General features: G+C 35.9%; 8 protein-coding genes, 1 long non-coding RNA gene, 1 other non-coding gene and 2 pseudogenes across 12 annotated transcripts; 4 read left to right on the forward strand and 8 right to left on the reverse strand.

Moving 5' to 3' along the window:
- Nucleotides 1–21,869: 21,869 nt before the first annotated feature.
- LOC113782930 (major allergen Pru ar 1-like) lies at nt 21,870–22,782 on the reverse strand. Its single transcript, XM_027328910.1, has 2 exons — nt 22,479–22,782; nt 21,870–22,368 (listed from the first exon to the last, which is right to left on the reverse strand). The coding sequence occupies exons 1-2, from the start codon at nt 22,657–22,659 to the stop codon at nt 22,058–22,060; spliced, it is 492 nt and encodes a 163-aa protein (XP_027184711.1). The 5' UTR covers nt 22,660–22,782; the 3' UTR covers nt 21,870–22,057.
- A 4,395-nt stretch (nt 22,783–27,177) lies between these two features.
- LOC113770881 lies at nt 27,178–27,882 on the reverse strand. The gene has a single exon (XM_027315499.1). It carries the CDS (start codon nt 27,880–27,882, stop codon nt 27,178–27,180), a length of 705 nt encoding a protein of 234 aa, XP_027171300.1.
- A 12,937-nt stretch (nt 27,883–40,819) lies between these two features.
- On the forward strand, nt 40,820–42,491 carry LOC113770889 (thaumatin-like protein 1). The gene is made up of 2 exons (XM_027315512.1): nt 40,820–40,874; nt 41,806–42,491. Exons 1-2 carry the CDS (start codon nt 40,820–40,822, stop codon nt 42,489–42,491), a joined length of 741 nt encoding a protein of 246 aa, XP_027171313.1.
- Nucleotides 42,492–43,925: 1,434 nt separating this feature from the next.
- LOC113770898 lies at nt 43,926–46,796 on the forward strand (annotated as a pseudogene).
- Nucleotides 46,797–48,730: 1,934 nt separating this feature from the next.
- LOC113778900 (Holliday junction resolvase MOC1, chloroplastic-like) lies at nt 48,731–55,512 on the reverse strand. 3 transcript variants are annotated; one of them, XM_027324400.1, is made up of 6 exons: nt 54,988–55,512; nt 53,685–53,790; nt 53,425–53,477; nt 51,791–51,922; nt 50,017–50,089; nt 48,731–49,210 (listed from the first exon to the last, which is right to left on the reverse strand). In XM_027324400.1, the coding sequence occupies exons 1-6, from the start codon at nt 55,456–55,458 to the stop codon at nt 49,128–49,130; spliced, it is 918 nt and encodes a 305-aa protein (XP_027180201.1). In that variant the 5' UTR covers nt 55,459–55,512; the 3' UTR covers nt 48,731–49,127. The 3 variants fall into 3 exon arrangements, with proteins under 3 accessions (XP_027180201.1, XP_027180200.1, XP_027180202.1); XM_027324399.1 differs by having other exon boundaries at nt 48,731–49,228; XM_027324401.1 differs by lacking the exons at nt 48,731–49,210; nt 50,017–50,089 and adding an exon at nt 51,330–51,480.
- A 12,785-nt stretch (nt 55,513–68,297) lies between these two features.
- On the reverse strand, nt 68,298–69,467 carry LOC113770905. The gene has a single exon (XM_027315535.1). It carries the CDS (start codon nt 69,465–69,467, stop codon nt 68,298–68,300), a length of 1,170 nt encoding a protein of 389 aa, XP_027171336.1.
- Nucleotides 69,468–75,847: 6,380 nt separating this feature from the next.
- Nucleotides 75,848–76,786, reverse strand: LOC113770915 (annotated as a pseudogene).
- An 829-nt stretch (nt 76,787–77,615) lies between these two features.
- On the reverse strand, nt 77,616–78,800 carry LOC113749518. The gene is made up of 2 exons (XM_027293280.1): nt 78,033–78,800; nt 77,616–77,916 (listed from the first exon to the last, which is right to left on the reverse strand). Exon 1 carries the CDS (start codon nt 78,758–78,760, stop codon nt 78,041–78,043), a length of 720 nt encoding a protein of 239 aa, XP_027149081.1. The 5' UTR covers nt 78,761–78,800; the 3' UTR covers nt 77,616–77,916; nt 78,033–78,040.
- Nucleotides 78,801–84,524: 5,724 nt separating this feature from the next.
- On the reverse strand, nt 84,525–86,324 carry LOC113778146 (glucan endo-1,3-beta-glucosidase-like). The gene is made up of 2 exons (XM_027323438.1): nt 86,198–86,324; nt 84,525–85,714 (listed from the first exon to the last, which is right to left on the reverse strand). The coding sequence occupies exons 1-2, from the start codon at nt 86,250–86,252 to the stop codon at nt 84,753–84,755; spliced, it is 1,017 nt and encodes a 338-aa protein (XP_027179239.1). The 5' UTR covers nt 86,253–86,324; the 3' UTR covers nt 84,525–84,752.
- A 28,365-nt stretch (nt 86,325–114,689) lies between these two features.
- Nucleotides 114,690–114,796, forward strand: LOC113752709. Its single transcript, XR_003464897.1, has one exon. It is a non-coding gene; the product is annotated as a small nucleolar RNA R71 (small nucleolar RNA).
- Nucleotides 114,797–119,378: 4,582 nt separating this feature from the next.
- Nucleotides 119,379–120,074, reverse strand: LOC113770925. Its single transcript, XM_027315554.1, has 2 exons — nt 119,653–120,074; nt 119,379–119,524 (listed from the first exon to the last, which is right to left on the reverse strand). The coding sequence occupies exons 1-2, from the start codon at nt 120,072–120,074 to the stop codon at nt 119,482–119,484; spliced, it is 465 nt and encodes a 154-aa protein (XP_027171355.1). The 3' UTR covers nt 119,379–119,481.
- A 2,553-nt stretch (nt 120,075–122,627) lies between these two features.
- Nucleotides 122,628–126,321, forward strand: LOC113750847. The gene is made up of 3 exons (XR_003464664.1): nt 122,628–122,715; nt 125,338–125,340; nt 126,312–126,321. It is a non-coding gene; the product is annotated as an uncharacterized LOC113750847 (long non-coding RNA).
- The last annotated feature ends 17,858 nt before the right edge of the window (nt 126,322–144,179 follow it).

The following is a 144,179-nucleotide window of genomic DNA, read 5'->3' on the forward strand; positions in this document are numbered from 1 at the left end:
GACGAGGTTAGACCATCATGTCCTCTTGAAATCGTTTGATTATATTGCTGTAATTTATTTATAGTTCATTTGTTTTGTTTGTCAAGATTTTCTTGCGAAACCAAGGCTGAGAATTTGAAGATTTTATTGCAATTTTGGGGCTGGAAATGTCCACCGAAACATCTAGGAAATGGTTGTAGTTTTGATTGTCTACCGGTAAAATATGCTTAATAGCCATATGAAACATCTAGGAAAGGACTTGAGACTAGGCATTTAAGTTAAATGTCATTAATTTGTGAATGCATATAAGATGTTTGGTGAAATGTCAAAGAGAAATTTGTGTGTTATGATTGCTACTCTGTGCGGGTGAGAAAATTAAAAGTTCTAATTTTAATGTCAATAATTTCAGCTTTCTTGGAAAAAAGTTTGGTGAATGATGGCGTTCAATTTCAAGAATTGGCATTTCAGAACATTCAATTTTTCTAAGTTTCAATTGGAAGTTAACCATTGTTTGTGGCAGTATCGAGAAGTTAAACCTTTTACAAAAGGTTTAAGATCCAGTAATCCTGTGTACTTGAAGATCTTTATGGTTTATAACATATCAGATTTTTCATTACCACATCACCATTAGAAAACATATGATAGGAAAGTCAATCATGTCAGAGGTAAGCTCAAATCAACATTATTTATGGGAGTTCTGCTCATAATTGTTGAAGTAGGTTATTTTCTTTTCAAAACTGTTATGCTTACTTACTAAATAACACAATTATGAGCACTTGCTGTTTATGCTGAAAAGGCATTTTGATGTATTGCACGGAAACGATAACAAGATACAGAGGAAAACCTAAAATGAAATAAATCACTTGATCAAATTCTGATACTTTCATAGTTTCCATCATTTTAGTCACCTCAGATATTGTTAGCATCCAAGTGCTCTTGGGTTTGTAATTTAGATATTTCAATTCAACAATTAATGCTTTTATTGTGATATCAGAGCTCTTGACACTGGTGATCATATTCTCAAATTAAGTTACTAGCCTTTTGATTGGTTCAGTTTTTTTAACCCAAAGTCTTTGTGCTCTAAATTCAGTTCTACTCCATGTAATCTTGTCATGCTTAGATATCTATATCTAGTCTCCTGCTAGCTTAATTTTGGTGCGTAAGTATCAGTTATTAAAGGTCGGTAAATGATATTAAATCTCAGGTTGCTATTTTTGTTAGTGGTTAAACATTCAAACTGTATGCATGAACCTGGACAAGCAATAGCGACATAAGCCAATGTAAGCATCAAATGATTGATTTTCCTTATGATGATATGCTCTGATTCTTTGCAGGCCTTTGCTTCTTCCAGATTAATCTAGTTGCTGCAAATGAGGTTCATTATAATTAGGCTGGAATTCCGATGTTTAAGGTCTTAGGTGGAAGAACACGTTGTATGGAAACTTTAAATCCAGCATTGCATTTCAATGTAAGGAGGTGAAATTCTAAGAAATAAGCATGACATGAAGTGCTGCGATTCGTTTTTTGCTCTATTAACCAAGTGCCTGTGCGTTTATGTGCTTTGCTTGTCTCCATAAAGCAGGAACTTTCGAAACTCTGCAGCTTTCGAAATGAGTTTTGGAGTTTGAAACCAAGCATATGGTTTGGATGCTTTTTGTGTTCCTGTTCAAGTGGATGCCCTTACCACATTAATGGCGGTGTAACATCCATTCTGTTGTAGGAGCATGTACGCTTATTTATTTCTGCGAGCATTAGAAGTTTTTACTCCTAAACAAGTGTAACTTTTCGACCCACAAAAAAAAGTGTGTTGCTTTCCTATATATGCTAACGGCACTTTTATGAGAGAGCATCGGCCTTTGTCAATTTAAGTGCCGCGATTTCCTCAGTGCGCCATTAGCAAAAGTCCAAACAAATAGTATCCTCCAACTTCGTCTACGAATGGATAACTAATCGTGTTAGTCTCGCAGCAAATTAATGTTTGTCATATGCACTCAGGAGAATACCGCTTCTCTCTTCAAATATAAATCACATTTAGTAAGTTAGGAGAATATTCTATCTTCTGATTCCCAGCTTGAAGTTTATTATTTTTCTTATGTACAAGGATTAATTCAAACAAACAGCTCAATAAGATACTACTCCGTCTATGCACTTGCTGAAATTCTGGCAGGCATAGGTATCCAAATTCTAGATGAGCAATTTCACACGGCTCGTTCCCAATAGTCCACCCAAGCGTTACAGGGTTTTGAGCATTTTGAGCAAAAAGAAGCATTTTGAGCTTACAACCAAGTAGTAGTGCTTTGACTGAAGTCCATGGCAACTTTGCGTACACGTCAAGATTAAGGGACCATAAAATAAAGTGACAACAAGACTTGAAACGTTTTTCTGCCTTATAAAGTACTTGTTATTCAACTAAACATAGCAAAGATAACTTAGAATTTTTGCCAACTATGAATGCTTTTATTGCTCATCTTCTCTGCAAATGATCTTGTAGAAGAAATCCCCATGCATTCTTACGGTGTAGGACCAATTCCATTGCAATGTCAAAACGTTCAGTCTCGGATTGAAACTGAAAATTCATGACACCATAATAGAATTAGTGAGTTAACCATGCAAGTAAAGATAACAGTTACAATGACATTTAAAATTATTCACCACAAAAAACTCATATTAAATTACAAAACTGTACCATGATTGAACTCATTTGTTCCACTTCAGATGACTTCATGAAATTAATAACATATACACCACAATCATAGCTGCATGTAAATCAATCATCACAATAAAGAAAGAAGAGATTCCAATGCACTGCATAATAGCATAATTAATGAAAGTTACCCATTCGGTTGTTTAGGAATGTTAGGAGATTCGTCAAATTCAAATAACGATGCCTGAAACTTGTACTTATCCCCAAATTTATGCCGTAGTACAGTATCAAGATCTTGCACCTTTCTTCCACTTGCTTTTTAATAGTGCAAATTTCTTTTGATTATATTTAAGGGTGGTAATTTCCGATACGACCTAAAAACACAATATGAACCTAACACGAAATTAATGGATTTGGATTGAGGTTTCGCGGGTCTGGATTAGAATCGAGTCGAATTCGACGAACCCGAAAAGAAAACGGGTCGAATTCGGGTCAAACCGTGGGTGATCCGATACGACCCGATACCCTGTTTATGAATTAAAAATTATTTATCTAACTAAACTAAGTTATTCTTTTTTTCCAAATGCATTAATCACTTAATCCTAAATGAATTTATTTAACTTATTTGAAGTTGAAATTATTATATTTGGACAAATAATGTATTATAGTATTTTTTTACTTTTATACTGCTTTAATTTATTTTATATTTGGTTTGGAATAAAACACTTTTACGGTGTTTTTAATTTATTTTAGATTTGATTTGGGATTATTTATTTAAATTTTTATTACTTGATTATGTAATTAGTCTTGTGCGAATTAGAAATTACAGTGGTGAATTTATAAATTAAAATTAAGTTTTGGGTCATTCGGATCGTCCCGTCAACCCGACAACCTGAAATTTTCATATTCGGGTCAGATATCCTGACCCGTTTCGGGTTGGCAGGTTAGGTTTGGGTATGCGAGTTTTCTATTATACCTGGGTCTTAACCCGACCCGCCAATCTGATTTGGACCTGATTGCCACCCCTAATTATATTGGTAAAAAAAATAACATATTTTACAAATTATTCCAATTTATTTAGGAAATGTTACTAATTTCATTAGAAATTATGAAATGTAATCATGGTTCATTAATTTTTTAATAAATATAAATACTACATACAAAAGGAAAAGATATTTGACTTTGTTTTACTTTGATTAGAAATACTTGTGGTAGTAATAACGAAATAGTGACAGGGGTGCAAATTTCAAATTAACAACCAATGTATACTTAATTACGATAATTTTTTAGTTGATCAAACTAATATATGCCATAAAGTAGTAAGATTTGATCATTTATAAATTGGCAATTTTATCAGTTTATATACCATTCACCTATAAAAAATTATGATTATTATAAAATGACATTTTATAATAATTTACATACTATTTGCCAATTAAAAGTAAGTTTGATAAAAAAATGTGCATATAAATCCATATTGTAAATTATACAAAATATATTTGAAACTCACGAAACTTAATATATGGGTAAATTTACTATAGTTTTCAAAGATTATGCTACAATAGTACAAATTTAACTTTTGTACTTGTGACCTAGAAAATAAATTTATTAGACCACATAACATTTATAAATGATACATACATTTATTAAAATGCTTAAAACACATAACATTTATGAATGATACATACAATCATATATTATACATTTACGTTACCAACAATTACTAACTATAATATTAAGTTTCAATCATTAATAAAAAAATCTTAGCATTATTTTAAATAAACTTCCTAATACTTGTTTCATATAAGTTTCTTTAAGTAAAATAGTAAATTTATGCCACAAACTAGTAACTTTTGATGATTAACCAAATTTACTATTCTATCAACAAGATTTACTATTAATCTATAAAAATTTACTATTACTTGAACTAAACTTACTCTCCAAAAAGTAAGTTTCGAATACAGAGTACAAATTTATTTTTTTAAAAAAGTAACTTTCATTTTTATTTCAATTTACTTTTTAAGACATAAATAGGATAACACTTATATGACCATTTTTGATTTATTTTTGATTTACTTTTAGTGGCCATTTGATTATTTGATAGGGCTATCCACCTAAATAGGATAACACTTAAAAATAAGAAAGTAAGTTTTCTATCTAAAATAATAAGTTAACAGTAATAAATTAGTAACTTTTATACTTCAAAAGGTAAGTTGGAATAAATATTAAACTTACTTTTTAAATAAATAAATTACTACTTTATATCCCAAACTTACTTTTTAGCGAGTAAGTTTAATTCAGGTAATAGTCAGTTTTTATACATAAATAGTAATTCTTACTAATAACATGGTAAATTGATTAATAATCAAAACTTACTGATTTATGGGACACATGTACTATTTTATTTTAAAACATATTTCAAACTAGTATTAGGAAATTTATTTGAAATAACGATAAGATGTTTTATTAATAATTAATTCTTAGTACCTTAGTTAGTAAGTACGCATAATATACCTGTATAATACATGATTATAGGTATAATTTAAAAAATTTACTTATATATTTTAAATTACTATGAAAAATAGTTTGACTTTTCACATAATCTGGTAAAATATGTAATAAAATTTTGTCGTATTATAAGCTTTTAATCATTTTCAATTTTTGAAAAGTTTGAAATTTTGAATAACAATAATAACAAATCTTCCTAGTTATATATAGAATATTACTTGTTTATATATCAAATTTTTTATAATTTAACACCTATGAATATAATAAGATGATAAAGTTTTAATAAATTTAAATCTGAGACACAAGAAATAATAAGCGCAAAAGCCTAAACAAAATGAAAAGTAATATAATAATAAAAATGACAAAATTAGTATAACAATTAATATAAGAAAATCAGTATGATCTGGATTTTTTCCCTTGGGAGATTGTTCATAAGAATAGGATCCAATAATTATAAATGAAAATCACATGCATATATAATCTATTGTATAATTTATATTAAATTTAGTTCACCTATAAAATGGTCCTAAAATAATTAGTACACTATGATATATGTTATTTTAACAACAAAATTTTTTTTTACTAAAAGTCTAAAATATCCATGACATATGCATGAGGGATATTTTACCATATTTGTATCTCACATCTAATCATGAAAGTTAATTTGAGAAAAAAAATATTTTTGACACTAGAATTATTTTGAATTTAACCAACAAGTTGAGATTTTTTAAACAATAAAAGTGAAATATTTTGGGAACTTAGTTGTTTATTTTCCCATAATTAAAAATTTAAAATATGACAAATTATTCTTACATATTTTATAAGGTCATATGCAAAAAAAAAAAGTTTTCATAGCATATTTAAAATGCTTCAAACATATAACATTTATAAATGATACGTACAATTGTGTATCATATATTTACATTGCGAGTAATTACTAACTATAATACTAAGCTTCAATTATTAATAAAAAAATCTTAGCATTATTTCAAATAAACTTCCTAATACTTGTTTCATATAAGTTTCTTTAAGTAAAATAGTAAATTTATGCCACAAACTAGTAAGTTTTGATGATTAACCAAATTTACTATTCTATCAACAATATTTACTATTAATCTATAAAAACTTACTATTACTTGAACTAAACTTACTCTCCAAAAAGTAAGTTTCGGATATAGAGTAGTAAGTTACTTCAAAAAAAAAAGTAAGTTCCATATTTATTTAAATTTACTTTTTGAGACATAGAAGTTACTCATTTATTGAGTTAACTTACTATTTTTTATGTAAAACTTACTAACCAAAATTTTAGGTACTATTTTATTTAGATGACCAGTACAACAGGTAATCAAATGGTCGCTAAAAGTGTTTTTACCTGCTATATCAGGTAAAAACAGTTTCGTTACCATAACGATCGTTACTTCAGACTTTTCCATACGAAGAAGATTTCTGTATTTTAACCTGCTGCAACTAGAATGCTGGCTGCGCTTTCACCTTCAACCATAAATTTCAGAAAACTAACTCAAGCTTTGATCGAACTCTCTCAAACCAACGACCAAGCCTTGAATTAAACAACACAACACACAACTTGGACATTCAAACCAGTAAAACACAGCAAGAAATGATGCAAAATCAAGCTGCAACAAGGTTTCAACAAGCATATGAAGCTTTCGGCAAACCGAAGCTTTCTTTGCTTCTGTAATTTTCGGATGAAGACTTTCTGCAATTTGGCACCTTGTCAAGCCAGCTTTCAAACATAATCAAGTCCAAACACAAGGCTTTAAACTAAGCAGCAAGCCATCACCCAATCAAACAGAAAAACTTAGCAAGATCCAATGCAACAAAAAAACGAAATACGTTCAGCAAGTTGAAAAATCTGGAAGCATATGAAACTGATTTGGCAAGTTGAAATGTGTTTTTCCAGCAAGTGCTTGGCCATAACTCGAGTGTTTCAGAGTTTCAAACATGCATACACAACACCCAAACTTCCATTTCCCCACCTCAACACAAGATTGAACACGAAACTGAAGTGTAGAAGGAAACACGGCAGAGAAAAGGAAAAAAAATGCAGCAGCTTTTTCTATTTCAGCCCAAATATGTTTGTGTGTGAGAACTCAAACAAACTCTACACATTTGACAGCCCAAACTGAATGTAATTCGTGCAAGACAACAAACCACCACCTGATCTACTTGTTTTACAATGCAACAAAAGGCACAGAACAACATTATCGCAGCAAATGGACAGCAACAAAGAAAGAATAGGCAGCGAGCTCTTTATACATTAGGAAGCTGGAAATCGACATGGTTAATCAAACTTCAATCAAATACTAGCTAAAGGAGCTAAGCAGAAATGTAGACATGCAACTGATGAAGCACCTGCAATTTCTGGTGCCTCTAGATTTTAGCAACCTCATGCAACAAATACCCAGACCCAAATCAGAACCTAATTCGTACGCTGGACTTTGGAACAAAGGGGAGAGGGAAAACCATGATATCTGAGCCTTTCATTGCCAAAACCCATCACCAACATCGTAAAAAAACATAAAACAGCAATCAGGGAAGCATTAAGAGCCCCAAACATGACAAAAATCATAAAATCGAAAACTTTTGCAGTTTTTCTGGTTTTGTTCATACGAACACGTGAAAAATCAGAGCTCATGGATTCATCATACAACCTTATAAAATCCCCAAACCCATCCTATAGGCTCTTATTATGCTCTATCTTAGCTACCAAACAATCATGGCCAAGTCATGAGACCAGCAAAAACTCAAAACAGCAGCAGATCATTCAAAAGATTCACCTTCGTGGCCTATCTTCTCATAAAAAAATGTTTAAGCCCACAAAATAAGAGCCATTTTTACCTGAGAATGCTAGCACGGTTGAGTGACCTTGAAATCTTCCCAGAAACGCGTGAGGGTTCCAAGAAATACGATTGGGAATTTTTGCTGCAGAAGCTCCTGCCTTGACGAGCGATCTCCTTCCTATCGTTCTCAGCTTTGAAGCCTTCTTCAAAATTTTCCAGATTTGCTTTGCTTGCTCCCAGATCCTCTCTTGTGTCTTCCTCAGAATTTTTTCCTCGTTATTGTTCTCCTAACTCCCTCTTAGTCTCCTGCGTTTTTTCCTTTTCAGATGCCACTCTCTATTCTCTCCTTCCCAATCTCAGCCGCCCCTTTTCTCTCCAAAAACTCCCCCAGTTTTTTCTATTAGCCCGTCAACTCTCCAAAGAACCTCCCCTGCGGCTGCTGCTCTCTTCCCTTTTATATGAACTCACTAATCCATAAACCCTCTCCCGAATGGTGAGGATGAAGGGCTTACCCTTGCCTTCACATCCAGCCTTCCAAAGGGCATCCGTGGCTGTCCTTTGCACGCTGCAAAAAATTGCAGCGTGCATGCCGCGACACATTTTTTTTTTTTTTGTTTTTTAATAACTTAACAAAAATATAGATAACTAATTAATTAAAAAAACTAATGAAGAAATGCTAATTAAGATAAAGATGAAATGCTAATTTTCCTTTTTTCCCTTTTTCTCTTTTTCCTTTTTCCCTTTCAAATTAGTAGATAAAATAAATGCTTGTAAACCAATTAAAATACAATAAGAGACATGAAACAGGAATCAACCAAAATAAATATAAAATTGAAACAAATAAATCCAAAATTAAACTAATTTTAATTTTAAAAAATAAAATTCGAAACCAAAAATTTGGTGTCTACAACTGTAACTTCTGAATCACTGCATGTAACAGTTATCCAACCTGCTGTCCTACATGCCTAGTTAAAACAACTTGTAACTTTTTTGCCCACAATGCATCTATCAATCTCAGTGTTATATGTATTCACGCCGCTTAACAATTTTACCCTGCATCACTATTTATTCATATCAAATGTCTCTTATAAACACTCTGATACATACTTAAGGGAACTATCTTTGTAACACTTTTTTTTCGCTTTGTATGTCACCATCAATAGGATGTACAAACCACAAACAAACAAACTATAATCCGCCCCCAGCCATTGCTAGCCAACAAAATCTACAATAAGTTCAAAGCAATAACTAGTACCCCTGTTATATTATTACCCAACCAATTTCACACTCCATTCATACGATTTTGCAAACACTTGGCGCACTAAATTTTCTGCACCTCTCCTCCCCAATGTTGGCCACCAAATTACATACCTTATACTACCTAGTACCAATAAACATTCTGTTCCAACAAAATCATTAAAGATCAATTAACCTATTCATTTACGACATTGTTCAAAAATAACAGCTACTCACATCGCTCCACCATCTTGTTAAGTTTCGAAAGTTATGTCATAACATTGCTGTTTTGTTACCTGGGTGTTTCCTACTTTTTCTCTTCTTCAGATGCCCCAACATTCCACTTCACAATTTTGATTCACTTTTGCCACGCTCTTCCAGATTTCAAACCACGACAACTCTGTATGTTGGATCGCTCCTTTGTCACAAATGTATTTTTCCCTACTTTTCCCTTTCCCCAGTTTGCCCCAGCCACTTTCTTGCCTGTAGCTACTTGCTTGTTCTGCCTCTAGCCACTTTCTTATTTTCTCTTTTTGCTTCCGTTTTCTGGTGTTCTGGGGTGATTGAAATTTGGCTATAGTTAGTGTCGAGGGAAAGCAAAAGACTTTTGTGTTTGACGATGCATTTGTGTTTGCACGCTTTGTTTGCGCGGGATTTTGTTGACGAGAGTTGACTCTTCGTGCTTCTTTTTGCTGTAATTTTCCTTCAACAATGCTGAAGTTCCATAGATTTTCGCAATGTTCAACGCACAGTAACAATTCTCTTTATTTCCTCTGTTATTTTCTCCTCTCATATCTTGCCCTGTTTTTTGGCAGATGTGAATTTCGGCAACTGCTCCATTTTCGTGGGAGTGTAATTGCGTCTTTTCATTTTCAACCTTTCATTTTGAGCGAGACTTTGCTAACGATAGGTGCTGACGGTCCGTTACGGTCTCCTCACTTCTTCTATTCTTTTACCATTCCAACTAAATCAAACGGCGTCGTTCTTTGCCCTGCTTCAGCCTTGCTGACTTGGCTCATTTGTCTCCTGACGATCGCTCCTGCCCCGTATCCTGTCGCCAGCAAGTGCTCGCCTGCTGGCGACTTCATCCCCCATTTCTTTTGTTTCTCTGGTCATGGGTTGGCCGAAAGGCCAGCCTTTACCATTCCTTCCTCTGCCGCCATCATTGGCGGCCCCCATTCTACTTTTTTTTCCCCGTGGCAATGCCTGGCCAAAACAAAGCAGCAGCAGCTCTTTTTTTTTTTTCTTTTATTTTCTTCAACAGATTTGGACCATCTATTCATCCAAAGATCAAAATCTAACACCCTATTTCCACTAATCCAAATATGAATCCTTCTAAATTTCTTATAGAAACATAGATATCTACATATATGTAACAACATTACATATTCGTAAAATCTCTAGGACATTTAATGCAATTAATATAACCTAAAAGGGAAGTTTTGCGGGAATTTGAGACTTACAGGTTTAGGTACCTAGTCTTCCGATTGATTGACAGCGATGCCTGCTTTCCCTTCTCTACTCTCTGACGGCTTTTATTTTAAGGGGAGGCAGATAATAAAAGGAAGGAATGATATTATTTTTTTTGATAAGTGTGCCAAACCCTAATAACCACCCATTAGTAGATGGGTTAGATAAGAGTTTTAACTGTCATGAACTTTTACCCTATCTTATCTCATTTCTATCCCTCAATTAATCCTTTAACCTATTCTACAATTATTTTTACTTTTACTCATGGTAAATATCCATTTAGTTAATTGGCAGAAATAAAAATTGAGCCAAAAATCGTGGGTTTTACAATATATATATATATATATATATATATACTCTCATAATATAAACTAAAATTGTAAAAATGAGGGGGGGCAACTTTGTCTTATACATATATTTACATATTATGAATTAAAATTTTCAAAACTTAGGGGGCCATGGCCCCCCTCTGCCCCCTTGGCTTCATCATTGGTTGTCAGACACAATAATATATCTCTCATGTTGAAGTTTCATCCATGCATAATTGCACGTGGGGTAAATAATATGCGATCTTTTTCCAGAGGGGATATTCCAGATAGAATCACAGAAGTGATATTTTATCCTTATAAAGCATATAGTTTTCTTTGAAGATGTTACTAATCAGCTTTAAACAATAGTCTTTTTTGCTAGGGACACCAAGGTTAGAAATTCTACTATTAGAAGGATGAGAAGTTGAGAATCCAACATCCACACTATTGCATAGCACCTAAAGAATCGATTGTTACCCCTAGAAAAAACTGATGTTAGTACCATAACATTCCTCCCGTCTCCAAGAACTGATCTCATTGAACTTTACAACCAATGAGATTTCTTAGTAGTTCGATCAATCAGCAATTTCTTTTACTTAGCTTCTCACAGATAAGGCTTGTATTAATTTGAGAAGCAAAGTGCTAAAGCTTGCATATGAAAGATGAGATTTCTTAATCCCGGTCAAAGTTAACTGCTCAAGGCATTAATTAAAGGAGGAGTGGAAGAATTCAGCATATGCCGCACAAGTTTCAGTACTAGAAGTATGCAGCATATGCCGCATGAACTTCAGCAATATAAAGAACATAAGAAAGTGCATCTGTTTGGACATGCACATGTCCAGGTTGAATGTACCAAAACATATTGTAGAGTTCAATTTAGCGGAAGAAATGTGGAGCTAGATTAAGAAACTACTTGCTTCATATGATATTAGAAACAAAGGTCAATATACCCTTGTAGAGGCAGCAATTTGATTCCGCTCTAAGTCCTATTTTGAGGACTATAAAGAAGTAAAAATTTCTCTTAGTGAACTCGTCAATAGAAGCCTAATTCAATTGACTAAGGTGTTTTATGAAAGAATACCCCAAATATGTCGAATCCATGACCTATTGAGAGAAGTTATTCTTCTCAAGTTAAGGGAACAAAACATGGTCACAGTTACTATAGGACAGCCGACGATGTGGCCTTCCGAGAAGGTACGCCGTCTAGTAGTTCATAGTAGTAGCAGTAACAACACCCAGCACCACCAACAAAGACAAAATTATTGCTTTGACCACCTTCGGTCGTTCGTTACAGTTGGATACACGAACCTACTACTATCCAAAACGTTGTTATCTGAAGTTTTAGGGAGTAGCAAGTTGTTAAAGGTTTTGGGGTTGGGTGGTCAAGAGGCACAGGAGGAAATACCAAATGAGATTTTCAACTTATTTCATCTCAAGCATCTCGACCTATGTAGTACAAGAGTGGAGAGAGTCCCGAAAGCCATTGGGAAGCTTCAACATTTGGAGTTTCTGGATTTGGGTAACACCAAAGTTAGAGAATTACCCATGGAAATCCTAAAGCTGCAAAAACTTCGGGTTCTCAGAGTATATCAACAAGTTGATTCTTCCGATGATGATTATGGATTTCATGGATTTAAAACTCCCTCGAATATGGGAGGACTTCTTGCCCTAGAAGTATTAGACTGCATAGATGCAAGTAATGGATCCACAATAGTTAAGGAGATAGGAAAGTTGACCCAATTAAGAGAATTAGGTATTACAAAGTTAAGAAGAGAAGATGGAAAGGAGCTCTGCTCCTCGCTTGCCAACCTCACCAGTCTTCGGGGATTAAGTGTTGCTTTAATTGGAAAAGGTAGTGATCACGAGATAATCGATTTAAATCATCATCATCATTCTTCTCTTTCTTCTTCTTCTTCGTTTCTTCAATCTCTTCGTATGCTATGCCACAATGGGTAGCTCATCTTCACGGCTTGGTAAGAATAGATTTGAATTGGAGCTGGTTAATGGGCGAGGAGGATCCGCTTGAATCCCTCCATTACTTGCCCAATTTGGGCGAAATTAATTTATGTGGATGTTACCAGGGAGAAGGGTTGTGTTTCCAGGCTGGAGGGTTCCGAAATCTGAAGTGGATACACTTAAAGAAAATGGAAGGGTTGAGATGGATGAGAGTGGAGGAGGGTGCATTGCCTTGTCTCCAGAAACTATTTCTGGAACAACTTCCATTACTGGAGGAATTACCTATGGGTATTTAGCACTTGAGCCAACTTCAACGGCTGACTTTGTATGAGATGAGTTCTCAATTGAGAGAGAAGCTGTTAGAGAATCAGAAGGAAGAAAGTGAAGATTACACAAGAATCACACACATTCCTGAAATTCTCATTGGTTACTATACAGATGACAGGAAATGGAGAGACCGCAGCCTGTGGGCTGAGAAGAAGAAAACATATAATCTTTCCTAGCAAGCAGCAGCAACTGCAACCTTTCTCTGGTTTGCCTGCCTTCCCTATTGTGGAATATGGACGACACAGCCTCTCCTTTTTTTCCCCCTTCTCTTCTGTGTCTTACCTTATTTATTACATATACTATATCGTGTATAATGCGTGATGTTGTTAATGACTTGATGTACTGTATAGTATTACTCTTTCATTTTTTTTGTTTCTTGATCTTTTCTATAATTTGATTTAGCAAACGATCATGAGGTAAGCAAGTTAGAAGTGTATTGATAATATCTACCGTTTCATTAAAAACTCCAAATAATAACTTTTAAATTTTGGTCAGAGATAATACGTAAACCCAATTTGGTTTGTCCTCACTTCTGCTTGTACAACCTACATTAACAATGGTTCATCTAATAAATATAGTGAATATTGGATGTACACCCAAGTTTGTTATATGACTCATTTTACGTGATAGATATTTTCCAATATGTTCTTTCCTTTCTAAATGTACCAATGTTTCAATTCACATTGCATATGATATGAGATTATTCATCATTGACTAGTATACTTACTATGTGATAATAAACCTACACTGTGTAACACTGTTTCTTAAAAACATTTTTACACTAAAATTAAAATTAAAAATTAAAATTAAAAAATTCTTCTATTATTGGTAATTAAAATTAAGAATTGTCCACTTACAACTATATTCACCAATCATTTTCTACATCTCCAATTATTGTATGTGTTAAAATTATCTTCAATTATTATATTTTTAAGCATGATAATTAAAGCTAACTATATTTTATATACATATTGTTTTAGAAGAAAATCACAATTAATAAGAAGACAAAAGGCTCTAAACAATTAATGAGAAAACAAAAGGTTAAATTGATGATTAAATTCATTATATTATGTCATATTGACTAAGAAAAGTTCAAAAAAATTATCCATAATTATGATTAAATATAATAGAAAAGGTTTAAAACTTCTAAAATCGACAAAAATTTGTTGTATCCAAATCAAAATGTTTTAATATGTATTTTGCTTAGGCTTTGTTGTACACACTAGTTTGATATAGCATAGAAAATTTCCTTTTCTTACTGTCACAATCTAAGTAAAATATGCAGTAACTTAGTTTAGATATGATAATCTTCCATTTTCAGAGTTCAACAAACTTTTAATTGTTTTGTATATAATAAACATTTTCTACAACTAGCAATTGTTTAATTTTGTTTATCATATGGTTTCTTAGTCAATATTATGCCAACAACTCAGGTTAAATGTGATAATCTTCCATTTTTAGATTTTTTATAATATAAAATGCACAACAAACTTTTAATTATTTTGTACACAATAAATATTTTATACAATTACCAATTGCTAATTTTGTTCATTATATATTTTCTTAGTTTATATCATACCAATAATCAAAGTTTTGCACAAAAATTTAATATATTAAAAGTTTTATACCTTGAAAAAATATATTTACATGCAAAGCACGTGAGTCATTATTATTAGTTGTTTTCACATGTCACTTGTCAATAGTCAAATTACCTATACCCTTTTGGCGGTTTAGTTCTGTATCTCAGTTGCCTATGTCTGCTTCACATAGGGGTGGGCAAAATTATCCGCTAATCCAAAAACTCGTCATATCTGATCCGATGCGATCCGATCCGAAAATTAGGATATCCGATTTTTATTTTTTGATCAGGTCAAAAGAGGGTCGGGTACTCGCTAAGATACGGGGCGGGATAGGGTCACATAATTAAAAATTCGCGGGTATCTGATCTGCCCCGTATATATATATTTTTTATTTTTATTTTTATACACACACTATAAAATAATAAGTTAGAACTAAATAAGTAATTTTATTGAACAAATTGCTTAACAAATATGAGAGACTATAGTTTATTTACAAGATTCATTTGTAGAGGCCATGATCTTATATTTTATAGAAAAAAATTTAATTAATGTGGAACATATATATTAAAAATTGTGCTACTTATTTCAAACTTTTATTGATTTTGAATTCTTTTAATTTTTTTTCTTTATCTTATATTCTCTTCACATGCTTGTTTTTCTTGGTGGGAAACATTTTTTTAGAAAAAATTTTTATTAAATTTTAGATGAATGTGTAAAATATAAAATTAAATTGGTATAAATCATTTTTTTTTAAAAATTAATGATCAATGGGGCGGAGCGGGTACCCGTTGACTCGACCCTATATCAGCGAGTACCCGATTATAGGGTACCCGCTGACATGCGGGGCGGGTAAGGGTCAGTAAATGACTGACTCGCAAGGTGCGGGTTGGATCAGCCAAATGGTGAAAGGGACGGGTACCCGACCCGCGCCCACCCCTAGCTTCACATCTATCCACGGTGCAATTCGACAGGTGGAATTCCACATAGATGGGTGAACTTCTTAGGTAACCTGCTTACAGGTTCTATACCGAGAGAAATTGGAAATCTGACTATGCTGGAGGAGCTGTATCTTACCCTAAACAACCTGACGGGCATGATGAGCTGGCCAACGATATCTTTGCCATAAGATAAGAGTAAATGGACAGTCATTATGGAGAATGAGCACTCTACGTACTTTGTTGCAAAAGAACCGAAGCAAAAGAACTGAAGTTACGAAGAATAAACTGAAGTTGTTAGGAGTCACTAAATTGTTTAGTACTAAATATTGATAGATTCTTCTTACGAAAGACTGACTCATAATTGGTTTCTAAATTGTATATTCCAATTTCGTGCATTAATTCAGGACTACAGTTTTATTTGGCAGGTACAATCCCTCAAGAGATTGGTAATCTTTATAACCTGAAGCTATTGATAAGAAAAATAAAAGCATGATGAGTCTTTATCATGAGTGTAAGCAAAAACTGATCTTAATTTTTGTAATACCAATATTGCTCTTAACACTAATAAATGGATAGATTACATTGCATTTCCTTAATAATTAATAAGAGTTACACTAACAGTTACAAAGAAACATTTCTTAATTTGTGGTGATTCTGGTGAATGAAACAATTACAAGAATGAAAACCATTCCCTTGAGTTATAGTGAATTAAATTGAAAAAAGAAGAACAAATTTAGTTTATAAATTATTAAAAGAGTATGGTGAATCTTAGTGGTTAATAGTGTAAGCAAAAAATGATATTAGTTTATGTGATGCCAAAATTACACTCCTCTCTAATAAATGGACAAATTGCTTTGCATTTCATCATTAATAAATATTATCAAACATGCTAGCAATTTACAAAAATGAAAAATTCCTTACTTTTCTACTTACCAAAAGAAAGAAGAACAAATTTTATTTACAATAAACAAGTTTAGAGAGTACTTCAAACATGAAACAAAATATAATAAATTGGTACGATGAGTCTCTAAAAAGTACCTTGAGTTTTTTTAGTTTTTGGATACAAGTAAATTAAGATTTAAGAGCAACTTTTTAATATGCGTATATTAGTTTTGAGTAAAAAGATCTTAATACAAAAAAAGAAAATGAGGTACCAAGGTAGGCAAAGAGTTTTATGTTGGGAATTTATTTATTTAAATTGCTATAAAGATTAAATTTAATGAACTTCATCAATCATACTCTTGTAAAAACTAATAGTATTAAACTACAATTAATGAATATTATATTCATTAATACCAATCATAATAATAATTACAAAGCTGAAACATCCTTTCAGTTATGGTGAATTAAGCCAAATTTTTTTTAATAAAATATCAATTTCAAGGAGTACTTCAAAAGTGAATAAAAATATATCCAAGTTCAAATTGAATATTATGTAATAAATAAACTTAATGTCTTACAATTTTTAATCATATAAACTCTATAACCATAAAACATGTTATCAATGAGAAATACAAATAAGTTTTACCAAATCAAAATATTTCTCTTCAAAGTTAAGCTATTTAAATTCGAACAATGGAATTTCAATATATTTAGATACTATTGTAATAACAATAGCACTATAGATCATTTGATAATCCGCCGTTGGCAAATAATAATAATAATTAGAAAATCTCACTAAAACTAATAAAAATTTCATAGAATGACTTAAAGGGGATCAACAAATTATTCAAAAAATTAAAAATTTGAACTCAAATGTCATAAAAAAGAACATTTAGGTCATCTAAATTTAACCAAAGACAAAAATATTGATACTATTACAAAATAAAAGTGCTCTTGGAACAAAGAATAATTTATTGCTTGTGTATTTGTATTGGTTAGAGCAAACTAAACTCAGAAAAAATATAAAATAATATAAATATTAAGTATCACATTTTTATCTCAATTACATTTATTCCTAATACTAGTAAATCCTGTTGATACTAGCAATGAAGTGGAACTCGTATTCATTTCCAGCATAACTAATTGAAAAATTAAAAGAGGATAATTATGCAGGCAACCAAGAACTGATGCTGACGATAAGATTTAGCAACATGTGGGCAATCAAGAACGATTGGTTGGCTTTTTTTTGTTTGATTAATAAAAGGATTATCAAATGTTTAAGTTCTACTCTGTCAAAAACCAGAAATATGAAGAGGGGATTTCTAATCAACTTCCTCCTTTGAAATTAAGGAAGCTGGCTTTTAATAGATAAGATTTGAACCCTTATACTCCTTAGCAAATTCCTTTTTATTTGACTACGACATCATTTGATCAAAAGAAAAACATAATAATAAAAGTACAACCCCATTTTAGTCGAAAAAACATTGCAATTATCTATCTATCTACCACTCATTTGAAAAAGAGGTGGGCGGGCGGCGGGTTAAAGCCTAAACGGTGCGCTAGTAGGTGAAAAACACCACTCTTTTGACATTTAAGGGTAATTTATAGAGTCTGCGTTTCATTCATAATTTTGTATTCTTTTCCAATTTTGGCTGCACACCCATACCCTTGATAGAATAAGAGTAAATTATAATTTTGTATTCTTTTCCAATTTTGGCTGCTCACCCTGTACCCTTGATAGAATAAGAGTAAATTGCACCAAATGTCGTTAAATTATTCACTTGTACTATTTTTGGTCACTAAATTAATTTCTTAGTCGAAAATATAGCTAAACTAACCAAATTAAATGTTTTTAGTTATTCCGTTTAATTCGATCGTCAAAAGAAATAGAATGGCTATCACGTGGCTTGCAAGCCTGCTTTTTAGAGGCAAAATCATCAGAATAGCTTTGGTTGAAAATTGTCTTCATAAACGGCCCTTCAACATTACAGACAATTTCATTCACCAAATCTAAACCCCAATGCTCTTATCAATTTCTGCCCAAATCTCAAGATCAAGATGCAAGGAACCGACTCCGACTTGCTACTGTGGGATGAAAATCATTTTGAAGAATCCGGGATATAAAGTCGGATTAATGAAATAAATTTCTCTACCTGTTCTAATATGCACCTGAGAGGGAGGGGAATGCAAGCTAATCCAATCACAATTTGAGCATTTCACATCTAAACTCCTAGAGGCTGATGCACCCATCAAACAGGGGTCATTTCACATGGATTTCCCTGAACCAGATCCAGAGGATGCCAAGATTGCTCGTACTATAGAAAAAAAGTTCTAGAGATTTGGGAATCAAAATGGACTTTCAAATTCATTACTCGACATCAGGATCAATGCTAAATGAACCAGAAGTCTAGCATCATCTGTTACTATAAGAAGCTTAACCGCTGTGGGAATCCTTGTCGGTTAAGTAATTGGGACCATTTTTTCATGTTGTACACCAAATGTTTGATATAATGTTCATACTAATAGTGCTACTATTTCTTGTTCAGGAGGGTATGATCGGTGCGAGATGGCATATGGGCAAAAATAAATGACTTAGCAAGAAACAAAGGAAGAGCGCCTTCACTGTATAGATAGATTTTAAGGAGCCTCAACTTGCCTATTTTGCATTTGAATTTTGCTGCAAGATTGTCCAAGAAAGCTAAAGTTCATGCAATCTTTATACTGGGATGCTGCTGAGAAAAGGAAATCAACCTAGGACTTGGTTGACTGATCAACTTTGTCTTCTATCTTTCATTTGCATCCTCAGATTTTCTATTTAGTTTGAATTCGATTTCACAGGAGAGATGGAGAAAATTTTTTTCACTCAATTAAAACTGAGAGGAATTCCAGATTGTGAATTAAACGATTGACCTTTGTGGCTCTTTTGTCCACTTTAAATTTTTAGACGATTTTGTCCTTCAAACCCTACATGTGCAGATCATGTGACGGTCATTCGATTTTCTTTTGACGGTCAAATTAGATAGAATGACTCAAATCATACAATTTGGTTAGTTTAGTAACATTTTCGGCTAAAGAATCTGTTTAATTATCAAAAGTAGTACAAGTAAATAGTTTAATGACATTCGGTGCAATTTGCTCATAGAATAATTCAGAAAACCTCATGAGTCTTGAGGTCCTCCTTTCTTTATTTTTTTGTTTGCTCCTTTTGAGTTTTGAATAGGGTTAATCACATTTTATCCCCTTAAAGAATACCTCATTTCTCAGTTTACCCCCTAAACTTTAATTTTGTTCACTTAATCCCTTTTAGGACAAAATTACCCTTGCATTATTTTAACTTTTCATTTACCTTGTTTTCCTTTCTTTTATTTCTTTTTCTCTTTCTTCTCTCTTTTATCCTTCCCAATAGAAATTCCATTTCAACGAAAATTTTTGTTTTGAGTTTGTAATTGCATATTTTTTGGTGAAAGTTTAAAAGGTATCAAAAACTAATTTTGATTTTTTGTATGATGCCACGTGTCACAAATTTCAATTGATGATTATTAATCAGGTCACAATTTCATCTTAAGATATTTTCTTGAGAATAAAATGAGAAACTAGAAAGGAAAGAGGAAAACCCAAAATTAAAATAATTGAAAGGCTAAAAAAATTGTATTTTAGGAAAGTGATTTGAATATTTTTTTAATCATTTAAGGAGAAGATAGATTTCTGCAATTTCTCTTTTTTAATTTTAATGATTAAGGTAAAGATTTTTGTGGGAAAGAGGAAGAATTAAATAAAGAAGAAAGAGAAAAAGAAAGGAAAACAAGGTAAATGAAAAGTCAAAATAATGCAAGGACAATTTTGTCCTAAAGGGGGTTAAGTGAGCAAAATTAAAGATTATGGGATAAACTGAGAAATGGGGTATTCTTTAAAGGGATAAAATGTGATTGACCTTTTTGAATACTTGCAGTACCGTATAAATAACGAGTTGGTGTACAATACTCTATCCTACTAAAAAATTTGTGGAGATTCCTATTTAAAACTAGAGTATTGCTTTAAAAAAATGACAAGAAAATCACGACATATCTGTGTTTGAATTGCATTTTTCTAGACTTTTTGTAGATAAATTATTGTAGTAATTTGATATATATGAGGTAAAAAGGTAATTGAAAAATGTGTTTACGAAAAATGAAGCAATTTTTCTTTGAAAATCCACAATCCAAACACACATTTAAATAACTTACCATTTAGGGAGATGGTGAGATAAAAAGCACGGATAGCGAAAGAAAAATCAGGTAACAACAGGAGAGAGAAACACAAGATTATAACACATATGTTGTGATATATCTTGTTTAGTATTGTAGACAGGGGCGGAGGGAAGGGGGGGGCCGGGGGGGCAGCCGCCCCCCCTCCAATTGTTAAAAAAAAATTTCTAAGTAAATTTTTTTTTATTATTATGTTTTGCCCTCCCAAAAATTGATCAAAAAATTCACTTTGCCCCCCAAGGGCCCAAACAAAATGTTTGAAAGTTATTTGGACTTGATCCAAATAACAGAGGCTCACCCCCCCTCCCCCAAAATTGGCTGCCCCCCTCCAATTGTTAAAAAAAAATTCTAAGTAAAATTTTTTTTATTATTATGTTTTGCCCCCCAAAAATTGATCAAAAAATTCAATTTGCCCCCAAGGGTCCAAACAAAATGTTTGAAAGTTATTTGGACTTGATCCAAATAACAGAGACTCACCCCCCCCCCCCCCCAAATTAGTTTCTAGCTCCGCCACTGGGTGACACCTTCTTACTGGCAAAATCGAGTATGAAAGTTGCTAAATTCGGTTTGAAGTCCCTTATACTCAAAAAGGGATTTGATTGGACCACTTTAGTAATAATTGTATAAATAACTATATATGGCTGTTTTTTCAAACAAAATTTTCATTTTTCTTGTATTTTCTTAGCACTCCATCCGAGTTGGAGGCTAGATAGTCAATGACATAAGCATACTTATGGGTGCTAATAGTCAATGATGCAACAATTGTAGACATTTATAATTAACAGAAACTATGGATTCCACAGACACTGAAGAACTAGCCAACTTTTGACATTTCTTAACCTTATTAAACCATCATTTTCGTCACTAAGCAAATTTTGGGCAATTGCTAAAATGGTGATGGATATCTCCTAAGGATTCTCCAATCAATAGGGGTGCTTCAAATTTCAACATAGGCATTAAAAATTTAGGTGTCACTCACGGCGCAATCATAAATCAAAGCTTCAAACAAGATTTATTATTGATGACCGGTAATATATTACAAGCAAAACACACTTTGATGATACATTAAAATCGCATTACCCAACAATTGAAGCTCAGGAAAAGAGCTACCAAAGAAAACAGATCCTCAATATGTTTATTTCAATCATCCAACAAGTATGTGGACATATATGAAGCAGCATTGATCAGTTATATACATCAGGATTTGCGATGAGGTAGGCTTCCACAGCCTTGAACATGGCTGAGGACGTTTCTTTTGCTGCCCTAATTTCCTGATTTGCTCCCTCAATATGTTCGTTGGTATTGCGCTTGAGGTGGCATGTCCTGGTGGTCTTACAGATTGACCCTCCATCAGCTGAAGCTTCGATTTTAATCACGTTAGCTACTTTTTCAATCTTATCACTGAAGGCATCACTTTCAAGAATAGTATGGCTGAAGGTGAAGTTGTCTTTGTCAATTCCATCGACTCTCTGTTTTAAACCCTTATAATGACTACCTAAACATTCAACAAAGTTCAAAAAATATATATATATATATATATAAAATTATAAGAATTTATGGACAAAAACTAATGAAATGATGATTAAGTGAATATTTAGAACTAACCTTCACCAAAAGTGATCAACTTGATGGATCCAACTCCTCCATCTCCTTCAACGATTTCGACGCTTTTAATGGCCTGTGGCAGCATCTTGGTAATGAGGTGGTCATCAAGGAAGAAGGCCTTGAACAACCTTGCAGGAGGGATTGAGCAGGGGACCTCAAAATCACAAGTGAGAGGGGCCATGATGCCTTGGTGTTTGGGAATAAACAAAAGTTCTCTTCAGGAACAAAGGGTTTGAAGAAATGTGTAGTTCTTGAAGAGGATCTGGGGTGCTAAGCAATGCGACGGGAGATGGTATTTATAGAATGAAATTGTAGTCAGGGGCGGAGGGAAGGCGGGGGCCTGCCCCCCTCCAATTGTTAATAAAAAAATTTCTAAGTAAAAAAGTTTTTATTATTATGTTTTGCCCCCCCAAAAATTGATCAAAAAATTCACTTTGCCCCCCCAAGGGCCCAAACAAAATGTTTGAAAGTTATTTGGACTTGATCCAAATAACAGAGGCTCACCCCCTCCCCCAAAATTGGCTGCCCCCTCCAATTGTTAAAAAAAAAAATTCTAAGTAAAAAAATTTTTATTATTATGTTTTGCCCCCCAAAAATTGATCAAAAAATTCAATTTGTCCCCCAAGGGTCCAAACAAAATGTTTGAAAGTTATTTGGACTTGATCCAAATAACAGAGACTCACCCCCCCCCTTCCCCGCCCCCAAAATTAGTTCCTAGCTCCGCCACTGATTGTAGATCATTATTGTTAGCATTAATGCATGTGATCCGAATTTTGCCCTCATATAGATATACGGTAGGTAAATGATTAGAGACATGCGGATTTAATTATGCCTCTATCTTCCGCATTTTACTCCAAAACAAGTAGAGCGCAATCGCTAGTGCGGGCTGCTATTTAGAAAAGATAACGTTAACAAGATCACTTTTTCCACATAAATAAACAAATGTTCATTCCAATCATGTGTGTTCACACTAATAAATAACCATAATCATATTGCAAATGACTGAATGAGACTGGTAGAGAACAACATTTTGCTATCGCAAAAGGTTCATTCAGACTGGAATGAGCTCAGGCAGCATTCAACTCTCACATTTCACATCTAACGTGCTTAAAATACAAGCAGTATTGTCATCAATAAGCTGGCTTCAACTCAGTATTGTCATTTTTGCATTATTTTGAAGCCTGGAGCCCCACAATTGCATCAGCAGAGTCTTACCCAGCTCCACCACTTGCAGATTTCCATCTATAAAATATGGTGTATTATTGCACTAATTGGCTTCCTCGTAAGTTCAGGGCATCTTGTGATTAATTTATTGATCTCCTTCAATTTGGTTTTTAGCTCTATTGCCCAAAAGGACATTTTCAAGGATGATTCTTGAAAGCTCAAGGCATCTTGTGATTAATTTACTGATCTCCTTCGTTTTGCTTTCTAGCTCTTCTATCCTAAAGGACACCTTCAAGGATGATGCCAGCTTTTGTACCGACCATTGACTTTTATTGATCAATATGGTGTACCTTGTTAATTACAAAGATTAATCTATATATCTATATCTATATCTAAAGGCATCTTGTGATTAATTTACTGATCTCCTTCGTTTTGCTTTCTAGCTCTTCTATCCTAAAGGACACCTTCAAGGATGATGCCAGCTTTTCTACCGACCATTGACTTTTATTGATCAATATGGTGTACCTTGTTAATTACAAAGATTCATCTATATATCTATATCTATATCTAAGCTAAAAGAGCGAGTTCGTTTTGATGGCTGAGCGTTTGAGTTTCTCTTTTCAAGATCGCCCTTCTTACAAAATAATTAGGACTGCATCATGTCCCTAAATTTGAATGCACTTTCTAATAAGTAATATCATTGAGGGTATTTATGTATTGTCATAATCAAGGTCTCATATTCAAAAAAGAATTTATGTATAATAGTATACATAATTTCCCGCAAAGAAGAAAGAAGGAAAATAGAACACAAAATTATGATTTGGCTTTGTCGACCGTATCTTACTTTTTCTTTATATTACAGTAAACTAAATGACTAATTAGATTGGATGCGACGATTCTAATTGGTAAAAAAGAGCCGCCTTTCGTCCTATCTAGTAATAGTAAGGGCAATTGTGGTTAACTACATTGTTATGGATGAAAAAAAACGAGGGAAAATTAAAAAAGAAAACAAAAGAAAGAAAGAACTGAGATGAGAGATTAAATTGGTGATCACGAGATGCTAGCACTAACTTGGTTGCTGTGGTGCCATATTTATAAGAGGTTGTTGATAAATTTTATTCAACTCCGTACGATTACATGTGATCTTGTTTTGTAATTTGAACTTAATCAAGTTATTAGTAGTTAATTGGAACCCCAATTGTCATGTCAGTCCAGGCTACCTAGCTCAATAAAAACTTTTGAAGTTTATTTAATTACCGGTTTAAAACACTTGGGCCAAGTCATTAGTAGCTCATGGATCCTAAGTTTATTTTCAATTTTCTTCTCGTTATGCTGATTTATGCTTCTATCTTCCACAATGTTCACACTTATATGAGCTGTTATTAACAAAATGGCAAAAACAAGTTTTGGAGTTGTGATGCCTTTCACTTGACCATTATTTCAACATCAGAAAGTTAATTATTGGGTTTTAATTTCTGATGTTCTCGATGATTTTCCTCTTTAATTTGTTGTTCTCCTTTTCTTTTGGAATGCCATGGTTGACGATCCCTTGAATCTATGTCTAATTTTTCTCAAGGCGTTTTATTTTTATTTTTCAATTTTGTGGTTGCCTCGTTGGTTTTGCAGATATCGCCCTAGACTAGATACCAAATATGCCTCTTGTGAAAATATCTGTCATATGTACCTATTAAAAGCACCAGTGTGATTCGGTGTTTTAATGATTTAGTTTTGGCTTTCCAATAACACCCTTGTATACTTAAATAATGAAACATACCTTAATTTCAAATACGAATTGGGTGAGGGATATTTATGGATATTATTAGTGTTGATGTAAAAACTGTCTCTTAAAATTTAGTATTCTAAACGGAAGGAATTCCAAACAAAGTTAAACCAAAAAAAAAAAAAAGGGACGTCATATTGTAAAACAAAGTTAAACCCCAAAAAAGGCGAACCATGTTGTAAAAGGAAATTGAAGAAGTATTTCTACTTTATTAATTATTGTAAAAATTAACTTTTGTTTTCCAACATTAATCCTCCCATAACATATTAAGGCTAGTTTCAAATTTGAATGACTTGCGTAATATCATCCTTAAGTTTTTATTTTAGAAAGAGAACAATATTACATTTTTCTTACTAAATATAGTTAGATTTGGAATGAAATTACTTAATTAAACATAGTTTCTACCAAATAACGTAATGCTACTTAATCTTATTCTACTAGATTCTGGATATAACATAAGGGATAACAAATCCTAATTTGATTTTGACTAGCAAAAGAAAACAAAATTTTTGACAGTAGCAGAAGCCGGAAAAAACCTACCACATATTGCATTGAATAATGCTTATATGTCAACTGAAAGTAAATACATCAAATAAAACATAGGAATTTCTAAAAAGAAACCATGAATCTAATATTTGGAAGTTATTAACCGATAAAAAGTAATAATAAAACCTGGCCAGGATGAGAGGAAGACTCTAACTAAGAAATTGATTTGCTAGGATGAGTGTAAGACTCTTAACTATTTCGTAGATGTTTGTCATCGATTAGTTTAAGATTCTAGCTTATAAGATGCTCTGATCACATTCGACCAAATCAATTATCGTTTGTTTGTGTAGTACTTTCTTGCAAGCATACAAGCTATTGGACCCTAAGCTTTGCTCTTTTCACAGGTATTTGTGACTAACCAACATATACCAAACCTTCTTCTGGTCATTAGTCACGTAGCTGTTAGACTGCAAGTTCAATTTGAATTACCTTGTATTATATATATATATGATAGTACAGAGTGAAAAGCATTGGTGAGATAATTATTGCTCATCCAATTGTTTCCTTTTTTCAGTGGTCAACATGAAGTCTTTTGTGAGATTTGCAAAAATGTTCACCTCAACTCTAATCACTATTATTGTCGACAATGTGATCAGACTTTTCATCCTTATTCCACTTTTAACATGTTTCTCTTTGTGTTAATTTTTAGTTATTGTTTCTTTCAAATTGGTATTGATTTACGAAGGTATTGTGGATCAAATGATGAAAATAAGTTGTATAATGGAATTGCATTTGATGATAAACAAATTTAAGTCGTTAAAAGGAAAAAAGAAAGAGTTTGTAAATCTAATGAGCTGAAACCTGTCAATGCCTAGAATACCGACTGACTGGAACCCAAATCTTGTAGTAATCACCCTTTAGTGGAGATTCTTGGTGGAATGAAAGAAGTAAAGCAAAGTAAGTACTTAACTGTGCATTTTGAGTGATTTAAATGTGTTTAATCATTTAGTTTTGATGTATTTTATTCATTTTTATAACTAATTAACTAGGTTTCTAGTGAATTATGGATTTTGTGGTTCCTTTTTTTTTCCGGGAATGATAGATGAATTTTATAGCAAACCAAACTTTACAATATTTGAGCTACGGTTCAACCACTTATACAAAGTGTACTATGACACTAAGAAGAGACAAAAATTCTCTCTTCATCCAAAACTATGCTTATAGCATAACGACTAATGCTTTGACATAGAGACATATTACTATTTTTTCCTACTTCAAAAAGCACATTTGAAACAGATTAGCTAGAGCAAGTATATCTTCCACTAACGTGACTGTATTCAGATTGTCTCCTTTCCCACTTTTCAGCATGGCAATAAGATGTTGATTGGCATTTATGACTTTAATCCTGTTCCAACCAAGCTGCCTTACTTTGATGAGTGCTAGTCGCATTGCTGCAGCTTCATCTTGGATTTTCAGTAGCGATGTTCTGTCCACTAGCACCCAGTCAGCTATGATTCTTGTTCCATTCAGCTTGGCCACAACACCAATTCCCATCTTGTGTCCCTCGGTTGCTTTCTGTGTTGCAATGTGAAGTTCCATCAAGTCCCTTACCTCCATTCCTTCCTCCCTTTGCCTTGCATCTGCTGCATCTGTTTTTGATGTACTCCTAGCTTCCTTTCCTGTACCAGCTTCCTCAAACTCCATCCACTCATTACTTGCCTTTTGCACTACTTTAATTCCATCCTTCTCTTTCCCTTCAAATTCCAGCTCATTCCTATCCTTCCATAGCTGCCAAAGTATGTTAGCAGTCAAAGCTATATGCTGTTTGCCTTCCTTCCTACTCCTAGCTTGAATTAAAGCTGTCCACCACTGCTTAAAACAACCTGTTTGAGTCTGGATGCTGTCCCATTGAACTGGAGCAAGCTTCCATACCTTCTGAGCCTGTGCACAATGAAACAGAATGTGTTCCACCATTTCTATCTTGTCTCCACATCTCGAGCAGCATGGTGAGCCTTGTTTCGTTCTCCTGAATATTGTTTCCCTTGCTGTTAGTGTGTTAGTAATACACCTCCAAATGAATAGCTTAATCTTATGCTTGATATAAAATATTCAGAGTATAAAAACTTTATAAAATAATATTCAGAGTAATGCATCTCCAAACTTTATAAAATATTCTCTTATGCATTTTGTGGTTCAAAGTATAAAAAAATGAGTTTCTATGTGTTCAAATGATGAAAACTTTATGTTTTTGTAGGTTTTAATGATTCAATAATCAAATGTAATGAATAGAGAAGATATTTAGATGATTCTTTATGAAGTGATTTAAAGAGAATATGAAGTGCAAAATGTTCAAAAGATAAAATGCAATCAAATATAAAAGAAGAAATATTTGACAGCTTTGACACTTTTTGTATTTTGGCTATATCTTGAGTTAGAAACATCGGATTGAAATGATTCTTGAGCCATTTTAAATATAACACATAGCCCTATATTTATTATGAGACATTGAAATCCATTTCTTGAGTTTTTCTAGTCAAAAAATTGAAATATAGTCGGCCATTTTTTGTTGTCGAAAGGTGAAACAGGGGATTGACTAGTCATGGGTATTTTGGTCATTTCTCAGTCTACAGATCTCAAAATTACATGATTCTTAATGCATTGAAAAGCTAACTCAAAGGGCTGCAATTTTCATTTTTGTACAAGAGCTAGTTTAGCCTTCATTATTGAGAAAATACCAATTAAATTTGGCACAAAAATAAAGCAATGTTGAAGACCGATTAGAAAAGTGCAAACCTGCAGGGGAGGCAATACGTGAGTACAATATGCGGCCTCAGCCCACATTTTGATGGTGTGTATTCACGTTTTGGTTGCTTTATAGCTGGAACTAATTGTACTTCAACTTGCAGCTCTTTTCTACTACTTTTGGACCAATTTTTTGAACAAATTACGGTTGAAAAGTGCAATAAGCATCTTGAAAATTTGGAGAAACAAATCTTGGGAATCTCAAGAGCCAATTAGCACAACTTGAAACATGATTGCTTGAAGTTTTAATTCTCTATAAATAGGGCCTGGCTTGTTTAATAACTTTGGAAGGCTAGAAACACTACCAAAATGTAGTTTTCACTAATTTTTCTTAGTTCATTAGTATAGTATAATTAGTGTAGTTTATTCTTCTTGTGTTTGTAGCTAGATTTGGATGAAAAATTAAGAAGCAAGATGGAGAGTTTGGAACTCATGTGACAAGAATGACTTCTTTCCTATGACTTTGACTTTTGTATTTGAGTTCATATTTAGCTATAATACAAGTATGTTCTTTTCTTTCATTCTCTTCATATTTTGCTAAAATTTATGCTTAGAGTTACGGATGAATTTTCTATATTTTGTTTGTGATATTTACTTGGTTATTTGATGATATTATTTTGAATAAGTTAGTTATCACTTTAGCTTTTCTAATCATGATTTATCAGCCATTAATTGTGATCATTTTAAGGTGTTAAGTTTGCAATCAGAATTGGAATTTGACACTAGTTCAAAGAAGTGTTAAACCTAGGGAGTACACTCATGAGAGTAGAGGTACACTTTTGTGGTTTTCATAGTTTGTTCCATATAATTTCATAGAAAAATAAGTTTGTAGTTAATTTCATAACCATGAGAGTATTTATGGTTTAACCAAAAGTATAGTTGATTCACTACGAGAGTAGATTTCACAAAAATTATGAAATTACACTATAACTAACCAAGTTAATAACATTTAATTAACTGATAATTTCACTTGCAAGAGTAGTAAGAAATTTCATAACCTTAAGAGTTTTCTATTGTTATTTTTATAACTCTTATTTCATGTGTGTAGTGTAGATTTAATCTCTTGAATTTGTGGTAGTCTAAATAATAAAGGAATTCAAAACCATCGGTAATTGACAATCTTCTATGTGGGATCGACACTTAAGATCCCTATACTCAATAAACGATTTGTATACTTGTAGTAAATAGGATATTTAGATTTTATTAAAATTTGGTGCATGGTAGAATCTCATCAGATTGCCAATGGTAATTGGTAGGTCCAAAAAGCAGGTCTTTAGCTACATTAAGGAAAAGGTGATAGATAAACTGAAAGGGTGGAAAGAAAGGCAGTTAAATCAAGCAGGCAAATAGGTGCTTTTAAAGTCAATTATCATAGCTATGCTAACGTATGCAATGGCATGCTGCAAATTGCCTAAAGGATTATGTGAGGAGATCAGTAAAGATATAGCAAAGTTCTGGTGGGGGTAAAAGGAGAAGGAGAAGAGAATTCATTGGATGAATTGGAAAAGGATGACAGAAATTAAAGGTAAAGGGGGACTAGGCTGGAGATATCTTTAGGAATTCAATAGTTCAATGTTGGCAAAACAGTTATGGAGTACTAACTCAACGTAATTTGATTATGAGCAAGGTGCTGAGGGGAAAGTACTTTAAGGGACAATCAATTTCGGAGATGAAGATTAGAGCTAGTGACTCATGGATGTGGAGAAGTATTATAAGTGCGAGAGATTTGCTGGAAAGGGGCGCTAGAAAAAGGGTGGGAGATGGGCGTACTATCAATATTTGGAGGGATAGATGGATAATGGATAGAGAAAAAATGAAGGTATTTACTTCAAAGCCACCAAATTGTCAACTGTAGAAGGTGTATGAATTAATGCAAAATGGAAAGTGGAATGTGGATAAGATAAAAGTAGTGTTTAGTGAAGAAGATTGCAAGCGTATCACCAGTATCCCACTCAGCATCTGCAATGGAAAAGACAAACTAGTGTGGCCATACTCAATTACAAGAGTGTCTACTGTTAAAACTAGGTATATGGTTGCAAAGAAGATCCAAAAGGAAAAAAATGGAAAGGATACAGCAAGAAGCGAGCAGTTGTAGAAATGAGCAAAACACTAAAGTCTGGAAGTCTTTATGGAGTCTAAATATGAAGCAGAAGCTCAAACATTTCATATGGAAATGTTTACATAGAATAATCCCAGTGAACGAGGTGCTGAAGAGTAGAATAGGAAAAGAAGATGATAAGTGCATATGTTATAGAGAAGGTAAGGAGACAATTGACCATATGTTTTTCTTTTGCAGAGATGCTGAGATGATATGGAAAATGGCTCCAATTAAATGGGATGAAATCCATGAGTTTGGAAATAAGTTTTGGTTGTGGTGGAATAGCATCCTGGAAGCCAAGGATAGAGTTGAAGGAAAGAATCATATTATACTAACAGTAAATATCCTATGGCAGATTTGGAAGTTAAGAAATCTGATTCACCCTGGTTCCGAAGAGTTTGCTTAATCCGATATACCAGAATTGACTAGCTGACAGAAAATTATTAACTCGTAGATAGTGGCAAGTAGGGTCGAATCCACAGGGACTGGGGATAATTCGTTTCTTCTAAAGTTCAGAATAAGGGGGATTTTTAGAAAATATAAAATAACTAATTAACCAACTAATAGAAATAAATTAATAACCAATACGACTCTAGTCAAATGTGCAACTTTTCAGTTACAGTCCATTCAATTGATCATCGATGCAAAGATAATTCAATTACTCATTAATCGATTGGATATAGTTGTCATACACGCGATAAACAACCAATCTTTCCTTACTTTCTGATAGTCAAGGTACGACCATTAACTATTTTCCTAACCAAAAAATAACTTTAGGTACGACCATAGATTTTAATTTCTCGATTGCAATAAGAATTAGAAAAACCCAACCCTAACCAATAAATACACTACGAGGGTTTATTTAAGTTAGATCATACGTTTTCCTAATATGAAACCAATCACACTAGTCACCACTAGTATTAATCAATTGAACAATTACGGATTCAATCACTTAATCTGACAGTAGATTATTAGGTTAATTCGAACATCTGACACTTGACATGCAAATAATATAACAATCATAAGAAGTTAAATCAGAAAACGTATAATACCAATGAATAAAAGAAATTTAAAATAATTCGATCTCACAAATGTTTGGAACCGCGTCTTCAAGTTAACCTTTGACTAGAAAAGAAGATTTAGCTACGCATCCTCAAGGGAAATCTGCAGGACTCCATTGATAACAATTGCATATGATTTTTCCTCTAAAACTAACGAAAAGGCCAAGAGAAGAGCCCCCAAGAAAATGACGGCCGTGTGTTGTACTTCAAAAAAGTTCCTACCGAATTTGTTGATGGCCAACTCCTAATCATGCGAGAATTTGGCTTTTTTATTCCTTGTTTCCTACTTAAGCTCAACTACTAATAATAAGATATGTTTCCCAAAATATAAAAAGGAAACTACTAAAAATAATATTACAAGTTTTCTAATCCAATACTAAGACTAATAATAAAAATTAAAATCCTCAAAATTTTCCTCCAATACTGCCTTGAATTTGATTCGGACTTGGAAACCGATTTCGAGTGTGCCACCATGTAATTGATTGGAAAATTACCCCTTTTGTCATATTTTGCCCATTTTCCTATAATTAACACCATTAACTAAATATAAGTAGAAACTGACAGTTAAAATAATATTTGGCTAAAATCAAGGGAAGAATAATTATAAATTTAGCAACAAATTGTGACCTATCAATTTCCCCCACACCTAAACCATACTTGTCCTCAAGTATGAGAACAACAAATCAAGCAATCAAATTCAAACAATGATTATTACTCAAATCTTCTATTGCCAAAATACAATTAAAACGCATCTCAAGCATTAGTGATTAAGTTTTAAGAAATATCTCTCCGGTTATCTTTCAAAATCAAAGATTTTTTTTCAATTTTTGACTAACTAATCTAAGAATATAAAATATTCAACTAACATTCGTCAGCAACCGATTCAACTATTAAGCAAAATCTCAACATTAAACTCATGGATCAGTAGGCTAACAATTCATTCAAACACTTCAACATTTTTCACTATTACCTCAAAATTTTTTTAAATATCCCTAAACTTGAGCTTTCATTTTTTTTTCTTCTCTCTTTTTTTTTGTAGGGGAAATATCTTAGTCCTTAGCTATTCAAGTCTTTTGACGCAAACTCCTATTAAATGAAGGAGTCCGGTTACTCAACTTTTATCACTAAGGACCACATACTCATAATTTTCGTCACTTTTTGACACGAAAGTTGACACTTGTATTGAAGACTCTCGGTTACTAGGCAACGATATCTAGCGGAGTATAGTTAAACATGATTCAAATAAGCACCAAAAATAAAATTAAAAACCACACAAACCCGCTTCATTTCTTAAATATGGAGAAGTAAGATTAATAGTTGAACCAATTTACATGAAAAATGCTAGAAAAGTATTTACAATCCTTAGAAAAGTTAATCAAAAATTGTAAAAAGTCACAAAATTTCAAATATTTACCAAAGAGATACCCTTAAATTTAACCATATCATAATTAACACCTTTAGAGTATAAAATCTTAACAATAGAAAATTTTGAAACATCTAATCATCGTTTATCATGAACAACCACAAAAATGCACAAGACATGGTAAAAATTGGATAAAATTTGACAAAGTCAAACAAAAAATTCCAACAAAAATGCCTACACTTGCACTTTTTCAATAAAATACCAATATACTACTCCCGCCACACCTAAATCTTACGTTGTCTCTAATGTAAGAAATGAAAGAAATAGAATACGAAGCAAAAAGGATAATGAAACTTCTCTGGTAATTGAGTAGGGTTGTGGACAGTTATGGATGGAAGGGGCATTGTGAAGTGATAGCGAACGATCAGCAATGGATGGCGGTGGTGGCCTGTGACCCTTGGCGGTTGTGAATGGTGGAAGCAATCCGCGACGAATGATGAACTAGCAATGGATGGCAAAAATGAGTGGCGGCAGCCAGGGTTTTAAGTTGAGCGGCTCCACTTTACCCCAAACGAAGATTAGAGATGCCAAATTAACGACAAAATCAGAGATGGCCATGGAAAGTGGCCAATGGCGGTAGCATGGTGTGGCAGCGATGGTGACAAGCAGAATCGCGCGAGTAGCGGAATTTGAGGTCCTAAGGTTGTGGTCTTGTGGCTGGAAAAGAAAAGAAATGAAGAAAAAGGAAAGGGAGAGAAGAAGAAAAAAGGAAGAAAGAAGAAAGAAAGAGAAAGAGAAAGAGGAAGAGAAAAAGAAAAAGAAAATGGAAAAAGAAAAGGAAAGAAAGAAAGAGACAAGAGAGAGAGAGAGAAAAAAAATTTTTAGAATCAATGCGTTAGACGTGGGCACGCCTAACTGCCCTCGAGTTTTCTGACCAACTCTCGAAAATTAAGTTCCTTAAACGTGACCATATGACACGGGCACGCCTAACTATTGAAGAGTCTTCTACCATTGACGAAAATTGCCTTCCTTAGGTGTGACCATGCCTAACTAGTGGGTAGTCTTCTGTCCGTCAAATTAAAAATTTTGTCCTTAGGCGTGACCACTAGATGCAGGCACGCCCAACTACTAGCTTCCTGCAACAGAAGCAACAAATCACTAAACACAACTAACACTTAACAAAAACTCCAGAAACATAAGAAAATTAAAACACATGACCATGGGTTGCCTTCCAAGTAGCGCCTTTCTTTAATGTCTTTGATTGGATATTGCCATGTTTATTCATGGGGGATAAAATCGTGTAATTCGTTTCAGTGCTTCATCTTCTATGTTGCCATAGTATCCCTCATAAATAGAGTAATCCTTGAGCACACGAACTACGGTCTTCCATGGATTAGTAGATGGCACCAAACAAACAAGTAATGACCTTAATTTTTCACTCACTCTTCTATCACGATCACTTATTGGTTCGAGATATTTTGCCATTATAACTCTTAAATTATTCCTGTCATGAAATTCAAAATCTTCTGGTATAATAAAGTCAATCTCACTAATAGGAATTAAAGAATAAGAGTTAGGAGAATATTGATTAAAGAATGGATGAGATGTCACCGTATTTGGAGATTGTTTAGTAGATGCATTCACTTGAACAATTTGATATTGGGGTCCCATTTCTTATACTTCAACTTCCTTTTCAACAGCATCTTTAGATCCTTCTTCTTAAAACTCTTGCAGTTCCATGTCATTGTCAAGATAATTACACTCTCTCTTCTTTGAGGTCGATGTTGGTTTGTGAGGGCAATTCTTCACGCATTTGAGAAGTTAATTGCATTATCCTAGATATCAATTGATTCACTTGATCTGCCAGGTTATAAATGCTCGTTTGTGTCTCCTAATGAAATCTATATGTATTAGCAGTTAATAATTTCATTATTTCCTCAAGAGACATACCTGACATGGATGACGGTTCTTGAGACTCTTGTTGTTGAAAACCCATTGGTTTGGTTGCATAATTAAAATTGGAATCATCCCACCATCCTTAATTATACGCGTTTGAATAAGGGTCATATCACGTTCGATATTGAGGTGAAAAATCTTCAAAAGTATCGATTGGAGTACTTAAGCCAGCTTGAAATACGGGGTATATTTCGGTTGAATTATTTGAGGTAAAATAATTTTCACAATTTGTAACAATCAATTGATCATTAGAAAAAGCATGAGTCTCATAACCCTTTCTAAAAATAAAATTCAGTCTATCACCGGAATACGGAATGCTAGCAGCTATAAACTATATATATATATAAAAAAAGAGAAAAATAAATAAATAAATGAAAACAAGATGAACTCAAAAAGAAACAAATTAATCAGGCATCAGTCGTCAGCAATGGCGCCACAAATTGATAGATGTTGAGCCTGTACAATAATAAAAACCTAACTACCACCAAAAGCAGTCAACAATCAATTCCAAGTATTGGAGCAGGGACTCTGGATGTGCAATGGGTTACTTGATTCACTCTGGTTCCGAAGAGTTTACTTAATCCGATATACTAGAATTGACTAGTTGACAGAAAATTATTAACTCGTAGATAGTGGCAAGTAGGTTCGAATCCACCAGGACTGGGGATAGTTCGTTTTTTCTAGAGTTCAGAATAAGGAGGATTTTTAGAAAATATAAAATAGCTAATTAACCAACTAATAAAACAACTAATAGAAATAAACAGAAATTAATCAGTAACCAATATAACTCTAGTCAAAGGTGCAACTTTTCAGACACAGTCTATTCAACTGATCATCGATGCAAAAATAATTCAATTACTCATTAATAGATTAATTATAGTTGTCATATACACGATAAACAACCAGTATGTCCTTACTTCTTCGATAGTCAAGGTACGACCATTAACTACTTCCTTAACTAAGAAATAACTCTAGGTATGACTATAGGATTTAATTTCTCGATTACAATAAGAATTAGAAAGGCCCAACCCTAACCAACAAATACGCTACGAGGGTTCGTTTAAGTTAGATCATACGTTTTCCTAACATGAAACCAATCACACTAGTCGCCACTAGTATTAATCAATTGAACAATTACGAATTCAATCACTTAATCTGGCAGTAGATTATTAGGTTAATTTGAATATCGAACGTTTGACATTCAAATAACATAACAATCATAAGAAGTTAAATCAGAAAACGTACAAATACCAATGAATAAAATAAATAAGCAAAATAATTCGATCTCGCAGATGTTTGGAATCGCGTCTTCAAGTTAACCCTTGACTAGAAAAGAAGATTTAGCTACGCATCCTTAAGGGAAATCTGCAGGACTCCATTGATAACAATTGCATATGATTTTTCCTCTAAAACTAACGAAAAGGCCAGGAGAAGAGCCCCCAAGCAAGTGACGACCGTGTGTTGTACTTCAAAAAAGTTCCTACCGAATTTATTGCTGGCCAACTCCTAATCACGCGGGAATCTGGCTTTTTTATTCCTTGTTTCCTACTTAACCTCAACTACTAATAATAAGATATGTTCCCCAAAATATAAAAAGGAAACTACTAAAAATAATATTCTAAGTTTCCTAATCCAATACTAATACTAATAATGAAAATTAAAATCTTCAAAATCTTCTTCCAATACTGCCTTGAATTTGATTCAGACTTGGAAATCAGTTCTGAACATGCCACCATCAAATTGATTGGAAAATTGTCCTTTTTTGTCACGTTTTGCTCCTTTTCCTACAATTCGTACCATTAACCAAATATAAGTAAAATCTGATAGTTAAAACAATATTTGGCTAAAATCAAGGGAAGAATAATTATAAATTTTGCAACAAATTATGACCTATCAAAATTAGATACATTTCAACAGGAAAAGAAAGTGTCTAGGTTCGATAGTTGGGGGCAATGTAGGAATGGTTTGAATGTTAGAGTGTACAGAGGGAGAAAGTAGATGAAGAGGGAAACACAAGAGACGAGAACGAATTGTTACCACCGCAAGAAGGCATAATCAAGCTCAATACTGTTGCAACAGTAGATACAAGGAAAGGCAAGGCTAACTGGGTGAGAATAGAAAGACCCAGTCTTATAGAGCTCTAGCGGATAAATTATTTCACTAAAGTTTGAGACTTGAAATATTGGAACATAGAATGAGTAAACCATAATAATGAGCTAAAAAATGCTAAAAGGATTCCAAAAGGTGCCTCATCAGAGCCTATATATCAACGTCTTTATTGGCAATCAAGAACCAAAGCTTACTATGCCTTTCTCATCCTCAAGTTTTTATTTTATTTTATTTTTTTACCTCTTTAATATAATTCTGGAAGTCTCTACATTTTCAATGCAAAGTTTTCCATCTGCTAAAGGTATATTGCCACGGCATATTGAACTAAAATGACTGTAATGTCTTTCATAATTTAGAAAAACTGTTGACTGCCACTGAAACGTTTGGTCATTAGGTGAAATATTGTTGTGGCACTAAAATTGTTAGGGCTAATCGCTTTGTACTTTCCAACTTGTACCACTTATGTACTTGTACCCTAAATTTCAATTTTGAACACTTTATGCCATAAACTATCAATTTTAAATACTTTGCACTATAAATTCTCAAGTTTTCATCTCTCCTTCTCCAATGCTCATCTGGCAGGCATTTTTGTTCTTCATTGCATTCAGATTTTGCCATCAAAGCACTCGACCATGCCCCAAGTAATATTTCAGAAAGTAATTCTAGATGAGTAATATTTTAAGTTTGCACCATATTTGTACTCTCTAAATTTCATTAAATTCTCTTTTTTAGTTGTCCTGCCTCATTAAATTTAAGAAAATTCATTTCTCAATATAGATTATCCTTTGAAATTTTATATACTCCCCCTTATTCTACATTTACCCCCTAAAGACTCTTGAATATGACCTCAGGTTGTTAGCTCTTGAATATGGCCTTCATACAAAGGAGTTGTCAAAGGACCTGGGTCTAATCTCCGAGGTCACTCTGACAATCAAATTAATGTGGTTTCCGAGTTATTGATGTTTTTAGAATAGGAGAAGTAGAGGGTTGAGTGAGTATAAGATGCTCTAAACTTTGGTAGTCTGTACTAGGAATGAAAGAATCATGAATGAATCTTTTGGTGATTATCCCATGAGTTCCTGATAAAGATTATCCCATGATTATATCATGAGTTCCTGGTGAGGATAATCCTTTATTGATTATCTCATGTGTTGGGATAATCATTTAGTAATAACAAGTAATGTTATCAAGTTATTGGGGAGTTTATTCACTTATCCATTAATAACAGGATAAGTCTTATCTATAGATTTGGACAAAATTATAGCTCGGCTATATCCAATGAACGGCCACGATAGTTCATCCATGATATATGTCATGTATTAAATTTTTCAGTCTCGACACAAATCTTTTTTGAATTGGAGAATGAAATTTTCAGTGGAACATTTCCAGTGGAATGGCTTCTTTCATAAAATTGGGGCTGCTCGATTTTGCTTCTGACGTTCTGCCGCATCAAATGTTGCTTTGCTCTTGTTAATAACAATTAAAAAATTTGTCACAGGACTATATTCAAGTCTTTTGCACGAGGGCAGTTAGGTTATCGGCGTTCTCTAACATATGAAGATGAATTTGAAGCCATCTCCCATGAATTCGGAACTTGCCTTTGAGTTACTTCAACTATACAGGACCTATCCTTAATGGGCACTCAACAGCAGGTGAATGGCAATGCAGAAACCTTCTGGCTACAATATGTCGCACAAGAGATGCTGAGAGGATTTCAAACTATGGTAGAAAATGTGGTTCAAAGTACCTTATGGATGCTAATAATTCATCGGCCTGGAAATAAAATACGTTCCAATCATCCAGAGATTTACTTGCAAAGTGAAGTGTCAAAACCCTCTGCTGCATACATTTTCTTCATAGAAATGTATGAATTAAGGATCAGTGTTCTCTGTTTTTCATATCTTTTACTGCTTCAATTGAATTTGGTTGTTAATAATCTCTACAATTTGTTTACCTCTATCCTTTGCCTGGACATGTATGAATTTGTCTCTGTTTCTCTTTGTTTTAAGATCACTTATCTTTGTACTAAGGTCTAAGAGGCGGGGCAGGAAGGTTACTGGAATTTTATTGCTTGGCCGAAGCAAAATTTTCTTGGTTGGCTCTCTTTTCTCAATTTGATTAGCCTGGCCATAAATCTGGAAAATCATCTGCAAAATTCTGGACAAAGCACAAATGCAATTCTGGAAGTCTGTGCAAAGCAATACTGAAATTCTGGAAAGTTGTCCCCAAGCTAACTGCAGTTATTTCTTTAAACTTAAAATGTGAAAAAAGTAGTTAGTATGTATAGATCATTTGGCCTTTCTCATAAATACTGGATTTAGTCAGGGTGCTCTATTGACCATGGCTTCAATCTGTCCATCTGAATCGAATCATGTGTTGTGATCACAATCAAAATTAATGAATTATGCGAAAGTCAAATATGAATTGGAATTTAATGCATTTTTAACCCTTAAGGTTGAGCCAAATTGGATATCCATTGGGTTGAGCTTTTAGCTCCAAGAAAGGTATTCAATTTGTTTTCCGTAGTTAATTTTGTCTAGGGAATAATGAAGAATTGACCTTGAGCTGATTCATGCCTTACTTAATTATTGAGATATCTATTTAAAAAAATTCTTTTTTCTAAAGAGTGGTTTGGCACCTTTTCATGCTTGAAGATGCTTCATTGCCATCATTTGAATCCCAAAACCTATAAGAATGTGCCTGATCACTATGTGTCCATTAGAGAAATATTCTTTCTATAAAATAAACAAAACTCTTCATAAATAAACTCCCGTAGATCATTCTTGCGAGAAATTCAGAATATTTGTTATTTCACTTTCTTTAAATCTTATTATATCATAGAGGTAATTTGCCTTAACCTATTAGCAAATATTTTGTTGTAGTGGAGGCAAATAACATGTTAAGAATAGTGTCAAATACACTTCAAGATCACCGTCTTCAACTTCAACTTTCTTCGATAACTTTGTGTTAGTCAAAAGATTTAGTACTTTGCCTACTAATTACATCAACAGCAAATCAAAGAGCAATCGCCATTTCTCAAGGGTATTATTATTGTTACATTCATTCAACTCTTCCGCATCTGAAAAAGCTAGCTGCTTAGGGCATTACTAATTTCTTTTTCTAATTTTCTTTTAATTTTTAGTATCAATTGGGAATTGATTTTGCAATAGTTGTGAGTGATTGTTTCTCCAGGCAAGTTGGTTACATATAGAAATTACTTGTTCTTGTTATTAGCAAAACCAAAATCTTAAATAAGTATTTATTATATCTACGGACATATTTTAGTTATATAGGTACAACTATTTTATTTCACCAAAGGAAATTGGAAACAATGTGGAAGAAGGAAGTTGCCATTCATAATTAACCTTGTAGTTACTTTCCATAAAAGAAATGGCTGGTTCATGGTTATTTCCTTTCTGTCAAACCTTTCCTTATTTTCACGTTCTTCCAACTCCTATATATACACATATATACATACCGTGTTTAAGAGTATATCCCAAAGAATTCAGAAGAAATTAAGCCATGGATTCTGTCATGCAACTTGTCTTCCTAAGCTTTGCTGCCCTCTTCATCTGTGGTAAGTATCTGCACCATATTACACGAGTACTTTTATGTATGCATGATTTGTGGGTACAACGGATTTTTGTGAATGCAAGCATGTAAAAACGTCTCAAGGAAAAACCCAAAAAAAAAAAATGCAAAGATTTTTTGTAGCATTATTGTTTAAAAATATATCAAGAGAACTAAATTCAAACATGTAAACTATTGCCTTTATCAATATACGCATGCATTGGTAATGATGTAGCATTAGTTTGTGTAGAAAAATTGTACTTTTTGTTATTACGATTAGGGGAGAAGCTTCTGCGTTAACCATAAATTTCTTTATTTCTTTAGAGATCATACTTGTGGGAGAAGAATGCTTCTTTTTTTTTTTTACTTTTTTTTTTAATCAAGGGAGAGATGGAATATAAGAAGCGAGGAGGCAGGGCAAGGAGTGAGAGAAGAATGCTTACTTATATCTATAGATGTATAATTCGTTCAATAATGTCTCTATTGCTGGATTTTAAATACAGTTGCCCCGACATGTCATATGCAAGCTTAGTACTTTAATCACTATAAATTTTTGAATTTTTTACATATTAAATCTTTATTATTTTTAAAATTATGTTAAAACTTTACAAGTCTAAATATACACTGAATTAAAGATTTGCGGGTATTTTAAGTAGAGTTATCGCTTAGTAAAAAAGGTACACTTTACTGGATATTTTTGTTTTTTTTTGTTGTTGGGGGGGGGGGGGGGGGGGTTTATATGTTGCATATTCACTGCACTTCTATTCTCTTCAACAAAAAATAATAATAATAAAGTCTCAGTTGAGATGGAAGGTGAATACATGTATTGGAAACTTATTTTACAGATGTGTTAGAACAGATAAGCTAGATATGTTAAGTGTTTCATGCTTTCTTTCTCATGACCTAATATTAAGAGATTCCCTAACATTATACTGCAGGTGTTCAGTCAGCTCAATTTACCTTCACAAACAACTGCCCCTACACAATATGGCCAGCAACCGTATCTGGTGGAGGGGTAGCACAACTGCCCACAACTGGATTCGAATTACCCTCCAAGTCATCAGTCTCCATAGAAGTACCAGCACAATGGTCAGGGCGTATTTGGGCAAGATCGTTTTGCTCTAACGACAACTCGGGGAAATTTTTCTGCAAAACAGCAGACTGTGGATCAGGTGAAGTTTCATGCAATGGTGCAGGTGCAATTCCACCGGCAAGTCTGGCAGAATTCACATTGGCAGCAAACAATGGGATGGATTTTTATGATGTTAGTCTTGTTGATGGCTTCAATTTGCCGCTTTCGATCACCCCACAATCTGGCTCTGGAAGCAACTGTAGAAGCACTTCTTGTCCTGTTGATTTGAACGCAATCTGCCCTCAAGAATTGGCAATAAGAGATGATTCTGGGGGAGCTATTATTGGCTGCAAAAGTGCATGTTTGGCTTTTAATCAACCACAGTTTTGCTGCACAGGAGAGTTTGGATCCCCACAAACTTGTCCACCCACAATTTTTTCATCATACTTCGAGAACCAGTGTCCACAGGCTTATAGTTATGCATATGATGATCTAACCAGCACTTTTACTTGCACCGGTGGACCAGACTACCTTATTACCTTTTGTTCTTGAGGGACTAGACTAGGATTTTTGGGGTCTTGCTTAGATCTTCTGTTATTACTTATTCGACCTGTTTCAAATGATTAGTTGCTAAAATGTTATAATGCGATTAGATAAGGGAACAATGTTGCCATTTGAGTTGGACCTTTTAACTTAATCCATCCATTTTAAGTTCTAAATTCAGTGTAGGTTATTGAAAATATGCGAATAATTTGGTGAATCAGACTTGTTTTGCATTTATTATTTATTCATTGTTTTGCCTTTTGTCTTTCTTTTGCTGCAAACACTTCTCAATAATGGTGTACTTGATAAGTATATCAAGGCTATTGACATTCCATCTTGCACCAAGTACTCTTTCATACAACTTCTTTCTGAAGTTTTAGCAACAAAAAGAGTTCATATATCTTTGGAAATAAGGCCGTTGTCATGTACAGCAGCCACTCCACCAAGAAATTTGATTATTGCTGTTAAAATTCGAGCTCAGAAAATATCTGAACTAGTGATGGGAAACTATAGATCAAGAACAATGCCCTGCATGTATGGCAGGATAAGTAAAGGTTAAAGGCACAAACAACAAATCACAAATATCACTATCCGTCTGGTTACTAAATACAGCTATCTGTTGATTGGCAGACACAAAATTTTATTCATCTTTATATCCTGATGGTCGAAAGGAGAAAGAGTCATCCATAGATCTGTGGGATATGTTTTCATTCCCAAACGAACGTACAAATGATCTCCCTATTTATGAAGAAGCACAAGGGTATCTGCATCATTTTGCACGAGGAGCAATATCAGTCCAAGCATGACTTTTTTGTTTTCAAGGCCAGAAAACAAACAGGAAGAAATGTTGAGAAATATGTCTGAACATATTCAAATCAAAGTATCTGCTAGGTTAGTTGTCAGACACGGTAATATATATCTCATGTTGAAGTTTCATCCATGCATAATTGCACATGGGGTAAATAATATGCGATCTTTTTCCAGAGGGGATATTCCAGATAAAATCACAGAAGCGATATTTTATCCTTAGAAAGCATATAATTTTCTTTAAAGATGCTACTAATCGGCTTTAAACAATATAGTCTTTTCTGCTAGGGACACCAAGGTTAGAAATTCTACTATCAGAAGGATGAGAAGTTGAGAATCCAATATCCACACTATTGCATAGCACCTACAGAATCGACCGTTACCCCTAGAAAGAACTGATGTTAGTACCATAACAATTCCTCCCGTCTCCAAGAACTGATCTCATTGAACTTTACAACCAACGAGATTTCTTAGTCGTTCAATCAATCAGCAATTTCTTTTTACTTAGCTTCTCACAGATAAGGCTTGTATTACATCGAGAAGCAAAGCGCTCAAGCTTGCAAATGAAAGATGAGATTTCTTAATCACAGTCAAAAGTTAACTGCTCGAGGCATTAATTAAAGGAGGAGTGGAAGAATGCAGCATATGCCGCATGAACTTCAGCAATATAAAGAACATAAGAAAGTGCATCTGCTTGGACATGCACATGTCCAGGTTGAATGTACCAAAACATATTGCAGAGTTCAATTCAGTGCAAGAAATATGGAGCTAGATTAAGAAACTACTTACTTCACATGGATATTAGAAACAAGGTCAATATACCCTTGTAGGGGCAGCAATTTGATTCCGCCTCCAAGTCCTGTTTTGAGGACTACAGAGAAGTAAAAATTTCTCTTATGGTTACAGAGTGGAATGTGAAACCTCACCATAATCATAGAGTCCATCAACGCCTCTGCAGATATAGCGCATTAGTAACAGCACAACTTCAACGAGCAAGTAGTATTTGTTATCTATTATCCCACTGCAAATTACTAACACACATGGAAAGTGTCAAGTGATTGAATAGGACACAGGGTCCCTGGATTACATACTAATTGTTTTTACAAGAAGTAGCACATATGACTAGTGATGAAGCATGTTAGAGAGCCATTCCAAGTTCCATGGTGTTTCAAAAAATTTCCGTGGATCCCTAGCAGACAATAGGTTTTCTTTTTTTGCTACAACTTTTAATTTTAAATTTACATTTAAAATAAAGGAAAAGTGTCAGATTCATTTCACCTTGCACAGATCCTCACCCTCCCCCAATCACACACAGAATTTCCAGCAAAATCTTTGTCCATTGTATCCTGACAATCATTTGCTTCTCCCACATCATTGAGTCACTTTTTTCTTCACTGTTTTACTTTGCAGCCATCACTAGACAATTTTCAGCTCTGTCTTACCCCCCCCCCCCCCCACCTCTCTCTCTCTCTCTGACATTTTTATGACAATGTCACATGATTCTACCCAAATGCCTGTCCAATTTTTACATCACAATTATCGATTCACATCCGAAAGATTTCACTCATTAAAAAAGTCCTAACTAATTCACCAGCATTTTGGATTCTAAAAGAACTTCTTATAGGTAACTGTTTCCAAACAATCGATTAAGCTCAAGTCAAGTCATGTAAATGTCTGAGAGCTTTTTCCCTAGGTACCAGGGGCCGCAAGCATGAAGATAGTTTCTTCTCATGCTTTAGCAACTGACAAAAATCCGAATAGTCTTGCCAAGTTTGAATGCAAAGATAGCCAGCATGAATGGCTCAAATGATATTAGACACTTTATCGTGCAAGAACATCAACCAGTTCAATAAACTTGGATATACTGAAAACTAACACCAGCTTACTATGAGAATTGTTGCCAACGAAAACAATAAACAGATTTGATATGTTGCCAACTACCATAATTAAAATAACAGGCAAGTTTCCTTCAAAAGCTACTTTGACTGTTTGGAGCAGGAACCAAGATTGAGGTATTGCAATTAATACCTTAGTTGAACTGCTTCCTGATAGCCTGAACTCATTCTTTGCCAGAGTTGATGGCACTGGAATAATCAGAGGCAACTAAAGTCCCCCACAACCCATATCCAAATTCTCTGCTCCACTTTCCTTAGAAGCATTTAAACTCATATTCAAACGAAATATCGATGTAAAAAAGCTCTAAATGAAGAAAGTGCAGGAACATTTTACTCTTATGCAGGTTCATTTTACAAAGAAGATGAGCTCACTCTGAACGAGCAAGAACCATTCATCAGTCCAAAAGTTGCTACCATCATCATTTCGGGTCGCGGTGTTTGCGACTGGCTTTGATGCATATTAAACATAGTTTGAAACCAATTGAGCAGTACCGTACAATAGACATCGATGTAAAAAAGCTCTAAATGAAGAAAGTGCAGGAACATTTTACTCTTATGCAGGTTCATTTTACAAAGAAGATGAGCTCACTCTGAACGAGCAAGAACCATTCATCAGTCCAAAAGTTGCTACCATCATCATTTCGGGTTGCGGTATTTGCGACTGGCTTTGATGCATATTAAACATAGTTTGTAACCAATTGAGCAGTACCGTACAATAGACACATTTTGCTGTAACCAGCAGGAAAGTTTTTTACCAGAAAATACTCAAATAAGAAAAACCTGAACAAAATGTAAATAAAATATCAAAATTAAAAATATTTTGCTGTGTTTCATGCTTTCTTTGTCATGACCTAATATTAAGAGATTCCCTCACATTATACTGCAGGTGTTCAGTCAGTTCAATTCACCTTCACAAACAACTGCCCCTATGCAATATGGCCAGCAACCCTATCTGGTGGTGGGGTAGCACAACTGCCCACAACTGGATTCGAATTACCCTCCAAGTCATCAGTCTCCACTCTCCATAGAAGTACCAGCACAATGGGTAGGGCGTATTTGGCCAAGATCATTTTGCTCTAACGACAACTCGGGGAAATTTTTCTGCAAAACAGCGGACTGTGGATCAGGTGAAGTTTCATGCAATGGTGCAGCTGCAATTCCACCAGCAAGTTTGGCAGAATTCACATTGGCAGCAGACAATGGGATGGATTTTTATGATGTTAGTCTTGTTGATGGCTTCAATTTGCCGCTTTCGATCACCCCACAATCTGGCTCTGGAAGCAACTGCACAAGCACTTCTTGTCCTGTTGATTTGAATGCAATCTGCCCTCAAGAATTGGCAATAAGAGATGATTCTGGGGGAGCTACTATTGGCTGCAAAAGTGCATGTTTGGCTTTTAATCAACCACAGTTTTGCTGCACAGGAGAGTTTGGATCCCCACAAACTTGTCCACCCACAATTTTTTCATCATACTTCAAGAACCAGTGTCGTCAGTCTTATAGTTATGCATATGATGATCTAACCAGCACTTTTACTTGCACTGGTGGACCAAACTACCTTATTACCTTTTGTCCTTGCGAGACTAGACTAGGATTTTGGGGTCTTGCTTAGATGGTTCGTTATTACTTATGTGACCCGTTTCAAATAATTATTTGCTAAATATACAATAACGTAGATATTGCCACAGTTCCAGAACCATCAGTTTCGATTTAATAACTGACGATTCAAGTTCTTCTAAAATATAGGTAGAAGCTAAACCAGTCCTTATAAGGATGGTTATAATTACGGTTCTTGAACTTATAGTTCTGGTTTCTTCCGATTACAGTTCAGTTCTTTTAATTATGTTTAAATACTTGTTGTTATAAAAAATGAACATTATGCAAGGAAAAAAGAAAAAAATGATACAAATTTTATGAAAAAAATATCTCATTGTTGATTAGATTAAATTAGATTGATCTTAGATTTAGATTAGTCATGGAGTATAGATTTAGTAATAGAATGGGACAATGGGTTGTTGGACTAGGTTTGGAGATGCTTGTATAATGGTATTAGAAGCTGACTATTGATGTTGAACTCTATACTGCCAAATAGGTTCAAGTAGCAAATATGTTTTTAGACGGTTTAAACGAGTTGCAAACCGCCGATTTTGATTCTGGTTCAAAATTTTGGTGAACATGAATTTGAACCTCTAGTTACAATTATGATTTTGGTTCCGATTTCCAAAATCCAGTTAAACAAACCGCCAGGTTAGTTCCGATTCATATCTGAACCATAGCGACCCCTACTATAATGCAATTAGAAAGGGGAACAACGTTGTCATTTGAGTTGGACCTTTTACCTTAGTCCAACCATTTTTAGTTCTAAATTCGGTGTAGGCTATTTAAAATATGCAAGTAATTTGGTCAATCAGACTTGTTTTGCATTTATTAGTTATTTATTGTTTTGCATTTTGTTTTTCTTTTGCAGCAAATACTTCTCAATAATGGTGTACTTCATAGGCTATTGACATTTCATCTTGCACCAAGCACTTTTTCATGCAACTTCTTTCTTAAGTTTTAGCAACAAAAGAGTTCATTTACTTTAGGAAATAAGGCCGTTGTCATGTACAGCAGCAGCCACTCTTCCAAGAGTTTTTATTACTGCTGTTAAAATTCAGGCTCAGAAAATAACTGAACTAGTGATGGGAAACTATAGATCAAGAATAATGCCTTGCGTGGATAACAGGATAAGTGAAGGTGAAAGGCACGGACCAGGAACGGTTAATTATTTACATTTTGCACAACGCGTAACTTTATTTTCACAAGGCGTAACTTTATTTGCACAACGTGTAACTTTAAAACAAATTTTTACGAGCCACACACACGTTATTAAAAACGACGTACAAGAAGTGATTAAGACCATACAAATTTTTGAGGCCAAATCTTGGCCATGAACAGCTCAGGAACGGTCCGTCCACCTGATGATCGTCCCTACCCCGTATCCGAAAGGCACAGACTACAAATCACAAAGAAAATATTATAAAGGTTAATATCTCCATCTGTGGGGTTGCTAAATACTACTATTCGTTGGCAGACAAAATTTTATTCATCTTTTCCAAAGATCTGGTTGCTAAATACTACTATACGTTGATTGGTAGAAAGAAGAAAGAGTCATCCAAAGATCTGGGGGACATGTTTTCATTACCAAACAAACATACAAAAGGTCTCCCTACTTATGGAAAAGTACATGGATATCTGCATCATTTTGCAAAAGGAACAATACCAGTCCATGCATGACTTTTTGTATTCAAGCTGGAAAAGATACAAGATAAAACGTTGAGAAATACATCAGGACACATTCAAACCAAAGCATTGGAGAAAATTGAACTAGTAAGAACTCCAGAAAAATTAAGGTTGAAGATAACAGCTTTGTGCAGTATCACCCATCAGTCTTATTCTAGGTTAATTGTCAGACACAGTATTATGTCTCATGTTGAAGTTTCATCCATGCATATGGGGTAAATAATATGCGACTTTTTGTCAGAGGGGATATTCTGGATAAAATCGTGGAAGTGACATTTTATCCTGGAAAGCATATAATTTTCTTCAAAGATTCTACTAATCAGCTTTAAACATTATAGTCTTTTTGCTAGGGACACCAAGATTAGAAATTCTACTATCAGAAGGATAAGAGGTTGAGAATCCTATACCCACAATACAGCAAAGCACCAAAAGAATTGACTGTTACCCCTAAAAAGAACTGATGTTAGTACCATAGCAATTGCTCCCATCTCCAAGAATCGATCTCATTGAACTTTAAAACCAAAGAGATCTCTTAGTAGTTCGATCAATCAGCAATTTCTTTTACTTGGCTCCTCATGGATAAGGCTCGTCTTACATCGAGAAGCTAAGTGCTCAAGCTTGCAAATGAAAGATGAGATTTCTTAATCCCAGTTTTGAGGAGTTAATTATCCACCAAACATGAATCATAAAGACGCATTTTCAGGCTTTTTCCATAAGCAGCAATAAGCAATGCCTCTGCTCGACCTACAAAAGAATATTTAACTGCATCAGTAGCATTTTAATCTGTTCTAGCATGGTCATTTGCAATTTTCTTAAGCAAGAGCTTGTAGTCACAATCATTAGTAATTAACGAAACCAACGAAGTAAATAGTTGCATCATTTGGTTCAAGAAAGATGGTAAACAACAAGGAGAAATTTTGATTACACTCTGGTAGAGGACATCCCTGGGCCTCCTGGCCTTCCTAAACCACTTCCGAGTACTCTCTTATACAGACTAGTTGATTAAGATGGACGAACAATTGGCTAAGGAAGGTTTGGATATCATAAGAAATAAACAAATAAAAGGTATTGCAATGCTATGGGACCTCAGATTCTTGCAAGTAGCTCTTATATTTTGTAGACAATGTGGAAATAATAGTGCATAAGAAGTTAACTAAAGGTCACCTATCGTGTTCTCTTTGTGCCAACTTCCACACCTTAAAAAGAACACGAAGAAACTATGCGAAAAGAAGACTCGGAATGAATAGGATATTTTTGCATCAATGGGTGAAAAAGAAAAGCTGGTCAAGATCCTAATAAGGACCTCGACCTTGCAAACCGGCCAACATTCTAGGTGGCTTTAATAGATAACTGGGTGAATCAATGCTGGTTTCATCTGGAACAAGAAGGGTAAAAAATACTATGACTCAAGTCTGTAGAGCAGGCATTCAAGTATCCCTGCCCTACTTTGACTTTCTATCCCCCCAAATAAACAGACCAAAAGATGAAAACTACATATTTTATTCTCAGTGAAGATGAAAACAAAGAACACAATTGAGGAGTACACTAACCATGATCTTTCTTCCTCTTTAACTGAGAACTCAAAGAGGGAAACATCATGGACGCAGCTTCCCTGCTATCATCCTGCCAATATTTTTAATATCAGGAGAATGAAAATATAAAATTCCAAATCTCGCATAGGTTGTACTAAAGGAGACTGAATAAAGCAGTCAAAAGAAGGAAGTCATAAAGATGGCATGCAGCAGTCAAAAATTAACTTCTTTGAGGCATTAATTAAAGAAAGAGTGGAAGGATGCAGCATATGCAGCACAAACTGCAGTACTAGAAGAATGCAGTATATGCTGCATGAACTTCAGTAACATAGAGAACATAAGAAAGTGCATCTGCTTGGCCATCCACATGTCCAGGTTGAATGTATCAGAAAATATTATAGAGTTCAATTCAGTGCCAAGAAATATGGAGGAACTAGATTAAGAAACTAACTACTTCACATGGACATTGGAAACTAGGTCAATATACCCTTGTAGTGGCAACAATTTGATTCTCCTTCTAAATCCTACTTGGAGGACTACAGAGAAGTACAAATTTATCCTATGCTGAGACAAAGCCAAATCTAGAATAAACCAAAAAAAAAAAAATCCCAAACCATAAAACTAGGTAAGCCATCACATTTGATATGCTATTCATGCCCCTAAGAAATCTCTTGTACATGTAAATGAAAACATGACATCAGTGCTAAACATGTACTAGCTGTCACATTTGGTTAGAGTTGAAGTGAAACCTCAACTTCTCAACTTCTTGCAACCTCAGCATAATCACAGAGCCCATTAAAACCTCTGCAGATATAGCGCATCATTAATAGCACTACTTGAACAAGCAAGTATTTCTTAACTATTATCCCACTGAAGTTAACCATTCCAAGTTCCATAGTGTTTCAAAAAAGTTTCCTTGGATTGAATTGACATGTAGGCGTCCATCCCAACAGGTATAGGATCATTTCAAGACCCAGCCCTCAACCTAAGATTACAGCTTCAAAATTGCCTCATTATTGTCAGACTAGAATTCCAGAAACTTAACTTCATCCCGACTAATAGTTTTGACCGACCACAAGTTCAATAATTTTTTCTAACATTGTACTTGAAAGCTACTTGCACAAAAGGGGGTAAAATACAATTGTATGAAAATATGATAGGATAAGTACATTAGAAGTGCAGTTTAGAAGTTGAGAAAGTCTATAAAGGATAGCTTTATCTAAAACGTGTGGGTCCCTAGCAGAAAATAGGTTTTTTTTTTTTGTTCCTACAACTTCTAATACTAAATTTACATTTAAAACAAAGTAAAAGTGCCAGACTTCACCTTGCATAGATCCTCACCCTCCCCCATCACACAGAATTTCCAGCCAACACCATCATATTCAGATGTTTATCATTCCATTCACCATCTTTGTCCATTGTTTCCTGACCTCATTTGCTTTCTCCACATGACTGAGTCACTTTTACTTCACCCGTTTACTTCTGCAGCCATAACTAGACAATTTTGAGCTCTCTCTCTGTCTCTCATAGAAATTTTTTATGACAATGTCAAAAATCCGAATAGTCTTGCCAAGTTTGAATGCAAAGATAGCCAGCATGAATGGCTCAAATGATATTAGACACTTTACCGTGCAAGAACATCAACGAGTTCAGTAAATTTGACAAATGAAAACAATAAACAGATTTGCCATGTTGCCAACTACCAATAATTAAACTAATACGCAAGTTTCCTTCAAAAGCTTCTTTGACTGTTTGGAGCAAGGAAGCAAGATTGAGGTATTGCAATTAATACCTTAGTTGAACTGCTTCCTGACAGCCTGAACTCATTCTTCCACACAGCTGATGGCACTGGAATAACAGAAAACCCAGAGGCAACCAAAATCCCAATCCACAGTCCATATCCAAATCCTCCGCTCCACCATCCCTAGAAGCATTAAAACTTATATTCAAATGAATTATCGATGGAAAAAAAAGCTCTGAATGAAGAAAGTGCAGGAACTGATATATGAACACTAGTGTATATATACTGTCCCCGGAAGAAGACGGACATTTTCATAGAGAACAGTAAAAGTACTGATAACAAAATTGAAAGTTAAACTACTTGCAGAGAAACCAGTCCACATTGAGACAGGAATGGTTGACTGTCCAGTCAAGAATTTAAAAAGTCTAGACTTAATTGTCACACAGAAATTCCAATGTGCAATCAAACTTCACATTAAACATCCGAAATATACGTGGCAGAATTATGCTGAGCAGTTGAAATCTTTATATCCTTAAACATTAGCTTGACATATAATGGTTCACTTCAGTTCCAAAAAGAGGCCACAACTTCCATTGTTACTGAGGAAGCCTTTATGCAGACAATATGTCTAACGTTATCATACATTAACTTCAACTTATCAAATCATAGCAAGACATTAAGGATTCCATATTTGCAGTCCTTTCTTTTAAAAAAAATAAGATGTATATGAAGAAAAGAACAGAAGTAGACATGTATATACACATGACTGACTTCTAACAAGAGGAGAACCTTTTCAAACTCCTATCTATTTAGCCTGATTATTGCTAATTTAGTTAAACATGCAAACCATTTCTCAATTGAAACACCCAATCTGATTTAATACTATTTTAAGTACAGTCCTCTTCCTTGTTCTTAGATATGGCTTTTCAGATGACTTCATGAAAATTCCTCACTCACAATCATAAAATAGCATTCTAAACAGAGGATTCTTTTCCCAGACTCCCCAAATAAGATGGCTATTTAAAGGCAGCAGCAGCACATCAAAGATGCAGGTTCATTCTACAAAGAAGATGAGCATACTCCAAAAGCGTAAGAACCATTCATCAGTCAAAAAATAGCTACCTTCATCATTCCCGTTTGCAATGTTTGTGGCCGGTTTGGAGGCATGTTAAACATAGTTTGTGGCCCACTGGAGCAGTACCATACAATAGACATATTTTGGTATAGCCAGCAGAAAATTTTTTGACCAGCAAATAGTCAAATAATAAAAACCTAAATAAAATGTAAATAAAATATCAAAATGATATTGTATACTCCACATATATGGCTATGCTGAAACATACAAGTGCTATCAAACCATGTAACATGCCTTTTCTGAACCTTCAAACCGTTTGAAACCATAATCAATACATTTTATTAATTGTATAACAATAAAAATATTTTAGAATCTCACTGCATTTGGGTACAGATGATGTTAATAAATAAGTGTATCACCACATTAAGATAAAAGTACACAAGACAGCAAAAACATAAATCATTTTTGAAGCCATGAGAGTTGTCAGAAGGACAATTAGACAAACTTGTCAGCATCTAAACAAGGAATTTAAAATATGAATAATGGTCTCAGATGGTAACATCTTTTTTACAGGAAAGAACATATCTTGCTGTTGGTAGTATTTGCTAACCTGCTTACCATCTTTTGGGTATGGAATTGATTGCTCTATATAGGCAGTAGTTCCTGAAATAGGAGACTTGGCTTAGAGAGATGTCTTTCCAGCTAATAAGTAAATAAATTTGACACAGGAAAACAAATTATTACAAAAATGCCACAACACAGTATCTAGCTATATAGCAGATAAAGCAGAAACATAAGAAAACTGATCATTTCAGAAACTACTGCACAAATGAAAACCTGAAAAGCTTTGGAACAGACAAATATACGTACCCATTGGAGCATTAAAACTATTAAGCAACTGTACAATAGACTTTGTGTCTAAACGCTTCCGCAATCTCCTGCCAATTGGTACTTTCAAGTGAGGGGAATCAAAAACCTAGAGTTTTGCAGAAAGAAAACAGAAGACTGTATAAGTGGTGAAGGATCATGTGGTTGATATCCCAAAGAATCAAAGAATGCTCATTTACCAATCCCACTCATCTGACTTCCCAAAAAAACAGAAGGATACATACAGAGGTTAAGGAAAGGGTGATAATTCAAAACATTGGAAAGAAGCATTTTTAACTTCGCTGCAAATGGGAGAAGAAAAAGAAGATTATAAACAAGCTGGATAACATGGGAAAAAAATGAGTCTATTAACCCCTTAGGCAGCAGAAAGTCGTAATTAAAGCTCTTCCAATTCCCAGACTTCCATCAGTGTAGAACTCATTTCAATGCCAAAAAGTGATTGACTAGATTTAAAGACAAGTACCAGTACATTCTACAATAACAAAGACGGGAACCCCAAAAGCCATATTCATTCATATGTATTTAGATGTCAACTTGAAATTCTACTTTTGTCAACTCTAAAGCAACAAAATGACAATGCCCAAATCTTCTTACCAACATATTATAACCTTCTCAACAACGGCTTAACTAAAACATGAGCACCATGAACAGCCTCAGTTTTGTTTTGTTTTGTTCTTCACTCATAAGCAATTTTATATCAAGTATCTATCAGTAGACTTCTCAATATTAGACACATCTGTCAGTACTAGGACAAAAACACACAAACTGGAACCTTACTTAAAAGTTAAAACCTTTCTTCTCTTTCTTGTGGAAACTCATTCCCAGGTAGTTTCATGCGCTATCTATTGTAAATCATTGAAATGACTTGTAAAAACATGTTGCGCAGCAAACTCAGTTCCACGAAGTTGTCCTTAAATACTTCTACAGCAAGATTCAATAGCAGGGATATCAGTATCAAGCCTAATTAAACTATAATCCAGGACTTCCCTGGCAATTTTAACACATGCTTATCTTTGCTAATAATAAGAACCCAATGATTAAAACGCTGATTAAAGCACAACCCTTGTGAATTAGAGGCACCTATTCAGCCAAAATAGACAAAACCAGAGCAGTGCACAAATGTATAATCTCCAAAGAACAAGGTACCAGCATTCAATGCAGCCAAACACAATTGGCATCTCATTTGGTTTCTAGCACTGATCAAAAGCAGAACAAATTTCAAATTCATACCATTAACTAAAGAACAAACAAAATCCAGAAAGTACATAGACACGGGACGCCATACCTGTGCAGAATGATCCGGTTTCAAGAGAGCCAAGGCTCCGGAAGCATCAGGGTCAACTCCAATAACCCATTCGGAACCCAAATTCGGACTCCCATTGCCATGGAAGTTCAGAAGATCACTAGAACAATTACTATTACTACTACTATTATAATCAATTTTCTCAGGGAAAGGGCAGGAGAGGGAATCCAACCAATTCTGTCTAAGTTGAGCCTCTGTAATCAACTTATTCCCCTTCTTCCCTCTTGAGCTTTTTCGCCGGGGCGGCGGGATAAGCTGGTCAGGAGTTATAACTACAGCATGGTCTACAGAAGGGGTAAGAGTGGTGGCAGTGGAGAAGAGCTTGAAAGTGGTGGCTACGGTAGAGGAGAAGCGGAGGAGGAATGGTTGGGCGAGTTTGGTGGAGAAAGGGGTCATGAATTCAGAAGGGAAATGCGAGATTTGGGACTGGAAGTGGAAGTGGGAAGTTTCCATGAACTGGGAAGAAAGGAAGGAAGGGTTTGGAGAGAAAAGGAGGGAAAGAGGGAAGAAATCAAGAGAGAAATATGGGGTTGGGTTGGTTAGTTGGGTAATTGAGGTTTTGTCTGGAGTGAGGAAAGTTTGGTACATATGGGCTAAAGTTCGGTTTGAATCCTTAACCCGGTCTGAAAGTGTTCAATGATAACCCCACTGAGTCTAATCAAGTCAAAACATCTAACGTTTAAAAAGTGGAAAAATGATCGGTTTCATTCTTTATATTTCACAAAAATATTCTTTTTATTCCTCACTTTTAAAACGAAACAATTTCATCCTTAACATTTAAAAACTAAAGTTATTATATCCCTGAACTCAAATTTCAATATGAATCAAACCACCAATCAACCTGATGACAAATTTTGGGGGTGTAATTGGTAGATCACTTGGTTAAGTCAACTTGATATTCATGTGAAATTTAATGAACCTAAAAATAAAAAATAAAAAATTATAACATAAAAAAGAAAAATTAATCTTTCATACATTATCATTGTATACACTGACGGTTTTATGTACCGTCATATCATTTTAATTTATATTTAAACATCAAATTTTATATTTATGATACACATCTAGATTCGCAAGCGGATATACTAATAGTGCATAAAAAGATTTACCAAAAAAAAAAAAACTCTAATATTCCAAGACAAAGAATGGCCTTTTATGTTATAATTTTTATTTTTTTGGTTTAATAAATGTCATGTAAATATGATGAAGTTGACTGAGTGATCTGTCAATTCTATTTCCGAAATTTATTACTGGGTTATTGGATGGTTTGATTTAGATTGAAAATTAGGTTCAAGGATGTAATAGCTTTAATTTTTAAATGTCAGGGACAAATTTGCTTCATTTTAAAAGTGAGGGAAGAAAAGAATATTTTTACGAAATGTGAGGGATGAAACATGTCATTTTCCCTTAAAACTTTATTCATAACACGTTTAAAATTAATATGTGTTCATTTATTTTTTTTAAGGAATTTGAACAAACTTTTATCGAGTTAAAATAATTTGAACATTTTATATGTGAATCCCAACATTCCTACTTATTAAGTCATTGAAGCCAAACATGACATTTGACAGAATATAAATATTGTTTATGTTTAGTTTGATTGATTGGTAAATTAAAGTCGAACAAATACTTATCGAACTTAAATTACTCCCTCCGTCCCAATTATTTAGTTATGTTTGGGGATTCTAACTTTTTAAAAATAGTGGCTTGATTGTGACTTTGTACTTCTTTTTCTAATTTTACCGTCACAAATTCAAAATTCAAATTTGAATAGTAACATGCATATGATTAGAAAGAAGTGTTATATTGGAAAGAGAAACTAAAAGGTGATTTGACTTTTTCAACATGACAAATATTTTAGGACATTCCAAAATAAAAAGTATGACACTTTCAATGGGACGGATGAAGTAATTTAATATGGAGGTTAGTTTCTTAGTTTAATTATAATGGTTATGTTTGGTTAAGATCAAGATTGCAATTTTTTTTTTCCAATACAATTTGTAAACTTGTAGCATTGTTAGGTAGACTTGTAGTTGTAACAAGTTCAAGTAGTTGAATTAGTTAACCTTTTTTTTTTTTAATGCTTAAAGAATGGAAGTCTAGTCAAGTTTGTTATGTATGTTATCGGCTGCTAAATGCTCAAGGATATGCTTTACTTTTGCAAACTACTAGTCTATCAGTCTAAATAAAAGCATATAATAAGCTTTTACAAATTTGATACATGCAAATCATTTTTTACACTGAAAAGTGTAGCAAGTAACCGAGGAGAAGGTGATAGATGAATAAGGAAATGAAGAAAAAAAATTGCTATTACAAGAGCAAAGAAAGAAAAAAAGAAAGGTGTGTTGGACAATGGTCACATATATATTAACAATATCTAAATTAACAAATCTAGCATTGTCATGCTCTTCATGTTGCTACATTTGATCACAACATAGTCTACTACCAAACATCTTAATTAATGGAATCAAATTTATTAAGATACGAAGTTATAGACGTATGAAGCATATATAAACTTTGTTTCAAGTAGAATTGATTCACCACCGTCTTTTTCATGTACAAAAGCTCCAGTTTATTCCACAAAGTCTTTGGTTGCCTTTTCTTGAGCAATTTCACATAAAACCTTATCGGAGAGATTTAGAATAATTGCCGAGAGGGCCTTATTATCCATTTTTTCGAATTTGCTTATCCATAATTTTTTCTGAGTTTTTCTCCTTTTTGAACAGCGCTACTTCTACTTCATCTTGGATGAGAATAGCTTTCATCTTAATCTGCCACAAACTGAGGCTGACACATTGGTCAAACTTTTCAATATAGGTCTTGGTTATTGTCATAATGGTTATTGTCAAAAAACTTAGTCCAGGTAATCAGGCTCTGATACCATTTTATTAGGATCCCATCCTAGTAATTATGAAAAGGTTAATTTGACAACTCACAAAAGTGATAACAAAGGCGGTAATAAAATGAGGAGAAAAATAATAAAAGACAATATTAACACAAAAATTTACGTGGTGATTTGATCAATTACACCTACATCGGAGAGGGTGAGCAAAATCCACTATAATGAAAAAAAAAATGAGAAATTTCTAATTTTGTGATGAATTTAAAAAAAATTCTACAAAAGGGGTGATTTTGGCATTGGATTCCGTCCGGAGGTCTTCGCATTCCTGAAATGCGAGCTCAGTGAGCTCGCATTTCAGGAATGCGAGGTTAGAGAAGAGCTCGCATTCGCGGAATGCGAGCTCTACTTATTGAGCTCGCATTCCGCAAATGCGAGCTCTTCTGTATTTTTATTTTTTATTTTTTGAGAGCTAGGGAATTATTTCCAGAAAGCTCCTAAATGTTTTTTTTTAAAATGTTGCAAATATTTAAAATTTTGCAAATAGCTCGCATTTGTTAAATTTGACCTCCAAAAATTGTATTTAACTTTTTTGTTAGATTTCGCATTTATAAGTATGACTTTCAGAAAATTAAATTCAAAAATGTTAGGAAAAAAATTTTAAATGATATTTACGAGCTCCATAAAAAATATAAAAGTAAATGTAAATATTGTTTGTTTTGTAGAATTTGCCTTTACTAAAATGGTGTCGGTAGTAAAATCTTATTTTAAAATCTCTACTAAAATCTTATTTTTCGGAGAAAGGTTAGAGAAATTTTGTTTAAAAATCTGTAATTAGCAGAGGAATAATGTTTTTTTTTTATTTTAAAACTTGCACGTGGCTAAAGTCATCAAATATGTGCTAAAACAAAATCAGATTAACAATAATCTTTTAATATAATTTACTATACATGCATAATTCTTTTATAATAAAAAAAATTGGTAATTGTACGGTTGAAAATACGTTATTTTATTATAATACATTTAAATTGTGGAAAAAGTACACATGCATAGTTCTTTCTATTTCATAGATCAATGTAAAAATAGAATGAAATTGTTAACATGTAAGGTGTTGACTATTTGTTGTGAATAAAATATTAAGTGTTTTTCCTTTTGTATCAAATAAATTTTTTTGATCAAATTCTAATTTTCCTTTGTTATTAATGAATCGTATTTATTTGTTGAAACCGATGAATATTAGTTATAAGAATATAATAGTTAATAGTCATTAATATATGTTACAATTTCAATTGTAATTTTAGAAATTTCATAACGCAATGTTTTTTTAAAAAAAATTATATAAGTTATTTTTATGAAATGCATGTTATTTTTTTGGTAGTTGAAAAGGAAAAGGAAAAAAATTAAAGCAAAGATCTAGCGATTAAATCTTGCGTGTTTTACCTAACTTACAATTATTTGGGCTGGATTACTATTTTGATTAAAAATATAAAGCGATAATGAAAACAAAGTTATACTGCAGCAAAAATCCTAAAACCCTAAGTGCTAAAGCCGTAAAACACTAAATCGTAAATCTTAGAAACCTAATCCTTGTAAACCCTAAAACATTAAATCAAGGTTGTTGGGTTTATTAATATCCATTAAAAAATATTTTTGCGGCACGATAGGATTACTATTTTCATTAAAAATCTAAAGTCCTAATCAAGGCACACTATTGTCAAACTAAAATCCTATGGCGGTCAAACCCGAAAGTACTATTCTCGTAAAACAGTAATTCTTGATCTCTGAAACCGTAAAATCCTGAATCCTAAAAGTCTCAAACCCTGAGTGGTATCTCTAATGTAATCAGTAGCAGAATCAAAGATATGATATTTTCTTTTGTCTACAACTCATTTGATCTTCTGTTTTGTTGCAGAAGCATGTGCCACCGATTTCTATCCCTCAAAATAGCTGGAAAAGTTATGAGAAAGGTAAAGGAAAACAGGTGTGACACTTGCTGTAGAGAGAGACAGATCCGAGTCTCGGATCGGAAGGTTGAATATAAATCCGAGCTCGGATCATTAGGATCCAAGGACTTCCCATGATGGATCCGAGGTCGGATCTTCTGACCTCGGATACACTCCTACAGAAGTACAGATGAGGGATCGGTTCTGTCTTAGCTCTCACGGATCCGTGCTCGGATCGGTTCCATTAAATTTCCAGTTTTTTCGTTTTTTTCGTTTTTCCTTCGTTTTTGCTCCTAATTTCTTGTACACTTTATCCTCTGGACTATCTTCACATTGATTTCAGCTCGTGCATGAACTTCATATGGAATGTCCCTCACAATCTCACAAAATTAATGCATTTATCCACTCATTTAATCAACTCAAAAAAATGGGCAAAATTGAACATTTTGGCCATTAACTTGAAATTTTGGACAATATTTTTTACAAATTTTGACAGAATTTCTCCTAAAAAATGGACAAAACTCCCTGTCAACAACCTCAATTTCAAGAAAATTAACCTTATGACAATATTTCCAAATACAAAACCAACATTTTCAAGCCATAGACAACTAAAATTATGCATTTCAAAATACAAACATCCATAACATAAGGTAATCCCTCCCCCACACTTAAAATTCACAATGCCCTCATTGTAGAGGAAAGTAAAAGAAACTGAAACTTCCCTCAAAATGAGTGGTGATTCATTTAGAAGCCATAATTCCTCACGATCATCCAAATTGTTGCATCAATGAAACAAAAGGTACGAATGATGGGCTTTTTACATCAATGCAAGTTTAATTCCGATTTTACACCCGTTGGACTGCAAGTATACAGGTCGCAATTGTAGTACAAAATGTGTATCGAGTCGATCCCACGAGGAGCAATTAAATTGCTAAGCATACTCTTAATTCCAATACCTTTTTACGCGAATGTCGACATTTGTGAATGCCAACCCCCGGTTACTCAGTATGTGAATCATTGGAGTAGAAAAGTAATAATATTATTCTTTTCTCTTTTTTTTTCAGATAATTTCTTTTTCCCTCTAAGTATAATTAAAGGAAGGATTTGGCCTTGTCTTTGACTATATCAGTCACTTACTTATAAATCTCATGTAAAAATGATAAATATCATTAATCTTGCAAAATTCTAAGCATAATTTTTCTTATTTAATCAAATATACTTTCTAAAATGTAAAAATCCTAATAGCATAATAATTCATTCCAAGCCAAATAAGAATTAAAGTTTTCTAAAATACACATAGCATTTTATCCAAAGGAAGAATTAGACACTTAAAATTTTAACATTTTGGCCATTTAATTGGAAGAATTGCAATGAAATATTGGAAAATGTTTTAGAAAAAAATTGACAGAGTTTCCCCATAAAAATGGATGAAACTCCCTGCCAACATCCTCAATTTCACAAAAATTATCCTCATGACAATATTTTCAAATATAATTCCAACATTTTTAAGCCATAAACAACTAAAATCATGCATTTCAAGACACAATCACCCATATGATAAAGTAATCCCTTCCCCACACTTAAAATCTACAATGTCCTTATTGTAGAGGAAGGTAAAAGAAACTGAAACTTCCCTCAAATAGGTGGTGATGCAATTTGAAGCCCTTAATCATCACGATCATCCAATTTCTGTCCAAAATGAGACAACAAGGGTACCAAACACCATAAGTAGCACAAGATGATTCAACTAAAAGAAAAATAAAATCTACAAAGTTTGTCTTAACAAAAGAAAAGAAAAATAAAGAAATAAAAGATCTCATCCGCTAAAGAGCATCATGGCTGCTGGGAACGAGGGTCTACTGCCTCCTCGGCTCCATGAGGACCCTGTAAGGTACCAATATGGCCGTCCTCCTGATGAGGTGTAGGAGTAGGGGACCGACGGATATAGAAATGATCCTCGATCGCACGAAGACGGCGATCATGTCGGTCGAGTCGCTCGGTCATCATCCGCTCCGTCTGGTCAATGCGCTCGACAACTCGCGTCTCCATACAACAAATGGCATTTAGGAGCTCTTGCCACTTGGAGCGCGGTTGAGGAGGTGGTCGCGAAATCGGAGGAGGAAGAGTCTGTTGTGCCTCCGTCTCTTGAGTTTCCGCTTGTGGTTCAGTGTGAGGCGGAGGCTGAGTGGAAGTCGATGCTTCTCCTGTGTCCCGGACCAAAACAGCTCCAAAATCCGTAGAAATACCCAAGGATTTGAGTATCGTAGCATTCACCTCCTCGGCCGACCTAGTTACCACTGCTCTCTCGGTTCCAAGAGGAACCTTGAGCTTCTCAAAAACAAGTGATAGCAGTCGAGGAAATCCGAAACAAGTGCTGCCGGCTCTCATGCGAGCTGTGATCCGCATATAACTGATGATAATGCTGGGTAGAGGAATTCCGGTCAACTGCCTACCCACTCCATGTATCATCTTATCCAGAAAATAGAGATCGCTATTTCGGATCTCCCGTTTGCCACTCTTTTTCGGCACCACATTAAAGGCAAAAAGATAGAAGATCAGGTGGTACCGATGATGGAAGGAGTCGGCATATACCGTGAGTTTTTTCGAACTTCCTCGCTCACGGTACTGCCCCTTTAGACGTCCCACAGCCTCTCCCACTTGCCAAGGATCTCTAGCTTTGAACTCCTTGATCAATTTGACGTCGTCGCCTTCGTCTTTGAGTTGGACGAAGCGTCTCAGTGCATCTCGATTGAGAGCCACTCTCCTGCCTCTAACCCATGAGACAATGGGGTTGCCACTGTGGCTCTGCTTGTTTTCTACATTAGCATAGAACTCCCGGACCAGGTTAGGGTAGTAGTGCTTGGGCAACTGAAGGATGTTCTCCCATCCAAATCTCTTGAATGCTGTAGAAATGTGATAGTGCGCGTTCACCTCCGGTGCCAAGTGTTTCTCAATGATGATCTCCTTGTCCAGTCCGGCTTCATACCACTCTTGGTTTTCGAGCGATGTGAATCGTGTGGTATCGTAGTCTGGCGGTGGCTCGTCACGGCTAGTAGATGTGGTCTTCCGGCGAGAACGAGATGGCGGCTCAGGTGAGGAAGATTCTTCCTCAGGTGACTCCTCATGCAAAGAGGGTGTGTGTTCCTCACTTGAGGAAGGAGTAGGAGTACGAATGCGAGCCCTCCTTGTGCGAGCCATAATACCTATACCAAAACAAGATGAACGTTCATTAGAAAACGTATAAACTTGCTCACACATGTTAAATAAGAATTTAAGAAAATTTTGGCAGAGTTTTCCCTTGTAAAAGGGCTAAACTCCCTGCCAACATGTACCAAAAAAAACACAACCAAAGATCCTATTTTACGCATTTCAAGCTCAATTGCATATTTTCAAGTAAAATCGTCATCAAAGAAATGAATCATTTGAACCTTAACCATCATTTGAAGAATGTATATGCCAATATAATCATAATTTTAACCAAGAATCACACAACAATTGACTATAGCATTCTTAATAAAGTGCATACAAATGAGCCGTAAGTTTGCCAAAACAATTTGCAAACTAACCCTTAGAGAGAAGAGAATTCAAGCAAAAAGATTTGAACGTACTTAACTAAATTATAAACACGCTCTTTTACCCAATGGAATGTGATCTACTTGGCATATCATTTTCACTTGGTACAACAATAACTTATACTCCTCAGAACAAATACATTCATTCAATGAAAACGAACATTCACAAGTCTAAATCACTAAAATGCTCATGCCCAAAAATTGAGAAAAAATCTTAAAAATATCACCAAATCCACAGTTTTCTCAAAAATAAGCATGAAAATAGCTGTAACAATCTCTTTAAGCACAATGTGGCACAATTATATCAAGAAATCCCAACAAATATGCATTTATCATAATATTCCCAAAAACTAGAAAAACCCGAATAAGAAATTATAAAATGTCAAAGAAATTCGCAAATTGTTACCTCAAATGTGTAGATTGATAATGGAGGATGAAAAAGATGTAAAATTTTACACAGAAACACGCCAAAATACCCCCCAAGTTGAGGAAATCAGGTGCGGCCCGAATTGAGGTTTTGCAGATCAAAACCCTTGTTTAATGTTGTTTCTTGGTAAAATAGATTGGGGTTACTGATCAGAAGAGGTTTGGGGAGATTTTTATGAAGGAAGATTGGAGATTTGATGGTTAAAATGGAAGATTGGAAGAAAGGGGTAGGGTTTCGGTGAGAAGAGGGAAGAAAATTTTTGAAAAGTGCAGAAACGAAGCCTCGTTTCTGCTATATCCGCGAACCGATCCGAGCTCGGATCGGTTCATGAAGGCCTCGGATCCGACAGGTCTCGGATCAGTCTCAACAGAAACACAGGCGATCCCTCGGATCTATCTGGGTTGAAATGGATCCGGGCTCGGATCTATAGATCCGCGGTCGGATCTTTCTGGGCTTCCTAGGATCCGAGCTCGGATCCGTGTTTCTCTGCAATAATTGCAGAAACTGCAATTTTTCAAACTTTTTTTCCCTTTTTCGGCCAATTCCAATTCACCCATTGGACAAACATTTTATCAATTCTAACCTCCTACGCACATGTAATATACCATAAACACAATATCCAACCTCTCAAAACACAACAAACACATTTACATTGGAAATCGAGGGGTGAGGTTCTTTGGTCATTTTTGCACTTTTACACTAAAATGGCATTTTTTGGCCTTAAATACATATCAAATGAGTCCATGAGCTTTTATAACCATGATATCACCAAAATTCACTTGAAATGCACAATGCATGTATATGCATGGGAATTTTAAGCACTTAAAACACAATTTGGTAAGAAAAACTCCCTTAAACCACGTGTTCTTGAATTGCACCTTCAAGATGGAAGTTCCGACATGTAACTAATTTACCGTGTATAAAATAGAGGTGTAGAGTTGTATAATGCATAAGAATACTCATATAACCTACATTTTTTTTGTAGTGTTTAAAAGAGTACTCATATAAAGTGAGAACTAAGATACGCACGATCGCGTTGTTCCACTCATATTCCTGAAATTTTAGAATATATACAAAATGTCACAAACAAAAGTATGTAATCCATAAGTTAGGTTATTTATACAATAACAATACAAGTAGCGTGCAATCAATGCTGCCCAAGTTTCCCATGAGTACCACATGTTGTTGGTTTGGGTATTCTTTGGCTTCGACGTGATTGGTTTGGCACTACTGTATGGACTTGAGTAATATGTGTCAACAGTGTAGCATCTTGAATTTCAGTGCTTGTGCCTTCACCTCCTTTACATTGCTCAGAAACATCGCGATGTGAGTCCCTATCGGGCGTAAACTCTGTGTATGTCACAGGGAACCTGTGATAATGGCCAATCGATACACCTCCCTCATGCATGACTTCGATCTGAGGTTTGACAAAAATAGATGCGCCAGTTTGGTCTTCAGTTGCCATCGAACCTCCATGGAATCCAGTTTGTATGGCGGGTTCTGGTGATCGGAGTCTACGACGTCGCCCACCGCCATGCTGACTTCCGTGGGTATTTCTAGGAGCTCGCTGAACACGACATGGATCAGGGTATAGTGGAATCTCATGTGGTATATGTGGAGGACGAAATGCAAGTCGGCGGGACTCTCCTACATGATGCAAAGATGTGGATGCAAAGTCCCTCAACTCTTGAAAATATCCGCTGTGTTGTTCATTACTAACTACAAGAGACTCCTGTGCCATGAAATACATGCGAGACATGACATCGCTCTGGAAAAACAAATATAAGAATTAGAAGGACATACAGTGGTACAAAATAGTTTAAAAGGTCAGCAAACTATTTGTGATTATTAAAAGTGGGTTGGAAATAAACTATACAAGATATTGAGCCCTAGCGCTATCACCCTGAAAGCCCTCAGGGAAAGCGGGAAATCGACTCGGATTTGAAATATAAATCACCGTGCGCTCCCGATACCACTGAACATACTCATCCGATGGATATGTAGTATCTTCAATTACTGTGCCATCCTGTACATGCACACGTCGATCAGTCCAAATATCAATATATTGTCTATGCGTGGTGCTCCAGTCTTGATTCGCCCTACCACGACGATCTAGAGAATGTAGAGCTGCCTGATTATCCGTCAACCTCATATCAGGCAGGGACTGATGAAACCCAAACTGCCGCATAACCCGATGAGGGAGGTGTGGCTCAACTACATCCCAGCAAATAAGATACGTTACGGACCTCCAAATGTCCTGACCTGCAGTACAATACGCAGGAAGAGAAGCGAGAACGTCCTCCGAATATAGCTGCCATATGAACTGAAAAAAATATAAAATGAAAGTTGTTTCATTTTTTGTATTAAGAAATAATAAAACTTCCGAATGTTCAATTCTAACAAAGGGAACCGATCCGAGCTCGGATCGAAACTGAATGAGTACGAATCCGGCAGGGTTCGGATGTAGGCCTGCGGAAGCACAGACGATCCCTCGGATATCTTAGAAGAATTTTTGGATCCGAGCTCGGATCAATGGATCCGCGGTCGGATCCGTCTGGGCACTTAGGATCCGAGCTCGGATCTGTAGTTGTCTGCACTAATTGCAGAAATTGCAATTTACCAAACTTTTTTGAAAATTTTCCAAAAAATTCCAAAAAATGCTGGTGAAAACCGATTTATGAAATCTAACCTCCCACGCACATGTAATATATCAAAAGTACAATACCCAATCTCTTAAAACACATCAAACACATCTACATTGCAAATCGAAGGGTGAGGTTCTTTGCTCATTTTTTCATTTTTACACAAAAAAAGCCACTTTTGGCCATTACATGCACATCATATGCTAGTCAATACCTCTTCAGCCCGCAGGCCTGTCAACTGATCTCGAAATGCGGGCACAACATGCCTAACAACTCTGTGTACGTCCAAGTCATTATTCCACCTAAAAATATAAAAAGTAGGAACCTGTTTAGAACAATTTAAAGTTGGTTCGATATCAAATGTCACGGAAACACCCGAAATAAGGGCGAAACGACGCACCTAACTCCATATGGACCAGGGTAATGCTCCAACAGCGCGATTCGGTCTGGACGCATGGTTGGTATATGTTCCCAAATCCAGAGCTGTTAGAAAATTAGAATCAATGTTAAAATTGCAAAATGATAAAATGCAAAAAATCGAAGATAAATGTCCCTATTGAGTGCAATGTATCCATAGCAAAACTAATGGACCGGCAATAGCCGATTTAGCAAGATGCGTGGCATCACAAAGTGACCGATAGAGAGTCGCCAAATACGCACTACCCCAACTATATTGCCCAACAGTTTCCAAGTCCCGCAGTAATGGAAGATACAACAAAGGGACTTTGTTGCCGGACTTATCAGACAATAAATGTCCACCTAATATCAGTAAGAGGTAGATGCGCGCACGCTGCCTACATTCCGCATCTGAAACATCGGGTGGCAACTCTGTATCCAAGACTCTTGCTAAACATCCCAACTTTAGCCTCTGTCCATCAAAGTATCCAACTGCAGGAGAAAATCCAAGGAGCTCCTCACAAATGGCTCCCCACTCTTGAATGCTGCGGTATGTGTCTGCCCCTATAACCGGTGGACCATCGATGTGCAACCCCCACAACACCTCTACATCCTGTAATGTCACGGTAGCCTCTCCAACAGGTAAATGGAATGTATGCGTCTCGGGCCGCCATCTCTCGACTAAACTTGTGATCAAAGAATGATCAACCATCTGATATCCACTCTCAAGCACCCCCTTAAATCCAGCCAAGGCAATATAACGAAAAACCCGATCAGGAATAGGCGTATGCTCCCAAAATCCTCTGTCACACCGTCTGACATCTAACTGATTGCCCTCAATATGTCCGTGAAAAATTGAATGCGCCCAGTGTGCAGTTCCCCCCGATATAATGTCGTGCACGTATGGTCCTGGATGTAGGCCTGCAGGGATAGGAGTGTCGGCCATAATCCCAAGCAAATATCTACATCAATTAAAGATCATGAGTTATGCATAAGTAAAACCCTAAAAGTGGGCAGTATCCAATTTTGACCTATAAATCACGGGCACGGCTTTTTTTTAGCAAATTTTGACCATAGAACTAAGATACATCGAGTGAGAACTCCATTTCTATCAGTTATTTTTTTTTAGAAACATTTGTTATCCCTCTATGTATTCATATACTGCAGTAATGTATTTGTAGTCATATTTTAAAACTTGGTTTGACAAAAAATTTGGCAGAGTCTCCCCTATAAAGCGGCCATAACTCACTGCCAATAGCTCCTCAAAAATACTTTGGGGCTGCAGGTGTAAACTGAAAATTCAATACTTATCAAAGTACATAACGAGGGATGCATTTGACAAATGATCAATGAAAGTCACTAATGTAGTTATTTAAAATAAATCCAGAATCGAACACAAATGAACTAGCTCGAACTCCACGTTCAAAAAAATTGAACTGACATGAAACTCAAATTTCTAGGGAGTCGATCAAATCAAGGCCTATAATTCAGACAATTTCTCCTATTGTGACCCGTCTGATGACAATTTCGACATCTTCTTGGTTCGTCTGGATCCCTTTCATCCATCTCATTCCGAATTCTGCTAGCTCGAACCCGCCCTGCCCGACGTGTAACAAATTTGCTCTTGTCTGCCTGCAGCTCCCACCCAGGATAGAGCCAAGTATCTTGATGCGGCAATGGGTTAAACATGCCTGAATACTGGACCGCCCACCTTGTTTTGGTAAACTGCTGGTCCACAAGCAATCCCGAATTGTCACCTCTATTCCTGCACACCGCCAAAGCGTGTGAACAAGGAAGCCTGTATATCTGCCACTTTCCATAAGAGCATGTCTTATAAAAAAACCTGATGGTTTGCGTATTGCCTCCTTTACCATCGACACGAGGCCCTGTGATAACCTTATATATGCCCGATGGGCCATCGAACTCAATGACTCTGTGGGCGCCTGCCTTCCGCTCAGCATTTTTAAAACGCCGCCATATCTTTGGGGGAAAAGGATTGCGACAATGTGAAGCATCTTCCCTTCTCGTCTTAAATAACGCAACTGTCCGATGAAATGTTATGTCAATGCATACACGAATTGGCAAATGCCGTGCCCCGCGCAAGACATTATTATAGCTTTCGGATATGTTGGTAGTTAGAATACCCCAACGACGGTCATCGTCGTGTGTTAGGCACCACTTTTCTGGACTAATGGTTGACAGATAATTCCAAACATCTGGGAACATGCTGCGTAGTTCTCTTCTGAACATCCGCCACTTGCATAATTGTCTTGCCCTTCCCATTGCCCAACACAACTTGCGAAGGTGTAAACCTTTGAAGTGTGTCATCAAATTGCTCCTAACATGTCGCAGGCAAAATCTATGGTAGGCTAAAGGTTCCTCCCAATAATCAAAATGTGTCATGGTATAGATGATACCATTGTGGCGATCGAAAATGACACAGATAGGATGTCGATCAAGTGCCACATTATATCTTAATTGTTCCATAAACCACGACCAACTGGAAATCGTCTCCTCATCAACTATGGCATAAGCAATTGGCAGAATCTGGTTGTTCGCATCTTGCGTGACTGCAACAAGGAGTTTGCCCTTGTATTCGCCACGCAAATGAGTGCCATCAACGCATATAACCGGCCTGCACATGCGGAATGCTTCAATAGCCGGTCCAAATGCCCAGAATACATACTTAAAGGTCTTAACTCAATCCGAACTATCCGAATGATGCGACCACTCCACCACGGTGCCTGGATTGGATTGCACCAGGGCATCGAGATACTGTGGTAGTTCGGCAAAATTCGCTTCCCAAGATCCAAACACAAGCTCAATTGCTTTACGTCTGGCATACCAGGCTTTTTTGTAAGACACATCAACCTTCAAGTTTTCTTTAACGGAACTTCGTATGTTCTTGACCTTTAATCCAGGGTCATCTTCAATGCTACGAAGGATGTGCCTTGAAATAACGGAAGCCGTCAGGCTTGTATTGTTATTTCTAATCATGTCACCCAAGCAGTTATGGTCATTGACCCACTTTGTAATTTGCCACATTCCATGAGTCTTTTTCTTTACGGCTCTAACACACCAGTCGCATGGTGGATACGATGGCGCGGTTGAAGTGGAAAGTGTTCTTTCAATTGATGGCTTGCATTTAGCAAACCACGTGTTACTCTTACTCTCAATAACTCTGAACTCCCTATTGTGATTGATGGACCACATCCTAACTGCTCGGCTGAGCTGCTGCTTACTCTCAAATCTCATATGAAGACGTATATTATTATTCTCCTCACTGAATGTTACAATACGCTCCACTCCATCCTCCTCTTCCATATCATCATCATCTATGTTCCCAAGATCGGAGAAAAATGCCATTCCTCTTGGCACATATGCAGAGCTGCCAGCTGTGCTATTGCGTCTGTCCAAGTGGAACGTATCGAAGTTTACTCTTAAATCCCCACCTTCATGCTCATCATCCGAATCACTACCAGACACATCTTGCGACTCCGACTCTTCAACCTCTTCCGCATCAACTTCCGGGTCATCTTCTTCCAGATCATCTTCAAGAGAGCCAAGGAGCCTATCATGTATACTAGCATATACATCATCTTCAGCTGAACTGCGACAACCTTGCCCAGGGTTAGACTCGATCCCAATTGGAGAAATATGGCATGATGGACCTGGATCTCCAAAACTTGGAATCGAATCCAGGCCATGAAAAGATTCCTGGGCACCCATGGACCCTGATGTGAGCCTTGGTTCTAATGAATCCATAGATCGATCATCATGCATATAGTGACATGCCGATGAAGTCTCTGGAACGACTGAACTATAACCGAAGTTAAACTTTGTTGGATCCATGAATGCATGTACAAGCGACATCATTGGACCAACATTACCTATTGGTACAGTGAATACGCTATTAACTACAGGCATTTGGACGATTTCTTCCTTCTCGATATAAATCTCCGCCATGTATGAAACTCTTTCGATCCAAAGATCGTACATTACATCAAGAGTTTCATCATCCACCACTGCGGAAACAGTATATTTGGAACTCTCCAACGGTTGACGAAGAAACAATTTCAGCTTGAACATCCCTTTATCGACCCCAATATAGTGGTAAATCCTGTCAACCAACTCCCCGTATCCAATTCTATGCCTCAAAGTGAATGTCCGGTTGGAAGTACGAGGCAAATAACAAACAAAGTCACCCTCGTAATGTATTTGTCCTCCCCAGTATAGGTTTACCAGCAGAGGTCTTTCTACAGACATGTCTGTAAAATAAATCCCTATTTTGGGGACAATATATTAGAATTAGTAGTCCAAGGGTCCAAACAAATGAAAGAGGATGGACTGTAGGCCGAAATTGGAACTATTATAGAGACTAATTTCGATCCAAATGTTTATGAAAAAATTGAAAACAGGTATGAAATATGCTATAAATAACGATAGCAATAGCCTAAAACTCCGAACGCAATTTTTAGAAAATTTGGACAGAGTCTCCCCTAAAATTAGACTAAAACTCCCTGCCAACCAATCCAAAAAAGGAACCCGATGAAGTAGTAATCACATTTGCCACACTACATATTGTCAAGAGACCCTATAATTTTCAAAGTACAAGCGTAAGAAATGTATTTAGAAGTTATATATATTTGGGCTCCACATTCACACCGCATAACAAGATCCACATTCACAATGATGTGATATTCTACCTATGAATCTTACAAAATTAATGTTGTTTTTCCCTGTAGCAGATTTTGCCACTTTTGTAGCATTATAGATTTTGCCAACTACAAAAAATAAATCCGTCAATTGACTTTCAAGGTTGGTCATTGACTTTCAATCCATCAATTAGCCTTAAAATAAATCCGTATTTCATATTCTAACGCCCTTTTCTATAAAAAAAAAATTTAACAAACTATACTATTTCAACTTGTCGGCAAACATTCAATAGTTGTAATATAACATAAATTAGTTAATGGCTTGTATCAAATCCGAATTAAGCTTTATGCATAAGAAACGGTAGTTGTAATATAAAATAAATAACCTAATAGTGAGTTACCCTCACAAAGAAAGATCTACAAAAATTTCGACATAGTCTCCCCTATAAATGGCCTCAAACTCCCTGTCAAACAATTCAAATATCCATGAAATTCAAAAGCTCCAATCTATAAACTACATAATGTCAATAAAGTCTCAAAGCTCCAATTGCAAAACATACAATATCCAATGTACATAGTGTTTCGACCAAAAGTAATAGGGTCGATAAATAGATTTTTAAAAAAAAATCTGATGAATTTTAAAAGAATTCTACAAATGGGGCATTTTGAGCATGGGATTACATCCAAAGGGTCTTCGCATTCAGCAAATGCGAACTCACGGAGTTCGAATTTTCACACGACGAAATCCACAAAAAATTTTAACAAAAAATAAAACCACACCTCGCATTTATCATTATGAAATGCGAAGATCCGAGCTCGGATTATTTATGGCATCCCTCGGATCCAACAGGGTTCGGATCCTTCTCAACAGATGATTAGACGAGCCCTCGGATCTGAGTTAACAACTATGGATCCGACCTCGTATCATAAGGATCCGAGGTCGGATCCTTCTGCCTTTAGTCGTATCTGAGCTCGAATCATGCTTTTTCTGCACTAATTGCAGAAACTGCAAATAAACTGCAACAAATTGGAAACAGAAAAATTGCCCGAATTCGAAAAATATAACGTATTTCCTCAAATTCACCACAAAAATTGCAAAAATAAGCACAACCCACATCACATTTACACCCAAATTTCACAACAAATCTGAACCTGCCCTTGGATGAAAGTATTCAAGTATTCATTAAACTTAAAATGCTATATGTGAGCCATTGCAAGTGCAAAAGCCTAACCTTTATGCTGTTTGACAGTAGCAATGGGACGGCAATGCTGGCAAATTTTGGGAAGCGGCAAACGCGAAACCAGTCTTTGGATGCTCCGGTCTGCTCCGGTCTTTGGATGCTTCGATGTGCAGAAACCAGCTCTGTTTTCTTTGTTTTGCTATTCAACAATTCCGAATTCTTTGTTTTGCTGTTCGACAGCTATTCAACCAGCTCTTTCTTTGTTCTGCTTCTCCCACTCACTTTTGTCTTTTTTTTTTCGAAATGGGGTCTTGGCGCTGGATAGTGCGAGCTCGATGAGCTCGCATTCTGAAAATGCGAGCTCAATGTGCGAGCTCATTGAGCTCGCATTTTCAAAATGCGAAGACCCCCATTTGTAGAAACAACTCCAAAAACCGTCCTCGTTGTAGAATTCTTTTTTTTTTCCATCACAAACTAAGAATTCACCCAAAAAAAATACAAACTCAGGACAAAATTCCTAAAACCCCAAAACAAGAAAGAGACAAAACAAGAGAGTACTCAATATATCACAAAAGGGAAGATTTCCCAAATGAGCTCTCGTCTCTTACCAAGCCTCTGCAAATGCCTCGATTTATAGACAATTCCAGCAGCATTTTGTACAGCCGGATGAGAAACAAAAATTCCGTGAAGTCTGACTAACATATGCATAACGTGGTCAAGTATTAAATAATTGGCCTACTCCATGAAAATGGCTTCATAGGCCATGTATCTTGACCAAGAAAGAACGTATGCATGGTAGAGCGATGAGTAGAATGGCGATGATACCAAAGAAAGAATGCTGGAGGATGGAAAGGCATTAATTGTTAACACAGATACATGGTATCTTTTTCAATCTAGTATGTCTAGTTCCCATGATTGCTTCAATTTCAATTGGTTTATTTCATTTTCGTCAGTCTCAGTTATGCTGAGGCATATCTTTTCTTACTGGACAATGGGACGAGCCATGTTGACTGAGATGTACAGCCGGTAATATTCCAAGGATTTTACTCTGAGCTTTTTTCCTCTATATCAGTGTTTGCGACCTTTTATTTTTGACCCTGTGTTTAGTCCGGTTCACCAGGTGCGCCTTTACAGCACTGAATGTTTGTGTTGCTTGAACTTTTAATCTACTTGAATCAATAGGGATAAAAACATATATGTATGATGTGACTCACATTTTACTTGATCATGCTAGAGGAGCATTGTAGAGGAGGGGCTAACTATAAGGTGTCATTTGATTTAGCTGCATTCCTTGACGAACATCATCCCTCTACCAAATAGACAGTAACATTTGAAATGGAAGTATGCCTCGCTATTTTGTCCTGCTTTATCTTGGGCATAAACTGCATCATGAAATCATTTTCTATCTCAACAACGCCTAAAACTTTTTCTTAACTGGGTGAATTTGTGGTAGTTTTTGGTAATTAAGGGCTTTTCAATTAATCTTGTGTTTACTCTTCCACTTTCTTGTTCAAGAACTTCTGCCACCTATAATACTATCAATTTTGCTCGCATTAATTGGATTATCTTGATTATGTCAGATCCTGAAAGCGGTTAGGAAGGAAGTTTTGAAGGGTTGCAAGGTTGTCTTTAAGTCTCAGAGTGAAGATCATGAACTAAGCAGTTGGGAGCTACATGCTCAACAGAACTTGACTCGTCAGTGACGCATGGTGGTCTCTTCAGATGGTGGAGCAGAAAAATCTCGTTGGGCAGCGCTGGAGAAAAAAATTTATAGTCCGTTCAGATTGGATTAATGCTGCATACTATCTCTGGCAAAAGCAACCCGAAGAAAAGTATGCTGTTACAGTTCATTTGGACAGAAGGAAAAGGGAAAAAAAGGAAATACATGGAGAGAAAAATGGAAGTTCTCTTCCATTCAGAGTTTTAAATGGGGGAGAACAGAAAGAGAATGGCAGAAATGGAAGTTCTCTCTCTTCTGCTTTATTGCTTTTATGTGGGAAGAAATGGAGAGAAAGAGTGACAGATCATCAAACGTTTTGGATTACAGTCTTTAGCCATCAAATAAAAAATCAAGATTCTTGAGATTGAAAGGTAATCCTACCATTTCATATTTTTTCTCCTTCATGTTTTTTTTTCCCTTCCTGTAGGAAGTCAAAATTTACTTTTGTTGTCAAATCTAAAACAGATTTGCAAGCCTTTAAATGGAGTAACAGGATCTTCGAAGGCCACTCCTGTTGGATATCTAAAATTGCTGCTCTTTTTTTTTCTTCTCTTTTTAGTTGGATTCGATAGTGAATAAGAATGAGAAATACACCAGAAAACTACAGCATAAGAATTTTTATACATGCTGCATGGCGAGGGCGATAGTACAATAGTCAATAGGGTTAATGAGTACTATCCATGCTATAACTTAAAATTCTTTAATTATTTTTTGATTATTTTTTTTAACTCACATACGGCACACAATAATAAATAGTGGTATAGTTTACCATATAGTTGTCAATTCAAACATAAACCATGGTTTATCCGGAAGCATGAAAGGATATCCCAAATATTTAGTAGTCCATGTCATTCCTTTAGGCTCTACTCAAAAATACCAATTTATCAGCATTAAGATTTATGAGGAAAGACCAGGAAGTAAAATAGTAAAAACCAGCTTCAAGATATTAACTAGGTAAGATTCTCATGCTTGAGTGGTCAACAGAAAGCCATGTAGAACCAAAATGGATAAATTTAAAAAAAAAACACAAAATGGATACATTAAAAGATGAAATAGATGAATAACATGATTGTGAACTGAAAGGATCAGTTTCAAGAATAACATGTTTGCCTGCACACTTTCATTTCCAATATTAGGTGCAAAGCTAATTTTGTTAAGAGAAACCAAAAATACCACATATATACCGGATGACAATAGTAATATAAGAACCAATCTTATAGTGACAAAAAGTTATGGAAGTTAAAGAATTATTTGAAGCTTTTAATGTTTGTTTTAAAATCTTGATTATGTAAGGGTAAACATGAAAATACATACACTGTCAAAAAAGAGAAAGGACAATTTATTTAACACTAGATGCCAAGGCTCTTGCTTTACATATAGGAAGAAATAGCAGAAGTAGAAAGTATTATCATAGAAATTGAATTCCTAGTTAGCTACTGAAATCCATGCCTATTGATCATACTGGAATCAGTTGAAACTAATTACATACTTAGGCCGTTTGTCTGGGAAAAAGAGGCCGAAATGTCTTTCTGTCTCTGCTCCAGGCTTCTGGTTTTCATCAAACATGGCAAACATATAAGTTTCTATACCTCTTCCAGGCCTTCTTGGAGTCCCTCTTCCACTCTTAACATGGCTAATCACATTCCTATAGTAAGTGCCTGCATTTCCAGATGATGCAGCAGGAGGATGCCCATCCGATGGCCAGCCAGTTAATTTCCGACACAACAATGTTTACATTAGAACCGCTTGAAAAAATGAAGGGTTTACAAAAATGTTTACAAAAAAAATGAAGGGTTTAGCCTCGTTTGAAAATGATCCTTCTGAGGGAGGATAAGAAACGCTTAACAGATTTCCAGCTATTGATGTTGAAACCTTGATTTGGTTCTGAAGCCCCGCCGATGCTAATGCACTTTGTATCCTTTTCATGGCTGAACCGACATATCGAGCGATGCTAGAACTTAATGATACTTCATTTCCAACTGCTATGTATCTGAACTTCACAGCTGGTGAGTAATTTAGTAATTTTTGATGTTGTTTTGAACCCAATTTACAGCTGCCGAAGGATTGGTCGCAATGGATTTTACGTCCTCATTTGCAACGCCAATTAAAAGTTCAATATCAGTTCCCCTTAGACTTAGAGCATTGAGAACTTCAGCAACTGGTGCAAAAATTCTCATTTTTTTGATGCCATATTGATTGTAAAGATTTACAACATCTTCTTTAGATGGGAGATTGTTGCCATTGAGCCCATAGCAGACACCTATAGATTGTACCCCTGCAATGAAAAAGATGCCGAGTTGCTGTTAAATTCATTTTAGGAGTTCCAAGTGGAAGTATACAGTGTAGGAAAGATGATCAGCATCTAAAGATTTTCATAATTACAAAATAGTACTCCCTCCGTCCCATTGTTAATGTCATATTTCCACTTTTTACTTGTCCCAAAATTTGAGTCACTTTAAAAAAGTCAAACTACTTTTAAAATTACTTTCCAGTTATACCCTTCTATTGAAAAGTCAAAATTGCACTAAACAATTATGATGGGCCCTGCCATAACACATTTAGCTCCTTGCGTTTTTTTTTATTTCGGTTACTTTTCTTGGACTTCAAATCTTTGTTATTTCTTTTTTCTTCTTTTTCTTTGCTTTTTTTTTTTTGTGTTTTTCATTTCCATTTCTTTTCTTGCACTTCAAATCTTTGTTTTTTTTTTTCCTTTTTTCTTCTTTTTCCTTTTTTTCATTTTTTTCTTTTCTTTACTCTTTTCAAGCTACACAAGTGTTTGCAGATGCAATGAAAGTTTTGTTTCTTGTCTTTCTATCTTTTTTTTTTAACAAAAGAACAAATTTCTTACAATAATACAAATCAAGTTTTTTTTTGGATAAACAAATAAAGAATGCTAGATGCATTCCTTACCCTTTTGTTTATCACTATTTAATTTTTTTAATGTAAAGGTGAAAAAAGAAAAGGTAAAATTTGTCCTATAACTTGTGTTCTTGCTCTTAAATTTGCCTCTAGTATCAAACTAACAAATAAATAGAGTGAAAAAAATATCAAAGAAAAAATAAAATGATCAACTAATGCGTATTACGTTGAAATCCTAAACATCCAAGCAAGGCATTAATTTGAAAGCACCAAGACTAAAATAACATTTACTGCTCATTGCTTCCAAGAGTTCATGGTTGTCTATACAAATCAACAAAATACAAAATCTATGCCCCTAAAATGGATTCGAGTGACAACCAAATCTTATAAGCAACCCTCAAAAATAACTTAGGACCAAAAGTCAAGCCCCCTGTTTTGCACAAAAGCATTAGTAGCAAAGTCTAGCAAAAGCCAAGTCGTACAAAAGCATTAGTACCAAAAGTCTAGCAAAAGTCAAGTCCCCTGTTTTGTACAAAAGCATTAGTAGCAAAAGTCTAGCAAAAGTCAAGTCTCCTGTTTTGTACAAAAGCATTAATAGCAAAAGTCAAGTCCCTTGTTCTGCACAAAAAGCGTTAGCATAATCCAAGTCCAGAAACTTGATCCATGACTTGATATACCTTCAGAACAAAATAGAGAAAAAGAAATCAATCATAAGTTAGATAGCATTATCACTACCTTTATCATAATTTAGAAGTTAGCAAAGTTTAAATAATATGGAAATTCTAACCAATACCAGTACATTCATGCTTGTAGATAATGGATGATTTTGTCAATAAGCTCCTTATCACATCCAATTTGCAAAGGAAGATTTCCATCTCTTATCAACCGTTGCTTCCCAATATGTGGAACTTTGTAATTATTCCCTCCACAATTCTTCATCACCTCAAGCATACATAGTTGTAAGGTTAAGAACACATTGTTGAGACTTTCAGATGATAATTCATCGAAAGACTTTTCAACAGCAGAAATTAGTTCGTCAATAGAGTTAGGTGCTTCTTGATGCTGGAGTGATTGAATGGCTCTAAAATACCCAAGATCAAGAACATTCATATCAGGGCTATTAGGTGGTTGAAATGATAAACGAATATCAAAACCTTCTCTTGTGGCAGCTTCTATGAACTCAACATCCATTGGATCAATATGTGGTTTTGCATTATCTTGTTGGATGAAGATAGGGCTGATAACATCACTTTGTGGCCATTTAGCACGAATTGCAGGCAAAACATTATCAATTAAGCACCTTCTATACACTTCCTTGGTCACTGATAGGATAGGCTTTGTTTCTAGAGTACCAGCAACACGATTTTTGCTATTCCTTTTAGCTGGTTCTTTGAAGGCAAAAGGAAATATTCCAATTTTCCCATCAAAGTGCTTGTTTCTAGAACAATCAAAGCGAGGTCGAGCAACTGCAGCTAGAAACATAACCTTAACAATAAACTTTTTACTCCTACAAGTCCTCATAGGGTGTTCTTCTTCAGGATGTAGGTAGTATTTCTCAGACTCCTTAGTCATGTAGAACCACTTTTCATCGATATGAACCATATTGCACATGTTTTCGAAAACAGGTGCATCATTAAGACTCTCTTGTTGAAGCATTGACAAACAAAATTTGAGTCTTACCAATTTATTGTCATCAGTAAGGTGAGGCTTTAATGCATTTGAATGTGCTTTGATAACACCTTCTTTTATTCGTCGATGAAGAGTGGACTTGGCAACTTTCATTTTGGTTGATAGAGAACGAATATTTGTTCGACACCGTAGAGGTATTTCCATGATAGTGCTGAAGTCTATCTCTACCCTTTTGCGTCCTGCCCTCTTAGGAAACCTGCGAGAGATGTCAACCGAGCCTCCATTAATGATTGAAGACTTTGCTCTTTCCCAAATTCTTTGTACTGTCCTCGTGCTGATTTTGAACTGTGTTGCAATAACTTTGGTTAATCCTCTTTCTAGTTGTCCACCATAACTATATTGCAATAATGCTTCAAATATGGCTTGCCTTTGCTGATTTGTCAACTTTTTCCTAGAGATTTCATAATTTTGAAAACTATGATTATCCATGTTCATTGGGGAATATTATCAAACAGAATTTGTGCAATAGACGAATCTCTCTATAATCTCATTATATAGAGAATAAAGGCATCAGAATTATCAGCTTCCAAAATCTATTTATAAGAAACGTGAGAAACAAAAAGCTTAAAAAAATGCATCTACAAATTTTCAATGAACCGCCAAATTTCAAGAAAAAAAGGGAAAAACAACAAATGGCGCCAAATAAAAGATTAGCTAAATTATGCTAAGTCTCAAGATTATCTACTTCAAATTGATCAAAAGATCATAAAACAAAATGAAAATAAAAAAAAAGCACCAACAAAGTGATAGACGGAATTGTAGAAATCTTACCTTTTTCCATTGTCAATCTTCTGTAACTGATCTTGTTGATTTTATGAAACCCAAGCATACAGAGGAATAGCTAGAGTTGGAAACGGATGTTTGCTTTACTTTAACTTGTCTTTGCCTTTTAGTCAAATGTCTTAATGGCAAGTGGTCCCCAACACCCAACAGCTTGTTATTTTACTCCACGGACAACAAAGGGCACGATTGGAATAATCAGATAAGTGTGTCCCATTATGCTACTGTACATAAAAAGTGTGTTTCCCAAAAAGCGACCCAAATTTTGGGACGGAGGGAGTACAAAAATTAAGATATACCTTGTGCCATCGAGTACGTTTGAGCTTGATGGATGATCTTGATCTTCCCTCAAACTCTCTCAAATGCCTGTTCTATTAATGAGATATCACACAAATTTAGATGAATGTCAAGAGGTACCAAGAGTTTGTTTAAAGATGTAGAAGTGTCCATTCGCATTATTAATCAACTTCATTAATTATTTCTTTTCGATAGGATGAATCTTAGCATGAATCACATTTTTTGAGAACGTATATACATAGTACAAATGTATATACATAATTTATATAAAATTTCATCTATGCAAAGATAAGTTTAATTGATCACTTTATGAGATTCATGAATCCTTGTAATCCATTAATTAGCTAATTACATGAGTTTTGGTCCTTTAGGATTACAGCCTTTACCAATCAAAGAAAAGATTCAAGAATCTTGATTTTGAAGGCAAACGTGTAAATTCAGCATTATGCATGGCCGCTAGGGTCACTATTAGCTACTCCCAAGATCAATAAACTTTTACTATCATTCCTCTTAAATCTTCTCTTTGGATGCTTCCTTGGAAATTTTGTGAAAGGAAAAAATCTTTTCCGAAAGATAAAATCCACCTTTGGAAGTTTTAAAGAGAATGCAATATCATTGGAAATTTTCCACGTTAAGTGAAGGTTTCACTTTTCAAATAGGTAGATATCTATTACTTAGAAAGAATATCTTACCATTTCATATTTTTTTCTTCTTCGCTTTTTTTTTTTTTTTTTTTTTTTGTGTTTTGACCGGGGGGGGGGGGGGGGGAAGGGGGTCAAAGTTTCTTGATTTTCTTCTCTTGGCAAGTTAGGATGAATGCAATATAATTTAACAAAAGAAAGAGTAACTCAAAATTTACTTTCTCTTGAAAATGAAACTTTAAAATAGAATTTCTTGGAATTCAAAGGAGTACAATAGGAATTCCAAAAGCCACTACCTTTTGGATATCTGGAAATGCTGTTCGTGTATGGACAAGATAATATAAGAAAGTGAAATTGCCCAGATGAAAGTCTGAATATAATATCGAAACACCCATCTTCTTGCATGAAAATGAAACAAAGGAAAAAACGAAACAGACGCACGCTTCAGTCGTATAAAAAGTTTCTTGAGCTATTCTTTCGTTTCTAGGAGGTACAACCATTTAGTTGCAAACAAAACATGCTATACTTTAGCCAAAAATGTTAAATCAATAGAGAATTTAAATCATTGTAAACTTATATAGAGCATATAGTAATTTTTGTGCTTGACACAATATCAAAAGCTTTGTGATTCCCATGTTCTAGGTATTATAGACATATTTTCTATCTATTTAAACTGGACTTTAATTTGATACAGATATTAATTTTGAAACTTGAATATTTGTTGACAATTCAATAAGCTTTTTAGGTTAAACCATTAAATATGTTTCAGTTCGATAGACGAGACAACAACTATTAGTATGTGCTTTTTTGAAGACAGAAGTACATATTATGTTCAACTAGCAATCCTGTAATTTTTTCAGCAATTTCAATCAAGGGTTTTTCATGCCAAAAGTTCCAATGAAGTTTTTAACAGTCGCTAATTACTAAGACAAATAAGATCAGTTGTCTCATTTACTCAAGAAAAGCTTCCTGTGGCAATATCTAGTTTAAGATAAGTGGGAGACGCAAACACTACTGCACAAAAATAATATTCCCCATGCTGCATCCTGGAGGGAGGTGGCATGATAATGGTGCTAATCCGTGTTATCCCATGTTATATTTTTTGCAACGTATATTCTCAACATGTTTTATCTTTTCAACCACCATTTTATATAAGGGATAATTGCAGAAACCTCCCCTGAGATTTCTGACATTTGCCCTGACCTCCCCTCTAGGTTTAGAAATTGCATTCACCTCCCCTGAACAGTAACAATTTGTTGCAGAAACCTCTTTGACAGCTTTTGTAAAAGTGAGATAAGAATTTTCTTCCAATTTTGCCCTTACTTGCTTGACAATTATTATTTGCTTGACAATTGCTTAACTAATTATCTAATTAGTTAATAGTTAAACTAATTAGCTATTAACTAATTATCTAATTAACTAATTATCTAATTAATTAATTAACTAATTATCTAATTAACTAATTAACTAAAACTGTTGTCTGTCCGAAACTAACAAACTATTTGCATGTTAAACTAATTAACTAATTAACTAACTACCTAATTAACAAACTATTTGCCTGTTAAACTATATGCAGTACGCATTACCTATTTAAAGTATCGGCTCTTTATAAGTATTTTACTTTCAAACATTTAATTTATGATAAAAATATCAATGTTTGTAAGTAAAATTCAAAAAGTGTTACAGTAATATTCTTACAAAAAGGAAGGGGCATAGGGCCATAAATTAAATGTTTTAAAGTAAGAATATTGATATTACTGTAACACTTTTTGAATTTTACTTACAAACATTGATGTTTTTATCATAAATTAAATGTTTGAAAGTAAAATACCCATAAAGAGCCGATACTTTAAATAGATAATGCGTACTGCATATAGTTTAACATGCAAATAGTTTGTTAATTAGATAGTTAGTTAATTAGTTAATTAGTTTAACATGCAAATAGTTTGTTAGTTTCGGACAGACAACAGCTTTAGTTAATTAGTTAATTAGATAATTAGTTAATTAGATAAACAGAAATTAATTAATTAGTTAATTAATTAATTAGATAATTAGTTAGTTAATTAGTTAAGCAGTTAATTAGTTAATTAGTTTAACATGCAAATAGTTTGTTAGTTTCGGATAGACAACAGCTTTAGTTAATTAGTTAATTAGTTAAGCAGTTAATAAGTTAATTAGTTTAACATGCAAATAGTTTGTTAGTTTCGGATAGACAACAACTTTAGTTAATTAGATAATTAGTTAATTAGTTAATTAGATAAACAAAAATTAGTTAATTAGTTAATTAATTAATTTGATAATTAGGTAGTTAATTAGTTAAGCAGTTAATTAGTTTAACATGCAAATAGTTTGTTAGTTTCTAACAGACAACAACTTTAGTTAATTAGATAATTAGTTAATTAGATAAATAGAAATTAGTTAATTAGTTAATTAATTAATTAGATAATTAGTTAATTAGTTAATTAGTTTAACTATGCAGAAATAGTTTGATTAGTTAATAACTATTAACAATTATATAATTAGTTAATTAGTTAATAGTTAATTAGATAATTAGTTATTAATTAATTAGATTATTACTTATTTAGTTATTTAGTTAATTAATTAATTAGTTAAACTATGCAGAAATAGTTAATTTAGTGTAATTTTTATTAACAAATGTTTTGTTGGGTTTGATGAAAGTACTCATCACATTCATTTGGTAAAATTAAATCATGTCAGGGGTACTTTAGTAAATTGATCCACTTTTGCCTATTAAATTGCCTCCAACTTTTGATAGGGGAGGTCAGTGCTATTTCAAAATTGATAGGGGAGGTCAATGCTATTACTATAAAAGTCAGGGGAAGTTTCTGCAACTATCCCTTTATATAAATATTATATCACATCACAATACATGTTACAATGAATAATAAGCTTTCAATCCACGAACACCCAAAATAATCATAGTGGGGGAAGAGCTAGGTCTAAGTATGGTCAATTGACCCCACTAAATTTTGAAAAAACTCCATGTAGAATAGTGGTTTAAAAGGTGACGGGATCAAGTAGAGCATTTTTTTTTTATCCATTGAGATGAGGTGTATGTAAATCTTAGGCTTGGGGCATAAGCCCCATAAGACTTTATTTTTTATATTAAAAAATATATAAAATATTTGAGAAATAATAACTATAACACAACTGAATGCAAAACAGTTAGCAATTTCAAGTGTTTAACAGGTCAAGTTCCTATTTGTGACCAATTTCTCTTTTTTTTCGAATTTGAAATTTGAGAGAAAGATAATGAAAATCTAACTATATACAATTTTAGTCCAATTCGATGGTTGATGCATTGGCCTCTTTGGGTGGTGATCCAAAAATTACTTTTCATCATAGTTCTAATCTTCCCCAACATCTTTGTGGTCAAGGGAGGGTCCTTAAAATTCTCCTGACTACCAAATTCAGAGTTCAAATGCTAGATCTTGAAGTTGGGAGTAGAAAGGGCGTGGGAAGGGATTTTTTCTGTTCTTTCTTTTTGCTTCTTTTTGTCCTTTTAATCAAAGATGTTCAACAAAATTAAGTGTTAGGAATAAAGACCGTCAAAAATCAGTTACGTAATCATATAAGGGATCAATGGATGAATGATCTTCTGGTTACTTATATTACAATAGATATCACTAACAAAATATGCCTTGAATTGATTTTACAACGTTTGAGTTGATTTTGTAACCTTTTCAGAAGATGAGTATTCGTGAAAGACAATTATAATATGTATGTAACATTATAATCTTTATTCATAGAAATTCTATTGCATTAAAGTTCGACCCTACTTACTGTAAGGTCTTTGCTTCGCCACTCATAGACACTGATTTCCTTATTAGGCAACTAAGATCCAATCTATGCCATACTCACGACAAAGACCAAGAGGATATATATCTTTCTTGATCCATGCTCTTGAGATAAACTCTTATTACAATAACAAAAAAAAAAAAAGCATCGCTGTGGAGCTTTTATTGCTATATAACTTTTATATCTCTTCTCAATTTCCTCATCAAGAAGTAGTATATACATCATATGACAAGTACAGGAAAAGCTCTTCAGACGATGTTTATTCTGGTACACGTTTGACCCTTGAATTATTTGAAACTAATTCCATACTTAGGCTGTTGATTTGGATAAAAAAGGCCAAAATGTTTTTCTGTCTCCTCTCCACGCTTCTGGTTCTCATCAAACATGGCAAATAAATAAGTTTCTATGCCTCCTCCAGGCTTTTTTGGAGTCCCTTTCCCGCTCATAACATGGCGAATCACATTCTTGTAGTAAGTGCCTGCGTTTGCAGATGATGCAGCAGGAGGATTCCCGTCAGATGGCCAGCCAGTTTCCGACACAACAATGTTTACCTTAGAACCGCCTTCTTTTTCTAGAGCTGAATAATGACCATCCAACATTGCATCAAAAAGGTTCTGATATCCCAATTTACCATCTTGAACAACCGTTTTTTGTGAGGTGAACAATGCATAATCCAGTGGAATAGTGTTTCTACTACCAATATAGCTGAAGTAGGGGTACACATTGACTAGCAATGGTGCATTATTTTGGACTAGGAAATTAATTATAGGTTTAATGAATGGTTTAGCTTCGTTCGAAAATGAACCATGTGAGGGAGGATAAGAATTGGTTACTAGACCTGTAAGTATTGATGTTGAAACCTTGATTTGGTTCTGAAGGCCTGCTGATGCTATTGTTTTCTGTATCTTTTCCATGGCTGGACCAACATATCGAGCAACGGCAGAACCAACAGGTACTTCATTTCCAACTGATATGTATCGGAATTTCACAGCTGGTGAATATTTTTTGATGTTGTTTTGAACCCAATTCGCAGCTGCTGAAGGATTGGTTGCAACGTCTTGAATGCTTTCATTGGGAACATCAACAAGAAGTTCTATATTGGTTCCTTTTAAAGCATTGAGCACTTCAGGATCTGGGCCGTAAATTCTCATTCTTTGGATGCCATTTCGTTTGTAAAGATTTATAACGTCCTGTTTGGAGGGTAGGTTGTTGCCATTTAGCCCATAACAGACTCCGATAGATTGCACCCCTGCATCAGAAGTGATTGATGGAAAATGAAAGTATAGAGAGTTTGTGTTCAATTCTCTTTATAAAATGGTTTGTAAAAATCAATTCTCTTTGCTAATTAAAGTTGACACAAAATATATATGTGCATAATATTTGACTCTACCATGATTCATCAATTACTAAGCTCATGACCAGAACTTCATCTGAGAATGTTTTACCACTCGGTTTGAATGTATCCTTGAAATTATGCAAAAGAAAAGAAAAAGAATAAGGCACTCGTAAATCATAATTTGTAAAACAAATAAAAATGCCTATATAGTTGATATGCTGCATACATATTAGTAATTTACAACTCTAGGAATTATATATTCATATAAACCTACCTGTTTAAAATTACTTTAAAAAATAGCAATTATGAAGTTATTCCTACCAAAATAAGACAACTATTCGTGCCATTAACCTTAATGCATGGAAACAAGCAAGGAACATGGGGGCAGAGACATACCTGTGAGTCTGAGACCAAGCAAAAACAGCCCAAGCAAAAGCAGGATAGTTGTCATTATGGTTTTGTTGATGAGGAGAATATAGCAAAAGCAGAATTGGAAGAAAATAGCACTCAAAGATTTGCAAAGGAAGACATGACAGAATGAAGTGGCTAGGGTGCTTCTTATAGGGAAAATTTTTGGGCATTAGACAGTTAAGCATGCAGACGTATTAACAAAGTTTTGCCCAGTCAATACTCTCCACTGTCCAAAATATTGACGAATTAGATCTCAATTTTCTCTAGACTTGGCAATTTAAGCAAGCAAGTTTAAGTGATTGTACAAGAGAAACAATACCTTTATTCAGGGGTGCCACAACATTAGCTTAAACTTACAATATTAGTATGTAGTTTTTTTATAAAACTATATATTTGTTATAAATAGACTAATTTATTCAATGTAACCAAAAAAGGCTTGTGATTCATCATTTTTAGTAGTTAATATGTCATCTAATGGTATAAAATTTGCATATTAGATAAAATTTGTGCAAGACTAGAAGATGTAAATTCTAATATTTGATAGGTTGCAATTTTATCATTTATTTTATTATTAATTTTCCCTATTACCTGACCTGATGTGAATTAATTATTAGATTCTACTCACTTTTCATAATTTACATTTATTTCAGGGAATAGAATGAAAATGCCACAACCAATGCCAATTTGACAGTCATCGGGAAAGAATTCAAAAAGAAGACACTCAGGGACATTTTTGGAACAAAAGAGACGCGAGGCCTTTTTAGTCATTTTGGCCGAAGTCTTCCTGGAAGGGGAGAGCCGCCGCAAAGGATAGCAATAAAAGGGGCGCCGCACAGTAGAGTTAGCAATTAGATAGGAATTAGAATTAGGAGCAGGGAACTTCTTTTTCTTCTTTAGATTAGCTATTGTTGACTTTTCCATGGGATCTCTTTTTGCTTTTTGATTCTTACTTATGGCAGGAGCAAAGGGTAGAGCCTTTGACTTTTCCTTTCATCTTTAGTTGCTTTTCTTTTCTTTTCCGTTTCCGTAGAGTAGACAAGAGATGAGTTAAATCTCTTTATCTAGTCAAGGAATAATGGAGGCTTTGATTCGCCTAAAAATTATGAGATCGATTTAATTTTATCTTTTTCTTTTATTTATTGGTATTCGTATATTCTTGATTTCAGTACTTATGGTTATTTAATTAATTGATTGTCTTGGATCCGAATAATTAGTTAATTTGGTAATCTATTGTCAATTAGGGCATTAAATCCGTAATTGTTTAATTGCCTTGATATAGTGACAACTAGCATGATTGAATTTGTGTCAGGAAAATACATGGGTTAATCTAAATAACCCTGGTAGTACGTTATTTGGTTAGAATAGGACTTCTCTAATATGTAAGGCAATTAGGGAATTAAATCTTACGGGCGTACCGAGAATTATTTTTTAATTAGAGCAGTGGTTAATGGGCATACCTTAATCACCGACACAGTAAGGAGGAGTTGACTGTCATCGCTTGTTTGGCAGTTATAACTTATTTATTAATAAATAATTGGAATTGACTTTGCATCGATGATCAATTAGGTGAACCATTGGTGAAGTTATTCCTTGGCTAAATCATTAGTTATCATTCATTTGATTTTAGTAAATTGTTATTTAATTTCTAGTTGGGTATTTTATTTTTATTGTTTTACTTTTAGTTGAATTGCTTAAATTGTCACCCATGATATAAAAACACCCCCCTGTCACTGTGAATTTGAAAAGAAACAATTACTCCCAATCCGTGTAAATTCGACCATGCTCACCGCTATCTACAGAAATTACTTTTAGTTTGAGTAGGTTTTATTATTGCACAGGCTGACAACCTGTCAATTTTTGGCGCCGTTGTCGGGGATTGGTGTCAAGTTAATTTATTTTTTTTTAGTTCATCTTGTTTTTATTTTTTTTATTTATTTTTCTCTTATTTTTTTATATAGTTTATGGCTGCTAACATTCCGTATTTTGATGACAGACTGGAATTTATTCCTGAATGGGGTTATGAGACTCGTGTTTTTTCTAATGATCAATGAGCTGTTGCAAATTGTGGAAGTTATTTTGCCTCAAATCAGTCAACCGACATATACCCCGCATTAGGGGTGGCAATTCCTGACACGACCCGAAAACACGACACGAACCTAACACGAAATTAATGGGTTTGGGTTGAGGTTTTGGGAGTTCGGGTCAGAATCGGGTCGAACCCGATGAACCCGAAAAGAAAACATGTCAATTTCGGGTCAACCCGTGGTGACCTGATATGACCCGATGTGACCCGTTTACGAATTAAAACTAATTTAATAAACATAAAAATTATTTTATCTAACTAAACTAAATCATTCTTTTTTTCCAAAGGCATTAATTACTTAATCCTAAATGAATTTATTTAACTTGTGTGAAGTTAAAATTATTATATTTGGACAAATAATATATTATGTTATTTTTTACTTTTATGTTGTTTTAATTTATTTTATATTTGGTTTGGAATAAAACACTTTTATGGTGTTTAATTTATTTTAGATTTGGTTTGAAATTATTTATTTAAATTTTTATTACATGATGATGTAATTAATTTTGTGAAAAATTGATTTTATTAGAAATTACAGTGATAAATTAATAAATTAAAATTAAGTTTCGGGTCATTTCGGGTCGACCCGCCAACCCGCCAACCCGAAATTTTCGGGTTCGTGTCAGGTACCCTGACCCGTTTCAGGTTGGCGGGTCGGGTTCGGGTCAGCAGGTTCTTTGTTATACTTAGGCCTCAACCCGACCCGCCAACCCGAACCCGACCCGTTTGCCACCCCTACCCCGCATTTCAAGATGGCCTAAGTGCTCCAATCGATACTTTTGGAGAGTTTTCACCTCAATATCAAACGTGGTATGACCCTTATTCAAACGGGTATGACCAAGGATGGTGGGATGATTCCAATAGTAATTATGCGACCGGACCAATGGGTTTTCAACAGCAAGAGTCTCAACAATCATCATCCATGTCAGGTATGTCTCTTGAAGAAATGATTGAATTACTAACTGCTAATACATATCGATTTCAGCAGGAGACACAAGCGATGGCGGAGCAAATGCATCTATTGACATCCAGGATAACGCGATTAGCTTCTCACCTTGAAGAATTGCCCTCACAAACCAATATCAACCTTGAAGAAGATGAGAGTGCAATTAACCGGCCAAATGACATGGAACTGCAAGAGTTTCAAGAAAACGGATCTAAAGATGCAGTTGAAAAGGAAGTTGAAGTGCAAGAAATGAGACCCCAGTATCAACTCTTTCAAGTGAATGAATCCAGTGAACAATTTCCAAATGCGGTGACATCTCCTCCATTGCTTAATTAATATTCTCCTGACTCTTATTCTTCAATTCCTGGTAATGAAATTGACTTTATTATACCAGAAAATTTTGAATTTTATTATAGGAATAAATTAAGAGTGGCGATGGCAAGATATCTTGAACCAATAAATGCATGTGAGGGAGGAATGAATGGAGAATTCAAATTATCGTTGACTTGTTTAGCGCCATTTACTAGTCCATGGAAGACTGTAGCTCCTGTGCCCAAGGATTACTCTATTTACGAGGGTTATCAGGACTATATAAAGGATGAAGCATTGAAACGAGCCACAAGATTTTATCCTCCCTGAACAAACATGACAATGTCTAGCCAAAGACATTAAAGAAAGGCGCTTATTGGGAGGCAACCCAATTTCTTTTAGTCATTTGTTCGTTTTTGTTTGATAGTTTAAATATGTTTTTCCTTGGATTTGACTGATTTTTGGCTTCAATTTTCGTTTTTGATGATTCGTAGGTATCCCTCTGACTTGACGCGCCCGCGTCAACTGGGCGCATGGCACAGTGCGATTTCCTGGTGCTTAGTAAAAAGGGTTTCGATCCCCTTGACGTGCCCGCATCAAGTCCCATGAAGAGTTCATGGTCAGATTCGTCAGAAGGGGTTCTTGTCCTCATGACGTGCTCGCGTCAAGTAACCTGGAGAGCTTTTCACTTCGTGCCTACATGACGTGCCCGCGTCATGTTCGCAGGAAAGGTAAGCATTCAAATTTTGAGAAAAAATTTTGATTTTCTTTTAATCTCTAATTTTGAATTTTGAAAGTGAATTTCATTCATAATATTGAGAAAAGAAAAAAAGATAAAAAAATTCCAAAGAAAAGTTTTTTTAAATTTTTTTTTAAAAAAACTCAAAGAAAAAAACCAAAAACTATTTTGTTTTTCTTTTTCTCTTTTGTTTTTCTTTCTTTTCTTTTCTTTTCTTTCTTTTTCTTTCTTTCTTTCTTTCCCTTTTCTTCCTCTTCTCCCCCGCTACCCCTGTTTCCCTTTCCTTCTTCACTCTTTTGGCCGAAAGCCTTCACCGCTGCCCCTTCATCCAAACTTCATCGCCACCACCTCGCGCGACCAGTGTCGCGCCGCATGCCTACCACCAGCGCAGCCAAGTCCAGCCCTCTATCGCAGTCGACGTGCACGCCAGTGCGCCGCCAGTAGCCGCGAGCACCACGCAACGCCGTTCACTGCCACAGTCTCCATCCACAGCTCGCCGTGTCTCCAAGCCTCGCGTCTGCCTCCATCACCCACCATCGCGAGCCTGTCTCACTTCAGCAGCTGCGCGGCCCCGAATCGCGCCACCAGCTCCCTCCGTCTTCTCTTCACTACTTCACGCGCACCTCCACCTGTGCGTACCACCACCAGCTGCGCGCACCCAGCAAGCATTCGCAGCTGCCGAGCCCCCCTCTGTCCCACGCCACCTTCTCCAACCGTGACGCACGCCAAGCTCTACTCCCTCTTGTGACGCTTGTGCTCCACCACCTCTCCTCTTTCCATTGCCGTGCGCACCGTCGCTACTTGTCAAATTTTTGACAGGTAGAGGTATTGTATGCTCCCAGTCGCTAGTTCATTTTCTGGGACATCATTTTCTGGACTATCGTTATTTTAATTTCTTGTTGCCCTTGCTTACTTGGTTGCCCTGTATTGCACTAGTGGGATTGATTTGCTTGATTTTACGCCTATTATTTGGGAGTTCTGTGCACGATGGTTGCCATTTTGATTCCTTCTTATTTCTAGTGCCGTTTGCTATTGGTTGGGATATCAAGTGATTTGGGTTGACCGTTTGAGATTTTACTTTAACTATGTGGCACACCAGTGGTACTGGTTGGGGCATTTGGCCTTGATTTTGTTGCTTCTATTGGGTTGGTTGCCTGACTGATAGCTGAGAGTTTGTAATTGAGTTATTATTGTCAAATTTCTAAATTGCTATTGCTGGAATTGCCGATTTTGAGTTGAGATATCCACTGTCCAATTGGAGAATTTGTTGAGATTTTGGGTGGACAGAGTTTTGCATTTGCTGGTTGAATTGAGTTGAGATGTCTCAGAACTTGGCCGCGTACTTCCATCACATCGGTTTCATTCCACTGTTCCCTCCTATCCCTTAGCTATTCAACAGGGAAGTTTCATCGTTCTCTTCGCTTTAATTATTTTATTACCTCCATTGAGGACAATGTAGGATTTAGGTGTGGGGGGAGCAGTTATGGTGCTAGTGTCTTTAGTTTTGAGTTTTTAGATTTTTTTTCCTTTCTTTTTAGTTTGTTATTTGTCCATCTTTCGTTCATTTTCTTTTTTTTCTTTTTAGTGATTAGCTCGTAAGTGCATGCCAAGACTTGATGTTGGTTTGTTGACTCTAATTCTGTTATTGCCAAGTTTTAATAATAAAAGTGCATTAAGTTAATGTGGTTGAGTCTAAGAATATTTCTGTAGTGAATATCAACGACTGTGTGACTTTTATAATTTTTGGTTAACTTTTCTAGGCATAGGGAATGACTATTGGCATTTTCATGTGAATTGGTCCGGTTATTAATCTTAGTTCTCCATATTTGAAAATGAGTTAGCGGTTGCAACTTTTCTTTTGATTTTTGTGTTATTTTGAATTTTTGGTGTTATTTGGCTGTGAATAAGAGTTGACTGTACTCCACTAGTATTTACTACCGAGTAGGGCTGCAAACGAGCCGAGTCGAGTCGAATTTTGAGCTAATCGAGCCGAGTCTCGACTAAATTTTACCAAGCTCGAGCTCGACGAGCCGGCAAATTTCGAGCTCGAGCTCGACTCGAATCAAGTCGAGCCGAGCTCGAGCTCGAGCTCGAGTTCAAAAAAAAATAAAAAATAATTATTTTATTTTTAAAAAAATAAATAAAATAATATTTTTTTCTTAATAAATAATAAAATATTAAGGATATATACGTAATTTTACTATGAAAATAAAAAATAAAAAAAATATATATAATATACGTAATTTTATTATTAAATAAAAATAAAAATAAAAAAAAATATATATATACCCAAGCTCGCGAGCCGGCTCGCGAGCTAACGAGCTTAATATTCTGAGCTCGAGCTCGAGCTCGAGCTCGAGTTTGACTCGAGCCGGCTCGAGCTCGACTCGAGCTCAATTAATATCGAGCTCGACTCGAGCTTGACTCGATTCGTTTGCAGCTCTACTACCGAGTAACCGGGGATTTTCACCAAAAATGTCGATTTTCTCGTCAAAAAGTAATAATTGCTATGAGTGCGTGGTCACGTGGCGATAGGAGCTGAGTAACCGGGCTCTTTCATCTGGCGAATGTCGGAGTTTGCGTCAAAAAAGCTTCAATGGCCAGAGACTAAGTCTTGTGTTACTATTAAAAAAAACAGAAAAATAGAAAAACATGAAAAAAAAAGTGAATGTTGTGTTAGTGTATAATAAAAGTCAGCTTGCTGATTTATGGATTTAATGTTGAGATTTTGGTTAATAGTTGACCATTTGCTGATAAATGTTGTGTGTCATTCCTTTTTCTTAGATTAGTTAACCTGAAATTAGAGGAGTTTGTGGTTTAGAAACTAACCAGAGTGATGTTTTTTGGATCTTGATCACTGATGCTTGATATATGTTTTTCTTGGTATCTTGGCAATAAGATAGATGGAGCAATAGCCATTATCAAATATGGGTGTTTGTTTGCTGTTCTTATGCTTGAGGACAAACATGTTTTAGATGTGGGGAGAATTGATAGGTTGTAATTTTATCATTTATTTTATTATTAATTTTTCCTATTACCTGACCTGATATGAATTAATTATTAGATTCTACTCACTTTTCGTAATTTACATTTATTTTAGGGAGTAGAATGAAAATGCCATAACCAATGCCAATTTGACAGTCATCGTGAAAGAATTCAAAAAGAAGGCACTCAGGGACATTCTTGGAACAAAAGAGACGCGAGGCCTTTTTAGTCATTTTGGCCGAAGTCTTCCTGGAAGGGGAGAGTCACCGCAAAGGATAGCAATAAAAAGGGGCGCCGCACAGTAGAGTTAGCAATTAGATAGGAATTAGAATTAGGAGCAGGGGACTTCTTTTTCTTCTTTAGCTTAACTTTTGTTGACTTTTCCATGAGATCTCTTTTTGCTTTTTGATTCTTACGCATGGCAGAAGCAAAGGGTAGAGCCTTTGACTTTTCCTTTCATCTTTAGTTGCTTTTCTTTTCTTTTCTTTTCCGTGGGAGCAGACAAGGGATGAGTTAAATCCCTTTGTCTAGTTAAGGAACAACGGAGGCTTTGATTCGTCTAAAAATTGTAAGATCGATTTAATTTTATCTTTTTCTTTTATTTATTGGTATTCGCATATTCTTGATTTCAGTACTTATGGTTATTTAATTAATTGATTGTCTTGGATCCGGATAATTAGTTAATTTGGTAATTTATTGTCAATTAGGGCATTAAATTCGTAATTGTTTAATTGTCTTGATATAGTGACAACTGGCATGATTGGATTTGTGCCAGGAGAATAGGCGGGCTAATCTAAATAACTCTGGTAGTGCGTTATTTGGTTAGAATAGGGCTCATCTAATACGTAAGGCAATTAGGGAATTAAATCTTACGGGCGTACCGAGGATTATTTCTCAATTAGAGCAGTGGTTAACGGGCGTACCTTAATCACCGACACAGTAAGGAGGGGTTGACTGTCATCGCTTGTTTGGCAGTTCTAACTTATTTATTAGTAAATAATTGGAATTGACTTTGCATCGATGATCAATTAGGTGAACCATTGCTGAAATTATTCCTTGGCTAGATCATTAGTTATCATTCATTTGATTTTAGTAAATTGTTATTTAATTTCTAGTTGGCTATTTTATTTTTATTGTTTTACTTTTAGTTGAATTGCTTAAATTGTCACCCGTGATATAAAAACACCCTCCTTGTCACTGTGAATTTGAAAAGAAACAATTACTCCCAGTCCTTGTGGATTTGACTTGCTCACCGCTATCCACAGAAATTACTTTTAATTTGAACAGATTTTATTATTGCACAAGCTGAAAACCTGTCAATATTCATAGTACGTAGCTGGAGAATATGCATATGGTCAAACTATCAAATAAATTTTTTGTGTACTTGTAATTCATATGGTTGGAAATCTAAGAAAAGTCCAATGTTATGTAAATTACCATTCATTAGAAAGAAAATAAAAAATGCAACATCCAATATGTGTCATCTCAAGGTTCTATTGTAGAAATAGTGAGAACAAATGTAACAATTTTGAACACTTTTGGGTGGTGGGGGGTGCAATTATTCAGTCAGGCCTGTGGAATCTAGAAAGTTCAACGATTAAGTATGGTTAATGACTTGTGCAAATTTCAATCAACGTTATTTTCTACGAAACATGTATTAACAGTATAAATTAATCCACCAAGATTACCAATATATACACATAACAAGTGTAAAACAACAATTATGTTGCTATAGAACTCTCAAAAACAGGTAAGAAGTTATTATTGTTTTATGCTTATTTTTTGGATAATTTTTTTTATGCACTATCAGTATATATACAAGTAGTTGTGGATGTATGCAACGTAATCTAATTTTAAATTGAAAATTTAATTTTTACAAACGTCCACAACGGTTAGTGTAAAAAAAAAAGATTTTATATTGACAATGTATAAAAATTTAATCCTTATCTTTTAAGTTCATAAATTTCTCATATCAATGCATATATTACAACTAACAATTATTGAGGCCTCACCCATTAAGGACGTAGTAGTAAACTTCTTAGCCTCTTTTAAGTAGTAATGTAGTAGTCATTTAAGGGTTTTTATCCACTACTGCTATTGTTTGTGGAGCCTTGGATGTTACTCCTGGACTAAATTGATGGATCAATCGATTGACACTGCGTGCAAATTGGTCATAAATTTTCCAACGCAAGACAAAACCATCCACTTCATATTTGCCATGATTGGCATCTCCACTAACAAATTGTAGTACTTAGAAAGCTATGTGAATGCAACGGGAATGGTGTATTGGTAACAACTTATAATGGCCTTATAACATGCTACGAGACCTCACTAAATATCTCCATGAGTGAATAACAATATATAACAATAATTATTGAATTAATTTTTTACATACTAACAGTATAGTGATTTTTTTTACACTAATAGCTATGAATATATGCTACATACGCAGGGTTTGAATTTTAAATTTGAATTCATGCTATATGACATGATTTAAACTTATTAGTGTAAAGAAAATTATACACTACTAGTACATAAAAATAAAAATAAAAAGTTATCCACAATTGTTTGTTCTCAAATTTGCATCTTAATTGCCAAAAAGTTTTTATGGCTATTTGTACATGCCAAAATTACATGCATTTTTTCCCCAGCCAATACTCCAAACTGAAATTATGATGCCCAAAACTTGGTCCCATAAGAACGACAGTGAACAAAGGTGGATTATATGGCCTACAATCGAGGCTGAATTTTTCCAGCTGTTCTGAAAAGCAAGAAAAAATAACTTTTGCCCAAGAAATACTCCAAGGAAAAATGTGACCTAAACTAGGTTTAATTTAGAAAACCAAAGTATTAAATTAAAAAAAAATAGTACTTCTCAATTATTTGTTGGCCTGCTTGCTGATGGTCTCTGTATCGTTGTCTTTGTCAGTTATCTCTGCTTGGATGCTAAGGCGGCCTAAGATTAATCAAACAAATAGAATAGTTAAATCCTTTGGTCACTTCATCTCCGTCCTGATTTTAAATGGAAGGATAGTGCTTGAGGGTCCGGAAAATATGTAGAAGGTGCAGTGATGCATCGGTATGATTTGAACGTGGATTCTCATCCTCAAATCTGACGCAAAAGTCACGGATGGAATTTACCCAGTATATACTCTTGAATAGCAGCTCCGAGCTCTCTTGTTAACAAAAGAAAAAGAGGCATAATCTACTTTCGAACAATTTTCACAAAATACTAGACAAACTTAGGTAAGGTAGTTAAATTCAACCAAAAGTTGTATCAAAATTGATAAAAAGGGAAAATTGCACCGGTTCTTCCTCACATATTGTTGATGCAAAATTTTAATCCTTCAGAATCAAAATCAGCTATTTTAGTTTCTAATAAATAAATAAATAAAGCTCAATTTTATACTTTGGTCACTTTTCCAGCCAACTTTCGGCCGGAATAAGCCACAGACAAATGACGTGATCATATTTAAAGGGCAAATATAGCAATTCTCTAAATGATGACCTAATTTTTCACTTAATCTACCATTTCTCGCAATTGTTTTCCATCCAAACTCAAATTTCACCACCACCATTCTCCTCTTCCACCTCCATTCTCCCCTGACATTCGCACCACCACCACTAGCACCCTTGATCCCCTTTCACTCCTCCCCTGCCACCTCTTCCCCCTCTCAACATAGTTATCCTTACTTATAGTTTTGTTCATAACTGGGGGAGAATATAGCAAACAAAAACTGGAAGAAAATAGCACTCAAGTCTTTGCAAATAAAGCTATGAAAGAATAGAGTGCCCAGAGTGCTTCTTATAGGTAAAAATTTCCTACTCAGAGAGCCGGTTAGACTTAATAAATAAAGTTTTGCCCCGTCAATACCTCACAGTCCAATATATTGATGAATTATTACAATTTTCTCAATACTTAACAATTTAAACTGGAAATTCTTAAGTGATTATCCAAGGGAGATGGAACTAATTAACATCCTTGAGTGTTCCATACCTGGCACGTTTCCAGTGGAGAGTTCAATCAATAATCTTTAAGTACAAGGAATATGCATCTGCTGAAATCGAATCAAATTTCTCTTTCTGATTTGAAATTAATATTACTTATTGTACATTTAAACATATATAGTAATACTAGCAATTTGTTATGCAATTGCAATAACTTAGTTAATGAACACATTGATCATTTCCAGCAATGTTACAATAAATATTTTATTATTATACCATCGACACATTAAACAAAATAATTCTATTTAAGACAATAGTTCAGTCCATTAAATTTTATATTTTGAACTTCGAATGTGATATAGGTTAGTGATACATGTATGGATGCGATCGAGTTTCTTCTTTTGATGAACTTCTGTTTCTTTCTTAATACATACTGGGCTTGTTTTTTTTTTAGACACAAAAATTTGTATAAACTTTGTTGCTCATTTTTGCTCTGTGTTTGCCTTATTCGTTCTCTTCACTACAAGGGTTTGGCATTTTCAAAGACAGCTTTCTTATGTGTTTCTATTGATTATGCTAAAAGATCATCTAAAACTTGACTATATGTAAAGAGATAAGAAGCTCATATATAGTAACAAGTTTTAATGGTTCTTCAACTGTGGACTATCATTTTCTTGCTTGATACAGCTAAATAATTGATAGTCGTCATCTTCTAACTTTATAAGCAAAGTGAGGATTGTTGTCATTACAGTTTTGTTGGCAAACGGGGAAGAATATAGCAAAGCAAAGTTGGAAGAAAATATCACTCAAAGGCTTGCAAACAAAGTTATGAAAAAGTAGTGGCTAGAGTGCTTCTTATAGGGTAAAATTGTCCTACTCAGACGGTTGATCAGGCTTGATTAATTTAACTTTGCCCAGTGCAATACTTCTCAGTCCAATATATTGATAAACCATGTTGACTTAAAAATTTAAGCTGGAAATTCTTAAGTAATTCTCCAAGGAAGATGCAACTAATCACATCTTTGCATATTCCAGTCCTGGAAGAGCTGTTCCCTGTGTAGAATTCAGTCAGTGATTTTAGAAAATTTAGATTTCTGTATATATTCTTAAATCTTAATTAATACCCTTAAGTGTGTAAGTTTAACTTAATTAGTTTCCATCCTATGTCATCATCGTTTGGGAATCTTGTAACATGTTTCTGCACTAGAGAGGTGGATAAATTAATCTGCATTGCATGCAAATTGGCTATCAACTTCATATTTTCCATGGTCCACTCAAAATTTGTTGGCATCTCCACTAACAAGTTGGAATTCCAAAAGAGTATGATTGTTAATTAAGGACTTATGTTATTGGATTCAATCCTATAAACCTTTTAATGAATCGTATTTCGAACTAATAAAGGATGGAAAAAATAAACAAGAAGGGATCATAGGTTTTCGTTGAACGTGAGATAATAGGTGTTTTTAAGTGTGGAGAAAACTCTTTTCAAACCAAATTTTTTATATGTCTCATGACTGGTCCTCACAACTAAGTTCACCACCAGAAGAAAACTCTTTCAAACCAATGGAAAGTTCTTTTCCTTCTGATTTTCCAGCATTTCAAACAATACAGTCATCTAAACATAGACTATAGGTATAGGTAAATTAACTACCCTCCCCTCTTTTACAAAAATTAAGGACCTGACTTCTTGATTTCAAAATAACATATGGACATCCGCTTTCTAGTCCAACCAGCATTTATAATAGTTATGATTTTTTATTTTTACCCTTTTCCTTTTGTTCACGTTTAGCATATTGAGCAAAAGAAAGTTACAAAACAAAGAGTTTTAATTCTCTCCACCTTAGAAGGATGAAAAAGTAGAAATAAACTCATATGCAATAAAACGGCTTCAAATAAATGAGGTGTCGTAAACACGTTTATTAAGTTTTTTCAATAGTAGAGAATCCCAACTCATAAATGAGGTGTCCTAGACACGTTTATTAAGTTTTTTAAAAGTAGAAAACCCCAACTCATACTTTTTGTTTTCTTTTCTCTAGTAGGAAAGAGGTAGGATTTAAGAAATGGTTAGGAAAAGGGAGATTTGAACCCAAGATCTTTAAGCCCTGAAGTCTCAACATGTTAAATAATAGGAAGCAAAACTTAAACTTATTCAATGGCAAAATTAGAATAAAAAATATATACTGTAAATTGTCTTTGAAATATACAACTAATTAATCTAAAAATAAGAAAATAATAACCAAATGGTTAAAATAAACGAAATAAGCAAGATAAGTTTATAACTTAGAAACTGAATAATTGATCTAAATTTATGATACTTGGGTGGTCAAATTGTTTTCATGCAAAAGGGGTTGAATAATTGATTTAATGTTTTTATAGTTGAGTGATCAAACTTTCTACATTGAAAATACTTAGCTTCTTTTTAGCTACTTTGACTTTTGGGTTTGAGATTTAGTTAGTCAGATTGAGGTAGCATGTCTCTCTGCCTTAAGTATAGAAAGACATGTGATTTTATAGAAAGACATGTGTCAAATTTTGTATAGTAATTGAGGCAGACAGACAAGTATAGAAAGACATGTGTCTCTCTGCCTTAGCATGTATCAAATTTTGTATGCCATCAATTACTTTTTTTTTTTTTTTCAGAAACGACATGTGATTTTATAGATAATAAAACCTTTACAATTTCAAATAAAGACTTGAGAGAACTTTACAACCAGTGCAAACTAACACTGAGGAATCCAAAATTCCTAATCTTCAACGAAGTCTAGCTCATGCACGCTAATCCTATTGCTAATATGGTTAATATTCCTATTTACTAAACAATCCCCTTGTTTTGATATTGAATAACAGCGTACAAAGGAGCAACATGAATAGAGCAAAGACAAAATTGATTAACCAAAACTCATTGTTTTTTGTTTCTAATTAGTTGTCCATGGAGTAAAATGGGTTTCGTAAAGTTCTTTTAATCGACTTAGATTTATGGTATTTAATTTTGGTGTGATGAAGATGACTATGAATCATGGGACAGTCCTTTGTTGGCGCCTCCATGATTGGAGCTTCTGTGGTGGAAAAGTGTCTTTGGGACTTTTGGGAGTGTGCAGGAAGAAGAGGAAAGTGTTGGGAAAATTTCGCAACTTTATGAGTAAGTGGCAGCTATGCAATATTGCAATGGCATCCGAACAAAAGCAGGCGTTAGATGACCCTGCACTAAGTAATATACGACTTAAACGAAGAAACAGAAAATTCTATACTACATCATGTATGATTAAATGATGGAAATAAACTAACCCATTTTATTAATTTTAGGAATTTTTATATTTGTGTTTATAGATTAGAAATATTGTGATTTAGAATCGTTTTTTTTTTGTAAATGGATTCCTTTGCTAAATCATATGCTTCCATCCTCTAATTTCACTCTCTACTCTTACCAATTGCTCTTATCCCTTGTTCTCAATCTTTCAAATTTTTCCAAATGGAATTTACAAAAGTACAATCTGATGACCATAAAAACATCTTTCCGTCTGTATTCTTCTCATACGCTGGTTTCAAACCTCCTCAAGCATTCCATAGAGACTTGACAACCATCATATCAAGGGCATGACTCTATGTCTTGCTTCTTTTTATTTTTGTATTTTTTGTATCATTGTGAGTTAGTTTCGTTGATGCAATGGTTAAAATGCTATACAACATTTAGGGTGTGTTTGATAAAATTAAAGTTTGAAAATTGAAATCTGATGTTTGAAATTTGAATCTATTAAGTTATTGAATTATTGAGTACTAAATGTGATACATTTGAATGTATATCGCATTCAATGATAAGTAAATAGTGTATCACTTAATTTTTGAGGCAAGTTTTGTCTAAAAAATTCAGTACTACTTAATTAATTCAGTGTTCTATTTTTTGTTATCAAACGCGTCTAAACATATTAAGATTTGAATCCATTAATTTTAAATGCTAAACTAGATTATCAAACGGGGCTTTAGTCTTTCATTTTCAGAAGAAGGATTTTAGCACCAAATTTGTAAAGGATGTATCTAAATGTAATCTAAGAACAGTTTGTTGTGATTCAATATCACTTGCTCAAATATTGCTATTACAAATTTGTTTTGTTAAAATTCACGCCAATGCCCCTATATTGTTAACGAGTTATCAGATTAGAATCTATATATATATATATATATATTAATTTTAAAACTTGACAAATATATTGCATCAATAAGCTTTTCAGGTTAAAAACATTAAATATGTTTGAGGTTGGGGATAGAAACTATTTGTTCTCTCTTCTTCTCAAGAAGAGGGAAGTTCCACCAAGGGTTCTTCATGCCAACAGTGTTGGGCTAGTTTGAAAATGAATTATGCAAATCTACAAAGGTAAAAATATGAAAACGCATAAATAAAACGTAGACATGTACAAATGGGTTTTGAAAGGTGTGTACAGATAGAACTTTTTGAAATGTACAAGTGAATTTTGGACAACAAAATAATATCATGGAGTTGTATCAACTATAGATGTGGCACTGGATCTTGGTTTGATCCAAGCTAGATCAGATTTTCAACTTTTAAGACCCGGTGTTGGATTCAGTCTAGATTATTTAGATCTGGGGAAAGATCCAAATTGGCTAAAAAAACTCTGAACCAGATCCAACCCTAGATTCGATTGTGAGTTCAAATGGATTCGAGGCCGGATCTTTATAATGGTCAGATTTTTACATAGCAGCCAGTCTTTTCTTTTTTAACACTTGATTACATTTCACACTTTGATCATTTTATACTTCATGTTCATCTTAAATTGCTTCAAATCATCAAAAAATCATCCAAATATCTTCTCATTTTACTTCATTTGATGATTTAGTCATTTAAACCTGTAAAAACACAAAGTTTAAGCCACTTTAATTTATAAAAATGCAATTTTTCACATTTAGATCACAAAATACAAACTTTATTAGAAACCTAGTTATTTAGCTATTAATGTGACTAAAACATACCAAAAATCAATTAACAAAACACACTAAAAATATGTTAAATAAACACTTATCAAAACTAATTACATAGGCCGTTGATATGGAAAAAAGAGGCCAAAATGCTTTTCCTGTCTCGTCTTTAGGCTTTTGGTTTTCATCAAACACGGCAAACACGTAAGCTTCAATGCCTCTTCCAAGCCTTCTTGGATTCCATTTTCCGCTCTTAACATGGCTAATCAGATTCCTATTTAAATGATGCAACAGGACGGTTGCCTTCATATGGCCAGCCAGTTTTCAATACAACAATCTTTATACGAGAACCACCTTCTTTTTCTAGAGCTGAATAACGAGAATCCACAATTGCATAAAAAATGTTTTGATATCCTAAAAAGCCATCTTCAACAACAATTCTTTGTGAGGTGAATAATGCATAACCATTTGGGCTGGAAGAGGCACCACCAAAGACTAGCCATTTGGGCTGTTGACCACCACCAAATATTAAGTTTTAGTGAGGTGGGAGGTCAAGGGTTCAAATCTTATCTTCCATCACTTGTCACAATATGGGAGGTCTAGGGTTCAAACCTGGTTCAATAGTGGTTCAATTCCCCTCGATTTTTCCCTAGACCCAGTTGGACCTCCCCCTAGATTAGGCTAGAGTAGGAGTAGGAGTAAAAGTAGAAGTAGAGCAGATAAATGATGAATGACAAAAAAAAAAGAATAATGCATAATTGAGCGCTGAATGTTGACTGGGTCACCAATATAGCTTTGACTAGCAATGGTGCATTGTTTTGGACTAGTTTTTCAGCTTTGAGGCTATGCATCAGGTAGCCTAGGCTGGTTATTTTATTGTTGAGTTTCTTTGTACTAGTTGCGTGCAATCGTGCATGCATGTGTGTGTGTGTGTGTATTTTTTTTTTTTTGGCATTGTTAACAAGTGGTAGGTTTTGTTGTATAGTGTGGAGCATGGTAGGACAAAGAAAGAAGAATGTTATCTACAAAGAAACCTTGCCACCACTTACAAACAAATCATCCTAAGAATTATTGCTATCCACATTACCAAACAATACACAATTACTAAAGGATCTGGGCAACCTGACACAAAATTACCAGCTGGTTTTAATATTAGATTGAACAAGCAAGCCTTTAACAAGGCTAAATGTTTCAGTTTATATAAATATGACTAAAGTAACATCTTGAAGGAAAATTACTAATACAGTATGCATAAAACAAGCAAATAGAGTGCAAGTACATATTTCACACTTTAGGGATCATAAATCTTGCATGTTATGTTGATTGTTAGGTATTTCAGCTCGAGCTGCTGCAGCAAATGGAGATACAAGAAGCTGATTTTAGCATTGAGGGGGCCATTGCAGGTCCAAAATTATCAGAAACTGATCAGATACTTCTCTGAAGGCAGAGTTAAATACTCTTGTCAAAAAGAAACGGAGAGATAGAAGCTGCAAAGTAATTGATAACGAACCAGAGGCAAAACCAGCCAAAGAACAAAGCAAAATTGTAAAATTCACCTCAGCAAAACGCAATCGTCACCCCTTGTTTTATGCAACACCTCCCGCCAATTACATTAATACAAAAATCCATCCTTGCATTTGTAAAGGATGGAAATCAATGGTTTGCCTCAAATTCCAACTCGATTAATGCCTATGGTGCCTGGGAATCATGAAATGTTCAGTAACTTCATTGATTTTGCCATGTAACATATACATCTTATGAAAAAGTACTCTTTCAGTTTGCTTTTAATCCGAACAAGTGGGGAAAATAGTACAAGAAAAAAAAATCCATTCTTCATTGTAGATGCAGAAGTCAAATAGTTCTCGGCAGGTTGGGGTTCAAATTCTCCTCTCATTCCTTACATCTTCAATCTCACCTCTTTCGGGTCAAAAACATAGGCAAATACTCCAGTAGACCAGTTTATAACCCCACCCATAGATCAAGTGGCTCAAACACATGGTACGTCATCAACAAGAATTAGATTCAAATGCTAGGAATTTTTTCCGCTTGACTTTAACACACTATCTTTCGACTTTGTTCTTCACCTTCTCTTTCCAAAACCCACTGGTTCCTCCACCACCACCATAATCTCTTCCTCTTCCTCCTTTACTCTCAGCAGATTTAGGTGATGGTAATGGTTACTAAGACTAATCTGGTTAAATAAGAACAGCCCTTTTCTCTTGTAAGTTGTAACCATACTTCTTAAAAAGGGAAAAAAAGAGCCAAAAATTTTCATGAACCCACGAGTTGAAAAATACTACCTTAATCACATGAATAAGAAAACAATATCATTGCTTGGCTAGCCTATAGACTCGTTGGGTGGAGCCAATATTTTAATACTCGGACTGTTAATTGAACCGGTGAGGTGTTCAGGTCAAGGTTCAACCGATCGAACCGGTTTAACCTTGATTCAATGAATTTTTTAAAAATAATTTATATAAATATATGTATGCACAAAATAAGACATGCAATGGACTAATTTAAAACTTTATATGATGAAAAGTTTAATATTTTCAAAGAACTTGGGTTTTCAAAAGTAAATTTTTTGAATTATAAGTTGAAACAAATAAATTTCATTTCAATCTCAATTATATCTACCAAAAAAATTAATCTTAAATCCAACCCAAAAATACCAATATATCTTGAAATTATACAAAATTCATGTCTATGGGAATTAGATATTGTGAGTTTAAATTTTGATTCACGTTTTTGGGATTTAGAGATTGCAACTTAAAAAAAAAGAAGTTTTAAATTTGGAGGAAGTCAGGAAAATCGAAAATAGAGATGCAAACCTAATAAGAAGTAAAAAATAAGATGAAAGTGAGTGGGTGTGACATTTAATAATTAGTTTTTAGGGTTAAAGAAAAATAATTCTTTTTTTAATTTTTTCAATTTAATAGGCAAAAACAAAATAAAAGATGGAAGAAAGCATCAATAAATTAAAACTAAAGAGGTTTGATTAAAAAGGGGATGACAAAAGAAAAGAGGAGACAAAGAGAGTTGAAAATTAGAAAAAAAGAGTCATGAGAGGATGAAATTTTGTAGGAAAAATGGAGGAAAGAAAGATGGAAGTTTGTTTCATATAAATGTGTTACCAAAAGAGACAAATTGGATGTGATGGTGCAATGGTTATTATGTTGGCCTTCAGTAGCAAAGGTCTTGAGTTTGATTATTGGCAATTGCATTTTGCAAAACTTAAAAAAATATTAAGGAAAAAATTGAAAAGCCAAATTGGTTTATCAGTTTTGACGAGTTTAACCGGTCTTGACCGATTATTTGACAATTTCAACTTTAGTATAGAACCGGACCAGTGTCATGGTCGGTTCGCGATTCAACTGGTCAAACCAATCGGTTCGGTCCGATTTTCAAAACATTGGGTGGAGCAGGCCAATTGCCAAAGAGAGCCGATAATATCCGTTGATATGACGAGCGTAGGTCAACAATCAAGAACTGTATAGTGGATAAGAAGAGTCATATGGTGCTCGTGTAGATTTACTGGGCCTTAATCTGTTCACTGGAATTTGTTGATTACAAAGTAAGCGGATAGTAAGAAATTCAGAATGTTTTCTTCTTTTATAATTTTTTATTATGTTACGTAACCTTAACCAATTTTACTTTTTCAATTATTTTATGTTGAAATCAACGATTATTGTGACATTGAAAAAATATCATTCATAGTTATAAAATATGGCCTGACCCGACGATTGAATCAGTCAATTCGGCGAACTGACCATATGATTGAATTGGGTTGCTAATTAAATCAATTAAGCAACAAATTTGTTGATTAGTCAATGATCTGATAATTCAATCGATAAATAAAAAAAATCGTCAATTAAACTGTCGGTTGAACCACCAACTTAAAAATTATACTATTTATATTATATTATATAATATAACTATTTGTGCAACTCGTGATTGATCCGCTCAATCCATGATTGAACCGGTGATCCGGTGACTCGGTCACCTCTCCGATTGAGCTCCAGATCGAGTCTAATAACTGTGCATTCATAGCATCCCAAATCTGCAGGAACGTAACCATATTCTCTTCACTTCCACCTTTTAGAGATAAAGAGAGCAACAAGACAAAAAAAAAAAGAAAAATAGAAAACCTTGGGCATAGAGGAAGATGGATATGTAAGTGTTAAATATCTTCAGAAATTAAAAAGGAAGATCGATTTGGTTAAAATTTGTTGCTGGAGGAACAGAGGGATGCTTGTGGTGAGGACAATCTATTGGTGAGTTTGTAGATTGAGAGTGAGGAAAGGAGGTAGCAAGAGGTGTCAGTGGTGGCACAGAAGGAGTAAGTGAGCGGTAGTTATTGAGATGTGGGGAACAAAGTAGCTAAGAAAGGTAGTGGTGCTGATTTTTGGTGACGGTAATGGAGGCGGAGTGCAAGCCGAAGGGATAGAAGGACCGGGTCCTTTTTTCTTTTATTGGCCTATGTTGAATTCTGAACGTTGGCGATGAGAATTTGGATATATGGCAAAATATGGACTGCACGGTCTAGATGTGGGCCCGTAAATTGGATCTACCCAAAATTTGCCAAAAAGGTATCTTTGCAATAATAAGCCTGTGTGGGTAGTTAACTTGGTATTAATTTTATTTATTTCTAAATTTACCCATATTTCTATGATCCATTAACCCTTATCTCTATTATCATGTAACACACAAATTCTACTCAATCAAAACTACCTTCCTCTCAACTAACACACAAATTCTACTCTACTAAAACTATCTCTCTCCAATTCTCACGTTCTCCTTTACCAATGCTTTTTTTTCTTCTTTCAATTGTACATATTTGTGTATAATACACTTTTTATTACATATTATATAAAATAGTTATATTCACTCGCACTATTTTTGTGATTCTTTCAATTAAAAATATATATAAAAGTCAAATTGTCCTTCTCCGCTTAGAAAGATTGGCGTCGATATTCTTGGATTGTTTTAGCTTACATACAATACCACCCATCTAATTGCAACGGATCTTCTATCCCACTCTCTGTACCATTTTATGTCCCACTTTTTATTATATTACTATTTCTCCTTCATAAATATAATATTATAGTTCTTTTTGTTTTCTTAAGATCCAATAACTATTAATTGAGTAAAAAAGTAATACAACAATTTCAAAAAAGTAATATATAATAAAAAATTAAAAAATACAATAGAAAATTTATAAAGAATCTCATTTTTTATGCATTTTAATTTTTTGAATTTGTTAAATTTTGTTTATTACTTAGTTAATAGTTATTGGATCTTAAAGAAATAAAAAAAACTAAAATATGATATTTATGAAGAAAAAATAACAATATAATAAAAAATAGGATAGAGAGTTGGATAGAAGATCCGTTGTGTCCATCTAATGCTTACCAGGTTTGAATAGTGGATGGATGGATAGGATTTGTTTTAGTAGTATTGTAGCAGAAAACCACTTTCTTTGTGTGGACGATCCGTTATATTGTACTAGGAGGGTGCGCGGTGGAAAAGTTCAAAAATTTATATGCCCAGGAATATCCTGTTAACGGAGTTTTGCAACAAGGTTGATAATTGTGAAGTGTAAAACGACCATACGAAAAAAGATGATAATACATAGAACATCTAAATTGTTGTAATGTAGCTGCAATAATGCATAATAGATGCAGGAATGAATATAAAAACAAAGTGCAGAGTCTAATAGCCATCTGGCTGGAAATAGTTTAAAAGTTAAAGCTAAGTGACCAGGAGCTTAGTTGTTGATGTTAAGACCGTCAAAGTTGACATCATTGATGTCCATGGCTTCATCCGCAACGTAAGAAGTAATTATTTCATAGGCTACACATTTGATCCGGGCAAATCTGGAAAAAGAAGGTCTAATGTAGAATAGATTTGTCTTTCCATGCAAAGTACGTATGAGGTATGAAGCCATATCAATTCTCTGTTTGAAGAAAGTGACCAAAGAGAATCAATGTAAAGAGAAAAAAAACGGAAGAAAATATTTGTGGTTGGATAGCGATCGGTAAGCACCTCTTCATACAAATAATGGAGCTCAGCAATTGAGTAGTTAATTAACTTTTCAGCTTCATTTTCCATAGCAGTAGCAGTCAATGATCCACTTGAAACAGCAATTGGAATGGTAATACAAGCTCTGTAAGGGAGAAGATGGTATGACTGTTATGAAAAAGTTTGCAAGCAATCAATGTTATGAAGATGAGTAATTAAACTGAATAGATCGATAGAATAGCTACAAAAACCTTGGTAACAGTTCAATGTTAGCCTGACAGTATCCAAGTGGCTGTAGAGCTGTTTGGTTGATCACGCTGGGGGCATGCCATATAGAATAACTTTTGGGGCCTAAAGGAAATTTCGATGATTCCTCTAATCCACGCAGTGTTTGTTCTTTGTAAAACAATAATAATAAGGATAGAAAGGAGGTAAACATGATTTATGGAATATAAAAAAGAGTAAAATTGCAACTTGTTGGAGCGCAGCAGTAATATGAAGAATTCTATTATCGGCAACAGGAAGGAGAAGAACTCGCGGACCAGTGTAACTTCCTTGATTTTGCCAAAATTAGAACACACTGGACATGTTGTAATTCAAAGAAAAATATATAAATACTAGAAACGCTCAAATCAACATCACAGATTGCCATTACCATAGGCTTGCACATTTATCACATCTCCACCACTCAAAAGTGAACTAAATACTTAAATCAAAGAGACTTTGGTGGGGTTGTAATGGGGTCCAGGTGAAAGGCGGGATAAGAAGGTAAAGATAAGGGATTGTGTCAAGAGAATGTCCGAAACCCACCATATAACCACAATGCTTCACCGGAGGAATTCCACAAACAAGACAGTCTCACCTACTGTACAGACTGTGCAAGCGCCGCAGAAAATTTTATTTTTTTTTGGAGAAAAAACGGCTTGCAAGGCGTGGGCACGCCTTGTAGCCCATAGTCTTCTGTTCACGAGGTCTCTTTCTTTTTTTTTTTTTGAGGGGAGAATGTCTTGTAAGGCGTGGGCACGCCCTGTAAGATAGAGTCTTCTGATCACTGGCTTATTGCCGATTTCTCCCCTTTTCACAAGGATAGTATCATATTGCTCCTACTCTAACAACACTTGCAACCCCAGATTATTTGCCTTGCACAAATGATGGAATTTAGACATCCCTTGACAACACAGGAGTGAAAAAGAAAGTCTAAAGAGGTCTTGGATTATCAACATGGCTAACAAACAAACTCGACGGATAAAACTCAAATTGGTTTACTATTGGGAGACAAGATGAAGACATGGTTTTTAGGAAGTTAAAGGAGGTTTAATTCTAAATGCCCTTATCATTTCAAATGCATCCAATTCAACAAAATGTGGTCTCGAGATGTACAAAATAGCAAGTTCTAGAATGCCAATACCATGTGTGATATTCACTCAATCAAACAAGAATAGAGCGAAACAAGAATAATGTACTCATATAAGGCCCAAAAGCTCTCAAAAGTTCCAAGAATGGGTCAAGTCCAGTGTATTCAACACTCAACAACACTGCCAAGGGAAAACAAAATGCATAGCTAGTATATTTACCCACATACCCACTTACTTTGATTGTGTCATTCATCACAGCAACATGCCCCAGCATTAACAAGTATAGAAATAAACAAAAAAAAGCCGACTAACGACAATGTTTTCATTTTTGTTTCATTTTTCCCATTTTTTTTCATTTTTTTTAGAGTAACAAAGAAAAAAGAAATAATGGAAGCCACTCCCCCCACACCTAAGACCTACATTGTCCTCAATGTAGAAAAGACAAATAAAATATTAGGAGAAAAGAAGAGAAACTTCCCTGACCACCGGGGAGGGAAAACGAGATACTAAGGCGGAGGGGGGTGAGGCGGGGTGAATCCAATGTGAGCGAAGAAGGCCGTCTGATTCTCTGCCTGAATGGGGGCGAAGACCTGTAGCGCCTCAAAACGGCCATCTAATCTCGACACCTGGGTGTTGAGCTCATCAAAAGAATCTTGGAGGTCCTGGTAGCGGGGGTCCCAAGCAGGAGGAGTATGAGAGCAGGACGGACCCGCCTGATCCGGATGGGGTGGAGAGTCAGTGGAGGTGCAGTCGGAGGTACCCGAGGCCGTGGCCCGCCCTCACCAGGGGGCATAAACTGATAGTCATCTCCTACTTTGAAAATGACCCCCATCCGCTCCAAACTAAGCAAATCCAGTGGCTCAATTTCCTGAGTTAGAGCGAAGTTGTGCTCTTTGTCGAGATCTAGCAATCCCAGTCGAATGGCCAAGTGGGTAATGAGTGAGCCCAGAATGATCGGTTTATTGCGCTTTTGAATGACTGATTGCATTTGAGTGGCTACCCAACATCCAAAATTAACCTTAACGTTGTTGCGCATGCACCAAAGGAAATAAAATTCCGCTTTGGTAAGGGTGCCGGAGGAATCCTTCCGCCCCGAGAAATTGTGAGCCAAGAACCTGTGGATGACCTTCAAGACCGGATCCTTCAGTTGAGAGGCCTTGGATTGACTCGGATTGTAAAGTTGCCGATCCGTGGACCACTCCCTCCAAATGTCAATATACTCAGTAGAAAACGGTCTGGTGTAGTCACAAGCACTGTTAATATACGCTCCGGATGCAATGGTATCCTCACTGACAAATCCCAAAGTCAGATTAAACTCATTAATGGATATACTGTACTGGGTGCCTTTTAATCTGAACTGAATAATCTCCGGCTCATCCAACGTGATGTATTCATTTCTGATGAACTCGAAAGAGGAGTAGAATTCACAACACAGCTTCTCAAACGTGGGGTAGTTAATGATTAGATACTTTTGCCAGCCTATTGCGGAGAACAACTGTTCAACCTCTCGTGCAATTTGCAAATGGTCCAGGGTTGGGGCATGAAAGCACTTACAAGGAGCAAAAGGACGGTGCACCAAGCTATTAAACCGGTCCTGTTGGGCCCTTGTAAGATTAGTGACCAGTTCCCCCCACTCCCCAGGAGACATGGTGCTTTTATTCAGGCCCAAACGGGACCGAATGGGGGGTTGAACCGGGGCTCGTCTCTTACGAGGTTGGGACCCAAATGGCCCAGCAGTTGTTGACTGTTTCGGCGGCATTCGGTGACCACAGGAAGAGTGTAAACAGGCACAGAGGCAATCAATCAACCAACCAAAAGCAGATATGAGACCACAATTAACAATTAATATTCAATCGTCAGTCGTCCAATAGCAAAGAGGGAACACAATTACCCCAACAACCGACGACGAGTCAACAAACACAAGAATTTCCCACTGGCGTCACGTGGCAGACAACAATAAAGAAAATAGCACCAACACCTCAAAATTGGCAACAACAGTCAATAAGAGTCAACAATCGGCGAGTTTCTGACCACGTGGACCCAATATTAGGTCACCAGAGCCCACAGATGTCCCAAAATAGATAATGAATGAAAGGCATATATGAGGGCTCTCACTTTCAGACAACAACCCAATGGTCCACCGATAATACCAATCAGTATGTCAACCCGACAGGAGTCAAATAATTCAGCAATAAAAATCTCAAATCGAAGTCACCAATTCAACAAGAGAGACAAATAAGGGTACCACTGTTACACTTTGGTCCACGCTGGAGGAGGTCGTGGTAGCACCGCACGGCGAGAGGGAGCAGGCGCGCAGGGGCTGCTGTCGCGTGCGCGGAGGTGAGGAAGGCCGCGCACTGGCTGAGGCTACGCGCGGGCTGAGAGGAGCAGGGCACTCGTGCAGATGGCTGGGCGTGGCGGTGGAACTGGGCAAGTCGCGCACGCTGTGCTGCTGCTGGTCGTGCTGCGCCCACGGAATGGGCTGCTGGCCGAGTGGGAGTGCGCGACTGGAGCAGGCGCACAGGTAGGTTGCGCGCGCTGGGTCGCTGGAGGATGCGCACTGTTGGGGCTGCTGCCTGAGGGTCGCGCGAGCTGTCGCGCGCCTGGGTGAGCTGGGGCGCAAGGTTGCGCGCCTGTCGCGCGCGAGCGTGCGTGCGAGAGTGGAGGACCGTGCGCTGCTGGGCCAGCGACTGGGTCGCGTGCGCTGGAGATTGCGGGCTGGGCTGCTGTCGCGCGCGGGGAGGACTGTGTGGTGCAGGTGTGCTGCAGATCTGGCGCGCTATAGGGCCCACAGCCTTGGTGCTTCCGCGAGGCGGACGGCGGGCGGCGTGGGTAGCGGCTGCCGCACGTGGTCGTTGGCGGTGGAGGGTGGCGGCGCAAGGTGAAATTCCAAGGCGGCGGACAGCGGTGGGTGTGATAGGAGGCGGCGGCTTGGTCAAGACTGGGAGAAGAATTATTGGAGCTTTAGGCAAATGAAATTTGGAAGGGATTGTCCAAGACTAGTCAAGGAAGAAGGGAAAGTGGAAAAAGTAGGGTCTTGATCGAAGTTTTTTTTTTTTTTCGTTATCGGAGGGGTTGGAAGGCGTGAGCACGCCTTGGAGGACCTGGTCTTCTGACCAACGCATTATACTGCTGCTCAAAAGAATATTTTTGTCAAGGCGTGGGCACGCCTTAGAACTGCCAGTCTTCTGTCCACTACCACATAAACAGTTAAAATAGAAAAATAGAATTGAAAAATCATAAAGTACGAAAAATGACAACAACTAATACTGTAGTCCTTGGGTTGCCTCTCAAGCAGCGCCTTTCTTTAATATCTTTAGCTAGACATAGCACCACTCTTTAGTCTGGATGTAATTGAATTTTTCTTGTAATTGATGGCCTCCTCCGGGATCCATATGGCCATTGAGTGCAACCTTTTTCCTAAATTTTCTCTCCATTTTCACCTCATGAATTGCTTTCATCCTATGGTACTTGTTCGAAGCAATTTTGAATTTACCCCTACAAGCAAACTCAGAAAATTCTTGCACAGAGAGATTAGTAGTATAAATAGTAAACACAGAATGAGAATTAACAGGATGTTTCATTGTATCAAAAATATTAAAGTGGACTATTTCTCCATCAAATTTCATCGTGAGAGTACCCTTACTAACATCAATTTTAGTTTGGGCAGTACTCAAGAATGGCCTTCCTAATATAATGGGTGATGGATTTGGGGCACTTCTATCGTCCATGTAAAGCACATAAAAATCAGCAGGAAAAATTAATCAATCTACTTGCACTAAAACATCCTCAACTATCCCATCCGGATAAGCACATGTACGATCAGCCAATTGAATTATTATCCCCGTTTCTTTTAAAGGTCCTAAATTTAGGGAATCATAGATTGATTTAAGCATCACATTAATAGAAGCCCTAAATCTATCATGGTATTTTTGATACTAGAATGACCAATTTTACAGGGAATAGTAAACATACCTGGATCCCCGTATTTGGGTGGGAATTTTCTTTGAAGTACAGCTGATACATTCTCTCCTACCATCACTCTCTCATCACCCCTTAGCTTTTTTTTGATAACGCACAAGTCTTTCAAGAACTTTGCGTACTTGGGTACCTGCTTGATCGCTTCCAATAGGGGGATGTTTACTTGAATTTTGCTGAAGACATCCAGGATTTCTTTTTTCTTTTCTGCCCTCTTTGTCTTTTCCAACCTGCAAGGAAAAGGAGCTAGATTAGATTTAATAGGGATCGAAGAAATAGATGTTACCTTAGGCTCTTCGCGAATGCGCCCTTCCTCTTCAATTCCCTTTTCTATCTGCTCCTCACATTTGCTTTTCGAAATCGTCAACTTAGATCCCTTCACCTCCTTGCCACTCCTTAATGTCATGGCACTTACATTTCTGGGGTTTACCTCAGGTTGCGATGGCAATTTCCCATAGACGTGGGACTCCAGGCGATTGATGGCAGTTGCCAGTTGGCTTATTCGGGCATCTTGGTCCTTCCTGTCCGCTTTGGTGTCCTGCTGGAGCTGCGCGGTATTTGCGGCCAAGGATCTGATCTCCTGTTGGAGCTGAGTAGTAGTCGTGGCCAGACTTTTGACAATATCCTCCAGGGAGCTCCCTGAATTGGAGGACGAGGGTTGAGATTTTGCTTGCCATGGCTGGTGGAATCCTGGTGGACGATTCGGGAATTAATTTTGTTGCCTGTTCCCATAACTAAGATTGGGATGGTCCCTCCAGCTCGGGTTGTACATATTGGAGTACGGGTCATACTGCCTACGAGGTGCGGGCACGCCTCCGGCCATGTTTACTTGTTCCGCCCCGTCCTCGTGCAGAATAGGGCACGTGTCCATGCAATGGTCCATACTCGTACAAATTCCACATACTTTCGCTCGCGGCGTGTCTCTCATGGCTAATTACCTAACAACAGACGTCAACTCTGACAGTTGTTGCTGTATGGATGAAGTCTCTACCTCATTGACTCTACGGGTAGGGTTGCTCTCACGGAAGCCAAATTGTTGAGAGTTCTCTGCCATGGCTTCGATAAGCTCCCATGCTTCCTTCGGTGTCTTGTTTGCCAGTGCTCCCCCACTCGCAGCGTCAATGATACTCCTATCAGTTGATTGGAGTCCTTCATAGAAGTATTGGATTAACAGTTGTTCACTAATTTGATGCTGCGGGCATCTAGTGCACAATTTGTTAAACCTTTCCCAATATTCATATAAGGACTCCCCGGGATACTGTTTAATGCTGCAGATTTCCTTCCTCAAACTCACAGCCTGGGATGCAGGGAAGAATTTTTCCAAAAACTTCTTTTTCAACTGTGCCCATATGGTAATACTACCTGCTGGTTGGTAGTACAGTCAATCTTTAGCTGCATCCTTGAGAGAGAACGAAAAGGCTCTCAGTCTAATTTGCTCTTCAGTGACCCCAGGAGGTTTCATACTAGAGCAAACCACCTCGAACTCCTTAACGTGTTTGTGGGGTTCTTCACCAGAGAGACCATGGAAAGAAGGTAAGAGGTGAATCAACCCTGACTTCAGTTCGAAAGTCGTATTCTCAGCCAAAGTGGGGAATGTGATGCATAAGGGCTGGTGAGTCAGTTCCGGGGCAGCCAGCTCCCTTAATGTTTGGGTGTTAGCCATGCTTATTTCGTCTTCTACTGATTCGTTTGCAATAAATAAGTACCCTTCTTTTCGTCTTTTGATCTTTTGCCTCCTCCTACGCGCTGCCTTCTCAACCTCAGGATCGTATACCAATTCACCTATGCGAAAAGAACGGGGCATAAACTAGCAAAAATACCAAGAAGAATAGAATAAAACAAAATAAAAGCTGAATTTGAAAAGAAACAAATAATCTACACGCCAGCTCCCCGGCAACGGCGCCAAAAATTGACAAGTGCCGAACCTGTGCAATAATAATTACTAAAGAGTCCTAATTACCACCACAAATAATTATAGAACAAATCCAAGTACTGGAGTAGGGACCCTAGGTGTGCAATGGGTTACTTGATTCACCCTATTCCCGAAGAGTTTGCTTGATCCGATATACCAAATTTGTCTATAAAAATATTAGTTTTGCGTACAATGGCAAGCAAGGTCGATTCCACAGGGAGCGGGTCGAAAATTATTTCTTTCCAAATCAAAAGAATGAAATCGGGGGATAATTAATGGGATGAAAATAAAGATGAAATAAATAAATAAAATTCAAGAGCTAACTCAACAAGTACACTTTCCTAAATATAGCAATTAATATAATTTTACCCAAAGGATCAACTGCTCAGGAACGGTCCAATTAAATGATCATCGATGCAAAGATATTTCATTCATTTATCACTAGGGTGGTTATAGTTATCAACAAGCTTTGACAATCAGTTCTTCCTTACTTTTTCGACAGTCAAGGTACGACCATTGACTGCTTCTCTAACCAGATAACAACCCTAGGTACGACCATAGGAATTTAATTACCCAATTGCATTAAAGCTAGAAGAACCCAACCCTAACCAATAAACACGCTAAGAGAGTTTATTTAAATTAGATCTTACGTTTCCCCATCATAAAGCCAATTATGGTGGTTGCCACGGGGTGTTAACTAAATGAACAATTACGGATTCTATTTAATTAACGTGGCAGTATGCTATTAAATTAAATCAAATACCCGGCCGTTGATATTTAATTAATCAAATACCCATGAGTAATTAATTCAGGAAACGTACGAATAGCAATAAATTGGAAGAAATAATGAAGATTCGATTAGATCTCACAGATATTATGGACCGCGCCTTCGCTTTAACCTTTGGGTAAAGGAGACACTTAGCCGCTCCTCATCGTATCAATCACACGTGGGTTAATTGGTTCCATCCGCACAAACATCACAGAATCTGGAACGATGAAATACCGAAGAGAGAAAAAGGAAAAAGTCTTCCTTGTCTATGCGTTGATGTTCGTACTGAAGCCCAAAGTTCAACACAAAACCCACGAGAATTTGTATAGAGCCGAATCAAGAGTCAAAAAAGGCTAAAGCGTAAAAGCCAAAAGGGAGGAAAAAGTCTACGACGTCTGACGGCTGCCAAAAATGGAAAACTAAAGCTAATGTCTCTTGAGCAGGAAAGAAACTCTAAAAGAAAAAGGACTCCTCCCGAAAACTCTTCCTCAATCCGCGTGTAGATTCCCTTTTTGTAGTGCACCGTCAGGAGAAAAGAAAGAAACGTCTGAAGCTTTAGAAAGAAACGTCTGGTACAAAGTTTCCTCTTTTTGGGGCTTTGATCCTATGCTCCGGACTCACGTGGACCCAATTCACTAGTTAACCCTTCCGGCTTTCGGTAACATCTACCTTTTCTGGCGTGGGCACGCCCTGAGATGAAGGGTCTTCTGGTAATTTGCCTCAAGAGACTACTTTTAACGCCAATCACCTATAATTCGCACAAATATGAAATTTGAGTAAAACCTCAATACTTAGCACAGTAAGTAGCCAAAATTAGGGCGAAACAACAGTGCAAAATGTGCCAAATAACCGCTCTATCAGTCAACTTTTAGTATGAAAATTAATATTTGTGGTTTAATTAATTCTATTAAATTTTGTGGAGTTCATACTACAAAAAAATGTTCAGCGAGACTTATATTTATTGGAAGTGAACTTGCTGAATCTTTTTAAAATATTTCAGTGGGATCATTATGATGTAAGGTTCGTTTTGTGATTAATTATTTTCTTTCTTTGTAATCTTGCAGGTTTGGAATTAAGACACCATTGAAATCAATGATTAAACCAATGGGGGCTAATGGGGCCCATAGTCCCCTCTCCCAAGTTTTAAAAATTTTTAATTCATATTGTGTAAATATTTGTGTAAAATAAGTTGGTTCTCCTAATTTTATACAATTTTAGTTTATATTATGAATATATATATATATATATATATATATGTATATGTGTGTGTGTTTGTGTACGTGTGAATTAACTACATTTGAATTAGTTTTTTTAAAAGTTATTTATTTTTTACATGCCATTATAATTAAAGTTAAAATTTGATAGTTTTAGATGTCATATATTTAAATAGATGAAAATTATTATTTCAAAATGAAATACTTACAAACATTATGCAGTCGGTTTGATAATTTTGTACAAAAATGCGAACATTTTTTACATTAATTAACTCTTAATATGGAAACCAATATTGGTGGTTTAATTAATCCTATTGAATTTTGTGGAGTTTATACTACAAAAAAAATGTTCAATGAGACTTCTATTTCTTGAAAGTGAATTTACTGAACTTTTTAAAAATATTTCAATGGGATCACTATAGTGTAAGATTCGTTTTCTGATCTGTTGTTTTTTCAATTGTAATCTTGCAAGTTTGAAATTATGACGCCATTAAAATCAATGATGGAACCAATGGGGGGCTAATGGGGGTCATAGTCCCACCCCCCTACGTTTTAAAATTTTTAATTTATATTGTGTAAATATTTGTGTAAAATAAAGTTAACCATCCTAAATTTTTTACAATTTTAATTTATATTATGAGAATATATATATATGTATATATATGTATATATGTGTGCATGTGTGTGTGAATTAACTACCTTTGAACTTATTTTTTAAAAAATGTTATTTATTTTTTACAATCCTTTATACTTAAAATTAAAATTTGATATTTTTGGGTGTCATTTATTTAAATAAATGAAAATTATTTGGACATAACTTATAAAAATAATTATGTTAGGAAAAAATTTTAGCCCCTCTAGGAAAAATCTTGGTTTTATCACTGATTGAAACGTTTGTAAGTGGGATTCATCCATGGTGAGAGTATGATACATAGTTTTTTTTTTCGCTATATTTAATTTGTTTAATGACAAATGAAATGGGTAAAATAGATTAGTGATCATCGTTTTGTGAATAATTATGATGTGGTAAGTGTGAGTATTGTTATCAGTAATGTGGTAAGTATCAATGGTAAATGTGAAACGTGAATTGAAATTTACAAATATCATTTTGCAGGGGTGATTATTATCTGTTAGTTAAAATTTAGAAATTTTAATTTTGTGGGTTAGTGGGTCACGTAAATTGAGGTTTTGTGGGTTAGTGGATCATATAAATTGAGGAGTGGAAAGGGATAAAGAGAAGATAAGTGTTATTAAATTAAAATAAATCTAAAATTATAATAAAAAAGGATTTAGATTTCTAACACTTGTGGAAGTTCCTCGTCAAAGACCTACTATCTAATACATATAGATATAGATATAGATTGTTAAATAAATTAATAAGTAAAATAGAAATATGAAACTAATATTGTTACATAAATCTAATATCATAAAATGATAATAAAATATAAATTTAAAATTTTTGTGAAGTAAATTTAATATTGTTAAGTAAATTTAGCTCTAACCCTTATGAATCACAACTCCTATCCCACCACCTTCTTTCTTCCTTCTACCTTGGTCTCATCCACTATCATGCTATAGACCCATTTCCAACTATCTTTTCCATGTAGGCTCTCAATACATATCACCTTAGGGCTTAAAATCCTGTCTCCAAAGTAGTCTATGTCTCCTCTGTCCCTTATTTGTACAGGTACCATATATCCAAGACTTTTTGTTAACCCAAACTTAAAAATTGATAATAATCCCCAAAGTAGAAATTTATTTTTTGTTATTTATGGAGACAAAATTTCTAACCCAAAAAAAAAAAAAGATCGGCTCAAGTGATGCTAGCATGGCTCAAGCAATTGATCCTGAACAAGTGACCTTCGTGCAGCCATTTGGTTTAAACTAGGTGGTAGCACCGCGCTATGCGCGGTGGTATACATGCCCAATTAACGTTTAGCTAGTAATATTGGTAAGAATGAAAATTAGCGGTAGAAAATGGAGCTATATTATACAGGAATTTGAGGGAAAAATTAGTAGTACTGGAAAGAAGCTGTAATTATACAGGCATTGTAAATATGAAAAGCAAACAAGTTTAGATTTCATCTTGAATGTTTAGGTTGTGGAAGTTGAGCTGATGAACGCCTAGAAGATCATACAAAAAGTACGAAGTTATAATGTTGAACGCAGTTGCTCGAGACAGCCTGATTGTCGAAGGAGAAGGTTTGCAGCAAATAAGTGTTATTCCGTGCAATTTAAAGCAGAGCACTTACCCCCAGTCATATAAAGAAACAACACGAACAAGGGAAGCAGAATCTGTGAGGTCATACAATTCAACATCTCCCCTTTTTGTACCCACAGCAAGAATTTGTTGCTCTGAAGCAACTGAGGCACATACAGCATAACCAGATGCCAGCTTCTTTTCAACTTTAATTAAATCAGCTTGCTTTAATCCTTTCTTACTTACAGAACATGACACAAGTTGTCCATCACAAAAGAGCAAAAACAGTAACCTCAGTGAGAAGGAAAACTCCATGTGCACAATAGCAGACTTCTTCCTCATATAATTCATGGGCAGAGAAACACCTTGTGCTCCATTAGAAGGAAGACCATTATCCAAAGAATGAGACAATTTATCAGCTCTACTTCCATCAGAGAGTGAAATGTCAAGATCAACAAACCCACAAAACTGCATCACAGAATAAGTTAAATGATAACCTGATTGAACCTTTTTGAGAGGGAGATGCGGGTTTCTGGATGCTTTCCAATCTCCATTAACATCATGTTAAGCAAGTAGAAAGGGAATAGACATAGCATTTTATAATGGTGCTAAAAAATGAATTCAGCACCTAAGCTACAAATATGCTTCTTCAATGTGCATTTGAAAGACATGGAGGAACTGTTACATTCACATTACCTCTCCCTTCCATGATATATTATACAATGATCCATCAGAAAGTCCAACAATCATATGTTTGTTATCACAGATAATGTTGCTCCTGACAACAGCAAAAATAAAATAGTATCAGAAATTCATCTGGAATGAAATATACAAATATATCAGATTGTCAAATATCATATGAATTTCAAACTTCTGGACACAAATATATCAGATTGTCAAACTTCTGGATCCCGTTTCTTACAAAAAGAAGCAGTTATATGAACTTATGAATTTCTCTGGTGATTTGCCTCTAAGGTATGTGAAACATAACCAACATTTCGATTATATCTTGATCCTTTGAATTGAGTAGATTCTTGCGCATGTAAACATGTAACCACGATTCCTTTTATCAGATTTACTCAACTCAATGATAAGTTGTACTTGGTGAAACACAACCATCAATCTATAGCAGGAAAAGACCTTATTAGTAATATCACGTGCACAGAAGTCCAAAAGCTTAAAGCTTAAAATATGCAACTGAAAAGTACCTCATAACATCAGTTGCAGCGATGTCTGAAAGCTGAAAGCTTATCTAAACCAATACACACACACACACACACATATATATATTATTACAAGATCTTATACTATAACTGGCAACTTAGCAGATCTTTCTTCTAAAGGTATACCGTAAAAACATTAGTGGCTTGTGTAAACAATTCCGCAAGCCTAGACACTCATTAACATGCAAGATCTTATGAGATCTTGTTCCCTATCTAAAGTAACTCTTTGACATATTGGCATTAAAAACTATAGCATGTTGACAAATATACAAATGAAATCCTTCTTCTCCAAGGTCCAAATTTCTGGGCCAATAAAATACAGAAAATGAATTTCAGCCCTGAAGTCTCAAATACGCCCATTTTGTATCTGTATATCAGCCCTCAAAACCAGCAGTGATCCAAACCCCAAGAAATCATCAAGGTATTAAAAAGAAAAACAAAAACAAATCACAGAAGAAAGTGCAGTTTCTTTATTACAAATAGCTTTAACGATGACATTAAAGCAGACACACTAATTTATAAGAAAACTCAAAAGTTTCAAACAATGTCTAATCATTCATCACTCCGCATCCATCTTCTTATACTAAATAAAATCATTTTTGGATTAGAACATTAAAGCAGACACGCTAATTTTTAAGAAAACTCAAAAGTTTCAAACAATGTCTAATCATTCATCACTCCGCATTCAAACTTCTTATACTAAATAAAATCATTTTTGGATTAGAGTGTTGTTAAAACAAAATAGCACCGGACACTTCAGCATATTTAGATATGTACAAATTTTGGAGGCTCATAAAACTTTCAACAAGCCTAACTTTAAATTATGAGTTTTACCTGGCGAAAAGGTTTAGTATCTAGAATAGACACAAGAAATTTTAAGAGCTAGGACATGTACCCTTAGAGCCTACAAGGTTGAGTTCCAAACACCTGGAAAATGATTTAAGAATCCCTGGTAACACACCACATCCAACCGTCTGACTGCTTTTGAGAAGCAGTATGATCACAGCTAAACATTCAAGAAGACCAGAGGGATGCAAGGTGTCCAATTGGTTATGCAAACACTTAGAGCAGCATTCACCTTGCATATGCAACATCTTTCCATCAAATTGTACTAGAAAGCAGAATGCATGCATTAGACCTTCCAAATAACATTTTATATAGCCTGTGATCCTTATTGCAGCTTCCCGAAGAGCTTTGATCTTAGAAAATAAGCCATTAGCATATCAAAGCCCTTAAATGTTATGATCCAAACAAATTGCTAGAGCATATTATTTTACTGCTTGGGTTGTTAGAAGCTTATACAGCTAAGCATTTCAAATTTAATGCATATTCAAAACAACATTCTGCCATCAAAGAAGGAAATAAAAACTGTGAAGCTTGAAATTCAATTACAATTTCCAAGGGAACTGTGTACGCACACTTACAATGTCATACTCTTGCCTGCAAAAGGGATCTGCTCACTTAGAACTAAAGAAATGGTAGCAAGAAATAAATCGGATGGCTGCTTTCCTAAAATTTGTATTTTCTTTTCTGTGAAACGGATCTTGTAAACATGAAGATAAAAAGAAGATGTCTGCAAAGAAGGCAGGAAAAATCGCCAGAAACAAATGAAGCATTACGTTATGAAAAAGGAACCAAAGTGGACAATAGGGACATAAATTTAAAGTGAGACTTTTTAGCCAACCCTTTTTGAAAGCTAAATGAAAGATCACAGCTATTTACATTTTAATACCATTCCAATAGCAGCAATCAACCAACCTTGCAATCATACCAGTCTACTTTCAATGTCATATATCAAATGTTTTACTCCAGCAGCCGCTGAAAAACTCAAAATTCTCCTCATTTTAAGCAACGGTCCACATGGATACTGTTGATGCAGCTAATGCAGATCTGTAAAAAGTCATAATAAAAATTTCTTTGTACTGCCAATCAGAGAGTCATAGAGAATACAATTTATCTGCAATTCTTCAAATATCAATCCCAATTATAGGGCAACATCCCTATATTTTGCATGGTAACACTCAGTTATAGATAGCCTTAAGTTCTATTATAAGATCACCATAAATTGGATGACATTTTCACTTAGACATTTTCTCAAACAACTCAAATGCACTACACAAAATCACTGGATTCTAAGGCCACAACTAATGGACCACTCTAAGGCCACAACTAAGGTAATTCACAAGCTATCAAAAGCTATACCACATCATTCAATACTAAATACATCACTCAAGCAAAGCAGTAGGAGAGAGAGGGGGGAGAGGAAACAGGGGAGGAACCAATAACAACAACAATAAGAGTAGAAAAAACACAATAGACTGATGCGAAAGCAAGTAGAAAGGGAATTACCTGAAGTAATAGATAGAGAAAATCAAGGAAACAAGCTAGAGGAACCAGTTGAAACGGGTCTGCATAAGTAAAAGGAGGTGAAAATTAAAAAAGACGTGCAAAAGAAACCATATGAAAGACTGAGAAGCAGTTGTACAAAGGAAGAAGCAGCAATAAGCAATTTTTTGGTAAAAGAAAGGCAAGAAAATAGTGCAACAGAAGCATTCAAAAGGCAATTCGGGGGAAATTATCAGAAAAAGCAAAAGGGAAATAGGCACCGGTTCAGTAAAAAATCAAAGGGGAGAGGGGGCAGGGTAGACAAAACCTGTGGTGGAGTACATCTAAACAAAAGGATTTATTTGGTCCGAGGTGTAATGGACAACAGTCGCGCGGAAAAGAAGATGCAAACCGCAAACCGGCTGCCAGACGGTGGGTCAGACGAGGAAAGGGGAGGGAAACGGGAAAAGGAGGTAAAAGCAGCTGAATAAAAGAGTAGGAGAGGTTACCTGGCACAGCGGAATGGGCAACCAGAGGGAGCAGCAGCGACAACAAAAGAGGAACGAAAGAGCAAATGGTCGATTGTGGGGAGTGGTAAGAGGAAGAAACAATGCGGTTCATGATGACAGCGACCTAATCAGTCAGCAGGCAAGAAGGGACAGCAGATGGAGAAGACGTGTAAGGGGGTGGGAAAGGAATAGTAATTTCTGGAGGAAGAAAGGGAAAAAAGGAGAGAAGGAGGATGGAGCCGGTAGAGAGGAGCCTGAGGATCGAGGAGAGAGGGTACTGACGGCCTCAACCTAACGCATGCAGAAAAGTACAGTGCAGACAAACAGGACAAAGGAAAGATGGGTCTTTGAAGGGGGAATAGGTCATAATTTGTTGCTAAATTTATAATTATTTTTCCTTAGATTTTAGTCAAATATTATTTTAATTGATTGATTCTACTTATATTTAGTATTTGGTACTAATTGTAGGAAGGTGGAGCAAAAAGAGATTAAAAGATGTGATTTTTCAAGAGTTTTCTAATTCAAAATGGAGTCTACGTGGACTATTGACGGAAGATTAGGAGGGAAGTATTATACTCCTAATAGGTCTGCTTGGCTTGGCATGTATTTCGTTTGGCTTTGATATGCTTTGTAAGCAATAGGAGACAAAAAAGGCCACAATTGTTGACCTTGGGAAATGGCTTTTTCATCTTTGGTTGACCGAAGATAGGAAACAAAAGAAACATCTCTCGTAAGCTTTGGAGGAGACTTGTTTTGGGAGTCTTAGTAGTTTCCTTCTCCTATTAGGTATCTATCATGTGGGCCGCAAAGGCCATAGCAGGGAACATTTAATTATCCCTTTGGCTGGGTAGTTCAGGGGAGTTCTAATTCCGTCGGGTTCTCTTCCTTCGAATGGGGAGAAGAATGCCGTCGGCTATTATTTTTATTCTTGCACGGCTGGTTCTCCATTAATGGAGAACTAGCTTCTCAATTCTAGTCAAGGGGACAACTGAAGACTTGGTTCAACAATTACTGTGAGATCAAAATTGTTTTAATCGCTTTCTCATTTATTGGTATTTATATGATTCCTGTTTTTAATTGTTATAGCTCTTGTGTATGATTGATTAGCGCACAATAATTAATTATTCATATAGGCTATTTTGCTAAATAGGGGTAATTGAATCCGTAATTGTTCGTTATCTCTATCCCAGTAGCAACTGGCATAATTGGATTTATGTCAGGGAAACATACGATCTAACTTAAACAAACCCTCGTAGCGTGTTTGTTAGTTAGGATTGGGTCTTTCTAATTCTTAATGCAAGTTAGAAATTAAATCCTACGGTCGTACCTAGGGTTGTTTTTGGGTTAGAGAAATAGTTAACGGTCGTACCTTAACTATCGAGAAAGTAAGGAAAGGTTGGTTGTTTATCGCGTGTATGGTAACTATAACCAATCTATTAATAAATGTGGAATTATCTGTGAATCAATGATCAGTGCATGAACCATTTCTGAAGTGTACCCTTGGCTAGAGTTTCTCTTAATTATTTCTCTTAATCAATTATTTTCTGCAATTAATTTATTTAGTTAGCATTTAATCCAAAAACCCCCCATACTTTGGACTCTAGAAGAAACGAATTATCCCCAGTCCTTGTGGATTCGACCCTACTCACTGCTATATACAAAATCTGTATTTTTCTCGAGTAGGTATTTATTATTGTACAGGTTCGGCACCTGTCAGGGGAAGACGTGCAAGGGCAGAAAGTAAATAGTAAGGTGCAAGTGGGAGCAGCCTCAGGTTGCGGAGGAAACACAGCAACAGAGAGGAGCAGGAAAATGAGTGCAGAAGGAGCTAAAACTTGGAGTGGAAAGAAGAGTGCAGAAGGAGAGAAAACTTTGAGTGGCTGGAGTCGGTACAGGGGAGACTGGCGAACTGGCAGAGAGGTGGGTGATGAGCTCAACCAACCGCCTGCAGAGCAGGGTAGAACAGTGCCAACGAAAGAGACAGAAGTAGGGCCACGGCCGAAGGAAGCATCAGGTGCAACGAGAACAGTTGGCAACCAATGCATTCGGTCCACGTCACCATCGAACGAATCCCGCCTCGCCACGCGGAGGACGACCACGTCCAACGTGGATACCGGGCGTTCGCCCTTAGTCTATATGTTTAATAAGGTGTCCTTTAGATGCCATGTCTTCTCTTCTTCCATTGCCCTTCCTTCTATGTCATTATTCACGACTTATTTCATTACTTGTCTATTATCTTATAGATGTCACGTTGTCCTCTCTCCCTCTACTTTCCCACAATGCCTATCATTTCACAATGCCTATCATTTCAAAACCAACTACAAAAAGATACTCAAAATTTTTCAAAACATCCAACAAATACTACACACAAAGATCTACATCTATATAAATTTGAGAAGGGATTTTTAGCAACAAGCCTTCACAATCCTTCCCACTCTCAACTCTATTTTTATAGCATTTTACATTTAATTTATTTTGTAAAAAACATCATGGGCACATTACACCCCCACGTTTTCCTCAAACAAGAAGTTAACTTCAACTAAACACTCCCACGTTCCCTCAAACAAGAAGTTTATTCCAACTAACTCTCCTCACATATCTTCCCACTACAATTAAACCTCTTCCAATCCAATTCCATGATAAGATTGAGCAAGATCTCTTTCCACTTGCTGTTGGTATCCTTATTAGCCCACACGTGTCAGATGATCGTCATGCCACTACTAATTCCCATAAAGGTAATTCAATTTATTTTCACTTTATTTTATTTTATTTTTATAGTTTATCAATAAATATAGCACATTGTGCAGGACCGTCACTTTATACTATTCGAGCAAGCAAATTGTATGTCAATTACTATTTGGATTTTGCTCAATACCTACACAGTTGGTAAGTTTTACAAATACCAAAATATTAAATTATTAATAATATTTCATGCTCTTGCGAATATATATTTGAAAAATTTGCAGGTTTGAGAATGATAAATGTGTTCAGAAATTAGTGACGTGGTTGCGGTCATGCAGTTTTATAATGTCCCAAGCATTATTGATATCAAATGCTAGGAGAATATGGATATCCGAATATGCAGTTATACCTACGGTACAATTCCTCTCAATTAATTAAGTAATGAAGAAGTGTCTACATATAGTTTCGAATTAATAATTGTAATCTATACATTCTTTGGATTGTTTGAGATTAAATATTTTCAGATACTTGCTTACATTCAAAGTATCAACATAGACAATATGATCCATGAGTTATGCAAAAATTGTGGACAACCATGTCAATCTCATTTTGCAAAAATGGTGTGTATCCATTGTAATGACGTAATCGACACTATTGTCAGGTAATTATTTTCATATATTTTGAATTTTAATATAATTTTTTACATCATACATCACAATTTCTTCTTAACAGATACAATGTTAACATAGAAGTTAGAGATTTCAGTGGTAACTTATACCTCGCTCTTCAAGATAGGCATGCACGATTCATGTTTCGTTGTGATGTTTTTTATCTTAGAGATTTAAAAACAAAGGTATACATTATTTATATGTATATATTTTTATACAATATTATTTACAAACTGTCTAAAACAAAAGATAATTTTGAATTATGTATGCTTTTAATTGTCAGGAAAATGGAGGTGCATTGTTTGACTAACACATTAATTCATGCAAAAATCGTGCATTCTTATTTATGGTACGAACTCCACAAAAATCAACAGAATTAATTAAACCCCAATACTGACGTTCGTACTTAGAGTTGATTGGTGTGAAGAATGTTCACGTCTTCGTAGAAGATTATCAAATCGAAGGCAAAATGTTTGTAAGTATTTCATTTATTTATCAAATTACATATTCAATTATATTTAATTGGACCCTTATGTCGCTCAATTTATGATATAGATTTCTATTTTTTTTCAGGATCCAACCTTCATCAAAGTGATAGTTTATAAATAATGGAGATGTTTTTATCATATATTGAATTATTGTTACAAAGTTTCATTTTTTTAAATATACTTTCATGTGCCCGTGATTATAACATTTTACTATTTTTAAATTCCTCTATAGATTGTAATTTTTTTTCAAAAATGTAATCTACTGTGTGTAGTACGGGTATTTATACTAGTTTTAAAAGAACTTGTCTATTGTAAAAGTTTTCTAAGAACATCCTACAAATAGCCAATCAAAATGGAACCAAGCTTTGTGCAATATTTTGAATTGTCATTTTTATACTAATTTTTCTAATATCAATGTCTTTAATTAGAATTTCAAACTTTAAGTAGTTAATCCTTCCGATAACCCGCACCCACTACCTTCCTACTACCTTCTTCCCTATTCGCACTCTCTGCCTTGCAACAATCCCATTCCCCACTATTTTTCTTATTCCTACATCCATTGAAAGCAAATCGTTCTTCCTCTAGATGCTACGCCTATAGAGCCAAAGTTTGTGTATTATTATCTTCAAATTATCCTGCCTAAACTAATGTTCGTAGTATCAATTAAATAAAAACTTTAAGTAGTTACAAAATTTTATTTTCCATTTTCTTTAGTCACAACTATACATGATTTTAGTTTTGATTGCTTAACATAAGAACAGAAAAATATTATGTTTACTTTCTTTGCTTGAACACAATGTAACTGATCTAATAGTATGAGTAAGCCTAGTTCTATATAATTTAGGTCCAATTTTAGATCTAGGTCCGGATTTAGATTTAGACCCTTTTTTTTTGTGCATGATGGCTCTAAAATTTGAAGCATCCAATAAGTATATTTTATTTTTTATTGTGGGTATGTTTTTGTAAAATTTAGTTAGGAAAACAATACAAAGAGGTTGAAAATTTTGTTGTTTTGTTTTTGTATTTGTTAATAATTTGTTAAATTTTTCGAATTGTATGATTTGGAAAATTGTTATTTCTATGAAACTAAGAAATTAGATTATTAGTTTATGTTGGTCAAAGATTTTTTTGTCAATATTTTATATTGATTGTTGTGGATATAATTATTTTAGTTTCAATGTGTATAGTTATTTTTAGGGTAAATTACACTTTATCTCCCTATGATTTAATGTTTTTGTACATAACCTCCCTATGATTTCAAAAATTATACATAACCACCTCATGATTTGGATTGAAATGTCAAAATAATGAAATTTGCAATTCATAACACTTGAAAGTCCCTTGTGAGATCCGTAAATAAGGATAAGACACTGTCAGCTTTTATTATCATACAAACCGTAAGGACACAAGGTGCCTTTCTTATTGTTCTTCCTATTTACCTTTTAGTTGCAGCTGGAAAGTCCCTTGTGAGAAATGGAGGCATCAGACAGGATGGGACTGCTACTCAATTGTTTTCATACTATGTCAAAGAATGCTTAATATACTCTACTCCCACAATTCCTAACTTCGTGTCCCACTAAACTTTTTCAAGAAATGGAGGACTTTCCTAGCAATTATATTTTTTGCCAACATTTTCAGTTAAACACAAGTCGCAAGAGGTGAAAGCTAGCCGCATCTGTGATCACATGATTCTCACGTGCTGATTAACCGGGATTTGTCAATCATTTTAGACTTAGGAGCCACTGTTTCCTCCGGCATTAACGGCTAACATGAATTTGACCCGTGCCCCTAAATTATAAGATGGAAGACGAACAATTGGATTAGACAAAACCCCTTTTCTTTCTCCTTTTTTTTTTCCATTATATGTTTTATGTTATTATCATTTTCAGGAAGCATAATTGGACCAAAGGCCTTAAAAGAAAGGAAGGTTTGCTTGTGTGTTAGTTCTTATCATCTTTTTTTTTTTTTTCAATTGAATCCTCCTAAAAATTTGACCACTTGAACAAAACAACAAAAGTCAACAATAACTTGTCAAGTTATTGAGTAAGAGAAGGCTTTGAAAATGGCACCAGTTGGACTTGTATTTGATTGAATGAAAGATTCGAACTTGAAACTTGGTGTTATGGGAAAGATGAAAAAGGCTAGCAAATTTTAGTCTTTTATGAGGGAAAAATCCCAAAGAATAAAGGCGTTGTTTGAAGTTCTAGATTTTAGTATGGTAAGATTACATCGTTGACGGGACATTCTTACTAAAAATGCCTTCTGGTAAATGGCTATTCCTATAGCTCACTTGGGACTTGGGAGCAGAAAAGGATAGAAAAGATAAGATTCGTAAAATAAAATGATTTAGGATGATTGGGAGCCCCAAAAAAAATCCCTCTACAAACTTTGAAATTTGGAAGAAACATTATATAACGCTCTAATGTAATGTTTGATAAGCTTCTGGGCCTTGCTGCAAGAAACTTCATTGAGAGAGTGAAGGAAATACTTTGTTCCCCGACACCCCAACTACCTTTGGCTGGTAAATCTATCAATTGTGTTCTATTGAAACTCATATTTGTTTCCCTCAAAAAAATTTGAAAAAAAAAAAAGAAACTCATACTTGACTTTCAAGCCCTCCTAGCCACTTTTACTTGTACGTCTTAGGTTCACTTGAAATATGATCATCAAAAAAAAATGAAAAAAGGTTTAAAAAATACTTTTGTTGTTTCATTGAATCAATATAGAAATAAAATACTATCTAATTAGAATTGATTTCTATAATAAAACACGTATTCTTATAGCTCTTGAACTTTTAAGGGGCACTTGAACTTTTAAGCACCAGAAGTAAGAAACTGACAGCACAAAAAGCTAGGATTTCAAAATACTAATTTGTCAATATACAGTACATCTAATTAGTGTCCTTATTAACCATGCTCCCATACATTGTCTAACAACCATTCTATCTTAAAAACAGCTAATCAACCCAACAAGTTGTTAATTGTGCGGGTCTTGATGACAATGGATCGGATTAGTTTAAATTGGAATTCGTAAGTTATTTAGAATTTCTTTAAAAAAAATAAAACAGAGGAAGCAAATCATAATGATGGAAAACAAAAGAAATTCAGCATCTAGCGAAAATAGAACATCAATTTTTAGCATTTTTCTCTAGTGTTCTCTCGCTTACAAATGAACTTGTTAATTTTTCCAAGATATTATGCGAATAGAAATTAGCAATACCACAACTTTATTCATAATGGCGACGTCTAAAAGTCAGTTTGACGCTTGAAAACATTCAAGCCAGTTCCCCATATAAATATGCACGAAACATAGAACTTTTTTAAAAAAAATTTCGTAGCACATTTCAGGCCAAAGAAAGAAGGTTCTTGCTAGTGAAATCTTTACATTGAGGAGTTCCATTCGATGAAATGGTTCTGCTCTCTCCATTCTCACAAAGCAGAGAAGAATTTATTCCATTTTTCTGTTAGTTTTTGACTAATTAAGAAGTTCTAATTTTGATTATGCCGCTGGGCTAGTCTAATTTGATGCTATAATTTTATTTATCATCAGTTCTTCATAGTCTTGTGATTCTCAGAGGCTACGATTCACTAGAATACCAAATTACCTCTCAAGACATTGCCCTTTAAAGATTTCAAGGTACATAAATTTACAGAAACTTTCAATGCCGACATTTTCTTTTTCAATTGATTTCACACTTGAAAATATTGTGATTCCTTCAAAATTACTTTCGTGCATCTGAGCATTCTTTGGTCTGTTCTTATTAGATGACACATATGCTTCGGATATGGTGATACATATCACTACGAAGGCTATAGCTGAAATAATACGTTTGCTTGCCAAGTTTAAAGAGAAGGTGGAAGACATGGCAACAGAAAATGGCTGCAGAGTCATCGATGAATACGGGGACAAGTTACTTTAAATTAGGATCTGATATACAATTGCTGGCTAGGAATCTGAAGGCATTGAGCAGCAGAGCATCTGACATAAAGGAGACAGTCCAGTCGAGAGAGTTGAACTATCAGGAGGAAAGAAGAGGAAAACAGAGGTTGGATCGAGGAAGTAGAAAAATTGGAGAATGAATCCATTGCGTTGCAGGGAAGAGCACAACAGGAAAGGTTTTGGAAACGTTTGTTGGTTAGAGGCCATGTGAGAAAGATGCAAGATCATGCGGCTGCACTGACTGACCAAAGTTGAAATTTGTTGGTGAGATATTTGGCCTAATAGATACCCAAGCATTTCTCAAAAATTCCCATCAATTAATAGATATAAATGAGATTAGTCCCATTTCAACAATAATATCAAAATTATAATACTCATCCCACCTAAAGTCCCTTTAGGCATGACTTGGGACAAATCGTTATCTCTAATTGGAGGTCATGTGAGAAAGATGCAAGATCAGGTGACAGCACTGACCGATCAAATTCGAAATTATTAATGTTTCCCGAAACCTGCACCATGTGGTTTCCTAAATTCCTTTTTATTATTATTATTATTATTAATGATAATTACAGGTAGCCCAACAGGTAACTCAACAATATTGCGACCATTAAGCCTCATATAGTAAAACGAGGACTAATATCTAATTAGATGAGACTCAAATGTCATGTATGGTCTCTAATTCATGAGGCTTTACTTGTCATCTTTCTAAATTTCCAATACAAGCATACTCATATTTTTGGCTATGTAGCATTTCAAAATCTTTACTCAAAATGACCACTAACTCTGGGATTTTGAAGGAGTTATTTTTCATTTCTTCTGTGGGATATCTAAACATTTGAAATATTAAAAATATTAATGTGGTGTCAGTGATTAATTGTCACAAGATGTTAAAATTGGTGGTTTATAAATTTAGGATTGTGGCTGGTTAAAAAGTTTCATTGCTTACGTTGAAGTTACAAATCTTGAACTTTGGTACAAAGCAACATAGTTGAAGATTATGTCACAGTGATCGTATGCACAACTAAGGGCCCATTTGACAAAATTGAAATTTGAAATCTGAATTTCGAATTATAAAAATTAAGCGCTAATAGCTTTATGCTCAAATGATCAAATAAGTTTTCTAAAAATTTTTTTAAGTCTCATCCATGCTAGCACACCAGATTGAGAAATCCAATTCTGTGTAATTTGAATAGAGTTAAAGTGCAATTGGACAAATGCAGCAACACATCTTGTGACAGGTGCCGAACCTGTGCAATAATAATTACTAAAAAGTCCTAATTACCATCACAATTAATTATAGAACAAATCCAAGTATTGGAGCAGGGACCCTAGGTGTACAATGGGTTACTTGATTCACTCTGTTCCCGAAGAGTTTGCTTGATCCGATATACCAGATTTGTCTATAAAAATATTAATTTCGCGTACAATGGCAAGTAAGGTCGATTCCACAGGGAGCGGGTAGGAAATTATTTTTTTCCAAATTAGTAGAACGAAATTGGGGGATTTTCAATGGGAGGCAAATAAAAATGAAATAAAACAAACAAAATTCAAAACTAACTCACAAAGCACAATTCACTAAAAATAGCAATTAATAAAAGCTCTACCCAAAAGATCAACTGCTCAGGCACGGTCCAATTAAATGATCATCGATGCAAAAATATTTCATTCATTCGTCACTAGATTGGTTATAGTTATCAACAAGCTCTGACAACCAGTTCTTCCTTACTTTTTCGACAGTCAAGGTACGACCATTGACTGCTTCTCTAACCAGATAACAACCCTAGGTACGACCGTAGGAATTTAATTATCCAATTGTATTAAAGCTAGAAGAACCCAACCCTAACCAATAAACACGCTAAGAGGGTTTATTTAAATCAGATCTTACGTTTCCCCAACATAAAACCAATTATGGTGGTTGCCACTAGTTGTCAACTAAATGAACAATTACAGATTCAATTTAATTAACGTGGCAGTAGGCTATTATATTAAATCAAATACCCGGTCGTCTATATTCAATTAATAAAATACCCATGAGCAATTAATCCAGGAAACACACGAATAGTAACAAGTTGGAAGAAATAATGAAGATTCGATTAGATCTCACAGATATTATGGACCGCGCCTTCGCGTCGACCTTTGGGTAGAGGAGAAAACTAGCCGCTCCTCATCGTATCAATCTCGTGTGATTTAATTGAAACCATTCAATTAATTGCCGAAAACTTGGGAAAGATGAAACAATGAGAAAAATGAACAAAAGTGCTTGACTATCTCTTGGTCTCTGTGTTCGTATTGAAGTAAGAAACTGACGGTAAAGCAATAGAGAAAAGTCGGCTGCCCAAAAGACAAGAGCCAAGCCGCCAATCATAAACTATCTAATAGGAAGAGAAAAAACTAAAACTATGAAGCCCGCGTGATTTTTCTTCTTAATTGCTGCCGACGAGCCAAAAAGGAAAAGAAAAGCGTCTGACACCAACAGGGCAAAAGAGAACTAAAGCTAATGCATTGATAAATCTCTGAATCTAGCTTTTCTTTTCTATTTGTAGTACCCCTTTGCGCCGCCAGTAGGAATCCCCCAAAAGGAACAAGCTTTGTCCAAGGGTTCTAATCCCATGCATCTGGTCCACGTAGACCGGGTGCCTTAATTGGTCTCTGCTATTGGTCCCGCGGATCCGGCTTTCGGGAGCATCTACCTTTTCTGGCGTGGCCACGCCCTGAGATGAAGGGTCTTCTGGAAATTTGCCTCAAGAGATTACTTTTAACGCCAATTATCTATAATTCATACAAATATGAAATATGAGTTAAACCTTAATACTTAGCACAGTAAGTAACCAAAATTAAGACAAAATAACAGTGCAAAATATGCCAAATAACTGTTCTATCAAATCCCCCTATACCTAGACAATGCTTGCCCTCAAGCATTTCGGAGCTCAGAAGTACAACCAAGAGAGCAGGGGTCATGTAGTAGTCTATACTACAAGCAATTCAGTTCCCTAACAATATCACCAAAATTAGAACACACCGGACATGTTCTAATTCAAAGAAAATATATATGAATACTAGGAACGCTCAAATCAACATCACGGAATGCCATTACCATAGGCTTGCACATTTATCACATCTCCACCACTCAAAAGTGAACTAAATACATAAATCAAAGGGATTTTGATGGGGTTGTAATGGGGTCCAGGTGAAAGGCGGGATAAGAAGGTACAGATAGGGGATAAAGTGTCAAGAGAATGTCCGAAACCCACCATATAACCACAGTGCTTTACCGGAGAAGTTTCACAAACAAAGCAGTTTTCATTTGCTGTACACACTGTGCAAGTGCCATTTTTTTTTTTTTTTTGCAAAAAAGAATATCTTGCAGGCGTGGGCACGCCCTGCAAGCCAAAGTCGCCTGATCACTTCATTCACTTTGTTGTTTTTTTTTTAGGGAGAATGTCTTACAAGGCGTGGGCACGCCCTGTAAGACAGAGTCTTCTGATCAATGGCTTTTTGTCGATTTCTCCCCCTTTCACAAGGGTACCATCATACAGATCCTACTCTAACAACCCTTGCACCCCCAGATTTGTTTGCTTTGCACAAATGATGGAATTCAGACATCTCTTGACAACACAGGGGTAAACAAGAAAGTCTAAAGAGGTCTCGAGTTAACAAACACGGCTAACAACCAAAAGCGAAGGATAAAAGCTCAAATTAGTTCACTATTGGGAGACAAGGTGAATGCATGATTTTCTTTTGAAAGCTAAAGAAGGTCAAATCCTAAATGCCCTTATCATTTCAAATGCATCCAGTTCAACAGAATGTGGTCTTGACATGTATAAAATAGCAAGTTCTAGAATGCCAATACCATGTGCGATACCCACTCAATCAAACAAAAATAGAGCAAACAAGAATAATAAGCTCAAGCAAGGCTCAAAAGCTCCCAAAAGTTTCAAGAATGGGTCAAGTCCAGTGTATTCAACACTCAACAACACTGCCAAGGGAAAACCAAATGCATAGCTAGTGTATTTACCTACATACCCACGCTCCTTGATTGTGTCATTCATCACAGCAACATGCCCCAGCATTAACAAGCATAGAAATAAACAAAAAGCTGACTTAACTAATAAACAAAAAGCTGACTAACTACAATGTTTTCATTTTTGTTTCATTTCTCCCATTTTTTTCTCTTTTTTTTTTTAGTAACAAAGCAACAAGAAATAATGGAAGCCACTCCCCCACACCTAAGACCTACATTGTCCTCAATATAGAAAAGACAAAGAAAGTATTAGGAGAAAAGAAGAGAAACTTCCCTGACCACCGGGGAGGGAAAGCGAGACACTAAGGCGGAGGGGGGTGAGGCGGGGTGAATCCAATGTGAGCGAAGAAGGCCGCCTGATTCTCTGCCTGAATACGGGCGAAGACTTGTAGCGCCTCAAGACGGCCATCTAATCTCGACACCTGGGTGTTGAGCTCATCAAAAGAATCTTGGAGGTCCTGGTAGCGGGGGTCCCAAGCAGGAGGAGTATGAGAGCAGGACGGACCCACCTGATCCGGATGGGGTGGAGAGTCAGTGGAGGGTGCAGTCGGAGGAACCCGGGGTCGTGGCCCGCCCTCACCTGGGGGCGTAAACTGATAGACATCTCCTACTTTGAAAATGACCCCCATCCGCTCCAAACTATGCAAATCCAGTGGCTCAATTTTCCGAGCTAGAGCGAAGTTGTGCTCTTTGTCGAGGTCTAGCAATCCCAGTCGAATGGCCAAGTGGGTAATGAGTGAGCCCAGAATGATCGGTTTATTGCGCTTTTGAATGACTGATTGCATTTGAGTGGCTACCCAACATCCAAAATTAACCTTAACGTTGTTGCGCATGCACCAAAGGAAATAAAATTCCGCTTTGGTAAGAGTGCCAGAGGAATCCTTCCGCCATGAGAAATTGTGAGCCAAGAACCTGTGGATGACCTTCAAGACCGGATCCTTCAGTTGAGAGGCCTTGGACTGACTCGGATTGTAAAGTTGTCGATCCGTGGACCACTCCCTCCAAATGTCAATATACTCAGTAGAAAACGGTCTGGTGTAGTCACAAGCACTATTAATATATGCTCCGGATGCAATGGTATCCTCACTGACAAATCCCAAAGTCAGATTAAACTCATTAATGGACATACTGTACTGGGTGCCTTTTAATCTGAACTGAATAATCTCCGGCTCATCCAACGTGATGTATTCATTTCTGATGAACTCGAAAGAGGAGTAGAATTCACAACACAGCTCCTTAAACGTGGGGTAGTTAATGATTAGATACTTTTGCCAGCCTATTGCCGAGAACAACTGTTCAACCTCTCGTGCAATTCGCAAATGGTCCAGGGTTGGGGCATGGAAGCACTTACAAGGAGCAAAAGGACGATGCACCAAGCTATTAAACCGGTCCTGTTGGGCCCTTGTAAGGTTAGTGACCGGCTCCCCCCACTCCCCAGAAGACATGGTGCTCTTATTCAGGCCCAAACGAGACCGAATGGGGGGTTGAACCGGGGCTCGTCTCTTACGAGGTTGGGACCCAAACGGCCCAGCAGTTGTTGACTGTTTCGACGGCATTCGATGACCACAGGAAGAGTGTAAACAGGCACAGAGGCAATCAATCAACCAACCAAAAGCAGATATGGGACCACAATTACCAAGTAATATTCAATCGTCAGTCGTCCACTAGCAAAGAGGGAACACAATTACCCCAACAACCGACGACGAGTCAAAAAATACAAGAATTCCCCACTGGCGTCACGTGACAGACAACAATAAAGAAAACAGCACCAACACCTCAAAATTGGTAATAGCAGTCAATAAGAGTCAACACTTGGCGAGTTACTGATCACGTGTACTAAATATTAGGTCACCAGAGCCCACAGATGTCCCAAAATAGATAATGAATGAGAGGCAGATATGAGGGCTCTCACTTTCAGACAACAATCAAATGGTCCCCTGATAAAACCAACAATTATGGCAACCCAACAAGAAACGAGAATTGTAGCAATAAAACTCCCAGATTTTAGTCACCAGTGCAAAAAGAGAGGAAAATAGGGGTACCACTTTTTTGCTCTGGTCCTTCCTGGAAAGGAAACGGCGGAGAAAGAGAGCTGGTGGGCTGGTCGGGCATGCGGACAGTAGGAGGAAATCGCACGTTGGGCGAGCTAGGGACACGCGAGGGAGCAGGCCTGCTGTGCGCACGGCGTGCACTAGGTCGTTGGAGAGGGTAGGTGCTGGATTGCGCGCGCAGGGGTTGCGCGCTGGAGGTCGCGCGCTAAGGTTGCACACTGCTGGGGAAGGTAGGGTGGTGGAAAGGTGCGCGCGATGGAGAGGCGCGCGGGCAGATCTGGTCGATGGCGGACAGCGATGGGTGTGGAGCTGTGAAGCAGGCAGAAGCGCGCTGCTGGGCGGTCGCGCGCGAGGAGAGCAGGGGTTGCGCTGCGCAAGTAGCTAGATCTGGGAGTCACGCGTGCAGGCCCGCTGGGGGCGCGCAAGTGGGTCGCGCCCAGGCTCGCTTGGGGCGCGAGGAGCAGGCCTGCGCGCTGCTGGTCGGAGAGGTGTAGGTGCGCGGGGGCTGCTGGTCGCGCACTGGTGGAGGCGAGCTGCTCGGTCGCGCGCTCGGCAGTGGAACTGTGGATCTGGTGGAGGCAGACGGCGGCGCTGGCGACGGCGCACGGTGGCGGGCAGCTACGGCGGCGGAGAATGTGGAGCGGCAGCGGACGATGGAGCGAAGAGGAAAAATGAGGTGCAGACCAAAGGATTTGGGAAGAAACTAGGCAAGACCAGGAGGAGGAAAAGTGGGAAAGGTGAAGTCCTGGTCAAAAGTTTTTTATTTATTTATTTTTTTACTTTCGTTATCAGAAGGGTTGGAATGCGTGGGCACGCCTTGGAGGTCATAGTCTTCTGACCACGGCATCTAAATGATGTCCAAACAAATTTCCGTCAAGGCGTGGGCACGCCTTGGAACTGCTAGTCTCCAATTTGCTCAGGGCACCTGGCGTACCCCTTCCAAGGCGTGGGCACGCCTTGAAACCCCTATTCTTCTGTCCATCGCCACAAAAACAATCAAAGCATTAAAATAAAACTGAAAAATCGCAGAATAATGAAGAATGATCACAACTAATACTGTAATCCTTGGGTTGCCTCACAAACAGCGCTTTTCTTTAACGTCTTTGGCTAGACACGGTCTTCAATTGTTTAGACCCCACCACTTGGATCATCAAGGAATATAACCTCTATTTGCTCACTATTAAACCCTTCATAATAGGGTTTTAAACGATGACCATTGACCATGAACTTCTTCTCTGTTTTCAAACTTTGGATTTCCACTGCACCATAATGAAAAATATTAGAAATAACAAATGGACCAATCCAACGTGAACGCAACTTACCTGGAAAGAGCTTGAGTCTCGAGTGATAGAGTAGAACTTTCTGCCCAACGACAAATGACTTTCTCGAAACTTGTTGATCATGAAAAAATTTTGCTCTTCTCCTTATATATTGCGGCGTTCTCATAGGCTTCATTCCTTAGTTCCTCCAACTCCTGTAATTGGAGATTTCTATGTCCTCCGGCCTCCATAAGGTCCATGTTACACCGCTTGAGCGCCCAGAATGCTCTGTGTTCAAATTTCACCGGGAGGTGGCAAGTGATAGGTTGTAATTTTACTATTTATTTTATTATAAATTTCCCCTATTACTTGACCTGATGTGGATTAATTAGTAGAATCTACTCACTTTTCGTAATTTGTACTTATTTTAGGGAGTAGAACGGAAATATGATAACAGGTGCCAATTTGACAGAAAAGGAGTCCAGATGATAGAGCCTGTCCCAGGGGAATTTTTGGAAAAGAAGATGTTACGTCCATTTTGGTAAATTTCGCGAGCAAAGGACGGCTGAAGGGTTTGGTTCTGCTGAAGTGCCGCCGAAATAAAAAGGAAAAGAATGGGGCAATAGAGGGCAGAGAGTTTTTAGCCGCAGTTGTTGACTTTTCCCAAGAGGATTTCTTCTTTGGCCTCTCTCACGCATGGCAGGGGAGCACTAGCTTAGCTTTAGATTGTTGACTTTTCCCTTAGAATGCTTTTTGCTTCCTGGTGACTCATAGCAGGCATTAGCAATTCTTAGCTTTTGACTTTTCATGTTAAACGCTTAGAGCTTTTCTTTCTTTCCTCGTATGTCATCCGTAGTGAGACAGAGGATCACTTCGTGTAACTTTGCTATCTCCTCCTGATTGGAACGGATTGAATTCTCAAAAATCAATGACAATGGCCGCAGCTTTATCTTCAATTTCCCGTGGAATTAGTTCATCAAATATGAACTAATTTCCTCCCTTCTAGTCAAGGAGCAACGAAGGCTCTGGTTCGCCTAAAAATTATGAGATCGATTTAATTTAATCTTTTCCTTTTATTTATTGGTATTCGCATATTTCTTGATTGTTATGCTTATGGTTATTTAATTAATTGGTTGTCTTGGATCCGGATAATTAATTGATTAGGTAATCTATTGTCAATTGGGGTATTAAATCCGTAATTGTTTAATTACCTCAAAATAGTGACAACTGGCACGATTAGATTCGTGTCAGGGGGATATGCGGGCTAATCTAAAATAACCCTGGTAGTGCGTTATTTGGTTAGAATAGGGCTCCTCTAATACGTAAGGCAATTGAAAAATTAAATCTTACGGGCGTACCTAGGATTATTTTCTAATTGGAGTAGTGATTAACGGGTGTACCCTAATCACCGACACAGTAAGGAGGGGTTGACTGCCATCGCTTGTTTGGTAGTTATAACCTATTTATGAGTGAATAATTGGAACTGCCTTTACATCGATGATCAATTAGGTGAACCATTGCTGAAGTTATTCCTTGGCTAGATCCTTAATTAATATTACCTTGATTTTAGTGAATTGCCATTTGACTTTTAGTTGCCTACTTTATTTTATTTTTTATTATTTTCTTGTTTTAATTGATTTAGGCCTTTAATTATTGTTGCTTTAAGTTCAATGGATTGTTATTTAATTTCTAGTTAGTTATTTATTTTTATTTTCTTATTTGAATTTATTTGATTGTCGTCGTTCCTACAAAATCACCCCCTGCGTTACTTTGGATTTCTTAAGAGACAAATATACCCAGTCACTGAGGATACGACCCTACTTGCCCTGTCTACAAATTCATAATTACTTGTGGAAAGATAACCATCCCATTCGGGTATATCGGATCAAGCAAACTCTTCGGGAGTAGGGTGAATCAAGTAACCCATTGCACACCTAGAGTCCCTACTCCAGTACTTGGAATTGGATTTTGGTCATTCTAGCCGGCAATTAGGTTTAATTTTATTATTGCACAGGCTTCGACAACCTGTCAATTTTTGGCGTCGTTGCCGGGGACTGGCGTTATTATTTGTTTCTTTTTAAATTCATTTTTTGTTCTAATTTTTTGGTATTTTTTTTCTAGTGTATGCCTCGGTCTTCTCGTACAGGTGATTTGATTTTTGACCCTGAAGTAGAGAAGACCGCGCGTAGAACGAGAAAGGAAACCAGACAGCTCAGAGAGTAGCAGTCCAGTGTTGCATCTCAGAGACCTAAGCCAGGAGTTGAACCAACAGATTCGTTTGGTGACACTTCAAGTGACTCTGACCAAGAGGAAAGAACCATGGCTAATGCACGAACATTAAGGGAGTTGGCTGCACCTGATTTAAATCAGCAGCCTTTATGCATTACCTTCCCCACCTTAAATGATAACACCCAATTTGAACTAAAATCTGGTCTAATTCATCTTTTACCCTCCTTTCATGGTTTACCAGGTGAAGAGTCGTATAAGCATTTGCAGGAGTTTGATGTCATGTGCAATAGTATGAAATCCCCGAGAATCACAGAAGAGCAAATAAAAATGAGGACATTTCCCTTTTCCTTGAAGGATTCTGCAAAGGACTGGCTGTACTACCTGCCACCAGGTAGCATCATCACGTGGGACCAATTGAAGAAAATTTTTTTAGATAAATATTTTCCTGCGTCCAGGGCTGCAAGTCTCAGGAAAAAAATTTGCGGGATCAAGTAGCACTCAGGGGAGTCACTCTAGGAGTATTGGGAGCGGTTCAAGAAGTTGTGCAGCAAATGCCCCCAGCACCAGATAAGTGAGCAGTTGCTCGTACAATATTTTTATGAGGAGCTCCTTTTTAGAGATAGGAGCATAATTGATGTTGCAAGTGGAGGGGCACTGGTGAACAAAACCCCTCGGGAAGCACGGGAGTTAATAGAGGGGATGACAGAGAATTCACAACAATTCGGCACAAGGGAGGATGCCCCAATACGTAAGGTGAATGAGTTAGAAACATCCTCTATCCAGCAGCAGCTAACTGAGTTGACCTCGTTTGTTAGGCAACTGGCTATGGAAAATGCATCTCAGGCCAAGGTATGCGGGGTTTGCACTGGTATGGGTCATTCTACAGATATGTGCCCAATGATTCAGGAGAAAAGTGCAGAGCAAGTGAACATGGCTGGTCACGCGCCCGCGCCAAGAAGGCCCTATGACCCCTATTCAAGTACCTACAATCCCGGCTGGAAGGACCACCCGAATTTCAGTTATGGAGGAAATAGGCAGCCCAACTTTGCACCAAACAGGCAGTCTAATTTCGTGCCAAATAAGCAACCAGGGTACCAGCAGCAGTACCAACCCCGACCACCTCCGCCCCCAAGTTCTGGTCCATCTTTGGAGGAGATGATGAAACAAATGATGGCAACCATTACGCAAAATCAGCAAAGGACGGACTCCGAAATGCAGGACATAAGAAATCAGATGAGTCAAATGGCCACAACAATCAACCGTTTGGAGTCCCAAAATCAAGGTAAATTGCCATCTCAACCTGAGTTGAACCCGAAGAATGTGAGCGCCATGACCTTGAGGAGTGGCAAGGAGGTTCAGGGGCCTGAGCCTGTGATCCCTAAAGATAAGGACGAGGAAAAGATCGAAAATGAGCTTGAGAGGGAGGACAGCAATGGTGCAGATCCAAAGGTACTTCCAGACCCAGTAATTACAATTAAAACTAACCCGCCTCTTTTTCCTAACAGGTTGGAAAATCGAAGAAGCAGGATAAGGAGAATGAGATTTTGGAGGTGTTTTGCAAGGGAGAGATAAATATCCCCCTCTTAGACGCAATCAAGCAAGTACCAAAATATGCCAAGTTCTTAAGGGACTTGTGTGTCAACCGAAGGTGGTTGAGGGGAGATGAAAGGATTATTATTGGGGAGAATGTGTCAGCGGTCCTGCAGAGAAAGCTTCCACCAAAGTGCGGGGACCCAGGTATGTTTACTATTCCCTGTAGGATAGGTAATACTGTGATTAGAAGGGCCATGTTGGATCTGAGAGTATCAATTAATGTCATGCCTAAATCTATCCATGCTTCTCTAAAATTAGGTCCATTAAAAGAAACTGGAATAATCATTCAATTAACTGACCGAACTAATGCATATCCTGACGGGTTGGTTGAAGATGTGTTGGTAAAAGTTAATAATTTGGTATTTTCAGGTGATTTTTATGTATTTGATATGGATGATGATCACTCTCCTGATCCCTCATCGTTGTTATTGGGTAGACCCTTTATGAGTACAGCACAAATAAAAATTGATGTTAATAAGGGTACCTTATCCATGGAATTTGATGGAAAAATTGTGCATTTCAATATCTTTGATACTATGAAATATCCCTCAAACTCCAACTTTAGCTCAGTTTTCTCTGTGAGTGCTATTGACCCTGTAGTGCAGGAAGTGTTTGAAACTGATGGCAGGGATGAGTTAGAGGTGGCTTTAACCAAGCATCTCGAATTGGAGACAACTCCTGAGGTGGAGTGGAGCGAGAATCTAAAATGCACAATAGGTGCATTACACTCATTGCAGACCACCACGAAAAGGTATGAAGTCTTACCTATTTTTACTTGCGAACCTCACCAGAGGGTATTGTCATCTGTGGTACAGGCACCTATTTTGGAGTTAAAACCCCTACCAGAGCACCTGAAGTATGCGTATCTGGGTGATAACGAGACACTCCCGGTGATTATTTCGTCAGCACTGTCAAAAACCCAAGAGGAAAAACTGATTCGGGTCCTTAGAGAGCATAAAGAGGCGATAGGTTGGACAATCGCAGACATTAAGGGAATCAGCCCGGCCATCTGTATGCACCGGATTAGACTGGAAGAGGATGCTAAACCTGTTCGACAGGCTCAAAGGAGGCTCAACCCCCTCATGATGGAAGTTGTAAAGAAAGAGATTTTAAAATTGCTAGATGTGGGGATCATCTTTGCAATATCAGATAGCCCTTGGGTGAGCCCGGTCCAGGTAGTCCCAAAGAAGGCAGGGGTGACGGTGGAGGCCAACCAAACGGGTGAGTTCGTGCCAGTGCGCAAACCCACTGGATGGAGACAGTGTATAGACTACCGTAGGCTAAACGCCGTCACTAAAAATGACCATTTCCCTCTCCCTTTCATTGACCAGATGGTTGAACGTTTAGCTTGTGGGGCTTACTATTGCTTTTTGGATGAATTTTCAGGATATTTTCAGATAGCAATTGCACCAGAAGATCAAGAGAAGACAACCTTCACGTGCCCGTTCGGGACCTTTGTCTATAGACGAATGCCATTCGGGTTGTGCAATGCACTTGCAACATTCCAGAGATGTATGGTAAGTATTTTTTCTGAATATGTGGAGAAAATTATTGAAGTTTTTATGGATGATTTCAGTGTGTATGGTGATAGT

Source organism: Coffea eugenioides, chromosome 1 (genome assembly GCF_003713205.1).
Source record: "Coffea eugenioides isolate CCC68of chromosome 1, Ceug_1.0, whole genome shotgun sequence".
NCBI lineage: Eukaryota > Viridiplantae > Streptophyta > Magnoliopsida > Gentianales > Rubiaceae > Coffea > Coffea eugenioides.

Excerpts from the sequence above, each read along its gene's own strand:
- LOC113782930 (XM_027328910.1), bottom strand. The coding sequence starts at position 22,659 with ATGGCCCCTCTCACTTGTGATTTTGAGGTCCCCTGCTCAATCCCTCCT. Across the intron at positions 22,369-22,478 it reads GTTGATCACTTTTGGTGAAG|GTAGTCATTATAAGGGTTTA; the intron begins GTTAGTTCTAAA and ends TTGAATGTTTAG.
- LOC113770881 (XM_027315499.1), bottom strand. The coding sequence starts at position 27,882 with ATGGTGGAACACATTCTGTTTCATTGTGCACAGGCTCAGAAGGTATGG.
- LOC113770889 (XM_027315512.1), top strand. The coding sequence starts at position 40,820 with ATGGATTCTGTCATGCAACTTGTCTTCCTAAGCTTTGCTGCCCTCTTC. Across the intron at positions 40,875-41,805 it reads TGCTGCCCTCTTCATCTGTG|GTGTTCAGTCAGCTCAATTT; the intron begins GTAAGTATCTGC and ends ATTATACTGCAG.
- LOC113778900 (XM_027324399.1), bottom strand. The coding sequence starts at position 55,458 with ATGGAAACTTCCCACTTCCACTTCCAGTCCCAAATCTCGCATTTCCCT. Across the intron at positions 53,791-54,987 it reads AACCGGATCATTCTGCACAG|GTTTTTGATTCCCCTCACTT; the intron begins GTATGGCGTCCC and ends GCAAAACTCTAG. Across the intron at positions 51,923-53,424 it reads ACCCAAAAGATGGTAAGCAG|GGATGGTGGAGCGGAGGATT; the intron begins GTTAGCAAATAC and ends TAATGCTTCTAG.
- LOC113770905 (XM_027315535.1), bottom strand. The coding sequence starts at position 69,467 with ATGTGCAGGCCGGTTATATGCGTTGATGGCACTCATTTGCGTGGCGAA.
- LOC113749518 (XM_027293280.1), bottom strand. The coding sequence starts at position 78,760 with ATGAGGACTTGTAGGAGTAAAAAGTTTATTGTTAAGGTTATGTTTCTA.
- LOC113778146 (XM_027323438.1), bottom strand. The coding sequence starts at position 86,252 with ATGACAACTATCCTGCTTTTGCTTGGGCTGTTTTTGCTTGGTCTCAGA. Across the intron at positions 85,715-86,197 it reads GCTTGGTCTCAGACTCACAG|GGGTGCAATCTATCGGAGTC; the intron begins GTATGTCTCTGC and ends CTTCTGATGCAG.
- LOC113770925 (XM_027315554.1), bottom strand. The coding sequence starts at position 120,074 with ATGCAGTTTTGTGGGTTTGTTGATCTTGACATTTCACTCTCTGATGGA. Across the intron at positions 119,525-119,652 it reads GTTTCTTTATATGACTGGGG|GCGTTCATCAGCTCAACTTC; the intron begins GTAAGTGCTCTG and ends ATGATCTTCTAG.